The sequence below is a fragment of the Sarcophilus harrisii genome, chromosome 1 (genome assembly GCF_902635505.1).
Source record: "Sarcophilus harrisii chromosome 1, mSarHar1.11, whole genome shotgun sequence".
Taxonomy (NCBI): domain Eukaryota; kingdom Metazoa; phylum Chordata; class Mammalia; order Dasyuromorphia; family Dasyuridae; genus Sarcophilus; species Sarcophilus harrisii.
This window is the reverse complement of record NC_045426.1, coordinates 453179917-453324095: the sequence shown is the minus strand read 5'-3', so window position 1 is coordinate 453324095 and position 144179 is coordinate 453179917. Positions and strand designations below refer to the sequence as shown.

Sequence of the window (144179 nt, the reverse complement as noted above, 5' to 3'; positions counted from 1 at the left end):
TTCCTTCTTCTTCTTAATAGACTTTAATAATATATTTGTCCAGTTTTTTCAGATTTGACTTTTCCCTTTCAATAGCCTGTAGGCAATGTGGTACAATGAAAAGAATACTGGTTCTAGAGTTAAAAGATGTGGGTTCATTTTCTGCCTCTGAACCTTACTACCTGTTTATCTTGGGCAGGTCCTTAATTTTTCCTGGGACTCAGTTTCCTTAATTATAAAATAAAGAGCTGGACTAGATTGCCTCAAAGTTCTTTCTGGTTCTAGGTCTGTGATTCCTATGAAGTAGTTGGAGAAAATATTATTCATATTTTTCTTATAAGGAGATGTTAAAGACTTTCTTGTAGTCCTACAACTAGCAGGGGTTGCAGGCAGGATCTGAAAGCAAGCCTGATCACATGTCCAGAGTTTTTCATGGAGTGGGTCAACCATCAGTGACAGAGTAGTTGCCACAAGCAAAGCAGGTGATAGATACTAGATTTTACTCCGATCTCTGAGGCTCTTCATCATATGTAGCTGCCTTTATCCCAACCACTTGCTTGTGATGTGGGCTCCTCCCTTTCTGAGGATTCTTGTTTGGTCAGACTAGTAGCTAATCTGCTTTCCCTTCCCTGTGCCTCTGTTGATCTCTTCTATCTGCTCCCTTAATTTTCTTTCACATTAGATCCTCTCAGATCCCATACACAGGACTCTGATTTGCCAACTGTCTTTTTGCAATATCTCTGTGCTCAAAATTGAGTTAATTCTTCATCAGCTACTATCTGGTGGCATGGGGGTGGGAATAGGGGAAAGTATCTACTGCCCTCTACTGTTACAAGTGAAATCTGAGGGTCATTCTAATTTTATCAGTTCCAGTTCTCTTTTTGGGTTATAGCATATTCTTACCAAGAGCATATTTTCCTAGAATTAGTGATTTTAGACTTACTAAAAAGCTATTTGATATAAAACTCTACAGGGTATCCGTATCACAGCGTATACACAGGTTAGTGGTTTGGGGAACATAGTTCCAAAGTGATTTTTAGAATGGGCTGGGCTAATTCACAGCTCCATTAACAATGTTTTAATATGCCTGATTTCTGATAGCAGGTCCATTCTTTACAGGGGCTGTTCCCCTCAATAATATCTTTGGTTTCTAGGCTGGAAGCTGGGCCAGCTATCTTCTATTCCCAAGGCCCTTATAAGCCTATGCTTGGCTGGGTTTTAAATTTAACAAAATAAAGTATTCTGTTAGCCACTTCTGTGGGCATGTGGGAATTGCTTTTTTTTTTTTTAATACTTAGCTCATTAATAGAACTAAATTCTAATCATTCAAAATCAGATCTGAGTTGCACCTTGAGATGCTGACCTTTCATCATTAGCTAGATAAATGTCTGTGTTCCTGTTAATTCCTTGCCTTGGATGCTTTCCAAGGGTTACTTTTTTAAGCTTTTTAGCATAGTCCTTCACATTTTTACAAATGACTAAGTTTTTATTTATTCATTTATTTTTCAGTTTATTAATAAATTGCCATGCCCTTGGCTACAAGAATATGAAAAGAAAATCAGTGGGGGGGGGGAAATCAACTCAATAATTAATGAATTTCTTTTATTGCCAGCATAGAATACTCAAAAAAAGGCTGACTCAAAAATGGGACCTGACATTAGCACCCTTAGGGCCAGCAAATGTGACTTCTATTGTACTAATGAGAAGACTGCTATAAAAATGGAGTCCTTAAAGTTTAAGAATTATTAACAGATCGCCCTGTTCTAATTTGTCATGAAGAAACCATCGTTACATGTCTTCTCAAAGATTTTCAAGGCACTTGTAAACTGAATAATCTCTATTTGAGATAAGAAGGTAGGTAGATCTATAGAAAAAGCAGTTATTAAGTGCTTACTGTATGCCCAGGATGGTACTAGGTGCTGGGCATGCAAATGTAAGAAAACAAGATGGTCTCTCCTCTGAAATCACTTTATTCCAGCGACAAAGACAAAGTATAAAGGAGTGTGAGAAAGTGTTAGGGAGTGGATAACACTTGCACAAGGACTAGGCTGATGGTAAGAAGATTGAGAAGTTCAGAGAGTGAGCTGAGCAAAGAATGAAGTAAGTATGTCTAGGGTCCCTCATGAAATGGTCATCCCACCTGGAGATTCACTAACCACGACAGTTGGTCCCAAAGTAATAGAATCTCTAGGTGGGCAAGGACTCGGTGCAGTGGTCAGAAGCTTTATGCAGAGGGCCTCCTTTCTTCCTTTTTTAATGATGGAAGAAATAAAATGCCTATGCCCTAATTGTTGTGCTTGAGAAGATAGAATAGTAAGGGATTTCACTGTACATGTACTAGAAATCTTATTCTATTAAAAGCAGCATATTCTTTTCTTTCTGATTGTTCTCATCACTCAGAAGGTTAAGGGCAAAATAAGGTGGAGGGATTATTATTATAAATTTCACTTTTACCATTAAGGGAATCTTGGGAATCTTGGTAAAAAGTTAGAGTTCTTGATTGTCAAGAAGGAGACTACTAAACATGGATATGATGGAAACCTATGGGCAGTATGAGGAACAGAGTGATAATTATGTTTTTTGAAATGTGTTATTTATAAGTGATAGAACTTCAACATGGTATCCCTTAAGCAAAGTGATCATAAGGACCATAAACATGTAGGCCGTGACAGTCTATACTTTTCTCCCATTCTGATTCCATTCTGACCCTTCTTCTTCTCCTCATCCTCTTTTCTCTTCTTCTTCTTCCTCTTGTGTTCTTCTTCTTCTTCTCTTCTTCATTCTCTTCATCTTCTTCTTTTTCTTCCTCTTCTTCTTCTAATAGACTTTAATAATATATTTGCCCAATCTTTTCAGATTTGACTTTTCCCTTTCAATAGCCTGTAGGCAATGTGGTACAATGAAAAGAACCCTGGTTCTAGAGTTAGAAGATGTAATTTCATATCCTGCCTCTGAACCTTACTACCTGTCAGATGCATAAAATATATGTGACCATGGTTTCTGACTGGACTAGGATTTTGATCCACTGCAGCAGCTGTGAGCCAACATTTATTTTTGTGGTCCCCATTACCAACTTGAACCCTCACCAAATTTCCTGTACTGATCAGGAAATTTTCTCATCTGAGTTTGATATTGATATGTGACCCTGGAGAATTTTTCTTCTGCATCTGATTAAGGATCCACCTTTCTATGGACCAGTCATGGACTTACAGATTGCTAGGACTAGTTCAATTTCCTTTTTAAAGAAAGGAAACCGAGGAGTTTAAGTAACCTGACTAAGATCATATAGTTAATGGCAGAACACTAAATCACACTCAGATGTGGTATGTTTCCCGAGGTGGGATATATATATATATATATACTAGTAAATTGAGAAATCATTGAGAAAGGAGAAAGGTAATGGGATCATTGTGGTTAGGATAATACATATTCTGGAAGAATTTAAGGTAGCCAGGATTTAAATGGAAGAGATGGAATGACTGCATCAATTGTGGGTCAGAATTCAAAATCATACAGAACTAATTAGGTTGGACACCTGAGAAGCATTAGATGGAGATATAATACCTTGGGGAAATAGGTATCTTGGATGCCATTTTTGGACCAGGGAGGTGCACACCTATAATCTGTTTGTAGAGAGAGGATCCTTCCATGGAATATCATACAACCTTCTGTCAGGTATCCACAAGTAATTGCCTCTTTTTGGTTTCCTTTTGAGTGTTGTCTCTCCTCATTAGATTGAACATTCTTTGAGGGCAGGAATTTTTTTTTTTTAATCTCCAGAGTTTAGCACAATGACTGGTACCTCCTAGGTGCTTCATAAATGTTTATTGGATTTGAATTATTAGAGAACCAGAAAGTGAGACTAAGCTTGTAGTATCTTCTTGTGGGAGGCAGTGGGCAGGTGGGTTTCCATAAATCAGAAATGAAAGGTGTGTAAGAGGAAGTCTAAGAAGAAAAGTTTGTTAATGGCAGAATAGGGTCTCCAGAGGGTACATCTATCTTTCATCATTATTGGTAAAAATTGATAAATTCTTTTCTTGCCCTGCTCAGCTGAATTTGTCTCAGCATTTATTGAAATTCATTATTGTAAGTAGAATGCATTTTTCAAAAACTAAATCTATTATTTCAATAAGAGAAAACTCCACATAAAGAACTACTACTACTAAGGCAGATCACTATCTTCTCTGCAACTTAGAGTATTGTTTGAAGCATTTAAAAGTTAAATTAGTTCATGTGGCCAATATGTGTCAGAGACAGAACTTGTACTGGGGTCTTCTTGATTCTAAGACCAGACTTCTATTCCCTATATGATGACATCTCTCTAGAGGATAGATTAAGCAGCTAAACTACATAGCTAACATTTTGTTTAAACTTAAGCTACTTCCTAGAAAGATAGTTCTGTTAGACTGACATACCTCATTCAGGTTAACAATGATGCCCTAATTGTTAATGCTGTAAAGTTACCCATACATATAACCTGTAAATAAAAGGCTATTAAAAAAAACAATAACATGATTCAGACCAATTGCAATACTCATGATGGACAGAACCGTCTGCATCCAGAAAGAGGACTATGGGGACTGAATGTGGATCCATGATAAAACATTTTCAACCTTTAAAAAAAAAAAAAAAACAATGATGCCCTAGATGGTCCTGTGAAGAACCTCATTGCTTCTTACTTATCAAATGAGAAAACATTTACAAAGTACTTTGAACAATGCCTGGTACATGCTTAATAAATGCATGTTCCTTTCTTCCCCCTCGCCTTCTTCTTACAGCCTTGTGGGCCCAATGACTTGTGGGCTGGTAGAAAAGGATATTGAGTAAGTTATCCTTAATGATATTTTGGCAACTTTCTTTTAAAGACCATATTACTGCAGTCATGTTATCTCAAGGAGGCAGATGGAAACTAATATAACCATAGCTAAAGCAAAGTCCACTACTGATTACTAGAGATTAATGGAAAGAGCAGATAGCTGGAAATAGCATCTAGAAGAAGGCAAAGCAGAATGGTCAAAGGACTTAACTTCATGCATTTGAGGTTAGGTTGAAGGAACTAGGGATATTTATTTTGGAGGGGTGAAGACTTAAAAGTTCATAACTTTCTTTAAGTATTTGAAGGGCTGTCCTGGGGAAAATTGGACTGGTTCTGTTTGGCAGCAAAGGGCAAAATCAGGAATGATAGATTGAAGTTGTAAGGCAGTAAATTGAGTCTCACTATAAAAACCAAACCAAACCAAACTTCTGAATAACTAGAGTTGTCTATAAATGTAATATATTATCTCAGGAGGTATGATATTCCTCTTCCCTAGAGAGCTTTAAGCAAAAGATGCATGATCATTTGTCAGATTTGCTTTCGAGGTTTTTTTTTTTTTTTTCAGTTGGACTTGTCTTTTGAGATATTTCCCAACTTTGTGATTCTGTGTTAGTTTACAAAGCACTTTCCTTCCAAGAGCTCTGTAAGGTAAGTAATAATAATATGTGGTATTTATATAGTGTTTAATGATTTACAAGAGGAACCCCAGACAGAGACCTGCTGAAAGTCTGCATAAAGGTTACAATGGAGAACCTACTACATACTTTAACTCTTTCTATTTCCCCTATGAACTCCATTTAATATTGAAGGTTGTTGTGCAAACACAGAAAGGTTTAGTAGTGTTGTGGGAAATACTAAATCTGGGACACTTGTGGGTGTTTGGGGGATAGGAAGAGTGGTTAATTAGGGAAGAGTTTCATAGGAAGGAAAGAAAATCTTTTCTGCCTCCTTATGGTAGAGAAATGGAAGAATAAGGTCTGTGGAAATGGAATGTTTAATTGTACTGTGAGAGAGGGATGTTGGTTTTGTTTGAATTGTTTTCTGTGTTACATGGGAAGGCTCAATGGGAATGTGGCTGTAGACTTGGATGTCTATATCCAATGTGTGATTAGAGTATATTCATAACTGACAATAATGTAAAATCAAAACTATAAAGAAAACATTTTTGGAAAGGAAGAAAAAGAGCCAGGCTAGGAGTTTTCACTTTATCCTAGGGGCATTATGAAATCTTGAGTGGAACAATGACACAATCAAAATTATGTTTTATGAAGATTATTTTGGCAGCTACATGGAGGATGTACCTGTGCCTATGATCTCTCTCCCTCTCCCTCCCTTTTTCCTTCTCTCTCTCTCTCTCTCTCTCTCTCTCTCTCTCTCTCTCTCTCTCTCGACTGCCATGTCATTTTGTTGATCTATACTGAGTTTGCAGTCTACTAAAATCCTCAGATCTTTTCATACTAATTCCTGTTTATTCCTATGTTCCCATTTTGTACTTGCAAAATTATTTTTTGGAACCAAGTGTAAGAGCTTACATATTCTCTTTTTTATTATAGCTTTTTATTTACACAACATATGCTTGGGTAATTTTTCAACATTGACCTTTGCAAAACCTTCTGTTCCAACTTTTCCCCTCCTTCTCCCCATTCCCTCCCCTAGATGGCAGATAGTTCAATATCATCTTACATATATTCTCAATAACATTCCCAATACTTGGTTTGGACTAATATCAGAAAGCTAGATGGCAGAGGGGACAGATCATTGGTACTGGAGTCAGAAGACCCGAGTTTAAATTTGACTATAGACATTTGTTAGCTATATGACATTGGGCAAAATATTTAACCCTCTGTTTATCTTGTTTTCCTCAATTGCAAAATGAGGATATCAGTAGCACCTACCTTTCAGGATTGCTATGAAGATCAAATATAACAATATTTGTAAAACTCTTGGTACAGTATCTGGCACATATTAGGTACTATATAAAAATTAGCTATTATTATTATTATTAATATTCTAGTTAAGACCTTTTTGGATCCTTTTTGGACAGTAACCAATATGTTAGTTTCACTTCCAAATTTGAATCCTCTGCAGATTTAATAATTGGGACATTTATGCATTTATCCAAGGGACTGGTAAATATTAAACAGTACAAGTACAATCACTGATCTCTGGAGCAACCCATTGGAAACCTCCTTCCCTGTTGACTTCAAACCACTAATGATTTCTTTCAACCAGAAAGATCATTGAATCAGAGAAACCAGGAGCTTGTGATGTCTTTGAATCCAAGAATAAGAACAGAATCTTTACTTCATTTTCTGTACTTAGCTTATCCAAAATCTCTTTTAGTTAATGATCTCTTCTTTTTATGATTACTTATATACATTCCAACCAGGGAGACAGCATATACATACACAGCAATGGATAATACATATACAAAGCAGAGGCAACCTAAACTTGTATATCACTAACAACTAAGGAGACTCAAAAAGTCTTGCAAAAGATGTCATAAAATAATTCTTTTTTTTGTTTTGTTTTTATTATGGCTTTTTATTTATAAGATATATGCATGGGTAATTTTTCATCATTGATAATTGCAAAATCTTTTGTTCCAATTTTTTCCCTCCTTCCCCCCACCCCTCCCCCAGATGGCAGGTTGACCAATACATGTTAAATATGTTAAAGTATATATGTTAAATACAATATATATATACTCATAAAATGATTCTTGAAGGAATACCGTGACAGAGATTATTAGAAACAGAGATAGGAAGATCATTCTTGGCATGGAGAACAATAAGTAAACAGAGTTGGAAGATGGCGTGTTGTGCATAAAGAATAGCAAATATTATGCAGAGCAATGGAAGAAAATAATATGTAAGATCAGAGAAGTAGGAAGAAGCACTGTTGTGAAAAATTCTGAATACTAGAAAGGTTTATATTTGATCTTAGATGTAATAGGAGGTCATTGGATTTAGTGACTAGGTGACATGGTCAGTCCTAAGCTTTAGGAAAATCAATTTAGCAGCTGTGTAGAGGATAGTCTAAAATGGGAAGAGATTTGAGACAAGGATGTTCAATAGGAGGGTATTACAATAGTTCAGGTGAAAGGAAATGAAGGCACGAACCAGCTACATGAATGAAAGGAAGAGAAAGTATATGAGAAAAGTTGTGGAGGTAGAAATGAAAAGATTTGATAAGTGATGGTGAATGAAAGTGTGGAGCTTAGCATAACACCAGAGTTGCAAACCTGAGTGACTGAAAAGATAGTGGTGCCTTTGACAAGGAATAGGGAAGTTTGAAAGAGGAATGGGCTTTTGGGTAAAGATAAGAATTCTCTTTTGGATATGTTGAATTTGAAAAAGTCATCTTGTTAGACATGACTAATAAATAGTTGCATGTTTCTAATGCATGATCATAGCTCAGGATAACCACTAGGGCTGGATATATAGATCTGGGAGTCATTACCAGCATCATTGAAGCCATAGGAGCTGATGTACTCCTGTAAGAAAGATTGTAGAGAGAAAAGAGAAAAGGAGCTAGGACAGAATCTTTGGGTATGCTCAAGATTAGGGAGCATGATACACATAAAAATCCAGCAGAGGAGATAGAGAACAGACAGAAAGGAGAGTTGAGAGTGTAGTTGTGACATGGATGATGATTCAGCAGGTGAAACTAAAGATTGGTCAGATAGGCTGGAGAAGCAGGAGTAAAACAGAGAGGGGGGTGGGAGGGAGAGAGAGAAGAGAGACACACAGATATACAGAGAGAAGCAGAGATAGAGGGACAGAGAGACAGAGACACAGAGAAACAGAGAGACACAGAAAGAAATAGAGACAAATAGACCTAGAAAGAGAGAGAGAGAGAGAAAGAGAAAGAGAGAGAAACACAGAGATAGAGAGAATAAGAGAGAGAGAGAGAGAGAGAGAGAGAGATACAGAGACAGAGAAGCAGAGATACAAAGAAAGAAAGCTCAAAACCTAATAGAGGATAGAATGAATATCCAGGAGGAAAGAATGATCACCAACAGATGCAGAAAGGTAATATTGCCTTCTATATTTGGGGAAATGTGAGAAAGAAATTATGGAGAGAAATAAATTAAAAATTCATGAGAGAAAGAATGCTGAAATTAGGTTCTGGAAATAGGTAAAAGACAGTGATGTCAAAGATACAAAGAGGGAAATTATCCCATAGTGAGGAGACCTTTGCTTCTTTGATTCAAGGGAGAGAGCAGATTGGATAGTGCAATTTTGACGAATTGAAAGATGGATCCTTATGCCAGACAGTCTTAATCTTTTTGCTGAAACAAAGTAGCAGGATTAGTTTAAATATAAAAGAATTACATGATAACAGCAGTAATTCTCATGTTTATCTTTAGCACAAGGTTTTTGCTTTTTGTTTGGAGCTGTAATTTCACTAGCAGAGGACTTTTGGTGGGAAAACTCCCACTATCAATACTGGCTGTTACCTGCTTTGCAATTAATTGTCTCACTGAAGTTGCCTAAGCTGCCTGGGAGCAACAGAGAACTTGATATATATATATATATATATATATATATATATATATATATATATATATATATCCCAGTCTAGTATGCGTCAGAGGTATGATTTGAGACCAATTTTTCTTGACTCAAAATAATCACTATGCTGAGTTATCATACCAAATAAGGTTCCATAAATTATTGGGATTTGAATGTTTAGAGTTTTTTTTCCATTTAATGAATATATACTGAATGTTTACTAATCTTGTCTTATACAAGATTATTCTATATACTATGACATTTAACTTTCAGTGTTTATACAACTTTATATATGTTCCCTTTTATCATCATTATCTTCATCTTCATCATAGTTATCATATCTAATTGCAATGTGTCTCTGCTACTGTTTTTTCTCTAAGACAATGGAAATCTAGAACATAGAGGTTCAGAGTTCTTGCTCCTTCACTACTACTCTACCTGCTATCATCTCCTAGACAAAGAGACTGACATCTTTGGGGCTGAGGTGGCAATTGTCAGTTTTTCCTTAAAGGGCTGGGTCAAATTACTAATACTCTCTAGGGATCAAAGTCCATCCTTCTGTCTCTGAAATGTACTCAACTTTCTTTGCTTTTTGGCAAAAATAAGATCAATTCTGTAACTGTAAAAATTTTGTAATTTTTTAAAATAGGCCCTAAACAAAGTAAGTTGTTTCAACCCACAAAAGTCCAAGTTGAACATTTTATCTCCTAGTTGAACATTTTAAATCCTCAACAAAACTTACTATCCAATAAGTTTGTTGAATAGAGAACTCTTCTGCTCTACTCTTCTTAACACTGTCCTATGAAATATTTGTAGTCCTCCCAAATCAAATGGATATATCTCTTGACATATTGGTTTATAGACTTAATTCTGGATAACTCTCTGGAGATCTCAGAAGATTCCAGTGTCAGGAAGTTCATAAAAAGCAGTCATTGTTTACTGTCTTGAATAGTTTACCCAATCTTTTGCATTTATTTCCACAATCTATAGTAGTACCATGGATACTATAACAGTTTGCCAAAATGCCAGGCATTTTGCTAAACAATTCAAAGCAGGCCAAAGAAAACAAGAAAAGCTAATTCCTCAAATGGCATTGTTTAGGAGTATAAGGAAAATCTATCTTCCTACTGACTTATAGTACATAAAGATCTGAAATGAACTCCCAAGATGTACTCTTGTGATGCCATTCTTAGGGCTCCCTTGTGTGTTAGGATTCTTACAAGGTGCTAAGTAAGTGGAATTGAGGAGACAGTGATTAAATCTAGTTTAGCATTGATTTAATCCTGCAACAAATAAGGGTTTCCTAGTGAAATAATGATTGGTGTATACTCAGTGTGTGACATATAAGGAGGAGATCTCAGGGCCAGGAAGGACAAGCCCACTAAAGGACAAGCTCACTAGAAGAGAAGCCCACTAGAAGCTCTGAGCCTCAGCCAGGATTCAGTTGAGGAGATTCACAAGCCAGAGAAGGCAGTGTAAGCTCTCAGAACCAAGGAAAGAGATAGGCCTCTATTAAAGCTAACCTGGCCCCAGGAAAAGAGACAAGACTTTGAAGGAGAAAATAAAGGATTTGGACTTTAATACCTAGCTGCATTTAGGGTGACTACACTGAAATGAAACTAAGGCTGCTCCCAGAAACCCCCAGGAAACCTTCTCACAGAGAAAATTACATTTTAGAGAAGAATATTACACTTGTATGCCTTATTAGAGCAAATAGATTAATTCTAATGCTAGATGAGCCTCCAAGATATAAGCTATGGTCTAAAATCTTAGTCTCTGAGATCACATCAAGTCCAGATGGGGAACCCTAATAATTTTTTCTTTGGTTCATTTTGTTTCCACTTGCCTTCTAAAAATTTGATGCTCAAATGTATCTTATATTTAGGTCTCCACAGTTTGGTGGGAGTCCTAAGATCATATACAGGCATTCCAGATAATAATATATACTGAATATAGGAAAACTTATAGGGGAAAGTGAGGGGAGGGACAAACATTTTTCAAGCACCTACTATATGCTAATCACAGCGCTAAGTACTTTACAAAGATTATCATTTGATTTTTACAACAACCCTAAGAAGGAGGAGCTATTATTTCCATTTTGCAGATGAGGAGACTGAGAGAAACAGTAGTTAAATCACTTTGCCTAGGATCACACAGTAAGATTCTGAGACCAGACTTGAACTCAAATTTTCCTGATTTCAAGTCCAGTTCTCTATCTACTCTACCATCCATCTGCCTCATACCTTATATCTCAGTGGTGTCAAACACAAACTGAAATAGAGAACATGAAATCATAATGAGGATCTCCGATAACCAAATATTGGTATAGAAAGCCACACATTAACATTATCTATATTCTATTGGGTTTTTTATTTATTTTGTTAAATATGTCCCAATTACATTTTGATACATTTGATACATTTGAACAGACTATGTATTTGATACTTTGCCCTAAACAATTCAGAGAACAAAGTTCTTTAAGTTGATCTGGAAACTCCCTCCAATCAAATACTTATAAACTGATGTAGCATCCCCTTTGTGATGCTCCCAGTGGTAGTACCTCCTCAGAGGATGGCTGCTACCTCAGCTTCTAGGGACAAACCCATTGCTTTCACTTCTAACAGTAGGAGACTCATGAGTCCCTGTCGGTTGCTTTCCATGAACAATAACCCATTGGTCACAATTAGCTCCTAACAAAGGCATTTACTAAGATGGCACAGTAAAAATAGCACCTTCAAAATATCTGCCTCCTCTACCTTAATCTAGCATGATGTGACTATTGGGACACAAATTTTCCCACAAATACACATAATATTAAGGGAAAAATAATAGACAATGAGTTCAGTGGGACTGAGGCACACATGGAGGTAACATATGTATCAAGGCAACACAACTCCAGAACTACAGGGACTGGAAATCCTTTCTCGTTTCATATAATCTTCATAGCCAAACTCTTGATTTTCAGACCTAGTTTTCTTTTCAGCCTATTACTGGCTCTCTTACTGACTCATCTAGTAGTTGAATAGTTCCATTTAAAAGTGACCATATCTGGAGGCTTGAGGTTTGCAGAAAAAAAATCCTTTCTTTCTTGCCAAAAGAGAGTCCCTCTAAGGGGCTGTGTTCCTTTTCTACTTCTGTCTCTCAGCTTTGATGCACTCAAGCAACCAAATTTATCTAGGACTTAGTTATTTAAAGCCCCGCATAGGCATGTCTAATTTTTGCTCATCTAATAAGGTTGCTCCCTTAATTCTCTTAATTTACGGCAAGGTGAATACCCTTGTAAAGGGATTATCAAGTGTGGCTACATTTTTCAGTTAATTTAACACCATGTCAACACCTTCTTATTATATATAATGAGCTTTCTGAGCTGGAGTTCTCATCAAAGATCAACTTCTCTACCTAAAAATATGGTATCTAAAGTTGGGGAAACAATAATCCTGTTGTTATCCTACCCTGGTCAAAATATATTGGAATATTATTTTCATTTATGGTTGTCACATTTAAGGAGGGACATTAACAAGTTAGGTTGTGACCAGAAGAAAGTATCAGTGGGTCTCTGCTCTCTGTGAGGATAGTGCTTGACTTATGTCAGTGACTAAGAATGATAAGTAAGCCCCAAGGGAGAGAATAAATCTGGGTAGGCAGTAAGAGAAGGGGGATGGCAAGGGGATGATTCAAACCATAATCTAGAAGAATAATCAGAATGCCTTTTAAGATCAAATCAAAACTTTACCAACATAAATCCAAAGGTCTAGACAGAGGTAATGAAATGTAGGTCAGAGAGATATTTCAAAATTGGAAGGAATTTTAGCATAAAAATAGATAAGCTAATATTTTGGAGGGAGCAATGGAGGGAGCTGTCATTCAATGATTGTTTCAGCCCAAGCCTAAAGCTAATGTAGCATAATTCTGCTTTTATTAATTAAGGCCTCTTCTCATTTCATCTGTACCTTGGTGCTCTAATTATAAAGGGGAATAGAAAGATGAAGGATCTGAAAATTCAAAATCAAAGTTAATAAATATCTTCTAAGTATGAGATTGTTTACTTGGCACTGGGAAGCAAAAACTGAAAAGTGACATTATCTCTCACCTTAAGCAACTTATAGTTCCCCCATGGGAGAAAGAGGAGCAGGGGAACAGATAAAATATAATATGGATGTAAATGAATTATATGAGAATTGGTTGAAAGAAATGGGGATGTCAAGTCTAAAGAAGATAATACTTAGGAGCAATATTATAATTCTCTTCAAATATCTGAAGGCTTGTCATGTTGAAATGGGATTATTATTTTGTGTTGCTTCCCTAACGATAGAGTGATGGATGGAAAGTACAAAGAAATAAACTAGAGGTGTCAAACTCAAATAGAAATGGTAACACCTAAACACTGTCAGTGATATATCAGCATAGAAAACTACAAATTAGCATTATCTGTTATATTTTATTTTTACTTGTTTTATTAAGCATTTACCAATTACATTTTAATCTGATTCTTACTTCACTAGAGGGTTTTGTAATTACACCTTGCCCATTACTCAGTGTAAGGAAGAATTTTCTAAATAACGAGTCATTTAACAATGGATTGTGATGACAAGAAGAATCCCAACACTGGAGACCTTCCAGCCAAGCATAAATATGGCATGATACCATGGAAAAGTTCCAAGTCTGGAATCAGGGAACTTGTTCAAATCCCAGCTCTACCACTTACTAGCTATGTACCTTTGGACAAGTCATTTAATCTTAATTGGCCTGTGTATTACTGAACAGGAAAGAGACTCAGCATACAGCAAACAGTGTGTTTGTTGACTTGACTTGAGTAGATAGGTTTGTTTTCAACTTTAACCCTATAATCCTATGATTCTTGGACTAGAAGATTAGATTGTATCCAAGATAATTAACTAGGCTCATGGAACAGGGCCATGGACAGATTTTTTTTGGCCGGGTATGGGCATTTTCTATGAATTTGAATGAGAAAATTATAAATTTACTTCCACTAAGTTTAGCATTTTCTTTAATTATGGTACATTTTACTGTACCAGATTGTCAATGGTCCATGACACAGAAAAAGATTAAGACTTTGTGAGCTAAATCATAGCCAAAATGGATTTGAAGATTCTATGATGGCAGAATGCAGGGGCTTCTACTGGGCTAGAAACTTTTTGATTTGTTAACCTAAAAGGACTACATAAATCTGAATTTTTACTAATGTGAAATCTTTCCTTCTTTGTCTTTTTGCCTTTAATTTTTTTTTCATTCAGATCTAATTTTTTTTTTCTGAATCAAACTCCTTAAGTCTGTGAGAAGTCTTTCCCATTGCATCTTGTGTATCATGTTGTGGCCTGTAGTGACGGACAATGTAGTGCAAAGAATGCTGGATATGGAGTAAGAGAACTTGGGCAAGTCAGTTAATTTCTTTGAGCCTCATCTGTAAAACAAAGGGTTGGAACAGATGATCTCTACATTCCCTTCTTCAAATCTATGAACTATCAAAGGGAAAAGAAAAGATTTTCAAATCAATACCCATCATTGATCTTTTTAAGTATTATCATGATCTGTACTTCAAAGGACTTCTTGAAAGTCATGGAAACGTGTTAGAAAAGACTGTGAAGGTGCCAGGTTCAACCCAGGAGTTTGTCCTGTCTAGTTGATAGCATCATAGATTTAAGACTGCAAGTATCTGACAGGTCATGTAATATAATTCCTTCATTTTGTAGATGAGAAAACCGATTACCTGAGTGGGTGATTTGTAGAGTCAAATCAAAATATGATTTGAATCTAGGTCTTTTGACATCAAATCCAGTGCTCTTTCAATAATCTGATGCTTCTATCAACATGAGAGTCACAGTTGTCTCCAACTCACTTTTCCAAGCTTCCTCTTCCACGTTACTTCCCTTGCTGAGGACTATAGTTCAGCCAAATCCATCTCTCTTTTCTCTTCTCCATATGTGACATTCCATCTCCTATCTCTATATCTTTGCAAAAGATGGCCTCCTTTTTTCGAATATAGTTCTTCCTCACCTTCCTGCTTCTTAGAATTCATAGCTTTCTTTAAATCTCAATTTAAATATCACCTCTTATATGAGACCTTTCCTGATTCCCCCACCAAATGACTATATATTTGTTTTTCATATATTTATATTTACACTTGTCTCATCCAATAGAATGTAATCTCCTTGAGGATGAGAACTATTTTATTTTTGTTTTGATATCTCTAACATCACACCTTGTGTCTATCACATAGATGGTACTTAAATACTTGGTAATTGACTAAGTTTCATCTTACAAAGATGAGAAAGTAAATATATAAGTCAGTAAATTTAAATTTTCTCTGCCTTTTTGGGGGGGGGCAGGGGGAAAGTGACAGTAATAATATCATCCATGACTTTCCCTCTATCATTTATATGCTTTTCAACATTCTTTTATATGTTGTCTTCCCCCTTAGAAAGTAAGCTTTTTGAAACAAGGGGCTATCTGACTTTTTGCTTGTATATGTATCTACAGCACTTAACACCAAACTCAATAAATGCTTGCTGATTTGACTTTCAGTACCTTTCCCTCTTTCAATTATCCTGAAAATTGCTTCAGTGCTTTTGAAATTTTGCTACCAGCAGCACATCATTTTGTGTCCAGATACTCTTGCTGCCTTCCTATTATTTCGTGTCATTTTTACTTCCTAATATTAATGTAATGTTTGTGTACAAGTGCTAGACTTGAAATCAGAAGATTCAATAAATGCTATTTCAGGGATTATTTCATTCATTCATCAGATTTGGCTCAATTTTTATGGCAAGGTAGCAGACAAAGTTATTATTATTATTATTATTATTATTATTTTAACAAAGAAGGGATTGTAATTGTACAGAGGGATTGAAGAATAGATGATTATGATCAGTCATTGAAGGGAGCATGATAGAAAGTCAATTAAGGAAGAATGAAAGAATTGTCATGGTGCAATGAAGACCTGTCTGAGTTAAGATGATGTGAATTTGTGGATCATCATGGTTGCACCTGAGTATAGACAGAAAGGACAGATGGAGAGACAAATCAAAGGTTGAAGATTGTTGAAGTGTAAAAGGCAGTAGTATAAGAGCTTGAGGACTTCAAGGGTAGAGAAAATATCTAAAGTGCTCAACTATGAAGGTCAGATTCTGGAGGGGGCAAATGGACTGGGAAACAGGAGACTGGAAAAAACTTGGAGAAAGAAGTTTCATTTCAACTCAACAAACATTTATTGAGTGATTGCCCATTACTTATTGAATGGTAAGTGGGATACAAAGGCAAAAATAAAAGCAGTCACTGCTCTCAAGGAGCTTACATTCTACTAAGGGAAAATAACGTACACAGAAAAGTGAATATTGTGTGTGTGTTTATATATATATATATACATATACATGCATACATATCTGTATATATAGTATATTTAAACATACACACATATATATGTGTGTGGAGAGACAAAGAAAGGGAGGGGAAAGAAAGAGAGAGAGAGAGAGAGAGAGACAGAGAGAGAAAAAGAGAGAGAAAGAGAGAGAGAGAGAGAGAGGGAGGGAGGGAGGGAAGGAGGAGAGAGAGAGAAAAAAATAAATTGAATTTTGGACATGTTGATTTTGATATACACAGGGGATATCCCGGTATATATGTCCAGCAAGTCTTTTATAATGTGGGACTGGAGCTTAGGATATAGACTAAGTCTGGATATATCATCTTGAGCATCATTAGCAGAGAAGTGATAACTGAGCACATGGGAAATGATGAGATTGTCTAGATAGAAAGTATATGTAGAAAATATAGAGAAAGAAGATAATGGGAACTAAGACAGAACCCTGGTATACCTCCACATGTATGAAGATTCAGCAACAATTAGCTACCAGACAGGTAGGAAGAAAGTTAGGAAAGAGCAAGGTCATGGAAATTCAAAAAAGTTTAGAGTAAATCAAAGATTGGATAAAAGGAGAAGGGATTAGAATTGAAGAAGAGAAGTTCATATAGGAGGAATGGTTATGGAAGATGAGATAAAAGGTTTCTCCATCTTTTCCTCTTGTATGATTTAAGTGCAATGGTATTTCAACTCACATAAGATGATAAGAACATAGATTTAGAATTGAAAGGGACTTTGGAGATCACCTAATGCAACTTTTATTTTACATGTAAAGAAACTGAAGCTCAGAGAGATAAAATTACTTGCCCAAGGCCACCATTCTGTACTAGAGTTTGAGTTCTGAAGAGGTTAATGAATTGAAAACCCGGGATCTTCAAGAAATGGGCAATAAATATGTATATTATACTTTTCAGTATAAAAACTGGGGTTGAAAGAGATGAAGACTGAGAAACAAGTACCAGATAAGAATTCTGAGTTCTCTGAGACCCCCAAACCCTTCTTTCCCTGGGAAAATCCTCTCCATTTTGGTGAGTTCCTTCCTGGGTCTACATTTTGGGTTTGAGTCCAGTTTTTGATTCTCTGGCCATGCTATCTTTCTTCCCCTTTTATTCCTTTTAATATGTTGTCTTTCCCCATTAGAATGTAGGGCAGGAGTAACTTTTCTTCTTTCTCCTCCTCCTCCTCCTCCTCTTCCTCCACCTCCTCCTCCTCCTTCTTCTTCTTTCTTCTTCTTCTTCTTCTTCTTCTTCTTCTTCTTCTTCTTCTTCTTCTTCTTCTTCTTCTTCCTCTTCTTCTTCTTCCTCTTCTTCTTCTTCTTCTTCTTCTTCTTCTTCTTCTTCTTCTTCTTCTTCTTCTTCTTTCTTCTTCTTCTTCTTCTTCTTCTTCTTCTTCTTCTTCTTCTTCTTCTGCTTCTTCTGCTTCTTCTGCTTCTTCTGCTTCTGCTTCTTCTGCTTCTTCTGCTTCTTCTGCTTCTTCTTCTGCTTCTGCTTCTTATGCTTCTTCTTCCTCTTTTTTTTTTCCTTTTGTATTTGAATTTCCAGAAATTAGCACAATGCCTGGCATAAACTGAGGGCTTAATAAATGCTTATCACCTATCCACATGATGTCTAGAAAAAAACTTTATATTTTCAGGAGTTAAATAAATATGGAAATATGATGAATGAATATTATATCACAGTTATTTTTATAAGGCTTTGACCAGTAGTTAAATACTTTCACCATCTATGTTTTTAATGTTTTTAATCACTTGGTGTGATAAATTATTCTGAGCAAAATATGCAAAATTCTGAAAAATCAATGTTTGGAAAATATTGATTGTGATTCAATATGTCTTCTATCTGAAAACATCTTAGTAAAGGTAATAAATAAAAAAGGAAAATGCTAAAAGTAATTGCTAAGGTAAGATATATGTATAGAAAGTTTGTATCTGTGAGTATAAAAAGAACATTAATCTGATTTCATCTCCTTAGTGAAGAATTAATTTTTTAATATAAATTTTCTTATATTCTACTCAATACTTCAATTATTATTAAATATAATTAGGAAGCTTTTTTAAAATTCTAAGACTGTTTCTATAGGCTACCATTTTCTCTTCAGCATATTTGCTTCTCTTTCTCTCTCTGAATATTAGTGTGTGTTTGTGAGACAAGCATAACAATGTTCACTCCAAAGATATACTCTTTTATGAGATTCTTTTGAGTGTGATAAAACCAATTAAATTGCACCTTTATATTTGATGCTCTATCAAATGAAGACACTATGCAATATTTCAGAGAACTATCACTTGATCCATACATCAGACATCGTCTGGAACATAATTTCCGTAGTTCTCAACTTTGAGCCTACCATAAATATCAGATATTCTTTCAGAGAATTTTGAACACATCTTTAGATCTCTGAATAAAAATCCTTCTGGGTTAGAGAAAGGCAATATTTTTGTGTAAAAATATTAGCCTAAGTTGAAATTCAGTAGCTGCTTCAAAACATAGATGACTATCATTTAGGCTGAACAGATAAATAGCATTAGGGTACTTTTCCAGCTTTGCAGAATAGTTTGATATCCTTTTTGATTTCTAGTTGTACCTTCTGGGGGAAGCTTTGTTTATCGTTGAGGACTAGAAATGCTTTCCTCTAGAGAGATTATATTGGTTTCACGTTAGGCAGCAAAATTTCCAAGGTGGGTCACAAAAGCTCAGAATATATTAATACTGAGAGGTAAATGTATGACTTAGGTAGGAAAGAGACAATGATGTGGCAAAAGAGCCTGAGAAATAAATATCATAATGTTGGGTGGAGAACTGAGAAGGTGCAATATCATAGAAACCAAAGAGGAAAAAACATTTGGAGGGGTAGTCAAGAGCATGGCTTTCGTAGGCGTTCCCATTGGGGGCAAGGGTGGATGCCAGTAGAAACAGGAAGAAAATATACTGGCCATCGAAGCCCTGGCTGCAGTTTTGTGGGCACAGACCACTGGAGAGATGGTGGGGATCTATATAGGTGTGAGTCTGGCATAATACTTGTAGCTGAAGCTTATGCTTCATAAATGGTGGATGGCAGCAGATGGATTTGTTAGATGCTTATAAGTATGAAGCCACAGGCAGAAAATCTAGGAGACAATATGATTTTATTCTTATACATATTATTCCTGGTTCTTACTGCAATGGATTTTGTGCAATGCATTTGGCAAAGTTTATCATATAGGGTTCTGATTGTTCTTATGAAAATATTATGTTATATGCAATCACTGTATAGTTATTGAGCCTAATTTATGGTATACTATAATTAACATAACACAGAATCTAATTTAATCAATTAGACTTGATTTATTATAGTTTAACTATAAATCCCAAGATGTAACATACAAAATGTATACCCAAGATAAATGTAGCTGTAGCAAAAATGCATACATTTTTTAGTGTGATTTGAATTATAATGTTTTATTTTATAAGTTAAACTATAAAGACAAGAATAGACAATTCTATTTCCAACCAAATGATTATTTTACTTGTATACACTAGAGACTGTTATTTTTATAAAAGGATATCAGCAATCAAAATAATGATGAAAAAAATTAACACCTCAACAGGAGCAACTCATCACTTTTTGGATGTGACAACTCATTTCAGGACAGCTGACCTTGGGATGGGGACAGCCAGAATCTACTAATATGCTGCTTATTGTCAAATAAAAATTACTTTTTGGAGTGCATTTAGAGTATATATTTGTGATTTTATAGTAATGGAAACTTCTTTCCATGACTAATTCAGATCTTAATCTATCTGTAATTTTTGGCTTGGAGATTTTCCTTGGCTCCAGAGAGGTTGATTTACTTGCCCATAGTCATATGGTCAATGTAGATCTTTCTCTCTTCAATTTAACTCTTTGTTGGACCATATCTCCTCTTTTACAGTAGATATGATATATAAAAGTGAGGCTAATATTAGTCAGAATCAGAACTTTATACAATGTACTAGGCATAGTATATAATATTCATTTTTCCACTATAGGAAGTGGAAAACTTTCCTTTTTTTTTTTTTTTTTTTTTTTTTTTTTTTACAGTGACCAGGGAAAATTTTGACAGTGCTTCATAAGGTCTGACAAGTTCTATCACCTGAAAAGGCAAACTGAGTATATTTTTTGATACATTTTACAAGAACTGGGGATTTAGTGATGAATTTTTTGTCTCTGGCAATACATGAAACAAAGAAAAATGAAGATTTGGACAAGTATTTTCTTCTGAAGGGATGGTGGTAGAGTGGTACAGAAGGGGACAGATGGTGCTAAAAATTCCCTGTTTTTAGATAATAAGTAAAGTTTAATTTGATAATTAGTAATCTATATGTGAGATTATTGACCAATCAAGTGTCATATTGCCAAGGGATCTAAATCATTTTAATCTTAACGCTCTTGTTATAAAAGAAATCAGTAAAAAAGAAACAAGTCCCTATAGCTACAAGTAAGGACGGGGTCATAGCTACTTTTTGAAGAGGCAAAGAAAGGAGTTAGTGGAGTTTTCTCATAAATCTAAAAGCAACTAGAAACATTATTTCAAAGGATATTTGGTTCCCACATTACCAAACTAATGATAAATATTTGCAAGATAACCACCATGAAATAATTGCAGTCTGTGTACCAGTATCACTTCTAAATGGTGAAGTGGTATAAAAATTTGTACAATGGCATTTTTAAGATAATTTAAATGAGTATATACTTTGATACTTAGTGACTTCAATGGAAAGGTGAGAAAAGATTAGAATATAGAGAAACAGATGAGAAAGCATAGTTCCATAGGAGGACTACGAAACAAAAGTCTTGAGATTACAGATTGCACAGAAGTCTCATGCCTCTCTATTATGACCACTTTTAATTTTTATTTTATTTTTTTTGCTGAGGCAATTGGATTTAAGTGACTTGCTCAGGGTCACACAGCTGGGAAATGTTAAGTGTCTCAGGTCCTCCTGATTTCAGGGCTGGTGCTCTGTCCACTGTACTACCTAGCTGCCCCCACTTTTTTTTTTTTTTTAAAGAAAAGAACTGGATATGGTGAACACCGAATAATACCATCAATAATGAGATTGATTTGAATGGACAAGAAAAGGCTAATTATTGATTTCTGAACCAATTTCCTTTTCCTCTCCTGGCTCTGCTTCTGATTTCCTGGACTTTGCAAATCCTTCTTTATCTGCTATTTCACCCTGGAACTTCCTCCCTCAACACCCGAAGCATCCTTGGAGCATCATTTCCTTGGTACAATCTTCTTTCAAGGAGACTGTCCCTACTTTGTCCCTGGGATCTTCTCACATTGGAGTATCCCACTGCCATCTCAACCTCCTTTCTTCTCTTGATGAGTTCTTCCTAGTGGCTCCATTTTTGGAGGGTTCCAGACGAGCTAACCTTTATTTTTTTTTCAGGCTCTGCTTCTTACTTTAAAAATTTTGGCTCCATGATTCTTTGCAAATATCCCCTTCCCTTTTTAGCTTGCTTTTGTGTGTTATATTCCCATTAGAATATAAGCTTCTTGAAGACAAGGACTATCTTTCTCTGTATTTATATCCCCGGCACATAGCACAGTGCCCAGCACTAGTAAGTATTTAAACGTTGTTTGCTTTCCATTGTACAGTCAGACCATTGGAGCTAAGATCATTAAAAAAACAAAGACAAAACAAGACACGAAAAAGAGGAGGAAAAAGAAGAAATAATATTGAGAAAAAAGTATGGCATACAATTGAAGCAGTTTCATTTTGAACTATTTAAGCAAGAAATATAAAAATCAAAAGTGAGAAATGGACAATAGAAACCACATTGATACGGTGACAAATATTTTCATCCATAAGATTAGCTAATGTCATTCATTTCAACAAGAAGAACAAAAGAACTCAGAAAATGCTTTTATCAGGAAACATTTTAGTTGCCAAAAAAAAGTGATAGTTGTCAAAACTGCTTGTAGGATTTCCTGAAGAAGAATGATGGATGATTGTGAGAAATGTTTCCTCATAAGCACAGAGGAGCTTAGAGGAAGGCAAAAACAGTTTTTTTTAATAAATATAGACAAAATGTCCAACTAAGTAAAGCCATTTCAAGAGCATTTAAGGAGGAAAATAAAAGAATAATTTCAAATAGAATAAAAATGGAAAATATTATTAAAAAATCATTATATTATTAAGAACAGTAGAACCAGGGCAGCTAGGTAGCGCGGTAGATAGAGCACTAGCCCTGAAGTCAGGAAGACCTGAGTTCAAATTTGGTCTAAGACACTTAATACTTCCTGGCTGTGTGACCCTGGGCAAGTCACTTAACCCCACTTGCCTCAGCAAAAAAAAAAAAAAAAAAAAAAAAAAAAAGAACAATGGAGCCATCACATTTGCAACTTAAGATCATAGTCTTGGATATGGTTATAGAGTGGAGACAGAAATCACATCAATAAAAATAAAGACAGAAAAAGCAACTCTATTGGATCAAGAACGTATATGTGTATATGTGTGTGTATGTGTGTGTATAAATATATGTGTGTGTGTGTATACACAGTGTATATATATATATATATATATATATATATATATGCATGTATGTATATGCTTCTGATGGAAAATATAGAAAGTATTTACTTGGAAGACTGTGACTCCTTTAGAGAGGGGAGAGGCAGGAAACTGCGGGTGAATTGAGAAGGTACTAAATATCAAAATCCAACCAACCAAAATCAACCAACATGGTGATAAAATTTCAGATGATCAGCTTATCCTGGGGTGGGGCATGATATTCCCTGGAGTGAAGCTATGCATAATTGCTGATGGAAAATGGAATGGTAGATAGAGTAGACTTCGAGTGAGAATGATTTAGGTTCACATTCTCCCTGTGGCACAAATTATATGACGATGGAGAAACTGCCAAACTCTCAGCCATGGGCAGCTCAGTAAGGCTATAAGTTATGGACAGATTATTATCTCTGTCCATGGAAGTTCTTGCACTGATGAAATCATAGGTCTTTTTTCTAATATAGTCCTTTAGAAAGGTGTCACAATGTTCCTCCAGAATCAAATTCAAAAGTAAGTTGCATTCAAGAAAGGTAAGTTCTATTTTGCTCAGAAGGAAAGATTTCCAGAAATGAAACGTTGCACAAACTTGATTTAATGGAATACCACTGCAATATCCAATGAATAGAAATTCTGTGCCATATATATATATATTGTTGTTGTTTAGTCTTTTTTCAGTTATTTCTGACTCTTTGTGATCCCACTTGGGATTTTCTTGGCAAACACTGGAGTAGTTTGTCACTTCCTTCTCTAGCTCATTTTATAGTTGGGGAAACTGAGGCAAACAGGGTTAAGTGAGTTGTCCAGACACTAGTAAATCATTAAGGACAGATTTGAACTCAAGAAATAAAGCTTTTTGACTCCAGACTGAGTCAATACTGGAGTAGTTTGTCACTTCCTTCTCCAGCTCATTTTATAGATGGGGAAACTGAGGCCAACAGGGTTAAGTGAGTTGTCCAAACACTAGTAAATGATTAGGGACAGATTTGAACTCAAGAAATAAAGCTTCTTGACTCCAGGCATCCACTATACCAATATGTAGGCAGTCCACTGTGGACTATGAAGTTAATTCTTTAGTCATACTTGTGGTCCTCATCATCTTACTCATCCTCTGTGTCTTTGTATTTAAGATTATTTTCTGTGTCTCCACAGACAGATGACATGATAATTCCTTCATTTTGCTCTTTTGGATATCTTATATCTGATGTGCAAAAAACTAGAGCAATATAAATACTGGATGATTATGAAAGAATAAACAACATTTTTAAAGCAGTTGCTATGTTGTAGACACTGTGCTAAGCACTGGGGATAAAAAATACAAAAGCAAAACAGAACCTCCCTCTCCCCATTCTCAAGGAATCTAAATTCTAATTAGGGGAGGCAATATTGTGTTTTGGAGAAATGACTAGGAAAGGGTGTTTTGAAAGTTATAGTAATGGTGTATGGAACAATAGGGCAGTCAGTTAACAATAGTGGAATGGCTAAATAAATTATGGTATATTAATGAAAGAAATATTCTAATTAAGACCGATAATGATAAGAAATATAAAGAAATTTGGAAAGAGCTTTATGAAGTAACATAAAGCAAAAAAACAGTCAAGAGAATAGTGTATATTCTAGGCTATATGTATGAAACAAAAGTGAATAAGAATGAATAAAAAAGGAATATTCATAGGGACTAAGAGGGAGTAACTTTTTGCATTGAAATGAATTGATACAGGTATCAATAATTGCTAAACAGATTTAGGTGCATGGACATTCAATGTTAAATGTTTAGTAAAACTTTTAATTTAAAAATAAAAATGAATTATAGTTGGTCCCAGTCCTTTACAGGTCAGTTTCAGGTCAGAAGTTTACATTCTTCTGTAAACTGGCTGTTTCCCAAGACTGGGGAAGCTGAGTTACACTTAAAAAAAAAACCCAGTAGTAAATGATTAAAAACATAGCTGAACAGGTAGCATTGGTCTCAAATGGGAGTACAAGATTTATTAAAGATTAATTATTGCTAAATATGTTACGAGCTGCCTTGAAACTAAGAGAAGACAAGATGAGCTTTCTTTTTTTTCTCCTTTATAAAATCTGGCCTCAGAGATAATGTTTTCTTTTAAAGTAAACTGGATGACAATGTGGCTCCTAATTGAGGATCTGATATTAGGGCCAAATTCTTAGCTTATTTCCCATTTCAGGGGAGCTGAGAAACTTGATAAACAACTTTTAAAATTAATGAACAGATATATTTTCATGGGAATTCATGTTAAGCAGGGTATGTGTCTATTTTAAAACAAGCAAACAAATAAACAACAAAACCACCAGTCAATTGCAAACAGTTTTGAAAAAGCAAAGCAAGGCCCTTGCTGAGAATAGTCCTGACAAGGGTGATGTGTTCGCTCTCACTGAGATCTGGCCCTTAGTGACATCTCTCAATGACACTTCTTTAGCAGATGCATTGTGATATTCTTCACTGCCAGCATTGTCTCTGTACATGTTGGCTTGATTAGAGACTCTGGGAGCAAAAATCCGAAATGCCCAGTGTCACGCAGTTCGAATGCAAATGCATAGGGTATTCCATTTTTGTAAGCCCAATCCATTGAGCTGCCAGAGCTCACATCTAGAAGAAAAAAAAAATGATTAGTATGGTTCATGCTCTTCTTATGGAAGAACCTGGAAAATTTTCAAAATGATGTATATCCCTGTTTTTTAAGCAAGTAATGAATCCTGACAATCTTGTTTTCATGAGAAAAATCAAGTTCCTTGTTCTCAAGAGGGAGTAGTCAGCTAATTTTTAGACTGAAACCTATATAACTCTTACTTGAAGTAATACTTCTATTCATATTAAAAAAAAACCCAAAGATTTTATTGATGCTTTTTTAAAAAGCACCAGTGAATGGAATGCTGGATTTAGAGTTAAGAAGACTGGCTTGATGTTCAAAGCCCATTTCAGAGACACTAGCTGTGTGACACTGGCCAAGTCACTTAAATTCTCTTGGCTTAGTTCCTCACATATAAAATGAGGAATTTAGGCTAGCTGCTAGATAATCTCCAATATCCCTTCCAATTCTAAATCTATAATCTATGTCCTTAGTCCCAACTCCTGAACGCCAATCTTTTCTTGGAACAAAGAAATATAGTGAAACGAGAACAGAAAAAATGAAAAACCCAAACTTTTTTGGGTCTGACATCATTTACCTCATTTTGGACATATAGGTTACCACCTCTCTGCTAAATGGCACTTCCCATGTATTTTTATACTGTGTAAAAAATAAAATTTTGCATTTTTATACAAAATCATCCAACTTTTTAGGGGGCATCCAGTTTTGAGATAGGAATGCCACCATTTTGTGAGGCAGATGATTAAATGACTGCTGCTTTTCAGCAATTCTATTTTAGCTAATGGTGAGGCTAGGCTGCCAAACTCTGTAGATCAGAGGCTTACTGGGGCTACAGAAAGTAGCCAGAGAACTGAAGTTACATCCTTGTGCTGCTCTGACAATAGATTTCCCTTTTTCACCCCAAGAGGCAGTGAGGTACAGTGAGAAGGGCTAGAAAGCCAAAGGCTGTATCACTTTCCCACCTGTGGGCCCTCATACAAGATACTTTGGCCCTCTGGTCAAATAATGGGTTTGGACTTGATAACTTCAGAAGTCCCTGTTTGTTCTAAATCTGTGATCCTATGAGCCCCATGAATGCTATATGAATATTAGCTATTATTAAATATTAATTGGGAATATAATCTCTCTCTGTCTCTCTCTTTCTCTCTCTTTCTTTCTCTCCATCCCTTCCCTCCTTCCCCTTTCAGGCAATCAGGATTAAGTGACTTGCCCAGGGTCACATAGCTAGTAAGTGTTCTAAACTAGATTTGAACTCAGATCTTCCTGATTCCATCCACTGCACAACCTACCTGCCTCAGGAAGGTATTCTTTATATAAAATTTTCCTTTTAAAGATTTGTAGTGATAGAAAGCTGGGGTAGGGGTAGGGAATATATCTTTAGGATGACCACTATTCAAACATTCCCAGTTTCTCAACCAGGATAAATGTTTGAAAAATGGGAAAGTGGGAAAAAGGGAAGTGAAACTTAGTACAGGAAGAATATGCTGAAGAGATCTAATTACCTGAGTTGTTAATACTCATTCCCTTTTCCTCAGATTACCACATATAGATTTATCTGTATAAATGCCTTATCTTCTTATAGTATAAGCTTCTGGAAGTTGGAAACCATTCTATTTTTTCCCCTGTTTTGTTTTTATCTTTGCATTCTTGTACCCTTGAATGTTTCATGTGTATCTGATTGGATCATACTCAAGGGAAGTCAATTATATTTTTTGTTGTTCAGTATTTTCAGGCATGTCCAACTCTTAATGATTCCATTTGGGATTTTCTTGGTAAAACCACTAAGTAATTTGCCATTTCCTTCTCCAGCTCATTTTACAGATGAAGAAACTGAGGCAAACAGGGTTAATGGATTTACCCAGGATCACCCAGCTACTGTCTCGGGTCACATTTGAACTCAGGTCTCCTGACCCAGCACTTTTTCCACTGTATCACTTGCTGCCCTCAGTCACATTATTCAAAGTCAATCAGTGTGGACCACCTCCCCCTATCTCTCTCACATACACAGACACACATATATGGATATATATGTGTGTGTGTGTGTGTGTGTGTGTGTGTACATACCTTTGATGCTTTCCAAGAGAGATTTCTGAATTAGATTTTTGATGCATTTTAGAGTCATAAAAGACAAGTATTTTGAAGCTGACTAGGGATCACCTAGTCCAAGAAGAATAGGCTGAGACTTAAAGGGATTAAGTGACTTACTCAATGTCAAACAGATGATTAGAGTAAGACTATAAATCCAGTATTGTTATCATCACGTTATACCACATCCAACCTTTTCTTATTTTAAGAAAATTCACCACATAGAATAAAATTTCTTTTGCTGCAGCAGCTATTGGGATATAGAATTTCATAAGAATGATGGGAAATGGGTGAAAATAAAAGGGATATTTTCTTAAATGCTGGGATATTTACTCAGTGAGCTTCTCCTTGAAGGTTTTAGGGCTGTTCAGAACTTTACAAGCTCAGTTGAATGCTTTCTGTAGTTATAAGGTTTTTGTTCCCTTTCCATTCATACCTGCATACAATATGTTCTGCTTTGAAGCTCTTTAAACTGTTAAGGGAAATTTTTGTCAGAATAATACAAAACTCATTAGATATAGACCTTTTTCTCCCTCCTTAGCTAATTTAGCAGCTTCAAAACTCACTTAAAGGGACATGTAATTCTTTTCTAAGAACAAGTCAGTTAAAAGAACCAATCCCAGGATATTCTCACATGATACTTACACAATGTGCTTGATGCAGGTCCATGTCTATAGCGAACCCCATATGCTGAATGAATAGCAATAACAGCATTATAAGCTGCAGATTCCTATGTGTGGAAGAACATTAGAATTTCACATTACTAACCTCATTAATCTTTAGATATACTGACACACTTTTGATTCATACTTTATTACTAATACAGAATATAGTATGATGATATCAAAGTTTGAAATATTATAAAAGCAACAAGTTTTGCCAACAAATGTTTTAAAATTCCTTATTATTTCAATTGTCACAGCTAAGCATGCACAAAATCCTTGTTGCATAGGAGTTAAATTCCTAGACCTCAGTTAGAAAAATATTTTTGAGTGACCTAGTAAATCTAGGTCATACTGGTACATGCATATAGAACTGATTTCTCTTTATTAAGGGAGAAAAATATAAAGACTTCCTCTAAAGACCCATGCTAAATCAGCAAGAGAATCAGGGTAGGAAAAATATCTCTATAAATTACAAATGGATTGACAAGACTCTCTAGGAATAAGGGACAGATATTTTCTTTCTTTCTTTTTTTCTTTTTTTCTTTCCTTCCTTCCTTCCTTCCTTCCTTCCTTCCTTCCTTCCTTCCTTCCTTCCTTCCTTCCTTCCTTCCTTCCTTCCTTTCTTCCTTTTTAGACCTATGAAAATGACATCATTGATGTAGGGAACTCTTGGTATTGGAACTCCCCATACAGATGAGCAATTCCTCTGTAATTTCTCATTTAGAAAGAGCTTCCTGAGGCTATGTATCAGAAGTAGGACTTGAACCTTGAAATTTTAAGATTTCCCAACTATATCCCACCATGTCCCAGGGAGTCCACAGTCCATATGGACTCTGAAACATAAAGCAGAACTATACCTTTAAGTATATCTAAGGAAGAATGAAACATTTAAATGACAAACAAGACTGTGTTTTAGCGAGTGACAAGTAATGATCTGCTGCTACAGGTGATGAAATCAGTGTGTGTGTGTGTGTGTGTGTGTGTGTGTGTGTGTGTATGAGCTCATTTCAGAATTCCCTACTCCAGCCCCCACAAAATGTACTCGGGATAATCTTCTTCCACTTCCCCGCCAACAGTCTTGTGTGAACTACAAGTTACGTGTTTTTCTGCAAATTCACCATCTATACTAGTGGTAGTATCAAAAATAAATCACAGAAATGCTAAAAGCTGGAAAAAAGTAGCAGTTACTAAAAGATCCTAACTGTTTGTAATTCATCATTTAAAGTATTGTAAAACATATGGTTTCAACACAGAGTTTAATGGAGGTGTTATATGTCAAGTTGGAGGAAAAGAGGTATATTGATACCAGTGCACAACCCTCTAGTTTCAAATCACCATTGAATAATTTAATACTTAAATCGAAGAGTCATTGGCAACATGGTATTATTTGCTGGATTGGACTAAAGTGTTTCTGTCTTCAGTTTAAGTAGATTAATAATTGCCCACTAGGAGCAATGCATTGTTGTGAGTATTGTAATTTGAAATAAGACATAGTATACTTGTCATTAAAGAACATGCAATATGGTAGGAGAAATAAAATAAATATGCAAGTTAAGTATAAGGTGTCTTTAATATGACAGGCAAAGAGTTCAAACAATAGTGTGAGAGATCAGAGATATAGAGAGATCATTCATACCAGAGGAATCAGGCAAGATTTTATTAAAGCTGGGCTATATGAGCTATGTTTTAAAGGGAAGGAAAGGATTTTAATATGTGGAAAATTGTGTGTATCTGTGTGTGTGTGTATGTGTGTGATATCACTGGAAAATAATGTGTTTACAGACAAAGAGGAGGGAAAAGGACTGAAAAGAATGGGGAGCCATAAATAAACAAGCATTTATTAAGCAATTATTATGTGCCAGGCATTGTGTTAAGTGCTAGGAATTACAAAAAAGTCAGTAAAGCATTTGTTCTTAAGGAACTTACATTTTAGTAGTAGAGATATAAATAATTAGGCACATACAAGATATATACAGAGTATATGGAAGATAATCTTAAAGGGAAAGGCTTGAACCTGGGGAGAATGGGAAAGTCTGCTAAAGATGAGATTTGAGCTGTCTGGAAAGAAGGCAATGTAATTAAGAGTTGGAGATGAGAAGAAGTGCATTCCAAGCATGGAGGAGATCCAATGGAAATGCATAGAGTTGGGAGATAGAGTATTGTGTTCAAAGAATGGCAAATAGGTCCCTGGAAATGGATTTTAAAAGTATGAAAGAAACAGTCTGGTTTAATTAGAACACTGAGTACTCAGAGGGAGGATAGTGTCATAAAGGAAGGGGAGGGAAACAAGCATTTATTAAGTTCCTATTTTGTGCCAAGTACTGTGCTTAATGTTTTGAAAATATTTTTCCATTGGATCAGGATGGAAAGGTAGGTTAGAATAAATTAAATTGGAGTGTAGTTGTCTGGGATGAGAAATCTGTATTATATTAGATAAGGTATGAGGAAAGGCACCAGAGATTTCTGAGTAGATAAGATTGTGTGGTCAGATCTGTGCACATTAAAAAGATTACTTTGGCTATAACATGAAGGATGGAGAGAATGCAAAGAGCATTGGATTTAGTGGATTGAAGCTGCATTCAAATTCTGGCTCTGCTATTTACCACCTATATGATCATTTCAGGTAATTTATCTCTTGGGTCTCAGTTTCCAAATTTGTTAAATGATAGGTTTCAACCATATGATCCTTTCAAGTTCTAAGATTTATGAGTCTATGACTATAGGATAGACCTGGAAGTAAGGAAAATAGTTGAGGATATGCATTAGCCCAAGAATAGTTAACAAGGACCTGAATATTAGTTGTGCAGGTAAAAGAAAGAAAAGAATGTAAAAAAAGAAATTGCAGAGTTAAGGTTGATGTGTCTTGCTAACTGATTGGATTTGAGTGTGGGTAATGTGTTCTTGTTTTTCTCTCTCCCCTCTCCATCCACACTTTATAAACCTCCTAAACTGATCTTCCTAAAACACAGATCTGAGAGGGTCACTTCCTTATACAATTATTTCCAGAGAATTAACTCCTTTAGGAAAATAATTCAAAGTTTGGCATTTTTACATTTAAATATCTCCACAATATAACTTCCTTCTTCCTTTCCTTTCTCTACTTTTAAAAATGAAGTTTCCATAGACAAAGGAGAACAACATTGTACGTGAAACTAGGAACCTCTGTCAGGTACAGCTTGTTTTAAAAGTATATACTAAATTTAACAAGGTAGCAAAAATATTTGTATCCCTTTCTGACCAATAAAACAATATGTTTTATGGATGCTCCTTTCTATTTTCTTTTTCTATCTCTATTACTTCCCATTAACTCCTTCCCTCCTGCCCCCAAGCTTCCATCTACCTATCCAGTCATGTATATTCTGTTCTCAATATAATTTTCTCGCTTTTTTCTTCAAGCTTTTATATATTTTCTGCCTAGACTGTATCTCCTTTTTACTTCTGCCTTAAACAACTTCTCACTTATTTCAAAGGACAACTTAGCTTCTTCTTCCTACTTGAGACCTTTCCTGAATTCCTCACCTGTCCATATGCTTTCCCTCTTGAAAATATTTTGCATTATTTTTGCTTATTTTGGATTTTTCTATGTACAAGCGCTATCTTTCTAGGAGAACTCAAGTTCCTCAAAGGCAGAACTCTTGTCCTTGTTGCCAAAAATAGTGCCTGGCACATGGTGGGTGCTTAATGAATGTGTCAAATAAAATTGAAAGGGAAAGCCCAAGGATAACTCCCCGAACTTGAGCCTTACTCATGGAGAGAATAGTGGTGACATTAAGCCAGAGAAGGAAATTGGAAGAGAGGAAGATGTTTGTGTGTATGTGAGAAATATAAACACAATTTTGACTTGAAATTGATGTGATAGAAAGGCATGATTAATGAATATAGATATATAAATCTCTGGGCCACTTTTCAGCAGTTAGCCAGTTACAATAGTTACAAACATCGGGGCTTATTATATTCTTCAGGCTCTGCCCACACTCCTTAAACTACCATTACCAACGGCTAACTTCAGAAACATAGAAATTAAGTGATTTGTGCAGCACCACACCTTATTGTGTCAAATATGGGGTTTGCACCCAGCCATGCTTTCTTTATAGTTTGGAATTAAGGATCTAAATATAGTTTTCTCAAGATAGCTATGAACAAATTAAATCCCTAAACAATTAAAAATCATTAACCCGAATCTATCTTGTCTTAATTGAACACCAGAGACTACTATCTCCAAGGTGGATGAGTAGTGGAAAATTGCTTAATAAGACACTGAAGGATGAATGAAGGAAACAAAGGCATGGCATAGATGTGTGAACAATATTAGAAGTAGGAAAAAATGAACTTGTAGGATCAGAGCTCTGGCTAGAACTGAAAGGGACCTTAGTTATCATCTAGTCTAGGTATTTTTTAGCTTATTCCTGCTTTGGACCCATTAGGCAGTCTGAGGAAGCCAGTGGATCCCTTTTCTGAATACTGTTTTTAAACGCAGAAAACAAAATACACAGGATTAGAAAGGGAAACTAAAGATTTTTGAAAGTCAAAATATAATTCCCTTTCTCCCCCCCTCCCAATCTATCTATGAAAATCCAGGGCGGGGAGTTAGTTTTCAGACTCCATGTTAAGAACTCTTAATCTATGTCTAACCCATTCATTTTTATAAAAATGACTCAAGGGAAACTGAAAACAAAGGTGGTTAAATGACTTGCCCAAGATCAAATAAGTATTCTTTTAATTTTTTATTTATTTAATTTTATTTTTAAAGTATTCTTTTTAGAGATGTAATTTGAACCATGGTTTGTTAACGCCAGAGCCAATATTCTTTTCACTACAGTAAAATGAAAATAAACACAGTAGTGTAGACTTTTGGAGATAAGAAGCTGGACTCTTCAGAAGGAGATTTGAAGGATATGTATAGAGAGTTTACTTTCCATGAGGACAAATGATGATATCCAAAAGGACAAAATCCCTTCTAATAACCATTGTAGAGCCATTGGAATGAGGAACCCTGAATCTTGGCCAAGGTTAAATATAATAGAACAAAATGTCTAAGGGATTAGTACTTTATAAAGATAAAAGTCCACTTGGGCATTTGCTAATAGTTAATAGCAAATGTTAATAGTTAAAGTACAAAGACTATTTTTATTTGGAGACTTTTCTAATTAAGACAATGCAATGGAGTCTTACTAAAACAGCATCCTTGGGATCCATAGCTTAGAGGTAAGATTGATTGATAGGAAATTCCTTTTGATACTTGAGTGACTAAGTCCCTTTCATTGGGGCACAAAAGAGACATGACAAGGACATTCAGAAAGAAGATTATGGGGAAGGTTGCAAGTGAGTCTATCTTCCTAGTATTAAAAATGTGCATATAAAATGGACCTATTTTATACTGAATTTGTCTCCATTGCTAGCAACAGTAGCGGATCTTATACCATGAGTATATATTTTAAAAGTTCTAATTTAAAAAATTCAAATTACTTCTATGTATAGGAGTTTCATTTTTATATGGGCAAGTTTTTGGATAGATATATCCAGGGATTTGGTAGCATTTACTGAGTAATTAAATCTTATTAATTATAATTTACTTTTAATTAATTACAATTGCATTATAATACAGTTACAATTATTTACCCAATAAAATTAATTACCCTCCTGGATTTGTGACAGAGGTTACAAAACTAATCAAATCCAGGCTGACCTTTTTCTCAAACTTGTGATAAGAATGCAAATAGGTAAAGCATATGATTATGGCTAAAATCTATATTAAAATCAGAAAAAGAGCTACAAAGGCCACGTTACCCATTGCAGAATGAATACACAAAAAACCAGACACACACACATATATATTCACACGAAGTTAGGTACTTACAACACAGCTGAAATTGGGAATTTTTGCATATTTATAAGAGTAGGGGTAGAGCAACATCTGTGCATAAGCATGGAAGGAGAGGTAGGCTCTGATGTGCTTCCTGCGTTTTCGGAGAAAGTGAGCTACAGCCTTCACCTCTGGCTCAGATTCAGGAAAAGGCCCACAGTATGTATCGTCACAAGGGTGAAAGGAAGCCCCTTCATCTACAAGTTGGGGGAAAAAACACACACACAACAAAGGGGGCAGGGCACAGAGAAACAAAACTTATCATTTCTGTGGCACTATTTTTTGTTTTCAGAAACAGTTATCACAAAGCAATTCATCCAAGTTTTCAACTCTCAGAAAATTAACAAAGGACAGAATTTAATTCCCCATGTGTAATGCTGTGGTAATCCTAATAGTGACTAGCTACTAGTAGATTTTGATTCAATATGAAGTAGCCATTAATAGAATGGCTACTTCTTGTCTTTTTATTAGGGAATGGGTTTTTTGGGGGGTGACAAAGGAGAAAATAAATTTATCTGATGAGGTGTCTTGTAAGTTCCAAAATAAACCTGCAATACTTGGGTTGAGCTAATTCTACAAAGCAATCAAACTAATTCCCATGGTGAGAGGTTATATTCTGTTACAGAATTTCAGAGACTAGACATCATAGCATAATTGGTTCAGAGCTGAAAAAAACTAAGAGAATCTCTAGTGATGGGGAAATAACTTCCTCACAAAACAGTTTGTTCCATTTTTGAAAGATCTTTTTATTGAGTCAATATGAATCCCTATATTTTCTACAAATTAATCCTACTTCCTGACCCACTATGAAGGCAAAGATTTGACATTTTGGGAATAGGAATACAGGAAGTGAATGGTAAGGGTACCTTAAGATTAGAAAGTAATAGGAAAATCAAGGGGCAAAAAATTCAAGGGTAGAGGACAGTACATTGTTGAACAGGTAAACTATAATGGAGAGAAATCAAGGTGAGGGCAAAAAGCAGATTAAGAGGAGAGAGGTGGTACGGTAACAGTAATAAATTGTGCCCAGAGGGTAGGATGTTTGAGAATTATAGTGGGGTTTCTGGACTGAAAGTGGATATGAAAGTCAGACAGACTGAAGAGACAGTTCAGGTTGACTTATTGTTGATTCTCAGATGTGGCTGGTCCTCAAACCATGGTATATAGGGATCAGTACTGTTATAGAGCTGTTTCTTCAGAGTGGTCTTGTGTTTCAGGTTGGACTGTGATGAAACTATTCCCTTTAGTGTTATATAAATAAAATGCTTTGGGAGGCTTTGGAGTTCTCTGATAACCTTTAAAGATAATATATTTGTTTTGGCAGTATTTCAATTTTTCTACAGTTAGTAACAATCACATTCCTCTTTCTTCCATAAAACCAAATCCTCATTTTGCATAACAAAAAAAAATTATTAGGGGTTTAATTAGAGAATGAACTGGGATAGACCTTAGGAGTCATCCTATGGAGAGTGTGCTGAGCTTCCTAGGCAACTTCTGGGGGACACATGTGACTCCATGATGAAGGATTTGGGTTCTTTGGAATAGCAAAGCCACCTGTTTTTATCTCTGTCTTGTCATAGTATCTAGTGGTATTTGTATTTAGAGGATCGCCCACTCCCCACTAGTAGAATTGAACAGGGAAGACAACTTCCATTTTCATTCTCTTTCTTCTTGTCTTTGTAACATGTTTGAAATATAACTCCTTCTCTCTGAATTTTTCACGAGATGTTGAAGAAGGATGTCTCTCACTAAACCATAGAAATGATCAACTGCTGACATATGACAACCAGCCCACTGCCTTTTTTAACAGTAAATGCTGCAGAAAAAGAGCATGTGAGGATTGAATGGGGGATCCAGTGGAAGTTAAAGTCAGTCTACATTTGGGGATAGGGAACAGCATCAGTTTAAATATATTTTTCAAGATGGCATGCTTTTTGAGAGGTAGTGGTAAAGGGTGGTGGGTACAATTCTCATCAACAAAGAACTTCACATCTATTCCAAGCAGCTTCTCTGATCTTGATAATTTCAGCCCTTCCTAGGATTGGATCTCTTCTAAAGTGGGACAGTTGGTGTGGGGAACTTAGGTTAAGAGAAGAGTCACAGAGGTTTGCCATTTTATGATGATGGAAAGAAAATCTTATGATGGCATAGGTAACTTAGAGGAAACTGTTACAAAAAATAGAATCTACCCAGATTAACAGAACAAGAAATGGGTTATCTAAATAATATGTTATCAGAAAAACATGGTAATGACCTTCGGGGAAGGTGTTCCCTACTGACTTTGGAGCCTTTGTTTATACCAGAATATAACCCTGCCTCTCCAAGGACATAAATGAGTCCTAGTAATAAATGACTTTAACAAATTACTTTTAAAATATCAATTTTGTTTTCAAAATTTTTTCATACTCATTATTCATGAGAGTAAGTTTGCAGTCTGCATTCTTTAAGTATTATAATTTTGATATTTTGTACAAATTTGGGGTTGTAACTTGAAAATGTCTTACCAAATGGGAAAAGTCTTAAAAGGATACACAATAGTTAAATTTGGACTTGAACTAGCAATATGAGTATTGAAGAGGAAATAGTTTAAAAGGTATTTTAGAGAGAGTCCATTGGACTCGGCGTTAATTGGATTTAGAAAGGAGAGGTCAAAGATAATTTTGAGGTTTCAGTGTGAGTCACTGAGATAATGGTGGCAAGATTGTCAACAGAAATAAAGAAATTGAGAGGATATACAATAGTTTAAATATTGGGGTATTCAAGAAATTAAGAATAACTGCTTACCTGAAGGGAAATCGCACATTAGATGAGCAAAAGTAAAATAAAAAAGTAAAGAACAAAAACTCTTTGACAAGTTTTTAAAATGACATAAGAGGGATATTAGAGACAAATTCCAGAATCCCAGGTGAAGGAGAGAATATTACAAGCAGCCAGAAAGAAACAATTCAACTACTGTGGAGCTACACTCAGGATAGTAGGAGTTTGAACAGCTTCAACATTAAAGAATAAGAGGACTTGGAATATGATATTTCAGAGAGTAGAGGAGCTAGAATTATAACCAAGAATCATCTACCCAGAAGAACTGAATATAATCCTTCAGGGGGAAAATAGACATTTAATGAAATGAAGGATTTCTAAGCATTCTTAATGAAAAGACCAAAGCTGAATAAAAAATTTGACTTTCAAATACAACACTCAAGAAAAGCATAAAAAGATAATTCAAAAAGGGAAATCATAATTTCAGTTTTCTCTGATAAAGGCCTTATTTCTTAAACATATAGACAATTGAGTCAAATTTATAAAAATAAGATCCATTCCTCAATTAATATATGATCAAAAAATAAAAACAATTTTTAAATGAAATAACCATTGCTGCCTATAGTCATATTTTTGAAAAAATGTTCTAAATATTGGTAGGAGAAATGCATATTAAAACAATCCTGAGGTATTATCATCTATCTATTAGATTGGCTAACAGGAAAGAAAAAGAAGATTACAAATGTTGGAGGGAATGTGGAAAAAAAAGGAGACATCAATGGATAATTGGAGTTGTGAACTGATTCAGCCATTCTGTAGAGCAATTTGGAACTTTGCCCAAAGGTTTCAAAACCATGCCATACCCTTTGGTCTAGCAATATCACTATTAGGTCTATATCCCCAAAGAGATAAAAAACCAAAAGGGAAAAGAACCTATATATAAAAAAATGTTTATAGCATTTTTTTCCCTGAGGTCAAGGAATTGGAAATTGAGGGGATACCCATTAATTGGGGATTGGCTAAATAAATTGTTGCATGTAATGATGATGGAATACTATTGTGCTATGGGAAATGATGAGCTCTCAGAAAGGATGCTCTCAGAAAAAGGGAAGACTTCCATGAGTACAAAGTAACTGCAGTATTGTTAGATGATCAGCTATGAATGACATAACTATTTTCAACAATACAATGATCTAAGTCAACTCTGAAGGACATGTAATGAAAAATTCTATCCATATCCAGAAAAAGAACTAATTGTGTCTGAATGCAGACTGAAGCATACTTTTTTAAACTTTATTTTTCTTGAGGTTTTTTTAAATCTATGTTTTCTTTCACAACATAACTTATGGACATGTTTTGTATGATTATACATGCATAACCTATATTGAATTGCCTACATTCTCAATGAAGGAGAGGGTAGGGAGAAGGGAAGGGAAAGAATTTGGAACTCAAGCTTCTAAAAGCATATATTAAAATTTTTTGCATATAACTAAGGAAAAATAAAATACTACATAAATTTTAGAAAAAGATAAAAAGGAATAACCAGTCTGATTTTTGTTTGTCATGTAAACTAAGGTACTGCTGAGGTAAATAGTAGCAACACCCTCATCTTATTCCTTTGCTTTTGCCCTAAAAAGATGGAACTGCTATTTATTTCCGGGAGGAGAAAGTGCTTTAAGAAGGGGTTTCTGCAGAGTAATGTAGCAGAAACTTGCTATGAGCAGGTATATCGAGCAGAATCTGGCCATTGAGAGAGTTGGAGGGAGAAAAAAAAAAAAACACACACACAGAGAGAGAAACAATAGCTTCAGGAGGTCCAGAGTGTTACTTAAATCTTTGGAAATGGACTCTAAATAAGCAGGCATTTTATTTCTTCACCACAAGTTATATAAACTGTATTCCACTTGGGTAAAAAAGTCAGCCTTGGTCTCATTTAATGATGTCTGATAAGCGTGTTAGGCACTTCGACACTGCTACAGGATATTATGCCTAGTTTTAATCTGCTAATGCTGTTTGTCACCCATAAAGTAGCAATATAATGCAGAATTAGATCTTCCCTTTACTTCCAATCCCCAAGCCCAGGTATTAATCCTATGACGAGATAATAATTTAACTCTGAAGGATAAGATATGCAGAACATAGAATGGCATTGGTGTTAATTTAAATAATAACAATGATGATAATAGCTGGCATTTCTGAAGCATTTTCTGGTTTGCCATGATCTTTATATATATCATCTCATTTGATTCTCACAACCACCCCATAAAGTAGGTGCTATTATTATCACCATTTTTTAAATGAGGAAATTGAGGTTGAGAGAGATTAAGTGACTTGTCCAGAGTTACATAACTGTTGTTGTTTGTCCTAAATTTTCAAAGAGGATGAATGACATCACAAGATGATGTATTGACTTATCCATGAATTGGATTTAAGGGAGACAGATTTGAGCAAAATTGTCAGTCTCATTTTCTTTTTCTGAGTCATCAAAGTCCAATGACAGAATAAAATTCAAGATGACTGACAATGGTCTGGAAGGAAGTGGATGACCTTGGCTTTCTAAGGGTTTTAGCCACCTTCATGGCAGTTGGAACTAATTATTCTTATTCATCCATTCTGCAGAAGGAAGTCTTTACATGCTTAGGGTCTTAGACATTCCTTAATTCATCAGTGGATTCGATCCTCAACCTGCTTTAGACCATCTGTTGAGACAATTTTACTGGAATATGGCTGCTATACATGGTTACATGGTTAGTAAATATCTGAGAGAGAATTTGAGTTCAGATCTTCCTGATCTCAAGATCAGGAACCTATCCACTGCACTACTCAACTGTAGCTTTAAAACTCTTGAATCTAGGTTTAAGTTATATTTTTGACTGAAGAGTACTTTTCAAATACAAAGAAAGGACTTTTAAATTCCACAGAAAACACACAATTTCTGCTTTATAGATGACAAATAAGAACCCTTTGGAGGTTGGTTTTAATCTGGCTTCAGGCATATTCAACTCAAGTATATTTGTAGCATTTCAGAAGAGCAGGGGATCAGAATTCTGGGATTTTAGAGTGGCATATGCTTGAAACATGTGAAAATGACATACTCAATATTTGGAAACAAAATAAGATAAAAAAGTATTCATTGTGTAGGGACAAGACCTGGATACATCTACTTTATCAGTCTGCTAAAGTAGCATGAAAGTCCAAGCTGTTAGTTTTCCTCAGTTTAAAGAAACAAATGCACAATAGCCAGGAGGAGGGCCAAATCCTTTTCTCTGTCCCCACATGCAGAACAAGTACAGCATATATAATTGAGATCTGCAGTGCAGATCAGAAAAGAGAATTTGCTTGTTAATTTTGGTCTTGTGAAATCAAAAGGCTTAGAGTTCTGTTATGAAGACTGTAGCTCTCTATTTATTTTATGTTGTTCTGGTAAAAACAATTCCTTAGACTTTTAAGTGTTTTTTTTTTTTTTCCTTTCTAACTTCTTATGGATCATCTTCTAAGAAACTTACAAATGAAAAAAAAAACACCACGACTACCAATAAAGACCATGCCTGTTAGAGAAAATGTGACAGTAGAGTTTTTTATTCTATTTTGTTTTTAAATAAGCGGTTCCGAAAAGGATCAAGAAGGTTTTCATAAATGCTTTTCTGCATCAAGCTATATACACAGTTAACTGAAAAGCACAGAGAATTCACAATCCTGCAATATTTGTTGATTGTTGATTATAAAAAAGGTGAATTGGGAGAATAAAATGAAGCAGGGTCTCCTCCAACTAGGTGTCTGCTGTATTTATATTACGATGATACAAGATTTTTTGCTAGATACAACCTGAGAAATAAATCTGACATATTTTAAAAATATATAAAGTGTAAAACAACTCACAAAAATGTTCACTGCTATCAAAAAGATATCTTAAGAGGGATAGCATAAATATGGTGAAGTTCTCCAGATACTCCTCTTTGGGGATGGTATTGTGTTGATTGTATCAAGTCCCAGAATCCCACGTTTATAGGATTATAGATTTAAAGCTGGAAGGAAATTTAGAGACCATCTAATCTAATCTTCTCATTTTACACATGAGAAAACTGAAGTTAGAGGCTAACTTACTTTAGTGAATCAATGAATCAGTCTATAAGGATTTATTAAGTGCTTACTATGTTCTACACATTATGTTAGATACAGGGATACAAAGACAAAAAAGAAATGGTTCCTTTAGGAGGATTAAATTCAATCAGGGGAGACAGGATATACATATATAATTATATGCATGCACATAAGATTTACAAATGCATTGGGAATATGGCAGATTCCATCATATTGTTTGGTTGATGCAATCTTTCCCCATAGAAGACACTGAGGAGATGGCTTCTAGGAAAATTGTGGTAATGTGTAAGAGAAGTGTCTTAGAGAGATTATGAAGAATGGTGTGGACATTCTGCATCTGGTTCTTTTGGCCTATGTGATTAAGAGAGGCTTTTTCATTGAACTGAAACAAGGTAAGAATCAGTTTTGACTGTCTCCTTGCTTCTTGTATCTGAGGGAGCTCAGTGAGTCTTTCTCTCATCATCTCCAATGAGAGACCATGTTTTTGGGGAAGGGTCTTAGGGCCTTTCCCCAACCTCTGAGATCATATGGTCCCTGAAAAATGGTGCCTCCTTTGTCTTTTCATTCTAAGTGAAGGGTATTTCAAAGATTGGGAAACCTATCTACAGGAATCCAGGAGTCAAAGAATATAGCTATATTTTGCAGTCAACACACCATCTATGACTGGAGAAACAAAGAGTCATTTTTGGAGCGACCTTTTGGACCTATTGGAACAAAAGCTGAAGGGAGGATTCATACAGCAGTGATGCTGCCTTTGGATGTGGACTTAGTGGAACCAGTGTTTTGTAGGAATTGAACTAAGTTTTGAGACTACTTCCCTTGAGACTGAAGTTATAGGAAAAAGTATGCACCAGAAGATGGAAATTCTTAGTTTGTTATTGCATGGGACTAGTTTCTGGAGAGGGGAGCAGAAAAGAATTTATGTAGAACGTGATACTTGAATTGAATTTTGAAGGAAACAAGGGATTCTAGGAGAGATGCACATGAAGAGGGATTTCATTCCAGGGGACATTTAGTAAAACAAAACAAAACAAAACATGGAAATGGGAGATAACAGGAAGAAAGGCAGTCTGTCTTTACCATAGAATAAAAAATGCTGAAAAGATAGCTTAGGGTCAGGTTGTGAAGGATTTTAAATATTAATTTAAAAAATTTATATTTGACCCCACAAATAATAAAGGATGTCTGGAGTTCTTGAGTAGGGGATTGCAATGGTACATTACAGGGCTTTTTTTCCCATATTATACACATATATTACATGTCACAAACATACTTTGAACTGAAAATATTAATAAACATTTTCCCACCTAAAACTAAGGTGAGTTGGAGTCAGCTAGGATTAGGTTGTGAGAGTTGATTTTTAAATTTTCAGCATGAACATTTATACCTTGTCTAGCAAACTCTACAAAACAAGACTTGATTTATTGTTTTGTTGGTTGTTTAGACTTAAGAAAATATTGACAATGCAGATTAAGCTTAAAGTGTATCATGCAAATTATATATATATTTAAAATTAATTAATTTAATGTTTCCCCCAGTTATATTCAAAACAATTAAAAAAAATTGATCTTTAAGATTTTTGAGTTCTAGGTTCTCTCCCTTATCCCCATCTACAATTAAGGAACAGAACAACAACAAACCTTATCATTGCTTTCCTCATCTTCTGAGGGAACTTCTCCTCACACCTCTAGATACAGAGCGCTATATATAGCTCTCTGTCTATATATACATATATATATATATATATATATATATATATATATATACTCCTTCTAACTGCCACAATAATGAGAATGTTCTAAAGAATTACAAGTATCATCCTTCTATGTAGGAATGTAAACAGATAAACCTTATTAAGTCCCTTATGATATCACTTTCCTGATTATCTCCTTATGCTTTTCCAGAGTCCTGTATTTGAAAATCAAATTTTCCATTCAGCTCTGGTCTTTTCATCATGAAGCCTTGAAAAATTCTGTTTCATTGAACGATCACCTTCTCCTCTGAAGGATTATACTGTTTTGCTAAGTAGATAATTTTTTATTGCAATCCTAGCTCTACTACTCTACAGAATATTATATCTCAAGCCCTCGCCCTTTAATGTTGAAGCTGCTAAATCTTGTGTTATCCTGACTGCAGCTCCACTATACTTGAAATTGTTTCTTTCTGGATGCTTGCAACATTTTCTCCCTGACTTGGAAGTTTTGGAATTTGGCTATAATAATCCTGGCAGTTTCCATTTTGGGATTTTTTTTCAGGAGGTGATCAGTGGATTCTTTCAATTTCTATTTTACCATCTGGTTCTAAAATATCAGGACAGTTTTCCTTGATAATTTCTTGAAAGATGATGTTTATGCATTTTTGATTTCCTTCACAAGCTAATTGTACAATATTTCAGAGTCTTATTCTTTTTGTACAGCAAAATAACGTTTTGGTCATGTATACTTATTGTGTATCTAATCTATATTTTAATGTATTTAACATCTACTGGTCATCCTGCCATCTAGGGGAGGGGTGGGGGGGTAAGAGGTGAAAAATTGGAACAAGAGGTTTGGCAATTGTTAATGCTGTAAAGTTACCCATGCATATATCCTGTAAATAAAAGGCTATTAAATTAAAAAAAAAAAAAGAAAGATGATGTTTAAGCTCTTTTTTTTTAATCATGATTTTTAGGTAGATCAATAATTTAAAAATTATCTCTCCTGAATCTAATTTCCAGGTTAGTTGTTTTTCCAATGAAATATTTCACGGTTTTTTATATATTTTTTCATTTTTGGGGGGGTTTTGCTTTATTGTATCTTGATTTCTCATAAAGTCATTAGCTTCCATTTACTCAATTCTATTTTTAAGGGATTATTTCCCTTAATGAGCTTTTGTATCTCCTTTCCCAAAGGGTCAATTTTGTTTTTTAAAGTATTCTTCTACTCATTAGCTTTTTAAAATTTCCTTTTACACTTCTCTCGAATCTTTCCCTAATTTTTCCCCTCTATCTCTTGATTTTCAAAGTCTCTTTTGAGTTTTTTCATGGTTTGAGCCCAATTCTTATTTTTCTTGGAGGTGTTGGGTGTAGGAGCTTTGACTTTGTTATCATCTTCTGAGTGTGTGTTTTGATCTTCCTTGTCACCATAATAACTTTCAATGATCAGAAACTTTTTTTGGTTTCTGCTCATTTTCCTAGCTCATTACTCTGCTTTTAACTCTTTGTTAGAGTAGGGCTCTGTTTCCAGGGTGGAGGGTGCACTGTCCCAAGCTTCAGGAGGTTTGTGCAGCTATTTTCAGAAATCCTTCTAGCAATCTGACCACAAGCATTCTTTTCTGCCCTAGAGTTGTTATTTGTGTCCCTTCCCCACTGTAGCTGTGAGATCTGGTGTGCTGATCAAGACTGCAGCTCCGCTGATGTGGGACTGGGCTGGGACTGCACACCAGATTCTTACCCCGTTGCCACAGACCCTCTCCACTAACTTTCTGAGTCCTCCGTGGTGCCCCTGGGCTGAGGGGTCCAGAAACCTCCAGCATTGCTGCTGATTTAGAGTCCCATCTCACTGACACTGGGGTCTAGGAGGGAGTTGGGGCTGGGGCTGGGCCTGCATTGGGGTTGTATTTTGGGATCCCAATCTGGCTCCACACACCTTTTCTGCTGACCTTCCAGGTCCTCTTTGTTGCCTCTGGACTGAGAGGTCTGGAAATCACCAGTACTGCTGTTGATTCAGAAGTTGGTTTGGGCCAGGGTTGGGGTTGAGTCTGGGGCTGTGCTGGTACACCCTGCCCCAGGATTTCACACTGGATTCCCACCCTGATGTAACAGATCTTTTTCTGCTGAGCTTCTAAGCTGTCTTCACCAGGAAAATGTTCTACTCTGTCTTTTTGGGTGTTCTGATGCTCTAAAATTTTCTCAGAGTCATTATTTAAAGAAATTTGGAGCAGTTTGGGGGAGAGGTTGAGCAAGTTCCTGCCTTTACTCTGCCATCTTGGTTCCGCCTGGGAAATATATATATATATATTTTGAGAACTGATTATTAAACATTTATAAGCATGCTCCTACATCAAAGTCCTTTACTAGACTTTTTTCTTTTGAAAATGTGTAAAAGCACAAGAACAAAAAAACCCAAAACAAAACAATAAGATTTCAGGAAAATTAATGATGGTAACAAAACTTAAAACAAAAAATACTTTTTATTTGGCATAACTAAAAATGACAGAACAACAACAAACCTTATCATTGCTTTCCTCATCTTCTGAAGGAACTTCTCCTATAGCCCACCTAATAACAATAACTTTTTCCATTCTGAAAGGATTAGAGTGTTGATCTTAGGATAGTCCTTTTTGAGAACATTTGAAGTGAGTTGTCAGGAAAGGGGATAGTTATTGAGTAACCCTTGCTCCATTTGATGGAATAGAACATTAATTCCAAACTGCTTTTCAACATTGTGACCTCATTTTTTTTCAAAATGCCTGGAAATGTTACCTCAAATTAATATGGAATAGAATGATGTTTGAGGACATGGAGGTACTACTATGTATTTTTTGATAATTCTCTCTCTAAGCTAGGGATGCATAAAGTTAGAATAATGTTAGGTTAATAAAATTTATTCCTGGAAGGTTTATGCCTAAAACTCATAATACAGGTTTATACACACACATATATACATACATCTGTGTGTATGTATTTATCAATCTATATGTGTATATATATGTGTGTGTGTGTGTACATATATATTGACAAGAGGGACATGATCTGACTTGTCCTGTAGAAAAATTACTTTGGTAAATATGTGGAGAATGAATTGGAAAGATAGAATGGACTGGAGCCAGGGAGACCAATTAGAAGGCTATTGCCATTGTCCTGGTGAGCAGCATTGAGGGCTTGAACTAGAATGGTGGTCATGTGAGTAGAGAAGGAGATGTGTGAGAAAATACTGTAAAACTGGAATTAACATATTTGATCAGTTATGTAGGGTGAGAGAAAGCGTGGAGTCAGACACAATGCTAAGTCTTTGAAATTAGGTGACTTGAAGGATATTGGATGTGTCTGTTGGTAAATCAGGAAGAAGGATGGGTTGGGAGTTCTTTTTTGACCTGTTGAGTTTGGGATGTGTATGAGACATACATTTTGAAAATAGCTGGTGATACAGAGGTAGATTTCAGGAAAGTAACTTGCTTGGGTAAAATGATGGATGAAGGACTGAAGTCACATCTTCTGACTGCAAATTTATCACCCTTTTCACTGTATTCTATTGCTTCAGTGAGATCCATGACTAATCCAAAGAAATTCATCTAAAACTTTAAATGGGCAAGAATGAATAATTGAAGAATATTTATTGCCCATATGAATATAGTTGAAATATATAAAATTATTATATCACTACATATTCCTCAGATAGCCAAGCTAATGGACAGTGAACAAGGGCCAGCAAGTCACTTAGTAAGCATTTATTGAGCTCTTATTATGTGCTGAGGCACTGGGGATACAAAGAAAGCCAAAAGATTGTCCTCACTAAGAGGTAGCTAGATGATGCAGTGGATAGACGACCAATCCTGAAGTCAGGAGAACCTGAGTTCAAATGTAGCCTCAAATATTTAACACTTAATAGCTGTGTGACCATGGGCAAGTCACTTAACAAGTGACTCACAAAAAAAAAAAAGACAATTCTCACTTTCAGGGAGCTCACCATTTAATAGGGAAAGAAGAGATAACATGTAAAAACGCATGCATAAACAAGCTACATACAAGATAAAAAGGAAATAATTAAAAGATAAAAAAAACATCAGATTTAAGAGGGATTGGAAAAGTCTTCCTGTAGAAGGTGGGATTTTAGCTAGAACTTTTAACTAGAGAAGCCAGGAGGTTGAGATGAGAAGGGAGAATATTCCAGTTATGGGGGAAAGTCAGAGAAAATGCTGAACTGAGAGATGGCTTGACTTTTTTTTTTTTTTTTTTTAAAGAGAATAGCAAGAAGGACATTGTTACCAAAAAAGAGTATGTGGTAGAATTTAGGATTTAAGGAGACTCTCTCTCTCTCTCTCTCTCTCTCTTTCTCTCCCCTCCCCCCCGCCTGTGTGTGTGTGTGTGTGTGTGTGTGTGTGTGTGTGTGTGTGTGCAACTTCTATAAAGGCTTTTGAACTCCAAAGCATTTGTGTTTAATTCTGGAAGTCATAGGGAACCATTGGGGTTTGTTGAATAGAATTCATTGACATGGTTGGACCTACAATTTAGGAAAATCACTGGCAGCTGAAATGAAGAATAAAATGAATGGAGAGAGACTTGGGTCAGGCAGATCAACCAGCAGGCTATTACCATAATCCAGTTGTCAATTAATAGTCTAGTACTTCAGGAGATGAGGATCTAAACCACAGTAGGATCAATATCAGAGGAGTGAAGTGATTAAATCTGAGAAATGCTGCAAAGGTGAAACAAATAGGGTTTAGCAACAGATTGATTATGAAGGATCAAAGATGGTGAGGAATTAGGATGACATCCAGGTTGTAAGTCTAGGAACTGAGAAGATAATGATACCCTTGCTAGTAATGGCGTAATTTGGAAATAGAGAGGATTTAGAAGGAGAGATAATGAGTTCAGTTTTAGACATGTTGAATTTAAGATATCTACTGAATATACAGTGGGAGATGTCTCTCATGCAGTTGAAGATGTGAGAAAGGAGGTCAGCAGAATGATTTGGGCCATATAAATAGATTTGAGAATTATCTACATAAAAATGATAATGAATCTTTGGGGATTAATAAAATCAGATGAAATAGTATAGAAGGAAAAGAGAAGAGGGTCCGAGACCAAGCCCTATAGGTGTGATCTAGAAGAAGATTCAGATGAAGATTCTGAGGAGCAATCAGAAAGTAGGAAAACTAGGGAAAAAATATGTCCTGAAAAACTGGAGAGAAGAGAGTAAAAGAGAAAATATTATCAAAGGCTGCAAAGAGATCAAGAAGGATGAGAATCTAAAAAAGACCACTGACTTTGGCAATTAAGAAATGATTGGTAAATTTGGAAAGAGTAGTTTTAGTTTAATGATGAGGTCTTCTGACCTAGAGTGTAGAGAGAGTAAGGGTAAGGAAGTAGAGGCACCCATTGTAGATTTTATTGTAGCTTGCTCAAAAGAGATTAAACACAAAGGGTAGATAACATTGTAGTTATCAAGGGTGGAAGGATCAAGGGAGAGGTTTTTGAGAAAGACAATCATTTTTGTAGTCAGTAGAGAAGCAGCCAGCAGTCAGGAAAAGCTCAAAGAAAAGTGACACTGGGGATGAAATAGAAGGGGAAGTCTGCAAAAGAAGATAGAATGGAATATCTTTATTTATTCAGTTAGGTAGGGCTACCTTTTCATGTGAGAAAGGAGTGAAAGAGGAAATAGTGGCAGAAAGCATCTGGGTAATTTGAGATTAGGAAGAAGAGGGAACTCACAGCAAATGGCCTCAATTATTTTAGGAAAATATAAAACAAGGTTCTCAGTTGAGAAAGAATAGAAGTGGGGAGCCATGGGAAATTTGAGGAGGCATAAAATATTTGGAAAAGCCACTATGAAAAGTGGGATAATTGCATGATTTTTCCATCTTTTTTCAACAGTATATATGTAATAGTGAAGACACTAGAATCTAGTCAGGGGTCCTCAAACTATGGCCCATGGACCAGACACGGCAGCTGAGGATGATTATTCCCCTCACCCAGGGCTATGAAGTTTCTTTATTTAAAGGCCCATAAAACAAAGTTTTTGTTTTTACTATAGTCCGGCCCTCCAACAGTCTGAGGGACAGTGAACTGACCCTCTATTTAACAAGTTTGAGGACCCCTGCACTAGATGATGGGAGGAAAGTAAGACTAGTTCATTTGAAATATCCAGAGTTTTTAATGTAGCCAAAAAACCGAATGTGGTTGTAGATTGGCAGCCAAATATTTATCAAGTTCTTACTATATACCATAGTACTAGATACTATGATAATTGCTGAGGATACAAATATGAAAAAAGGTCCTGCCCTCAAGTAGTTTACACTGTAATGGGGTAAGACAATACACAAAAGAAAGGTGAAAAGTGGGAATAAATGGGAAGAGATGGTACCTGGTATTGGAGCATGATGGAAAAGGCCGAAAGAATGAAGCTGGATAGCTATGAAAGCTTTTATTAAGAAGGGCAAAACAGCACTAAGTAACTATATTCTGGCAATGGTAGAATCTTTACTGGATTATTTTATTTTAGGTACCACATTTTAGAAATGGCATTGTTAATTTGCATTCAGAGAAGACAATCCAGAATATGAGGAACTTGGAGATCACACACATTAAACTGGATGAAGGAGCTAGTGATTTTTTAGTCTTGTTCTGTTAAATCCTCTAGTTAGTAGTTCCAATTCTCTCCTCCTTTAACCAGTCTCTAAAGAAGATGTGGCCCTCCTCAGTGCCAAAATTAGCTTCTTTACTTGTATCTCTGATCTCAACCCCTTCTACTTTCTTTTACACACTGCCTGCACAATTATCTTCCTATTCTTTTAAAAATCGTCAATTACTTTACTAGTTCCTTCCCTTTTGCCCACAAAATTACTCTTCAAGTAATTATCTTTGTTAGATAGGAATACTTTTGGAGGTTTGGTCAGCTTAAAAGAATTAATATAAAATGGAAGGAACTACCTCAGAACTAGAGAGATTCTACAGTCTGGAAGAAAAGAGTTTGGTATAAGTGTAGTAGTGTGCTAGTACAAAATTTCTTAAACTATTAAATCACAACCCCATATGGGGTCATGTAACTAAATGTGGGGGTTGTTAAATTATGATTTATTATTGGTAAATGTTTAATTTGTATACCTATTTTATATACACAAAATTTCTTGGGTGAAAAGAGGTTGTGAATAGAAAATGTTTAATAAACTCTTTTCTGGAATACTTCTTAGAAGGGGAAGGAGACATTGAAGTGGGTCATTGGCCCTATATTTTGGAGATGATCTCAACCAAGAGCAGCTGAGGGAAAGGCTCAGAAGTGAGTCTGCTTGCAAGATGCTGAGACCTGCCAACTACTAACTCATAGAAAATTAGGCAAACTGATTGCTGAGAAAGGAGCTTAGATCGTGCATTGCTCCCCTGCTGAGTTGACTAGGACAAGCTGATTTTGCATCTGTTGCTAGGAGCTTAAATGAGTGGAGGAAAGCATTGCTTCCTGAAAGCTGACTGGAGAAAAAGCACTGCTATTGGGAGCTGACTGGAGGAAAAAAATACTCTGATGTGTAACAAGAAAGACCTACTTTGCCCTTTACTATTACCCATGGCTTCAGAGGAGAAAATCTTTCAGACCCAGCCAAGAAGGAGGATCTAAATGGGTCTAAAGATCTTAGGTAAAGGAAACTGCTTTCTCTAAAAGACTATCATACTGCCCTAGAACACAGCCAGTAATCAGTTTGAATAGCACATCCAGCAGAGAAGTGCCTTCATCCTACTACCGATTAGTTAAAAATATTATTCTTTAAGAAGAGCATGAAGGTCTGCAGTCTACAATTATGAGCTGCCCCAGAGACACTGATTTTCTACTCATTTTCTATTAGGTTTCTTTAAGTTTGGTCTCACTTTTCCATTGATGTCATATACATTGGTGAGAAAATGTGATCCAGATTTATTGGAGCATTGTGTTGTATTATTGCATTATTTGTAGTAAATGTTTCATAATTAAGATTTAATGGTTTCATCTTGGAAAATTTGCTTAAATAGGACACAAAGGGATCAGGACATGGTAGCTATAGACTTGAGTAATAGATATATTTTCTCTTCACATCAATGTCAGCCTGTAGGATCCAGAAAGTGAGTTGTAGTGGCAGTATTGCTTTCATTCAGTCAATTCAGTTGTGTCTGACTCCCCATGATTCTATTTTTTTGGTTTTATTGGCAAAGTTACTGGAGTAACTTAAGCCCATTTTCTAGATAAGGAACTGAGGTAAATGGAGTCAAGTGACTTGCCCAGAGTGCCCACAGTCACACATTTGGGAACTCAATCTGACAGCATGAATCTAGATTGGGTAAGTAAACCAGCCTAATCATCCAACTGGGGAGGATAGTAACTCATAATTTATGGCTTTGCTTGATATAAAAATATTAATAATTAGAATTGTCCAGAAGTTGGTTCTCCACATTGGGAAATTTTTCAGCTGAAGCTCAATGTTTACTTGTTGGGGATGTTGTACATTGGATTCCTGTCCGGTATAGGTTGGACCCTGTGATTTCTGAAAGACCCTTTCAATTTAGAGTTCTTGTGATTCTGTCATTCATTTTATTGATGCAGGATGATGTGAAGTTCAAGATCCTTAAGAATTTGAAATTACCATATGATAAAATTAAGAGCAACTACTTAGTGAAAATATAGAGAATTTTTTTAAAAAAAGAACTATGTAGCTAATCTTATTAAGGGAAAAGCGGTAGCTCATGGTAATCAAAGCATACTTTAAGATTAGCATTTTATAAATAGGACAAAAATTCATTTATTTCTAGAGCACAGTGCAATCACATGCTAGGTGCTCAAATATATTTTGATCTTATTCAGAATATTGAAGGTTTCCCTCCAAAACATTTACAAATTGGTTGATAAAAAGTATGCTATTTGTCATGTAAATATAGGACATTTAATAGAGTCTTTTGATAGCTGAAAAATTCATTGAAAAGGACTGGGATAAATTTAGTGCCTTAGACTGAAAAATAGATTAAAAGACTAAAACTAATGAAATCATTTTGTAAAGTTAGTGGTCCAGAAAAGGCAACCTAATTTTGTAATGGTTCTTATGTCACAGACAACATGATGCAAGGATAAAAATTTCAAAAAAGATATACAGAAGCTAGAGATGTATGAAATTAATGAAAACACAATTCAGCTTCAAAAATGCAAATTAATGCAGCTGGATGAAAACAATTAGAAAAACACATTGTTGGTGTTTAGAGAAATCAGGGATCCAATGTTGCTGAAGAGCATCTAGTCCAATGATAGAAAAATTGTCAGATCAGGTAAAGAAAACCACAAAAATGCTTGAGGCAACATTAAAAGCCAGAGGGTTCTGAGCAGGTTGAGAATGATGATCTGCATCAACAGTTGACAGAAACAACATTTCCATCTTTGTAGAAACACAATTTGTAGAAGCTACCCCATTGCTTTGATCTCTATATCCAGAAATTATATAAAGCATCTTCAAAGCCAGCATCAATAGTCCACAAATTTCCCCCAGGCCATGTTTTTTAGTTCCCTAGGCAGAGACTATTTTATCACTGTGGTTTGTTCTTTTTCTTTAAAAAAATTTGATATGCCATGGATGTGGAAAGCAAAATAGAATGGCAATAGAAAAATTTTTTTTCTTCATATATATAATTCAGGATCAGAAAAAAGAAATGATTATGAGTACAGGGCTCTCTCTTGAGATATGGAAGGCAATTCTCCCTTTGAATTGGCAATAGGTAAAATAGATGGGATGGAGAAGAAACCATTATCTTTTTATCTTTTTCAAAGAACATTAGCAACTTAGAGGATTCTAGGGTTAGCCTTGGGGTTCCCTGTGCTGGAATGAGGCAGGTTCACAGAAGAATGATTATAATGCCAAAGGAATTGGAAAAAATATTAATTCATTTCACAATTATGTCAGTTACTGAGATAAGCACTGAAGATATAAAACACACATATGCACATATGTGCACCTTCCTCATATCCCATGTACAAGTACAAGTTCATGTATTGGGTGAGGGAGACAGGGATAAAAATATGTATTTAGGCAAATACTATGTTTATATATGTTTCTACACGTTTATGTTTGCATATATACACATGCATATGTACATACATAAACATTATTTGTGTATTCATTTATATACTTATGTGTATGTGTATAGGTATATATGTGCATGAGTAATATATATATATATATATAAGTGTATAATATATATGTGCATATACACAATGCACATTATATACATATAATGTATGTATATAAACACAAGCACAATATGTGTAGCCATATATATATATTTATATATATATATATGTATATATATATTTCTATATTCATCTATCTATCTGTCTATCTATCTATCATCTATCCATTTATCACCTTGGGGCTTATTTCTCCCACTTGTACCAATATTAGCAAGTTGGATCCCCAGCAGGGTCATTTTTTATTGCTTTCAGGTTCTAAGGGTAATCTGGGCAGCTATCCTCCCAAAAAGAAAGCACACAAGACCCCACTACAATGCTTTCTAATAACAATCAACTAACATTCTCAATTACTTTTTTAGAAAATAATGGACTCAAAAAGAATTGCAAGAACAGCAGTTACAGATCATTTCCCCTCAGATCTGGGGAGTATTTTTCTGCAAATATGCAGTGTTCATGGTGAAGAGTAGGACATAAAGTAAAATGTTACTAAGTGATATGGGTAGGAAATTTATGGGACAATCCACAACTGGAAACTCACAACTGGCTCTGGAAAAGTCGGCTAATGTGTTGAGTCGGTTTGGGGAAATCCATTTATAAAATGTTGTTTTTAATCTTGAATACCATTAGGCAGTTACCTAAGGTGGTGGGGTGTATGCACCCTAAAAAAAACCATCTCCTCATTTGAATTGTGAGGCAATAAAAATACTTACTGAAGAATGGAGGTAGCATTAATTCAGCCTTCTCATAATTGTGTGATATAATCAAAATATCTTTGCTCTTATATAAAAGATGTTTACTCCAGTCTATAAAAACAGGATACAAATAGACTCATGGCTGGTGCACCAACCATGTTACTTTGGTGAATTAATTCCTTTTTTCTTACTTTCTCAATTTGTCTAAATTGATCAGGGTGAGGCTCTTAACTCTAACTAACTTTAAAAGGACCTTGATTTTTTTTTTCTCTCTGGAAAGTCCTCACAAAGTTTAGTGAGGATTAGGTTGTCAGTCTCCTTGATGGATGGATACTTCTGATGCTTAGCTAGGCTAGCTCCTCATAGTGTGGTGTCTCCTCGGACATCCTCGATGGGATGCTTACTTCACTCTATAAAAATAGGATACAAATGGACTCATGGCCATTTCTTCTCCAAATCATTTTATAGATGAGGAAATAAAATCAAATAGAATTGAGCAACTTGCCCAGTACATAGCTAGTAAGTATTTGAGGTCAGATTTGAAAGATTAGTCTTCCAAGACCAGGCCCTCTGTTTACTGTACCACCTAGCTTTCTCTAAGTTACACATAGAATTTCTTCCATAACAGATTTTGGCATACAATTGATAAACAAGCAGCTATTAAGGACCCTCTAAGTACCAGACATTATGCTAAGTATTGAAGATTTGAAGACAAAAAATGAAATAATTCTTGCATTTATGGAACTTATGGTCCATGTAGAGAAAAAATATTGTAATAAATATATACAAACAATAAAATTAATAACCAGTAATTTCAGTGAGAAGGTAGTTAGCTCTTGAACTGATCTTTGAAGGAAACTAGGGATTCTTAAAGTCAGAGGTGAGGGAAAAACACTTCCTAGAAATGGGGACCAATCAGTGTAAAGACAAAGAGAAGGGAAGTAAGAGCATCACTTAGCAGGTATTAGAAAAGGATTTTAGTTTGGGAGTACAGAAAACTTCTCAGGCTTCACTCAGGAGCCTACCTAGAATGTAAGCTTCTTGAAGGAAGGAAGTTTCTTATTTGTATTGTCTGCCTAACACCCAAATCAATGCCTAGCACAAAGTAGATACTTGACAAATATTTGTTAAATTATTGATTTAGACAACATACTTTATTTTTCTAGCTCACAGTCAATTAGAAGGAAAAGATTAGAAACAAAGCAAGAAAGGACTATTAAAGGAGGCAGATTAAGAAGTAGTAATAATGGAGAAGAAAGAAAAGCTAAGAAAAACAGATGATAATTATAAAAGCACAACAATCTGGGGCTATTTATTGGAGTTATAAATGGACACTATGGACTTTCCTAACTGGAAGTAATATGGCATATTATGTTATAGCATAGTATAATTACTGAAATTCATAATGTGAACCTGGAGTTATCATGGAAAAGTTAAATTAAATTCAAAATTGTCTTTCAGCCATCTAGACGTGTAATACTATGTCTAGACAGGATTAGGTTCTCCTACAAGGGAAAACATTTGGTGTCAAAAGTACACTCTTCATTATTTGGTGAGCCCCACCTTCTGGTATAGCAGATTATACAATGTTATTGAAAATCCATGATATTAGCATCATTGGGAAGTTGTCAACCTAATCCTTTTTTCTTAGAACTTATTTAAACTATATATCTATGCTTATTTCTTTTACAAGAAATTTCTTTTTCCTTTTTAAAATTCTTTTTGCAAAAGGAGCAGGAGGAAGAGTAAATAGATTGCTGTTGATTAAGTGGGAAATGTGGGAAAGTACTACAGATGTAGAATAGTACATGGCCTTTCAGATGATTATTAATTTTATTTAATTTGTTGTTGTTGTTGTTGTTAAAAGCAAGGAATAAGTACAATCTCTAAATGTTTGTAATGCAAAAATAAAACATATTAGTAAAACTTTAAAAAAATGTAGCTGATAGTAATAATGAAAATAATGATGTTGCATTTTCATATGATTGTTTTATTACTTGCTATTTCTTGACTCTAGCTCCTTTTGATTCTGAAATCTCAACTCTGTCTCTGAGAGATGTTTTCAGGAAGTCAGCATTGTCTAGAGACTTTTTCCTAGGATGCTTGGTTTCAGAATTCCTTTGCTTGTGTGAGTTCTTCTTTGTTACTCTAGTAGTGTTGTGTTCTTTGTACCACAACCTTCCACTTCTCCGGGATCCCCAAGGTTTTTTCTCTTGGGTCATAGAGATTCTTGGAAAGATCACGAATAGGGAGGCGTTTTAGGGCAGATAAGGCTTTCCTCCAGGGATTTGGTATCTGATCAGGTTCTCCTTAAACATTTTAGTTCTGGTCTTCTCAGCTCTGTTTTTGTTTTTGTTTTCGTTTTTGTTTTTCTGGTAAGGGTTAAGAGTTTTGACTCAAGTAAAGGAACTAACTAGTATTAAATCAATCATTCTTGATATGGACCAACCAGGGCAAGGACACATATTCATACCTCACCAGAAAACTTTATCAAAAACAGAACAAAATCTCAAATTAGGCATTAATAAAGATGTTTATATTTTATATAGGAAGACATGTCCAACCAAAAAGTTCATCCTTTAACTTTATTAATGTGGACTAGTCTTCTCCTGTTTACATAGTCCATTTATAGAAATTTAGGAGTAAAGAGAACTATTCACTTTCTCTTTCTAAAAGACAAAGAACCAGAATTACTCTGGAGCCATAAAGTGTCAAACCAAACAGTAGCAGCTGCTTAGGAGAAGAAACAAAAATTTTTTGGCCAAAGAAAAAAGGGATGATTTATGTCTTTGTTTTGTATCAAAGAGCCAGAGGCATGATCAGAAAATAGAAGACAAGGTTCTAGAAAGTCAAGGATTTTGTAGAGTTGAACAGATTCATGAAAAAGTGAATTTTGAAACCATTTCAAGAATATAAAAAGAGGCAAGGAGAGAGACTGATATCAGGCTGTAGCCAGAGATAGTTGGCTCAACTGAACCACGATGACAACAAAACAACAACAGCAAACAGTGATGGAAGGGGAGAGAGTCTTCATTGTCTTGCAAGCATTACTACTCTGACATTGCATATTTTTCTGGAAAACTAGGAAACCACTAATGAACTTAATATTTCAAATAAATATTTTTTTTCTTAATTATATTTTTATAAAAATTATTTTTTATGTAAATACTTCATAAAAAGTACAGAGGTAGCCTGATGTGGTGAATAGAGGGCCAATTATCAATAAGGAATATCAGGTTTCATGTTCTGCCTGTAATACAAACTAAATGTGTGATAATAAGTTAATCAGTCAGCCTTTTAGTGCTGACATCTCTTTTAGGCCCTATAGACATATTGGCATTCTACATGAATGGGCAGAATTTCTATAGTGGTGAGTTCTACATAGTGATGAAATCATATTTCTTTCTCCTCTCCTAAATCAAAACAAACTAAAATACACAGAGCAGACATTCAAAATGTAGACAGATAATAGAATAAATTAGAATATAAAGTCTATATTTTAAGATACAGACATGAAATACCCCCAATTTAGCTAAAAGGCATCCGGAGTTTACTTTACAAATAATTTCATTCCAAAATAAATTAGTGTTCAAATGTGTTTTGGTTGATGGAAAACTGAATTCAACAAAACCTATCTATAATTAAATATCAAGCAAGAGGCCAAAAGAACAACTTTACTGACATTCTGTGCATACCCTGAATTAAGCTCAACTATGGCACCCTGATGGATGCATGATTTAATTGGTTTGGATGCTTCTTCTGAAAATTCATGTGACAACCCTCTCCTTCTACCGTCTCTATTGTGTGAGGCTATAAAGACTGTATTGTACTGCATACTCTTTTTCAGTTAATCATTTACACATTGCACATTAAACATTGTCCACTATCATCATTCATGTCACTTTAAGACATTGGTTTCTGCAATTTATTATGGAATTTCTAATCAGATGCAATTTATAGGTTTAAATTCAGTTAAATTCGTTAAATGATTGTTATGGTAAGTTATGCTATGCATTGCCCAACAAGTATGTATAGTGAGAGTGGTAATGAAAATTCCCTCTTCTCCAGTAGTTTCCATTTTGTAAGGGGAGGTATAAGCAAGCAGGATCAGGGAATCTAAGAACCGAGATAAGAAGCATAGTAGAGATGACTTGTAAGATCTTTGGAGGAAGGAATAGAAACAATTTTGTCCTTGGAATATATTATAGACCACAGGCACAGAAAGGAAATAGCTGAGTGTTTTAGGAAATAGATCAGAAGCCTGACAAATAAGCAAGATAAAGGATAATGATGGTGTACTCCTCCCTCTGACACTTACTAACTATAAGACCATGGCAAAATCATTTAATCTCTCTGAGTTTGAGTCATTTTCTATAAGATGGATGTAAGAATATATGAAGTATCTGTATATTCCAGGGTCATTCAGGGGCTCCAGTGAGGTAATGCATGTAAAACATTTTGCCAACTTTGAAGTAAATATCAGTTATTATTATATGACAATATTATCATCTTCATTTTTCAGAAAGTAGGATGGAGGCACATCAATTTCTGTTTCTAAGTGGTTGCCAGTATTATTAACTCCCATTTTTATGGTGTTTCAAGTCACTGGATGTATTGATCATAGAGGAAAAACCTTGTCCAAGGACAGAGCTGTTAATTGGTTTGGGATGTGAGCCCTGAACCAAGTTTTTTCAGTACCCCATCAAGGATCCATTTATATTATGGGGAAAGAACTTAGAAACTTAGGGAGCTGGACTAAGTAAAATCTAAGATCCCTTCCAGGTTTGATATTTTGTAAATTTTGTAAAATTTTTTTTTGTATTCCTAGCACCCATTATTGCTCAAAAGACAATCAAACATGTACAAATAAATTGTAACAGATTACAATTAAGTAATTACATAGGATGTACAGAGTCAAAAGGCAGCTAGATGATATAATAGATAGACCATTGGGTTTGGAATCAGGAAGACATCTTCAATAAGTTCAAATCTGGCCTTAGACACTTAATAGCTTAGACAAGTCACTTGAGCCTGTTTGCCACAGTTTCCCCATCTGTAAAATAAGCTGGAGAAGGGAACATACTTCAATGCAAACCACTTCAATATCTTTGCCAATAAAATCCCAAAATAGGATCACAAAGAGTGGATATGACTGAAATGACTGAAACAACAACAATAAAAAATGAGTATTGAAATTGTTATAAGAAATTTTGAGTGGAAAGTAAGATAGGCCAGTTCAGATAGAGTGGACAGTTCACTTGTAAAGTGAAGAGATGGAAGACCTTCAAATATACTTTCTCATGAGTATTCAAAATATGATCTCTAAGGGCAGTTAGATAGTACAATGGATATATTATGGGCCTGGAGTTAGGCGGACCTGAATTCAAATCTGGCCTCAGACATTTTAGCTGTTTGACCCTGGGTAAGTTATCTAATTCTGACTGTCTCAGAAAAAGGAAAGAAAGAAAGACTGACAGACAGACAGAAAGAAAGAACAGCATAGAATAAACCGTTTCCCACAAATAACACATTTAACCAGTTTCTTCCAGATGCTGATTTCTTCCCCACAAATACCCAAATTTGGGGTTAAGATTTTCTGTGGCTTGTCTTCATGTGACTTTTTTGATAAACTTGAAGGTCCATTCTCTATTGTAAAGCCTTTGCCATAATCATGATATCATGGGATTTTTCCTTAGTATGCTTTCTGATGTCTATAAAAATGCACATATAAGTGTGAGTACCAACTGATTGTACCACTCTTACTACACATACTTGTTGGACTGACTTTATGTAGCGTATTTACAGGAGGACATGGACAAGAGTTACAAAAGATGGGCAGGTATGGATGTGTTGAAAGCTAGATTGCTAGAGTGAACATCTGCATGAGATCATAGACCCTTTGGAATACATCCGAGTTAACATAAACACTTAACATTTAACACATTCTTAAGAGAGGTTGATTGAATATGCTTGCTAAATTCCATTATTTTCCACCCCAAAGTTTGATGTCTTTCACATATAATTGTAGAAAAAACCTGTTGAAAATCTAGAGGTCACTAATAGTTGTATTTGCTCCTTTAAAAAAATCACTTTTAGCATAAAAATATTGCTTTTTAAAGTCATATTGTAGTCTTAAAATGTAAAATATTACAATTTGCTCAATATCATTGATCTCTATACTAACATAAATTAATAGTGACTCTCCATAATGCTTGTATTCCATTTCTTCAGGTTCATCTCACTTTGCATTCTCTTCTATCCAAATTGTTTTTCGCATTTGTGAGTTTCAGTTGACAGGCATGGGTCCTATACATCATTGTGATTTAGTAATAATGTTCAATACTCTCCATTGTTTTCTTTTTTCTTTAAAAGTCCAATGTAACACACATTGACCCATTGTTAAGGGTTGCTAAGTAAATGACTCTGTGTTAGGGGTTGGGATATAAAGGCAAATTGAAATCAGTCCTTTCCCTCAAGGTATTTCTATTCTACTGGATAAATAGGGAAGATACAATATTTTGAAGGTATACACCTGATCTTTTGAGGCAGGAGAGTACAATGCTAACTAGGACAGTTAGAATAGTCTCAATATAAACATTTTGTTAAATATGAGTTTTGGCTATTTACTTCTTGTAATAATATCCTCATCTATTTGGTCCTCATTATTTGTCTAATTTAACTAACTAGGAGTTATTTGGATGTCTTAAGCTATAATAACCAAAATTAACATGGTCTGGGATCTTCTCTTTCAAACAACGCCAGAACACAGTGGAATGGAACAGAAAGAACAAAGGCAAAACACTGATGAGCTGAGCCACACAGAGAGGAGGGCATGGTAGGTGGCACTTAGTTCCTTTTCTAAGAAAACCAAGAAACTTAGACAATTAGACATTTGTTCTTGGGCAAGTACTTTTCAAAAGTAATTGTTTTGCTCTGTGTCTTTAGGTATCTGTAGAAGTTTAAAACCTTTAAATTATGAGAATAATAGTCCCAGTTCTGTAGTAAGAATATATAGTTGAGACCTTTAGGCATCTAGATATTAGAGTGGATAAAGTGCTTGGAGTCGGGAGAACCTAAGTTCCAATCAGATCTGTTTGACTCTGGGCAAATCACTTAACCCTGTTTGCCTCAGTTTCCTTATGGGTAAAATGAGCTGGAAAAGGAAATGGCGAACTACTTTAGTATCTTTGCCAAGAAAACCCCAAATGGGGTCACAGAGAGTCAGACATAACTGAAATGATTGAATAGTAGAACCTTTTAAACACATTAGCACTTGATGAGCATGAAAATCTACTTCACATGCATTGGGATTTTTTAATGCATGAAAAGTAGAATAATGATTGCTCAATTAGGGAAGGAATTCAACATGAAGAATGAAGAAGCAGGTGTTCACATTCTGGTGTTGGGAATAAAAAACGGAGAGGCATGAAACAAAAAAAAAAATCAATGTAAAAACTGAAAGCATGAAAATGAGAGGAACTAGGTGGCTAAATTGCAAAAGACTCTCAAATTCCAAACCAACTATTTCAAAAACATTGTGAAAACAATAGATTTGACTCCATTTCTAAAAACAGAACAGAATGCCAGCCAATCAATCAACAACAATTTGTTATATATCTGTTATATGTTTGTTCTTGTACTAGACCCTGGCATTCTACAGACATAAATAAAACAGGCAAACTTTCCCTCAAGGAGTTTATATTCTACTGGGGGAAAATGTGTGTATATTGTACATATACAAATATATATGTACAATATACACACAAACACAAGATTTCTATAAAGTATATGTTATTTTTGTTATTATTCAGCCATTCAATCATATCCAATTCTTCATGATCCCAGTTGGGGTTTTCTTGGCAAAGATACTGGAGTAGTTTGCCATTTCTTTCTCCAGGGAATTAAGGGTCACACAGCTAGAAAGTGCTTAAGACCTGATTTGAACTCAGGTCTTCTTGGGATTCTTTTCCTAGCATTCTATCCACTGAACCACCTAACTGCCTGTGTGTTATCTTACTCTCTCCTAATTTTTCTTATGTTATCAATTCCCTATTAAACTTATTTTTTCCTGATCTTTCTCCTCTAAAGAGCATTTTCAGCATCTAAAACAGTAGCAAAATACAAAGTGAGGACCACTTCCTTCTCTATATCATTGATTATCATCCTTTCATTTGTAATTACCAGTGGTTCTTTTCTTTCTTTAATCATTTTTCCTCTCGTATAATTAAAATCTTCCCCTCCCCCTTTTGTTATCCTTAGCCTTCATTACTATTCTTATCATATGTTTAATGCTCTTAACTTTTTATAGGATTGTACTTTTCATACTCTTATCTACTCTTGCTTTTGTTTTTTGGACATGTTACTTTGAAATTTGAGATTGTTGCTAAGTTTGCAGGATATCATAGAAATAAAGGACAGGTTGTTTTGGTAGATATTTCCTACCCAATTTTGAATTATTTTCTTATTTATGTTCTCTATGTTAAAACAAAGCAGATGGAAAAATAAGTTCTCCTCTTTGTCAAGACAAACTTCCCCATTTATACTCAAGATCCAAAACCTCCAGTTTCCTCTGATACTTTGTTCTATTAATCATTCTTTTTGTCTAGCTGTGGGAAGCAGAGACACCTTCTTGCCTGGTGTGCTATGAATTCATATTTGGTACAAAAATACAAGGGATTTCCTGAATCTGATAAGTCAGTTATGCTCACAGTAGTGGGAGTTTCGAAAATAGAGAAGGCAAGTGGGCTTCTAATCATCTTTCTCAGAGAGAATAATAATATTAACAGCATATATGTTGTTCATATTTATACATCAATGTTTGTAAAGTGGTTTTTCCCCTATAATCCTGTAAAGTAGTGTTAAATTTTTATTTTACAGATGAAGAAACTGAGACCCTTGAAGAAATTATATTACTTGTACATGATCTTATTGCTATGTGCCTAAAGTGAGATAGGTACCCAAATTTCCTGCCTTCCAATTACACTTGACTCCAATTTATCTTTATAGCCTTATTACAAATGATCATGAATCCCTTTTCTGTACTCAAAGCATAGACCAGGGGTCCTTAATCATTTTTATGTTATAGATCCCTTTGTTAGTCTAATGAAACCTGGATCTCTTCTTAGAAAATGTTTTAAATGCATAAAAGAAAGTACATAGGATTAAAAAGCAAAGCAATTATATTGAAATCAGCTATAAAAATACTAAACTAGCAAGTTTCAGACCCCATGTTTAGAATCCCTGGTCTAGCCAAGCTGAACTTTTTTTTTTTTTTTTTAGGTTTTCTTCATATATGATATCTCACCTCTTCTGTTTTATGGTTGGTTTTATGATTGGAAAGTAACATTATCTATGTCATATTGTATTTTTATTTATTTTGTTAAACATTTCCCAGTTATATTTTAATGTATTTTCATTTACCTGTGGACTATGAATTGGACACCTCTGGTGTAAAATATATTACTCAGTAAATCAATCAACCAATCAGTATTTATTAAGTGCCAAATATGTGCTACACACTGTGCTAAATGCTAAGGTTACAAAAAAAATCAAAAGACAATCCCTACCCTCAATGAGCTTACAGTCTTATGGGAGAGACAAAATATATACAAAGCAAGCTATATTCAGATAAATAGGAAATTAACAGATGGAATGCACCCAAATTAAGAGGAGTTGGGTGAGGCTTCCTATAAAATGTATGACTTTGGACAAAGTCAGACTCAGAAGTGAGACCGGCAGACCAACAGACTGCAGAGGATTCTGGATCAGACTATGACAGACACAGACTGTGAAGTGGACAACAAAGACTTTGGACAAGTGATTATTCTGTTGAGACCAAGACTGGTCCCAAGGCCCTCCAGAAAGCTAGCTTGGACATTACAGATATCCATAAATGTTAAAAGTTTTAGAAGATAATTTTCAGCTCAATGGGTAGAATCTCTATGAAGGATTTATGGGAAATCATTAAAAAGACATGGGTTGGTTGCAATCTTCATTGCTGGAAGGGGGTACTTCCATTGATGATATCATGGACCATTAAAGTATTTTGTAACCGAGCATAATAGAAATAAGTATTTGGCTTTAATGGTGCTGGGGATGCAAAAAAAGACAAAAGATAGTTTCTGATCTCAAGGACCTCACAATGGAAGGGGAAGATGATACGCAAATACATACAGACTCACACATATATATACACACACACACAAAGCAAATGACATAAAAGATAAGTAAGAAATAATCAACAGGGAAAACATTGGAATTAAGAGGGGTTGAGGAAGTCTTCCTGAAGAAGGTAAGCTTTTAGTTGGGACTTAAAAGCATCCACTAAACATCTGCTAAGTCAGTAATCAGAATGGAGGGAGATCAATCTAGATAGACATGGGGGACAGTCGGAGAAAATTCCTGAAAATGGAGTATCTTGTTCTTGGGAATAGTCACGAGGCCAGTGTCATTGGATGAGAGTATGAGTTGGGGAGAAAGGTATAAGAAGACTGGAAAGATTAGAGTGTGCAAGGTTATAATAAATTTTGAAGGCTAAACAGAACATTTTGTGTTTTCCCCTAGAGGCAATAGGAAACCACTGGAGTTTATTAAAACCTGGAGACATGAGAATATCAAGGAGGAGAAAGTGATTAATAGAGTAGTAATAAAAATGCATCTAGGTGTCAAAATATTCAAGGATTGAAATAATCAATCTAGAAATTGTCACTTGTTTCTATCTTTATTACTCAGCCTTACCAGTCATGTTTTAGAAAAGTAGATAGTGTAATGAAGAAAGAAAAGAGAAAACCTAAATTGGTCAATTTCAATAACTGATTATTAATCCTTGCTGTCCCACTAGTTTTGAAAAATGTTGTATCACTTTTCTGGATTAAGAGCAAAAATTGTTCCTCTTTGTTGCCTGGTTTGATTTGGGCCACAACAGAGTTTTCTTTTTTCTATTTGCATGGTTTAGAAATAATTTTTGCTAGCATATTCAGGATCAATTAGTATATAAAATAAATAACATGCTCTTATATCTTTAATTGTAATAACTGCTATGAATAGTTGTACAATTTGCTATTTGTTTAAAATTTGAGTTAATTCATTTTAGATTTTGAATAACTTCTGGGAAAATATAAATGAATCAAAAGCTGAAAGAAGAAACTGAAGTAATTATCAGCAAGATTTCAAAGTGGAAACATATATCAACAAAACAGATAAGCTCAGTAGAGAAGGAAAACCTAATGGAAGCTAGAGACTTTTGTGTAACATGATAGGGAGAGTTTGCAAACAAAAGAGTCTAACTTTATACGTATATCATTAGCTGGACTGCTAGAGTTACTTAGCTAGTACTGTTAACTAATGAAATGAGGAATGGGTAAGGATGTAAAGTATTGATAATTCAGTCTTTAAGCTCTTGATTACCACCTACTGGAGGCAGAGGACAATTTTGATCTGACAGATTTGGGACAAGTTGTTGTTTGTCCTTCCTTCTTGAATAGGACCTTGACATCAGGGAAGGAAGCCATGACAAGCAAGTGAATTGGATTTAAGTAAGGGAGGGCTGTGCAAGGTCACTTGCCACACTTTCCCCTCCAGAGCTATCTGGATCCAATGGTATAGATCAAGACGACTGGAGATGACCTTTGATGAAATGGGAGCCCTACTCCTTTTTAAGCTAAGGTCTTGGTCTTAGTTTAACTGAGGCTGCCCCGATTCCGAAATTAAGGCAAGGTAGTAATTGAGGCAAAGAATCTCATCTTTCACTACTCCAACCCCCAATCCCCCCACAAACTCTAAATAAATAAATAAGTCTGGGAGAGGAAGACTCTCAGGGTTTCTGGCCAAAGCAGAAATGACTGCTATTTATATTCAATCTTGGTCAATCAGGACCCAAGCAAAGACCAAATGGGGCTTGGCTTGGCACTTAACCGGGGTAATAGAAAGAACACTGAACTTAGGGTCAAGACATCTCTGCTCCTTATTAGCCAGGTTTTCTTGGCCAAGTCTCTTATACTCTATAAGCTTTAATTCCCCAGTTGTAAAACTGAGATAATGATCCTTGTGCTTCTGTCATATACTCTGTTTTAGCTGAAATATCCTGATTTGGACTCCAATTTCCATTGTACTTCAGAGGAAGGTTGGTGAGAGTTGGGGATGAAAAAGTATGGGGATGTTTAAAAAGGGACTGAGTTGAACACAATGGGGAAAAAAAGAAGAAATGATATCTTGTTGGCAAATCCAAGCAGTTGCCCTCTTGAATTGCCTGGGTCAAACTTTAATATTAAGTCAGTTTATTCCCTGTCTTGATGAGGGAAACATCCTGCCCTGACTTGTTCCCATGACAAAGACACAGAAAAAATTGAGGGAGTAGGACTTGAGAAACCAGTTACAGTCACCTGGAAGCAAAATTTAGTACTAGATTGTCTGCCTGAGTCTAGTCTATTTTATTCTCCAGGATAGACTTGTTGGATCTGAGTCTGTGCTTCTGAGTCACCCTGTACTTAGTGAAAGCTAATCTATTAAGGAGGTTTTGTCTTGAGTGGAAAAAACTGGATAATTTCTCATTCTCTGTTTATAATGTGATTTTTTCTCATAATGTCTCTTTAATGTAGAAATGAAGGTTCCTTTACATTTTATAAGGGAAGATGGAAGCACAGAGAGTGAAAATGGGTTGACTTTATCCTGGTAATATTGCTTTCTGTATATATAAATTTAAGTATTCTGGCAAGAGAACATATCTATCTTTTATGAATCTTATGGGAAAACAGAGGACATAGCCTTCTAAAAACTTCAAAACTGAAAAAGGAAGGTGGTATTTTCAAATTAGTGTGTGGAACATTATGGTCTGAATGTTATGGAGACAAATCTGTTTTCCTTAAGATGATTCAAGAATAGATTGAAGCTAGTCTTTCTAACTGACTTCAATTGGGCACACCATCCCCTTGAGGCAATGAGGTTACATAGTGGATAGAGTGCTAGGGTCTGGAGTCAGGAAGACTCTTCATGAGTTGAAATATGAATCTATGTGGCCCTGGGCAGAGCATTTAACCCTGCTTATCTCAGTTTCCTCCTATGCAAGATGAACTGGAGAAGGAAATGATAAAACATTCCAATATCTTTGCTAAGAAAACCCCAAATGGGATCATGAAGAATCATTCACAACTGAGAAATGACTAAACAACAATTTCTCAGGTCAATAGGCTGTATAACTTTGGAAGTCCAATATTTGTGAGATTCTTTGCCATTTTCAAGGTTCTTATTAGAATCAAGAAGATAAACTATCTAAAAAAACCTCCCACATACACAATTCTGAGTATAGCACAAGAAAACAATATTGTGAATGATAGAATTGGGTCAGGAGAAGAGAACTGTACTGGACAGTAAGCAAGTCTTTCCTCTGACAATGATGGGATGAGGGATTATGGACAATTTTCTCTATAAAATGTGAGCTTCTGGAGGCCTGGTATTTTGACTTCATATTTCTATCACCCTCCACATTGCCTTGTACAATGTGGGTGCCTAGTAAATGTTGAGTCAACTGAATTGCATTGATGATCATCAGAATTTTCATTTGCAAACAGGAGATGATAAAACTTATACTACCTGCCTCAAAGTATTTTGAGATAAGCTCTTTGTAAAATGCAAACTTATATAAATGGGAGCTATTAAATTAGTAATAATAATACATCAAAGACATGCTTCTGGAATGTAGCATCAAAAATGAGACATTAAAATAGTCACCGTTTCTGCCTTAGTTCTCTGTAGTTCTCAAAGGCATGGATTATCAATAGTAATAATTTACATGCTTATGTAGTGCTATATAAATCAATGACATCTAAGACCAAAGGAGATGATAGATTAGTCATGTAATCAGAGTAAAGGTTAACAAATGGATGTTCAAGGACTACATTTGTATCCCTAAAATATTAAAAAACCCCAACAAAATAAAAACCCCAAAACATTCTTTACACATGCAGTAGAGTTTCATTAGTAGCTTTATGGAATGATATGGCATGAAACTGAAAAAGAATGGGAAAGTTTAGAGAAATTGTGATCTACACCAGTGTATCCATATGACTGAGACCATGGGCCTATCAAAGTATACAAAGCAACAAGATGATTTCTTTATTAATAATTTACAAAAAAATCCTAGATTGCCTCTTTCAAAAATACATATTAATTAATTTGTACTTTTCCCTCACCTAAAATTGGGCTGATTTTTGGAATAAGAGATTCTATGTAGTCAGGAGTGGTGTGTGTATGTATGTGTGTGTGTGTGTGGCAATTGGGTTTAAGTGATTGGTCAGAGGCATGTATATAACTAGTAAGTGTCAATATCTTGAGGCTGAATTTGAACTCAGGTCCTCCTGACTCCAGCGCTGGTTTTTATCCATTATAGACCTAGCTGTTCTGAGAAGCAGTTCTGAAAGCAAAATTAGTTCTGAAAAGCAAAAGTGGCCATTTTTTGACAGTCTCTCTTTGCTTTCCTTCTGTTCTCAAATATGATACTATTCATGTTTTTCTCTACTTTTTATGAATTTGATTTTCCTAGCTTGAAGACATGCAAATCTGATTGTTCTTTCCACACATTATCTATCTTTAAAAGTTAATTTTTAAGTCTTTTTATAAAAGTTATAGAGGTTGTGATCTGCACTGGTGGAAGGTGTCTCCATATTGCTAAGATCATGGGTCCATTGAAGAATAAGGAAAAGCCAGAAAGCTATTTCATTATTAATAGGAGAACGGTTTGAAATAAAAGTGGAAGCAAAATATAAAATTGTCTGTATAAACTTGTCCATACATATTCCTTGACTGACTGACTAGTTGACTATAACTAGGAAGAAAGGTTTGGCAGCTTTCATCAGTGTGGCAGGATAAACATGGTTGGGGTAAGGATGATAAAATTACTTAACCATATTTAAATCACAAATTAGTTTCTGCTCTAGTTATTTCCATGATACACATATATTATTCCTCCCAACTTTTACATTTATGTTTAAATGATCAATTTTCAGAATATGGCTGAAAGACTTAAATTCCTGGTCCTAAAATACATAATATATACACATCTATCCTTATTTCCTTTGAGAATCATGATAGAGACCCCATGTCTCTGCTTTTCTGTGTCAGTCTTGCATAGACTAGAAAGGTAGCAGAGGCTCCTGCTGGATTGCTAATGGGCTCATCACTCTGAAGTGTGAAACCTATGGACAACTTGTGATCCAATTTCCAATTATTTCCCAACTTACCACACCAGTTCACCTTCCAATTACGATTAGCATCCACTCCACGGCAACGGAACCTTGAGTTTCTTGATCTTGTTTTCCTCCAAAATCGATCCTAACCTCAATTAAGAAAATAGATGAAGAAAAAAATCTACAGGTTAGTCAAATGTACAAAATTAGATCAAGTACTCTATTAATTTCAGTACTTATGTATGATTTTCTTTTTCAGCATCTAAGAAAGGAGGCAGCAGGACAATTAATGGAGAGAGCATTTGAATAATAATCAAGAGATGGAGGTTCTATCCCTGCTCTCCTATTAACTGTGTGACTCTGGGCAAGTCAGTTTCCCTTTTTTGGCTTTCTCTCTCTCTTTTGGACTAAATGATTCCTAAAGGCCCACCAAGTTCTAATATTCGATGTCCTTTGACTTATCCAGTGTCTAGTAGAACGACAAAATGGCTTACATTAGTCCAGCTAAAATGGTATCCATCAACATTAAAGACAGGCATGATGTAGAAATAGAGATGATTTAACATTTTCCTCATGGCAGGATCACTCCGATATGTCTGAAGAGCCTAAAACAAAGAATGGATTTTTTTTTTTTACAATTCAGCCCAAAATAAAAGTCTGTATGATGGCTAAAAAGGATTATAAGAAATGAAATGAGGAAAAGTCTAACACATTAAAAAAAAATACAACCAGTGAATGCTGGGACCAATATATTTAAACTTTTGTCTCTGAAGATATCAACCATACCCTGTTAGGATAATCAGCTGCTTTGATGCCTAAGGGCAACATAATGTCCACATGGTTCCTTCATCTGTTGCTTCAGGGGATTTACATGAATTGAAAAGTTAGAAATATAATCACAATTGCTCTGAGCTCCCAATTAAACAACTGCTAACATTTAGGCAGAAGTTTGGCTTGCTTTAAGTTTCCATTTATTCCTAATTTTCTCCTGGCCTCTTTGTGGTTGAAGCAAAATTCATGTTATTAGGAACATACAGGTGAAGAACCAGAAGAACTAATAATAGATAAGCATTGGAAGGGGAAGTTGGAGGAAGATCTGAACTTGGCTTGAAACTTTCTTCAGTCTTTGAGGGTGGGTATCCTGGTAGCCTCGGCCTGGATTTTCTTAATAGCCCTTCTCATCCTCTTCCTTCTCAGCTGCATCTTAGTTCTCTTTTTTTCCCCTCCCTTTCCTCTTGTCTGTTTTCTCTATGCTAATAATTCTTTTTCAGTTTAGCTCCTGAGGTTCTGACTCATTTTTTACTCTCCAAAACTTTCTCTAGCTTCAGCTCTTTTCTCTGTTTCCCTCTGTAGGTCCTGAGCTGGAATGACCTTCTATCCTTTCCACTGCCAGATGCTCAAATCCCTAGGTTCTGAATTGGCATGCTATTTTACACAAAACTGGCAGTTCCAGATGAGTTTTAAAAAATTATTTTGAATAGCCTTCCTGTGTGGCTTCATTTCACTTTAAGCAATAATGTTAAAGGAATCCTAAATTGATCAAAAAATTTTAATAATCTTATTTAAAATGCATTTGTTTGATTCAAAAGAGATATCTAGGCCTTATTCATACTTAGTTTATACCTCTGGTTTATTAAATCAATGGACAATTCTGGGTTCTCTGTAAGTATTGAAGTGGGGAGAATGGGGTAGCTTAAAAAAGGTTTCTTGACTCATTCTGACTTTAGATTTTCATCTTATGCACAAAACTATTATGCTTTGCACCTGCTGCTCTAACTAGTTTCAACTCCATGGATCAAGATACCCCTATACTGGGTACCTTCTGTCCCCACTTTCCTGCCTCCTTTTGCTTGCTGTCTTCCTTCATTAGATTGTAAGTTCCTCAAAGGCAGGAACTGTCCTTCTTTCTTCTTTTTAATTCATTGTATTCCTAGTACTTAACATAGTGATTGGAAAATAGTAGACAATAAACATTGGATTAACTAACCATAGGTTTGTAAAAAATGCTAAAATAGGAAAGTTAATTGAAAAATCTTAGATCTCTTGAAGGTGTGTATAGAAGTAAAATAGGACTATTTGTCAGAAGTTTTATATTTATTTGACAGTCTTCAAATTTGAGATAGGAAGCTTGGTGTAGAGTATTTTGGTGAGGATTTGAGAGTGAATGAAGAAACGGAGGTACCTGGAAGATAGCATCATCTACAGGATAGACATCATTCATCCTTTGTACCTAAAGGTAAGTCCTTTTCTATTACAATGGTAAACAATGTTGGAAATTATTTATTTTTTATGTTTCAGTTGGTGTTAATAAACTGAGGATCACTGACATTTTTCCCTAGGAATTTTGTATGGTTTTGTAGCGGACTTTAGCCAGGTCATCTACTGAGTGCCTATTATTTATATAGAATCATATGGAAAAAGTAGACAGAGAGACAGAGACAGAGATAGACACAGACACAAAGGGAAAGAAAGAGAGAAAGAGAGACAGAGCTAGAGACAAACAGAGAGAGACAGAGAAATAGGACAATGCAGTATGAGAGGAGAGGAAGCCATTTATATAAATGAATAAAAGATAAAATGAAAAATGCATACTTCTTCAAACTCTAAAGTAGTCAGACAATTCAATAAGCAAACATTTGCCAGTTTTCTAGGAGAGAGAAAAAAAATGCTGCAGGTTTGGCCTCCTACTGTTCTCTCTACCTGGTCTTTGCTTATTTTCAGGGTCACAAAAAAATGAAGGCTATTTTAATCTGTCATCCTGAACCCATAATATTTTTGAAGGCTGAGTAGTGTCTCTATTTCTATCTAGAAACCATTAAGGGTTAGGAAATTTTTAATATATTAAGCTTTTGCTGGGTAGTGTGTGGTTCCTGGTCCCTCCCCCCCCCCGCCCCCAACCCCCCTGAATCTCATGGTACAAATATAATCAATTACCAATTAATTATACCAATAAGTAAGTGCCATATAGAGTATCAGGGATCTAAGTTGCCAGAGGGATTGATTAGATCTGGAGTGCCTGGGGTTGTCTGATGAAGCTTGCTGGCATGTAGAAAATTCCCCAAGAATTTGTGCTACATGCTGTTTTTTTTTTTTTTTTAATTTTAGCTACAACATTATAATATATAATAATACACTAGTTAGCAATATTTTAGTATATATGGAACTTTTCTTGTTATTTTTGTTCTTGACCTCTTTAGGGAATATTCTGATCAGTGAGATATTTCAATCAGAAGTTATGGACATTTCAGTCATTTTATTAATTGAATTTCAAATTGCTTCTGACAACAGTTGAATCAATTTATAGGTCTATCAAAAACATATTAGTGTACTTGTTACTCTAGCCTCTCCAACACTGACTATTTCCGTTTTTGTCTTCTTAGAAAACTTGCTGAGTTTTAGGTAAAATCTATTAGCAATTTGAAACAATCTTTCATACTGTTGTGAATAGTTAAAATTCTTTATTTGAAATCTGTTCCTATCCTTTGACCACTTATCCACTGGGAATGACTCTTAGTATTATATTTTTGTGTTAATTCACTAAATACTTTGGATAGCAGATTCAATGTAAAGGTTTTTTTTCTTTCCCCAACTGACAATTTCTTTTTAAAATTCTAGATATATTGATTTTGTTTATATAAAAACTTTTCAATGTCATATAAACATCTTTATTTTTGGAAACACTTCCAACCCTTATTATTTAGTGATGAATTTTCTACTTAGTCATGGTTGTGAGAGTAATTTCTTTTCATTTTCCCCTGATTAAAAAAATTGACCTTTTATATTTAAGCCATGTATTCTTTAGGAATTTATTATGGTATATGGTATGATATGTAGGTCCAAATATAAACACATATGTGCATATGTATGCATATATACATACATATTGCTAAAGTGCTTGCCAGGTTTTTCAGCTTTGTTATTGTTCAGTTGTTTTCAATTAACTAATACTTTGTGATTCCATTTGGAGTTTTATTGGCAAAGATACTGGAGTGATTTGTCATTTCCTTCTCCATTTTATAGATGAGGAAACTGAGGCAAACAGGGATAAGTGATTTGTCCACGATCACACAGCCAGTAAGTGAGGCAGATTTGAACTCAGGAGTCTTATTGACTCTAGGCCCAACAGTCTATCACCTACCTAGCTGTCCCCAGAATCCCTTTTTTAAATAGAGAATCCTCCTATAAACAGTTTATGTTCTTAGATTTATCAAATACTAGGCTATTGAGTTGCAAAGTTTCTATTTCTTATTTATCTATTATGTTCCATGCATCTACTCATCTACTTTTTTAGCCATCATCAAATAATTTTTGTAACTATTGCTTTATAATATAATTTGATATCTAGAAGCATTATTTCTCCTTCACTCCTACTTTAATTCAGAATTTCTTTTGAGTTTCTAGACCTTTTGTGCTTTCAAATGAATCCCTTGTCAGAGATATTGAAAAGGGAGATTTCTGTTCAGGAGTAACTTGTATGAGATTACTTCTGAGATTCCTTCCAATTTTATGATTCTATGACAATTTCAGAAGTAATGAAATTTCTCCTGTTTTATTGGGTAATTGAAAGATGCATAGTGAGTAGAAGTAGGCTGTGGAATAAAAACTTGTGCCCAAGAAATGAATAAAAAGACATCATTAAGGAAGATTGGAAAAAAATAGGTGAGGAGGTTATCTAATGAAGGCTACACATAACAAGTGAATAGCGCAAGTGCTGGGCTTCCATCTATGAATTATTAATGATCCAAAGGAAAGACTATAGTATGTTGAATAGTCTTATTTAGAGGATTTATTAATGCAAATGGGCAATAAATGAACAGATTGAGAAAGTTAGAGAGATTGTGATCTTCCCTGGTGGAGGAAACTCCTACTCTGATAAGTCACAGATCCATTGAAGATTCTTAGACTATAACTCATGAGAACAGCATTAATATATATGTATATATATCAGTTGATAACATATATTTTTAGCAAGTTCATTTACATTTATGTGTGCATTTGTTATACTTGATTTAATTTTTACAAATTAATATAATAAAGGTTCAAATAATAATGCTTTTAAAAGTAATAAGAATAATATATAAAGAAATGTGTATTACATATTGCATCATTTATGGGACTAGATCTAATCAGTGTCTCTTGTATGGTGTAGAATATTCCCCTGTAAGGTTGATGAGTCATTGTGTGGAGTACTAAATTCATCTTGGCACTAATAAGATGAGTCAACACATAAGTACATTCATTAATTTGGACTAAGAGCTGCATTTATATACTTGAAAAACCTCAGGTGGTTCTGAAGCTACTGGCTGACAATTCCAAATTTTACAGATTTTTATACACTTAATCCTTCAGGTCATTCTGGGTTCCTCTGTTCTCCTGACTGATTTTCATAATATTTAAAATAATATAGAAATGGAAAGTCGTAAAAATCCTGGCACTTGCTTTCTTTTTTTTTTTTTTTTTGGCTAATGCTTGAGCATCAGTGTTCTATGGAGCCTTGCAAAGGGAAAATATTCTAATAGGGATAGAGAAAAACAGTGGTGATCTAATTGCCCCCTTCCTTTTCAATTAGACAGTAGGAATGTGGCTTCCTAAATTTCCCAGGGAAAGGTAGAGAAGAAAATAAAGTAGATAGCTGGCAGCTTTAAAGTCCTTTTCCACTCTACCTGGATACCTCCCACGTTTCTTAAGAATAGTTTCTCTCCAGCATTCAAAAGCTCTACTAGCAATTACTTGGAGAACAGGGACATATAGAAACTTCCTCCTTAGAGGCAAGTAGTAGTTCAGTATATATAACATTGGATCTGGAGTCAGGAAGACTTAAATTTAAGTCTAGTCTATAAAATAATAATAGCATCTAATTTCTAAGGTTTTTGTGAGGATCAAATGAGAAAGTATAGCAGGTACTATATAAATGATTATTCCTTTTTGCTTAACATTTTTTTTTTGTCTTTCTGTTGGAGCTTTAGTCATTATGATAAAAGATGATTAACTTTGACATAAATAAACTTTGTTGCCAGAGGATTAGTCAATAAGGGTATGCATCAATTCATTGTATCAGATCTTCTATTCCTATCAGGACTAAGAGGTGATAGGTTATCCAATGTATAGTATAGACATAACTATAGTATATATACTATAGTTTTTTAAAATCAGTTTGTAAGTATTCTAGCTGTTCTTCTTATGAAAACAGAAGGTAAAATGAATTTTAAAAGCTACTACATATAGGATTATCTTTAAAGTTTCTTCCAGCTCTAATATTCTATGGACCTACGAAATTTTGGTTAGAGAAAGGAAGCAAGTTCTCTTGAAGATGAGTGGTGGTGACACTGGGAATGCATAATTAAGGACATTGGTGTGAGTACCTTGTCAGCAAATCTTTAATTAAAAAATATGCTTCATCTCTCAGAGATGACATTTTTGTGTAAACTTGGATAAAAATAAAAGGACTATAGGTTTTTGTATGGTTTGATTGTTTTATATAATAAAGAATCTTAGCAGCATTTCTCTTCTGATGTGGAAGACACTTTTTAGTACTCAATACACATACTATACATGGATATGTGGAAGAAGAGGTGACTAGGAATTAAAGTATACCTGTTTCTAAGTTTCAATCATGGGTAATTTCTTACATAGAGATTTTAAGTTGTAGCGGCTTAAAGGTCCTTGTAAAACAGTGTATCACAAGCCTCAGTGTGGCAATCACAAGGAACTACATTCACCTTACTTTATCAATATGTTTCAAAATTTTATTTCAGGGGTGGAGCCAAGATGATAGAATAAAGGCAGTGACTCACCTGACTTCTCCCCAATTCACCTCCAAACAACTTCAAAATAACAACTCAAAACAAATTCTGGAGTGGTAGAATCAACAAAAGAGTGGGGTGAATCTACAACAACTTAGAATGTCAATAGGAAAGTTCTCACTTGGTATGAGAATGGAGTACAGTTCAGGCAAGCAGCACCTGGGCAAGCTAGTTTGTCTTTGACAGCAACTGAATTAGAGTGTAATTTCCAGAACTCTCAGCATACAGATGTCAAGAGGAGTGGACAACTGGTCAGAAAATTCTAGGAGGAGGCACAACCAAGATGACAGAGTGACAAGATGACGACTCACCTGAGCTCTCCTCCAAATACCTTTAAATAATGACTTTAAACAAATTCTAGTATTAGAACCCACAAAAAGACAGCGTGAAACAATTTTCTAGCTGAAGATAACTTAGAAAGCAAGCAGGAAAGCTCTGTCATTCAAGGGTGTGAGTGGAAAGCAGTCTCAGTGCTGTACAGATCCAATCCCACTAAACCAGGAGAAGTCCTTGGGAGCCTCTGAATCAGTGGCAATAGTGGTGGTTTCCAGATGAGAGCTCTTACCCCATAGACCTCCAAAACAACTTAGAAGTTTGGCCAGAAAGGGTTTATTGCATTAGGGTGAGAAGAACTTGGAAAACCAGCAAACCAGGACTGGACCTTGGGAGCCACTGAATCATACAGGTCAGGTGAGCAGTGATCACACCTTTCATCATACCACCTTGAAAAAAAATAAAAAATTGTAGACACCCAGAACTATTTCTGAAAACAGCAGCACAACCCCCCCTCTGAAGTTTGTAACAGTGTTCTCTCCACTCCAGGAAGTTAAAAATTAAGAAATAGATTGGAAAATGATCATACAACAACAACAACAGCAACATCAAAAATTTGACCAGAGAAAGTTACTATGGTGATAGAAAGATCAACACAAACTCAGAAGAGAACAACAATATCAAATTAGCTAAATGAAAATTCTCTTTAAAAATATGGTCTCAGGTCAAAAAAAAATAGATTTGTTAAAATAACTCAAAAAGAAGAAAGGTAAAAGAAAAATTGAGAAAAGAATTGAGAGGTGCAAAAGAATAAAGAAAAAAGTCAACAGTTTGTTTGAAAAACACAAAAATGGAAAAAAGATGTATAAAAATTCACTGAAGAAAAAATCAAAACTTAAAAAGTAAAATTGGCCAAATGGAAAAGAAGGTATAAAGGTTCATTGAAGAGAATAATTCCTTAAAAATTAGAACTGGACAAGTAAGAGTTAATGACTTTATAAAGAATTAAAAAAAAAGCACAATCAAAAGAATTTTTTAAAAAAGAAAATGTGAAATATCACATCAGAAAAACAAATGACCTAGAAAATAGATTGAGAAGAGATAATTTACAAAGTATTGGACTGGCTGAAAGTCATGATCATAAAAAGAACCCTAACATTACATATCAAGAAATTATTAAAATAACTGTTCTAATATCCTTGAGTAAGAAGGTAAAATAGGATATTGAAATTTGATCACCTTTTGAATGAGATCCCAAAATAAGAACTCTCAGAAATGTTATAGCCAAATTTCAGAGCTCATAGGACAGGGAAAAATACTTCAGGTAGCCAGAATGAAACAATTCAAATCTCATGAAGCCACAGTTAGGATAACCCAGGATTTGGCACCATTTACATTAAAGATGGGAGTACTTGGAATGTAATATTCTGGAAGGCAAAAGAACTAGGATTACAACAAAGAATTATCTATACAGTAAAACAGACTGTAACATTTCAGGAGAAAAAATGGGTATTTAGTGAAATAGAGGACTTTCAATCATTCCCCCGAAATGACCAGAGCTGAACAGAAAATTTGATTCTTAAGTACAAGACTCAAGAGAAACATAAAAAGATAAACAGAAAAGAGAAATCATAAGAAATTCAACAAGGTTAAACTGTTTATATTTCTAAATGGGAAAATGATACTTGGGGCACAATCTGTGCGTTGTGTTGACTATGGTGGGATGATATAAAAAAATTAAGGGGTGAAGAAGAGGGATACACTGGGACAAAAGGGAAAGGAGAGGTAGAATGGGTGAATCATCTCATCTAAAAAGGTCACACAAGAACTTTTACAGAGGCATGAAATATGGGGTCATGGTGATTGGCAATACTTGAACTTCACTCTCTTTAAAAGAGGAACTAACATACATACTTAGTTGCGTACAGATTTTTTCCTACATTACAGAGAAATAGGAGGTGAGAGAAATAAGAGAAGGTGGGGCTGATAGAAAGGGAGGAGAATTGAGGGAAGCAGTGAACAAAAGCAAAGCACATTTAAGGTAAAAGGGGAGAGTGAGAGGAGAGAGAGAAAGAGAAAGACAAAGAGAGAGAAGGGGGAGGAAGGGAAGGAGAAATAGGATGGAGTGAAATACACAGTTAATAATCATAATAATCATGTGAATGGGATCAATTCACTCATAAAATGGAAGTGGAGAGCAAAATGAATTAAAAATCAAAATTCTACTCTATGTATAGTTTTCAAAGAACACACCTAAAGCAGAGAGATTCATGCAGAATTAAGGTAAGGGTTTGGAGTAGAATCTAATATGCTTCAATTGAAGTAAAATAATTTAGGGTTCCAATTATGATTTCAGACAAAGCAAAATCAAAAATAGATCTAATTAAAAGAGATAAACAAGGAAACCACATTTTGCTAAAAGATACTATAGACAATGTAGTAATAGCAATACTAAGTATATGTGCATCAAGTGAGATAGCATCCAAATTCTTAAAGTAATAATTAAATGAGTTACAAGAGGAAACATTAATACTATACTAGTTGTGGGGCTCAACTTTCCTCTCTCAGAACTAGATAAAACTAACTTAAAAATAAATAAGAAAGAAATTAAGGAGATAAATAGAATCTTAGAAAAGTTAGATATGAGAGACCACAGGGGAAATTGAATGGGAATAGAAATATAGAATATTGCAAGCAAATCCAATAGCAAGAGTTAAAAAGAGAAATTCTATTTAAAATAACTGTAGACAATATAAACTACCTGGAAGTCTTCCTGCCAAGACTCCAGGAACTCTATCCAGGAACTCTGTGAACACAATTAAATTTTCAGATGAAGAAACCATGTAAAAATACTATGAAACACTATTGATTTTAGTAATGCAAATTAAGATAATTCTGAAGTACCATCTCATACCTAACAGATTGGCTAATATGACAGAAAAGGAAAATGAAAAATGTTAGAGTGGATATGGGAAAATTGAGACACTAATACATTGTTGGTTGAGTTGTGAGTTGATTTAATTAATCATTTTGGAGAATACTTTGAAACTATACCCAAAGGACTATAAAACCGTGCATCTCACTATTATGTCTATTACCAATAAATTTCTTTTTTAAAGAGAAAAGACCTATATGTACAAAAATATTTATAACAGCTCATTGTGATAGCAAAGAATTGGAAATTGAAAGGATGCCCAAAAGTCAGGGAATGGCTAAACAAGTTGAGGTATAAGGTTGTAATAGAATACTATTGTACTATAAGAATCGATGAACAAGTAGATTTCAGAAAAAAAAACAAAACAAAACTAAAAAGAACTTTTACGAAATGGTGTAAAGTGAAGTGAGCAGAACCAGAAGAATTACACAGTAATTTTATATGATGATCAACTATAAATGACTTAGTTATTCTTAGAAATGCAAAATTTCAAGATAATTCCAAAGGACTCATGCTGAAAAAATTCACTGTAGAAAAAGAACTGATGGATTCTGAATGCAGATCAAAGTTTACTACTATTTAGTTTTTTTTTTGTCTTGTTTTATTTTTGTCTATTTTCTTTAACATGACTGATATGGAAATAAGTTTTGTACATGCATAGCCTATATCAAATTGCCAGTTTTCTTAATAAGGAGGGTGCAGAAGGAGGGGGAGAATTTAGAACTCAAAATAAAAAAAAAATGGATGTTAAAAATTGTTTTTGTATGTAATTGGAAGAAATAAAATATTTAATAGAAATAAAATTTTATTTCACTCCCAAATGTTTCCAATTTATAAACTAAGGGGTATTAGAGAAGATTTTGAGTACTATTTTGGGCTAGGTAGTTGTCAAGTTTTTAGAAATGAAGTGGATTTAATTGTGATCTTAACTAACATATAAAAAGAAAAAGAAAACAATAGCAGATATTCACCAAGTCATAGACTATTATATTTTAGAGTGTCAGGCATAATGATGTTAAGCACTTTGCCAGGGCTAGTCAGGATGAGAAGTAGGATTTGGACCTGAGCCTTCCAAACTCTAAGCCCAAATTTCCTATTTACTACCATATACTTATAATGGAAAACATGTTACAGAGAAAGAAAATCTTGTCTGAACAATCCTTTGCTAAAATGGAATGAGAGAAAGGAATTTAGGCTATGAACCTTGATCTATAGAAGTCTATGAATTAGATAAAAACAAAATATCTTTCCTTTTCTTCTTATTCAGGTTGCTTTCTTTTGGGAAAAAGAGGGAAATTACTTTCTTAGAGTCATAGTCAGATTCTGGAATATTGGGACACTTAATGTTGATGTGTTAATAAGATAAATGTCAACTAAAAGCACTTTTGAGAACAGAGATGTAGCTCTTTAAAAAGGTAGCTTTGGAAAGGTTTCCCTTCCCCCAATCCTTTGCTTTCCCTTTCCACCAGAAAAAAACACACACACACACACACACTGAATATGATCTAAGAGACTAAGAAAATAATGTTGTGGTGTTTACTGAAGGGCACACTAGGGAAAGAAAACATGTTCAGTGATAACCATAAGAAGAGACTTAAATATCAAGGGCAATAGTAGTCTGTATTTGTGGAATTATTTAGACCATTAATGGTATACTCTTGAGAGTATTCAGGTTTATATATACCAAGGAGAGGATTTAAAATTCAATACAAGGAAAATTACTTTGGGACAGGAGGGAAAAGGATTTCCAAGGGAATAGAGGGATAGAGCTCAATCTGTAAGGATGTTTATCACCCTGTGAAAAATCAGTGAATACTAAATGATAACAAAATAATCACTTGACAATACCAGGCAAAGAGACATGGGAAACCTTGAACAGAGGAACAGAAGTGAAATTTTCTATTTCAGATGTACTTTTTATTTTCAATGTATCATAAATATGACAGGGAAACCAAGAACCAGGTGGGGAAAAGCCAATTACTCTAAATATTCTCATAAGATAGACCACAAGAAAGCTGTTAATATTATTATTTTTAAAAATGGAGTGAAGATAAAGGAGCTTCTTGCTCTCTATTCTGAGTAGACTAGAGGAAGATGGAACAATAATGAATAAATGAAAAATTATTAAGTACTTCCTATGATATTATCAGAAATTGTACTATGTATGCAAGGATAAAAATAAGACACTTCCTTCCTTTGATGAGCTTGTGCTCTAATAAGAGAAAACAAGTAGGATAAGTGAAATTTAGAGAAGGGAGTTTTTGTTAGGGACTCATAGTTATGAGGAGTGAAGCCACAGGGTAGTTAGCTGCCAGGATTTTTGCCGAAGCAATAGTGGCGTTGCTTTAGTTTTGATTACTCTCCCCTGAGTATTGTTTTTCCCTATTAGAAAATAAGATCCTAGAAATCAAGCACTGTCTTACTTTTGTATACTCAGTGAGTGCCTGACTCCTAGTAGATACTTAATAAATGTCCTCCTCTTCCCCCCAGATCGAGACTAATAGACTGAGGGGTGGGTAGGAAGAACTGTATGGATAGGAGAGTACATATAACAACAGAGTGGGTGGGGAGATGTACTACTATGTCTGGGGTAGATGGATATGAAGCATGAGTTCATAAGTGTAATCAGGTAAATAGCTTTGCCCCTCCCTAACTGGGCAATGATGGACTGGGGAAGGTTTTTAAATGAAGGGAAGAAATCATATTTCTGGGAGGACAATAGCAGGGTAGATGGTATTATGTTCTAAGTTATCTAAGGCTTATGGAAGCTAAATCTTATTTTTATTCTGATTATTCTTATTCCAAATCTTATTCAAGAATTTAACATTGACAGATAACATTTATGTAAAACTATGTGGCTGGAAAACTCTCTGTTTATAATATTTCATTTGTTATACTAATTCTGGACATATAATATAATTTAGAGCTAAAAGAGACTTTAGAAGTCATTAAGTACAATCCCTTAATTTCATAAATAAGAAAATGAGGCACAGAAAGGTTTTTTGACTTTCCTGGAATCATACAATTAATAAATGTTCAAGTGGAATTCAAGTTTAGGTCTTCCTGTCTCATTTTTTTAGCTTTCTACTATTGCTCTACTTAGGTACCTGGAACTCATATGACAAATAAATTTTTGTTATGAAAATATAAAATAAGCTCAAAAACAAATGGAAAAGAAGTAAGACTTATTTATTCTTAATGTTCAGAAATTGTTTTTCTTATTCTAAAGAAGCACAATGATGGTAGCCCCTGACTCAGTTTGTGTTCTATAGCCTCATGGGATAAAAGTCAGGATTATATATTTTTCAGATCTATTATAATTAGTTTTCTAGCCACCATTTTTCCTAGCAAGTAGGCCATGTAAATATTAGTTCCATTTTTCCAAATAAGGGAACAGAGACTTGGTAAGGTTAAATGACAAAGGCAAGATCATATTTGTTAGGAGGCTGAATTAAAGTTTGAACCTATTTTTTTGACTCCATGTCCTATACCTTTCTTACTATCCCATACAAACACACTTTTTACACTTTTCTATTCTATACTAACACGTTAAAATCAGACCTAGAACATGAGCTAAGAAAGGGTTCTCACAGGAGGTGTTTTGTCTTATGAAGGTTACTTATGAAGTCTATCTTTTGCAAAAGGTTCACTTGAAATGTCTTATTTTTGAGAGCCAGAGTCTGATGAGCCTGGTTACTGGCCACTCCTATAGATTCCTTAAGCTATATTCCTAGCTGTATGCAGCTAGGTGATTCAGTGGCTCGAGTGATGGCCTTGGAATCAGGAAGACTCATTTTTCTGAGTATAAATCTGGCCTCCTTCACTTACAAGCTGTGTGAATTTAAGGAAGTCACTTTATGCTATTTGCCTTACATAAGCACCCATGTAATAAATTCCTATTGAATTCAATACTTGAGTTCTCCAGTAGTATTATGATCTCATTGATGTAAATACACCCTCTGATGATGGAAACTGCAACATATTCATGCCTGTTTATCTTGTTAGTTCATATCCTCCTGGAAATCACCAAAAAGACAGCTAAGTGGCACAGCAATTAGAATGCTGGGTCTGAAGGGAGTTCAATTCTGGTCTCATTTATTAGCTGTGTGACAATGGGCAAATCACTTAACATTGTTTGCCACAGTTTCCTCATTTGTAAAATTAGCTGGAGAAGGAAATGGCAAACTACTCTCGTCTCTGCCAAGAATATTGTAAATGGGGTCACCAAGAGCTGAACACAGCTGAAAAAATACTGAACAACAAAACCACTATAGGTAGTACAATATGGTATTGTGGAAAGAACCTCTGGAATTAGTGGATCTTAGTTTGAATTTCAATTTTGTCAATTACTACATGTATTGCATTGGTCAAGCCATTTAACTTCTATTTAAGTTTTTTCAGCTATAAAAAAAGAGGTGGGCTGGATGACTGTCAAATTTCTTTCTGATTGTAGATTTATGACTCTATAATACTGCCAGAAGGACTTTTCTTCTTGTTTTGACATTGTGTGGATACCAATGGAGTGTGTGGGGTGTCCATTGATTATCTCTTGCTCTTGTTACAGGGTTGATCCATCTTTCTTTCCAGACTACCTAATAAATTCATGTTGAATTGATTTATTGATTCTCCGACTGCTTTTGTTCCACTTCACTGTTATTTCTTATTAATGTATTGCAGCCTGCAAACATTGACCATGTGCTTCTCTATTGCCTTTAATTCACTCCTAGAAAATAGTTATTTCTTTGTAAACAAATTTATATGCTGGCTTTTATTAACAATGGAAGCTACTTAATCCAACATATTTTTCTTCTTGCCTTGGTTCCCCAGGAAATATATAGTTAAATTCAGTACAGAATGGTATTAAATTTATGTCTCCCATACTCAAGTCCATTGTGACTTGAAATCCTTGGCTTCTTTGAAGTGATTTTGTTTTTGTTTTCCCTTTGTCTTGTTTCATATTTGTTTTTGTTTTCAATTGTTTTGTCTTACATGGTATTTAATTTTGTAAGCCTCCTCAAATCCTTTCTGGAAGTACATTGGATACAAAATTTAAATAAGATACATAACTAAAAAAAAAACTTTTAGAAATCTGTAGTTTTCAATAAAAGATAGAATTTGGAAGTATTTTGCTCTAAAATGTGATACCCAGAAATCAGCATTCCTTGTTCTTCTAAATTTACATTTTATCTGATAATCACTTTTCATCTTAAATCAGGCACACATCAAAACCACAGCAAAAGAATGATAATAGAAAATACTTTCTGAATTCAAGAAAAGACAATATGCATCTTAGCTCTACTCTTAATTGGTATTATAAATGAAGTTATCCTCAGTTGGATATCAAAGATTTTTAAAAGGAAAGAAAATTATTTCATCTTTTGACTACATGATTAAGAAAAAGACCACAGGTACCTTTAAAGTCTATGTTTCCCTGCCACTCCTCAAAAGTCAGTCAGTTGCCAAGTATTACTGATTCTATCTCTCTCATTCATCCTCTCCTTTCTATTCACATTGGCACACTAAAAGATGTTTAATTTCCTTTCATCTGGCCTATGAAAATAGTTTACTAGTTGTTCTCTCTGCCTTCCATTCTTTAGTTTTTTCTATTTCCAATTCATCCTTTGCATAGCTGGGGAAAAAAAAAGAAAAAAAAAGAAACTTTCCTTTTTGACTGTGGTATGCCTCTGATTCAAAATCATTAGAAGCTCTCCATTATTAACAAAATAAAATTCAAACAACCTGTCACTTACAGTCTTGCACAATATGGTTCCAACCTATCTTTCTAATTTTATTTCCCCCTCTTTATTTTTTATTTTGGCCAAACTTTATCATTAGCTATGTTCTCTTCCTTTGCATCTGTACAGACTGTCTTCTGTTACACATAAAAAAGTTAGAAGACATAGTTTCTTGAAAGAGTGGATGTTTCTGAGAGTAGTAATCAACTCTGATTGGTTAACAATTAATGAGAAGAATGAAGATTATAATGAGAGATGGACTTATTCTAATGAAAGCTTGGAGGACTTTACTGATCACTCAGCCTTGGTCAAAGAGACTTATCTAAGCATATATTATCCTACCTAGGCAAATCTAGACAAAAAGGTGGATCCACTTTTATCCAGACCTGTCTGAGTAAAACACAATGGGCTAGAATATTTCAATTCATCTAAACTAAAATTTCTTTACTTTTTGAAAAGATATGAGTTTTCCAATTGGTCAGTTTCATTCAAGTTTTCATCTCATTATGATGCCTGTTCTTCCAAGACTACCTGAATAACCTACAGGGGATGATTTCTAAATAATGAAAGATAGGGTAAAAACTTTAGTACAAATTCAATAATCGACTATTAATGTAGGAGAGAAATAATCATTTCTTACATCTCCATGCTTTCTCCTTCCACAATTAGGGGCTGAGGTGGTATTTCCCTTCCTTCAAATCTAAACTCAGTTAGGTTGGAGCTGCTCCTCTATGAAGCCTCCCTTGTTCCCTCTATTTGTAAATTATCTCTTCTTTATATTTCTTAATTTAGTTCCTCATAATCTGGCCCTTTTCTAAATTCTGGTCTTCTTACAACTTCCCCCTGCTCCCCATCCCATATGCTCTATAACACAACAATATTGACTTTAAAAAAAATGACACTCCATTTCTAGATTCAGAGTATTTTCACTGGTCTATCTCTCATGCCTGGAACATTTTCCTTCCTCATCCTTACCTCCTGACTTCTTTCAAATTATAGTTCAAATTCTACCTTTTCCAAGGTGTTTTCCTTGGTTTCTATCACTTTGTGTCTTCCTTCTGAGATGATCTTTAACTTAACTTTAACTTTGACTAATGTATATATTTTGTTGGTACATAGTTATTTGCATATTGATTTCCTCTTTAGAGAGCAGCTAAGTGATGCAGTAGATAGATTACTGGGCTTAGAATCAGGAAGACTCAATTTTATGAGTTTAAATCTGATGCATACCAAGTGATCTTGGCCAAGTCACTTAAACGTTTCCCCTCATCTATAAAAAGTCAGGAAATGTCAAACCCCTTCAGTAACTTTGCCAACAAAGCCCCTGAATGGGGATCCCAGAGAGTCAGACATGACTGAAATAAATGAACAGCAACAATATTTCTCATTAGAATGGTAGTTGTTCTATTTGCTTGAAGTGGTTCAAAATGACATCACTATGTTGGGAGTCAAGACACAATGTGTCTGACTATGGCTGATCAGAACAATATGAGCTTGGAAGGCTCTACAACAAGAGGGGCACAAATAAACCATATGAGCATTTGGAGGGAAAATGTCTAAATTTGTACCTTTCACATTTCTTTTAAGCTACTGCAATTCTGTTTTGCTCAAAGAGCACAGCCCTTCTTTGCTTCAGACACATGCTAGGTTATGCTGTGCTAGTATTTCTCATGTCTCACAATTGATTCTAAAGTTTTTCAGAGAGACCCTGAGAATTTCCTTGTTTCACTTTTTCAACTTAATATCAAAAGTTAAGTAGAAGTGAAGATTAGAAAAATGCGGAATTTCTGGCTAATTAGAAGGCAGATGAAATGTGTTCTCCATAAAATAGTCATTTAGACAAATGTATTTTTGGCATTTGGGCAACCTGATCAATCCATTGGAGTTGCACTCTCTGCAGTAGATTTTGAATGCTTAGCAGTTTAGCTCAAGAAAAGATCTTAGTATCTGTTATCTTATTCTGCCAGATGATCTTCAGAATCTTCCTAAGACAATTCAGATGGAAGTGATTCAATTTCCTGACATGGCACTGGTATGCTGTCCAGGTTTCACAGGCATACAACGAGTCAGTACAATGACTTTAAATCTTCAGTTTGGTAGGTAGCCTAAAACTTCTCTCACATAATTTCCTTTGAAGCCTCCCAAACACTAAATTAGCTTTGGCAATACATGTGTCAACCTCACCATCTATATTTAAATCCCTGGAAATTATCCTGCCAAAGTATGTAAGCTTATTTATTTTTTAAAATAATAGCTTTTTATTTTCAAAATATATGCAAAGATAGTTTTCAACATTTACCCTTGCAAAACTTTATTGTTTCAAATTTTTCTCCTTCCCTTCGCTCCTCTTCTAGACAGTAAGTAATCCAATATAGATTAAACATATGCAGTTCTTTTATACATATTTTCACAATTATCATGCTGCACAAGAAAAATCAGATAAAAAGAGGAAAAAATGAGAAAGAAAACAAAAAGCAAGCAAATAACCAAAAGGTGAAGAATACTATGTTGTGATCCACATTTAAGTCCCAAGTTCTCTTTCTGGATGCAAATGGCTCTCTCCATCACAAGTCTATTAGAATTGGTCTGAATCACTTTATTGTTGAAAAGAGCTATGTTCACCAGAATTGATCATCACATAATCTTGTTGTTGCTAAGTAAAATGTTCTCTTGGTTCTACTCATTTCATTTAGTATCAATTCATGTAAGTCTCTCCAGGCCTTTCTGAAATCATCCTGCTGATCATTTCTTAAATATATGTTTTATGTATATATGTATATGTTACACACACACACACACCCTCAGCAGTGGGCAGAACAACCATGACAGGAGGCTCTTTGCCTCCATCCTTTATATACTATAACTTATTCAGACATTGCCCATCTGATGGGCATCTACCTAGTTTCCAGTTCGTTGCTTAAGTGAGCTTATTTAGAAATTCACACTTCTCTAAGAAGGTAGAATTTACTCCATCAAAAGTTAAGTAGAAGTGAAGATTAGAAAAATGCAGGATTCTTGGCTAGTTAGAAGGCAGATGAAATTCAGTTTTACATTTATGGTTTAACAATTCAAAAAAAGTTTTTTTATGATCCCCTGATGTCTATTTATGGGCCAAAAACCTTTGGTACAGTACTAATAGAGCTACATTGATTAGTGATAAGAATGTGATCCTGGAGAAATAGGTTGAATATTTTCATAGTATTCTTAACAGACTGTCATCAACCAATGCTGAAGCCACTGAACCCATATCTCAGTCTGAAATCAACTCCTCTCTAGCCAAACTTCCCATTGAAGAAGAGATTTTCAGTGTCATTAGGTTCTTTTCATATGGCAGAGAACTGCTTGGTGCTGATTATATTCTAGCTGAGATTTTCACTGCTTATACAAAAGATGAGTGAAACCTTTTGGGCTATATGGCAAAAAAAGGTTATCACTCAGTCACTCAAGGATGCCTCCATTGTCTATCTCTAAAATAAAAAGGAAATTGATTGTCCTGTGACAAAAAAGGGGAGGGGGTGTTTTCTCTTAGTTATTGTCAGCAAGTTTCTTGCCAGAGCCCTCCTTAATAGGCTGATCATTTACCTGGAAGATAATCATCAATCCAAAAGCCAGTGTGGCTTCCTAAAAGGCCGAGAAATAATCAATATGATATTTGCTGCCTGACAATTTCCGGAGAAATGCCAGGAGCAGAACAAAGGTCTATATACAACATTCATCAATCTGAGTGAAGGCCTTTGATACTGTTAGTCATGAGGGCTTGTAGAAGATCATGGCAAAATTTGTTTGCCTGGAGAAGTTCATCAATATTGTACCACAATGGTATGTTTGCAAGATTTTGGATAATGGATGATGCTCTTGAGCTTTCCCAGTCACCACTGGAGTGAAGCAAGGCTGTGTGCTTGCTCCTATGCTTTTTAGCATGATGTTTTCAGCCATGTTGTCAGATACCTTCATTGAAGAGAAAACTGACAAAAGGTCAACTATCACACTGACTGTAAATTATTTAATTTGAAAAGGCTATAAGGCAAGACTAAAGTGGAGGGAGAGTTGGTTTATTCTCAGATGATTGTACATTCAAAGCAGCCTTTGAGGCTGAGATGCAACAGAGTATAAATTGATTCTCTGCTATTTGTGTGGCTTGATAACACCAAGAAAACAGAAGTTCTCCACCAGCCAACATTACATCAGTAGAATTACTGATTACAACAAATGGAGAAATTTTGAATGCTGTGGATAAATTCACTTAACCCATTAGAATACAAGTTCCTTGAAAGCCAGGACTGCTTTTGCATTTTTTAATTTTTTTTTATTTCCAGAGCTCAGCCCAGTTCCTGGTACTTAATAAATGTTTGATTTGTCTTATGGAACTTTAGATAGCTATACTTCTTGTTGCTTCTGTGACTGAGCATTAGGGTCTGTCCTGTGTCAAGTCAGTTAATCTCTCTGGGTCTCAGTTTCCTTATCAGTTCAGGCAGTTGGACAACATGACCTTTAAGATCCTATCTTGCTGTAAATCATACCCTATGATCCCATGAAGTCTTTTCATGTTGTCCATGTAGCCTAGATATAATAATAAAAGCTAATACCAGGTAATAAATATTTCTTTTTCTTTTTTTTTTTTCTTTTTGGAGAAGCAATTAGAATTAAGTGACTTGCCCCAGATCACACAACTAGGAAGTGTTGAGTGTTCAGGTCCTCCTGACTCCAGGGCTGGTGCTCTATCCATTGAGTCATCTAGCTACCTCTCAATAAATATTTCTTGAGTATCTATTGTGTCAGATACTGTACTAAGCATTGGAGCTACAGACAAAACTAAGAGACAATCCCTGCTCTCAAGGAGTTCCTAATTTAATAGAAAATTCAACATGTAAACAGCTATTGGTGAACAAACTTTATAAGACACAAATTGGAAATAACCAACAGAGGAAAGGTGGGTATAGGAAATACTTTCTGTTGAAAGTTGGAATTTATCTGGGACTTGAAAGAAGCAGGGAAATCAGGAGATTGGAGTGAGGAAGGAGAGATTTCTAGGCATTGGGGACAGTCAGTGAAAATACCTAGAGTTGGACCATGGAAGTGTCTTATTTAAGGACTAGTAAGGAGGTCCTTATCACTAGATCAATAGAAGATATAATAGGGTGGGGCAATTTATAAAACGTTTTGAACACAGAAAGTGTCTGAGACAGGATCTGAACTTTGGTCCTCCTGACTTCAGGTCTAGTACTCTATCCATTGCATCACCTAAAATACAACATTGGACACAAAAACCTTTGGGGACAGATTTTTGTCCATTTGATTCCATGTTCTGATTTAGCAGTATCCTTCTTCTCATTACCCTATTTCATGGGTACCTGCCTGGCTAATTTTCAGAACTGTCCTTTTAGTTTGATATACTCAGCACCATTTTCTTATAAGAATTTTTCAGATGAGGCAAATGGTCCTTTTTTTTTTTTTTTCTGTTTAAATCTATGAAGCAGCTCATCTATGTCCCCTTCTTGAGCCTGAATGGAAAATATTTGATTACCTGTTGTGCTTGATTCAACATTAGTGGTTTATCCATGACTGGACACATTGTAATAATCTCCTTGAGTATATTTCTTAGTTTGTTGAACTGACTTATAATTTTGTGAGTCTTGTGATTTTGCTTGAAAAGATATATGCCCATGGTTGTCTATGTCACCATGTCAGTCTCGATAGTGGAACAGTACAGGAACTGGAAGACACTTTGTTCCCATGCCTGTATAGCTGAATTAATTAAAATACTGATATACATTTTCTATAACCCTACTCCCATTGCTATACCTCTGTCTGTCAGGGACATATCTGAGAAAGTCTACTCCCAACATGCCTTCAGGATATTGGTTCAGGACACACCCACGTACCCACACACCCACCACATTTGTATATGTGAATCTATCTATCTATCTGATATGTATATATATCACATCAATTGGGAAGTCAGGACAGTGGTAATGGCAAGATGAAGGGTGCATGTTTCTCATGTAATAATAATAGGTAACATTTATATAGTACTTACTAAGTACCAGATACTGAGCCAAAAGTGCTTTATTTGATCTTATTTGAACTTCACAACAATTCTAGAAGGTAGATGCTACTATTATTCCCATTTTGCAGAAGAGGAAAATGAGTCACACAGTGGTTAAATAACCTGCCCAACTTAGCCAAGTGACTGATGCTGGATTTGAAGTCATATCTTCCTGACTCCAGGCATCCTACTCTGGGCATCACTCCACCTAGATGTCTCCAGATACATTATGAGTATCTTTTACTAGTAATCAACCATAGTTAATGATTGGTAAAACTTCCTTGATGCAAACATTGATGTTTGAATAAATATCTTTTTGAAATGGCATAATTGGCACAGTTTGTACTTTCTTATCTAATCCAGATCAATACAATTTATCCTAATTTTTCCTTTTTTGGTGTGTCTTTTCTATTGGATTATTAACTCCTTAAGGTAGGGATGGTGTTTTTAAAGTGCTTAATATATCTGTTTATTTAGTACACATTGAAAGTTGAATCAGAAAGCTTAGTTTCAAGCTCTAGCTTTGAGATTGCTATGAGATATCTGGCAATATTTGTCAACTCTGTCATTGACCAGGTGGATATCACCATCCAGTTGTAGAGATAAAGGAATATAGAACTCTTTAAACCTGCCAGGAGAGGAAATGGAGAGGACCTACCTACCTAAGGTCACTGGTACAGAAAAAGTGACTGTTTTGAAAAAAAGTTAAGGGAAGGAAAGGAGGGGAAGGGAAGGAGGAAGCAGGAGAGAGAGAGAGGAAAAGAGGAGAAGGAGAGAATGGGGAAATACAGATACTAGGAAAAGAATCAAAGTATTGTATCTACCTTATGGACAAAAAGATATGTAATTTAAAAACAAAATATAGATAATTTTCCTCATGATGAGCTATTTTCTATTATGTAATTAAATATGAAATTTTATTGGCCTAATCAAGTACTTAACAGATTTTTATATCTAATTTTTAGTGTTGCAAAGGGATTAGTTATTTTCTTAATTATCCACATATTCTCTTTTACTTAGCACATTTTGCACATATGCTTTAGATACCCTCTGAGAAAAATCTATTTTATTTTTAGTCTACATTTGGCAACATCATTTTTTCCAACCAAAACCTCTGGTTTTCAACCCTAGGATTGAGGACTTATTTCACTAAATCTAATGTTCACAAAAACTAAAGTAGAATGAAAAGAGGCCATACTCTCATTTATTTATGGATAATTCTTTGAGATATATAATTTGTACATCAACCTCAGGATATGTATCTTATGCTAAGATGCCTTTTCTTCATATAGATTCTTCTCTCACTTTGGAGGCTTCACTTTGGAGAAGGCTTCTAAACTCTGAGACAGCTAACTTTTTCTGTCCTCAATCTTAGAAAACATAAATTCAGCAATTCAAAAGATCCAAAAGCCCTATTCACCAGTGTGACTATCTACTATTAGTGACTCCTTAGTTTAAAATAAATGTTGACTCCTATGTTATAGTTCATCATTTGGAACCAAGGCTGGACTTTGTTGACATGGAAGTACATTAAGAACTAAATATTTATATGTAGGAAAAGTCTTTTTCATTGGCCAAAATACAGCAAACAGGCTTTGTTGCTTGTTATGGGCCAGGACTTGAAAGAAGGTGCTAAGTCAGTGGAATTGATAGAGATAATGGTTGTTTAGCATAGTGCTTAACAGTTCTCTAGTTCAGGACATGTACTTAGTAGAGAGCATATATAAGCTAGGAGCCTCAACCAGGATTCAGTCAGGGAGATTCAGAAGCCAGAGGAGCTCAAGCTCTCAGAACCAAGACTACAGAAGACTTCTAAGAAAGCTAACTGGGCCGCAGGAAAGGACACAAGATGTGGAAAGAAACAATAAAGGATTTGGACTTTAACTCCTGGCTACATTTGAGGTGATTATTACTCAGAACTGAAACTAAGGCTGCCTCCAGAAGCCCCCCAAGAAACCTGCTCCCAGAGAACATTACATTTTAGAGAATATTACAGTTGCTGACAAAGATAAAAAAGACAGAAAAGACAGTTTTTTTTTTTTTCCTGAGACAATTAGGGTTAAATGACCAGGGTCACACAGCTAGAAGTGTTAAATGTCAGAGGTCAAATTTGAACTCAGGTCCTCCTGACTTTAGGGCTGGTACTCTAACCATTGCATCACCTAGCTGCTCCTAGACTAGTAAACTTTGATTTTTTTATCTTACCTTTTGTCAGAGCATACTAAGAACTCATAAAGGTCTTCGATCTCTTCATTCAACATAGAAGTTGAAAAAGAAAGACCTAATTTTAGCTCATGAGTGCTCTTCCTGACATTTGTCAGCTCCATTTAGTGGCTATGACTAAAAGGTTGTCATTCTTCTCTTAGCTGGGAGAAATTCTAGCTGATGCTGATTTAACTTGGCTAATCAAGCCTGAGTTTACCAATCTAGTACCTTCCATGGCACCACTCAGCTGAGACCACTGGGAACCAGCAGAACCCCTAGGGAAGACGCTATATCTATTGAGAAGGACCATTGAGAGCAGCATGATATCACCAGAAAATATTGGTGCAGAAAAAAGAGGTCCCTCTCCCTTTATATATGTGCCTTGGTCAAATATGTATGTTGCTGTCCATTACATGCCTAAATTTCTCCCTCTCCCCATTTGTGACCCTCATATACAGTTCATCTTCTAATAAGAATATAATATATATTTGTGGTAATGTTCCCCAGGTTTATGGGGAATGAAATTTTGCATGCGTTTTTGTCATGTAATTTCATTAAATTTTCTTTGAATCAGTGGTGTTTTTTGACTGATCAGAAAAAAAAGAAAGACATTAGTGTGGACTTATGAAATGTGATTTTGAATGAATCTTGTCAATACAAGAACAAGTATCCCATATAAGAAGGGAGATTTTCTCTATCAATTTTATGTTTCATTTCAGGCCAAATGTGGCAGCAGAGATCAGAGTTAGAAGGAATTTCTTGGTGTTCATAGCAGGACAGAATTTAAAGTTTTTCTTCCACTCTTCACCTTGCCTTGGTTCTAACCATAAATCCCATAGCTTCCATTATAGATGATGGACTCTAAGGTTATCTATATTTCTTCCACTTTTGGCACATTTTCTTCCCTAAGACAACAAACTTTAACTGATAGACTCTTCCTTCTCAAAGTGCTTTGCCTTTCTCTATGGAATTTTAACAGGCTACTATTTCTTCTTCTTTGTTTTCTTTTCTTTCTTTTTTTTTTTAAACAGGCGATTATTTCTAAAAGCTCTGAATGACTATGACAGGTGCTATTGAGTAAGTTCAGTTCCATTGTCTTGTGTCTTCAATTTGTGCTTTTTGACTTACTTTCAAAATTGATCTATGAAACAAAGGCAATAGCGAACTTTGTCTTGACAATGCAGAATTATTTGAGCCAAGAATTAATGCTACAAATAACTCATGGACCAGCAGAGTACCAGCCCATTTAAAATACTCAATCTAAGAGGTTGGAAATAGCAACTGCTGAAAGTGAATTAGGCAAAAATTGTTTTACACATTTAGGAGTGATTTTGACAAATGAGACAAACACTAATTCTATCAACATCAGACACAATGAAATCTTGTCTCATATTTAAAAAAAAATGGTGAGGGAACTATGGACTATATCCAAAAAATATATTTGACTAAACCAAACTCCAATATTCATTTTGCCCTCCTTCAAACTCCAACATTTCTTCAGAATCTCAACACTTAGATTTCCAAATCTATCTCTTTTCTGATTAGCCTTTCTTACTGAACCATGTAATTAGCATCAGAAATATATTAGGGTGTGGGAGATGGGGTAAGGTGATTGCCGAACACCAGCAGCCCCAGAGATGCTTCAAGAAGAATACGAATAAATCAGAGGACACAGACAACATGGAATCAATCAGGTTTTGGGGTTTTGGGGAGGAAGAGGGAAAAAATGGTTTGAGAGAGTTGGTTTATTTTTAGTATATTGGTTTTGGCTATTTACTGAATCTTCTCCAATTGTCCATTAAATGCTCTCTTATTTCCCTTTGATTTATTATTTCACCTACTTAGTATGCTAGCTAACTGAAAATCAGTAATGCTAAGCAAAATGGTTCTAAAAATATGTGAGAAGTTTCCTTGTTTCTATTACTTGCATCAATACTCATTCAGTCACATGCACTCCTAATTTTGGATTCAGTAACCCTTTAATCTATTTCATTCCACATTCTATTTTCTTAGTTGTTAGTGTATTTTCTCTCTGATAATTGTCTTGTATGTGGCTCTATCTCACAAATATAAGTTCTTTGAGGGCAGAGATTGATACTTGCTTTGTCTTTTTAAACCAAGTGCCTGGCATCAAACCTTGCAATCAGTTAGTCAATCAGTCATTCAATGAGCAAGTATTAACAAGTGCCTATCATGCATCAAGTACTGTGCTAAGCACCAGAGATATAATTACAAAGAATAAAATTTTCTTATATTTAAATAGGGAGATGACAAATATGAATACAAACATATTTGTTATTGTTCAGTGGATCAAGGCATATTTATCTCTATGTGACCCCATGGACAAAGTCCATGGGGTTTTCTTGGCAAAGATACTAGAGTGGTTTGTTCTTTCCTTATCCAGGGTGTCTCCATTTTATAGATGAGGAACTGAGGCAAGGGATTGTGTGGAAAGGTGAAGAATTTACGGATTAAGCATATATTGATCAGAGACTGTTAGCTAAAGTAGATCAAGCCTATAGACCCCAATCACATAATTTTAGATAAGGCCTGGACTGGATTCCATTGTCCAAAGAAGGGATTATGGGCAGAAGCTGTATATCACCTTGTCTACTGCATTCCACTGACCAACTAGGGGAATACACTTATGTGACCAATCACAACATATAGAGGGTGGGATTTCGGAGGTTCTTCGTCTGAAATGTATAAAATCTGTGAACATTTTCAAGGGAGTGGCTCTCTCCTGCTGTGAATTTGGCTCACAGACCAGGATGGGGTCTGCTTCTTGAGATTCTAGTAAATAATTCTGCTTTCTATGAGTGATCTCTGTAATAGTCAATTTGGGTAGGTCTTTTTGTACCAAACAGCATTAAACGATTTGCCAAGAGTTTTACAGCTAAGTCTGAGGCCTGATTTGTATTCAGATCTTCCCGATTCCAAGCTTGGTGCTCTATCCCTTGTGCTACCTATATTCCTCTATATCTATCTATTTATCTATCTATCTATAGCATAAATGTAAAAATTAATACACATATACAAAGTATTTAAATACAAGGTAGTCTGGGAGGGAGGGAACTGGCAGCTGGGAGATGAGGGAAGGTTCCTTGGAGAAGATGGTATCTAAGCTGCCTCTTAAAGAAAGAATTATAAGTCAGAGGTAAAGAGAAAATGATTAAAGGCATGAGAGACAATCAGGGCAAAGATCAAGAGATGACAGAAAAAGAGGGTCATGAATGAGAAAAAGAAAAAGCAAATTTTGCTCAGTTATAGTATATAGAAGTGGGAGTAATGTACAACAAATCTAGAAAGATAGAGGGGGACCAGCTGATGTAGAATTCTAAAAACTAAAGAAAGAAGTTCTTATTTTATTCTAGAGCTATAGGAAGCCAATGGAGTTTATTGAGTGAGGGATATCCACAATCAGATCTGCAGTTGAGGAAAAGTACTTTGGTAGTAGTGTGTAGGATGGAGTGGAGTGTTGAGAGATATGAGACAGGGAAAATAACAAGAATATTGAACTAGTGAAAACAAGAATAGTAAAGGGGAACCTGAAATAAGATGCTAACTCTGTGAGTAGAGAGAAGGGATACAATATTTAAAAATGTTATGAACGTGGAAAGGATGAATTTGGCAACTGATTGGATATGTGGTATGAAGGAGATTAATGAATCCAGGAAGTGCCACTATTATGAATCTTAGTTGCTGGAAGAATAATTAGTAGTGGTTCAGATAGAAATAGAAAAATTTGAAAGAAGGGAGAGTTTAGGAGAAAAATGAGTTCAGTTTTAGAAAGTTTGGGTTCAATACATTTTTTGGAAATACAATTTGAATTGATGATTTAGAACTGAAACTTGGAGGAAAGATTGGACTGTATGCAAAGATCTGGAAATCATCTTGATAGAAATGATGAATAAATTCATGGACCCTTAGATGCTGAAAAATTTACACAGAAAGAGGGAGACACACAGAGACAGGAACAAAGACATGGAGACAGAGACACAGAGGGACAAGACAAAACTTTGTGTATCTATCGCTGTTTGTCCTTTGTTCTTGAAGAGGAGCATGATACCAAAAACCTTGTTAGATTACATTGGTCTTTTGATTGATTTTTCTAACCCACCCAGAAACTTCTCAATGATAGACAATACTTTGCCCTTTCTTTCCTTTTCATTGCTTAGCCTGGTACCTCTTTATATACAAGTAGAGGCTCAACTGCTTTTTGGTGATTGACATTTCTCCCCTTTGAGATATTGATCATCTTCATTTTTTTCTATTTTCAGAGCTCCTCTTTTGATTAATTTATATGTCCTTATATTTTGATTATTATGAGAGCTACTTTGTTGGATGTCCTAATTCCAGGCTCTACTCAATTATGTGTATAACTGCTTGACTAATCTTTCTAATGTGAGATTTAGCCAATGTTTCTAGTATTGATGTGTATGTATAAATGCCACTGATGCTGTTCCAGAGAAGGGAGAGCCTGATTTTGAGAAAGTCTTTATGATATGTAATAGAAATATCTTTAGGATATATTTTTCTATAGAAAATCTATAACTGGATATAGTCTGTCAACCATATGTTGAATAGCATTTTCATCATATGCTATGCAATTGCCCATTTCATTTTCTAGGGAGAATAAGCTCATACTGAATACAAATTCTTGGTGCATGAGTTTTTGTTTGCAGGTGATTGTGTACTCAATGCAGCCTCTGACACTGAGATGAAACTAAGTATGGATCAACTGCTACTTGTGCTAATTGTGCCCTAACAATCCGCACCAAGAAAACAGGTACTTCATCAGCCAGCACCACACCATTCATATGCAGAACCATCAGCAAATGGTGAAGTTTTGAACGCTGCAGATAAGTTCACTTACCATGGCAGTATACTTTCCAGGAATGTATTCATTGATAATGAGGTTGACACCTGCATTGCCAGAGCTAACAGTGTTGGGAGGTTCTGAGGTAAAGTGTGGGAGAGAAGTATTAGCCTGATTATCAAACTGAAGGTCTATAGATCTGTTGTGGTGACTTCATTGTTGTATGCTTGTGAAAGCTAGACAGTATACCAACATAAAGTTAGAGAAGTCACCCCCAAATGATCATAGAGACTATTTGTGTTTGATTTGTGGTGGAGTGTTTCAAACTTGTATTGGTCTGATCGGCCATAGCTAGACACTTGGTAATTGAACTCTTTAAAAAAGTGATATTATTTTGGTACTTTCTGAGAACTAAGGGCAACAAACATAACCATAATATCTGCTAAATAAATTCTTATCTCAAATACTGATGGGTTGGCTATAGAATACATTCATTGACTTAATTCCCAGACCAAAGTTCTGAACTCCTAAATTCCAGACTCCTGGGTTCGAAGATGGCTTGAAATTCTGAACTTTTGAGTTTTGAAACTTTCAAGGTAGTAACCTCCAACATATTCCCCCTGAGATGAAAGAAAAAATGCCCAAGCAGAAAAAAATCCTGAGACTTGTATACATTGTTAGAAGGCCCAAGGATTATCTCTGTAACACATTGTCTTTCACCAGATATTAGTTTTCAAGAAGAAGTTAGACAAAAAAAATGAGGTCAATACAAGAGTGAGTTCCAACCAAGAGAGAAGCCAAGGGTAACTAATGTCTTCTTGAAAGTCCCATTATCATATATACACCTACATGCAATCAGAGGGACTGCTATTTACCAGGTAGTTAGCACACTGAAATCAATTACAGAAAGTCCTTTAAATGTTTCAAAATCTGTTAAAGGCACCTCCATTATATGTCAACATGACCGCTGGAAACAGACTTCCTAGTCTCTGGCAACATGGGAAATTGTATCAGTGGTACTCTACAAGGAGTGAGTTTATTGGACAATTAGTGACTTTTATCATGTCATTTGCTTTCTTAATGAATTCCAATTTTCTTTTGAAATATTTCTGCTTAGTTCCTAAGAGTAAAGCATTACTGACTCCACCTTCTGGTTGCATATCCTACTGCCACTGCTCCTATAATTTAAAATGATTTATCATTTCACTTTCTCAGACATGGGATTCAATCTTAGTTCTGTGCCTCTGATCCTGTTATTACTTTTTCCTCTGTGCATTGAAATCTGATCTTTCATCTAAGGTCCACTTTGAATTCCATAAAGCTTACTGTTCTTTGACCCTTATAATTGATTTCTCTGCCTGTAATTCTTATAGCACTTCTACCCTGTATTGCACAATTTCACACTTTATTTGATAATTTCTCCCCTTTTACACCTAAATTGTAGGTTCTTTAGGGGAAGAGACAACAATCTATATTTTGTCTTCATCCCCTACAAATCTCATGCTGCTTGCATAGTAGAAACAACAATAACAAAATACTTATGGGAAGATGCTGTAGAAATCTTCCAGAAAGGGGAAATTCAGGGTTTTTTTTTCTATTCAATTTCATAATTTTATTTAAGTTTTTATAAAATAACTATTTTATGCTATCTCAAATCTTCTTCTTTCTGCCTTTCTTGAGATTCTTCCCTTATTTTGGCCTTTCTAAAAAATCCTTTGGGTTGATAGCCTCTAACTCCCCCAACTTCTTCAGGGCTCTGTTCTACTTCCTTTAGGCAGTGTCTTTGTACATTTAACACTTTTTTTGATCTCATTTGTTCATATTCTCTAGTTGTCTTTCTCCTCTACTGAAGTAAAGCAAAGCTAGTAATGTCTGTTTTGGCCTGTTATATTTTTGGGAATCTTTATTGCCAATGGGCAGCATTCTTCCAAATTCCTTTCTACTTGTAGAGGGAAGAGAGCATCTGGTGATTTCAATTCTGACTCTACTAAAGCCAAAGAAAATATCACAAGTCACCATGAATAATGGTATAATGTTAGCAACAGTTCTGCAACTTTTGTAATAAACAATCATTTACAAGAGAAAGATTTTCCAATCCTGATCCATCAAATTAATTTTAATTTTCTTTGCTTGTGGGAATTCCTAACCATTCCCAAAATAGAGTTTGATGGCTGAGTGTTAGGAAATAGGGAGGAGGATGGCAACTATAGAAATCAGGAGAAAAAGCATGAAAAATGAAGTATTTTCTGACACAATTAGATAGCTGCCAATTTGAGAGATGAAGCAGCAAAAAAAAAAACATGGTGTAATATATTTCTGATGGACTGTTTTTCAGCCTTCTCCATTTAGTATCTGTTGGTTTTTTGTTTGAAATATAAGTTCTATTTAAATGAATAAAATTATATAAGAAAACAAGCTTTCCAGCATGGTGAGCCATCCAGAAATACTAATTATTTGGTGATTTTACTATTCTTTTTTCCTTCATTGGGACAGCCAGATATTTAAGATCATAGATTTAAAGCTTGCAGATACAAGAGAGTTACTTCAACCCAACCTCTTCATTTTTGTTGTTCTGTAATTTCACTTTTGTCTGACTCTGTTTAAAAAAAAAACCCATTTGGAGTTTTCTTGACAAAGATACAGGTGTAATTTGCCATTTCTTCTCTAGCTCATTATACGTATAAGGAAATTGAGGCAAACAGTTGCACTGCTAATAAGTGTCTGAAGCTGGATTTTAACTTACAAAAATAACTCTTTCTGATTTCAGATCTGATGTTCTATCATAGATGCTTTTTATTTTACAGATAAAAGAACTTAGGCCTAGAGAGGTTAAATATTTTGGCCAAGATCATGGGAACACAGAAATGCAAGTGGTAGTTCAGAGAATTACAGAATGTTAGAGCTAGGAGGGATAAAAGAGATAATCTCATTCAATCTTTTTGTTCTGCAGATGAATAAACTGAGGCCCAGAGAGGGAAATAACTGATTTAAGATTATGGATCTTCATATCAGCTAGTTAACAGGAATATAGTATGTTCGAGTAAGCTGCACAATCTATGACAATAGCTGGCCATCAGAAGCTCCATAAGGACAGCAACTGTTTTGTTTTGCTCTTGAATCTCCCACTTAAGAAGTGTTTAAGAAATGTTTGCCATATCCATATCTTCATCACTTCATGCCTGAATTACTGCAATAGCCTGCTGGTGGGTCTTCCTGACACAAGTCTCTCTCCACTTCAGTCAATATTTCATTCAGCTGCCAGACATCTTACAATGCAAGTCTGACCATTTTATCCTCTTTTCTCTTTAAACTACAGTACTTCCTATGCCTTCTAGAATCAAATATAAAATCCTCTGTTTAACATTCAAAACCCTGAAAAACCCATTCTGCTTTCTAGTGTTGTGTAAAAACAGTTTGCACTCTACCATGTACTCTGTGATCTGGTGATACTGGTCCTGAACATAAAAATGGAATACACACAAAGCATTCCATCTTCCAGTTTTGGTTATTTTCATTCACTATGCTTGGAATTCTCTCCCTTATCTCCACCTTTTGGTTTCCTTCAAGATCCCTTAATCCTACCTTCTATAGAAAATCTTTCCTGACATTCTCTCTTAATACTAATGCTTTCATTCAGTTGATTGTCTCCAATTTATCCAGAGTCTATCTTGTTTGTATATTGTTGTTTGCATGTTGTCTCTCCCATTAGATACTGAGCTTCTTAAAAGGAGGCACTGTCTCTTGGCTTTTTCCTGGATTAGTAGATGCTTATAAATACAGGCATATCTCAGACATATTGTGAGTTTGGTTTCAGACCACCACATAAAGTGAATATTACAATAAAGTGAATCACATGAATTTTTTGGTTTCCCACAACATGTAAAAATTAGGTTTATGCAACCCTTGGTCATTGAATAGGCAATTGCCTCAGAAAAACTGAGACCTGGGAAAGACCTTAATTTAGAAAGGTCAAAATCACCTACTGAATCCTGGGCCATTGCCAGCCATCTTGACTTTTGTCTTGCCACTGAATTCCAGTGAATCTGAGTGACAGTGAGTGAGGCTGACAACTTTGCAAAACTTTGTCTCACTTAAATCCAATTTATATGTAAGTTAAGACCTCACACTTGTGATGTCATTCATCCTCTTCAAGAATGAAAGAAGAACAATAACACTATACTGTAGTATACTAAGTGTGCAATAGTATTATATCTAAAAAATGTACATACCTTAATTGAAAATACCTTATTATTGAAAAATACTAACCATCATCTCTGAATCTTCAGTGAGTGGTAATTTTTGTGCTGGTGGAAGATACTGATGGCTGCTGTTTGATCAGAATGGTGGTTGTTGAAGGATGCAGTAGTTATGGCAATTTCTTAAAATAAGACAACGATGAAGTTTGCTACCTCATTTGACTCTGTTTCACTTGAACACTTAGGGACAGAGAGAGGAAATGGTGGTGGAGGAGTCAGAAGAATTTAATGATTATGGTTGTGGTTTGTGGCACTCCCAAACAATTATAATAGTAATATCAAAGATCAGTAATTACTAATTATCAGGTTATTTATTATTTTATATATATTATTATCAAGTAATCAGGTAATTAGGTTACCATAAAAATACAGTAATGAAAAAGTTTGAAATACAGTGAAAATTATCAAAATATGACAGAGACATGATGTAAGAACATGGTGCTGAAAAAATGATACTGATAAATTTGGTTGACACAAACTTTCTATTTGTAAATAAACCACATCTGTAAAGCACAAATAAAGCAAAGTGCAATAAAAATGAGAGATTCCTGCTTTTATTGACTGAATATGAATTGTGAAGTTCTAAAACACTTAATATTTGAGTTTTACAACAATCCTAAGAATTGGAAGTAGAAATTTAGTCTTTTATCTCCAAAGTCAATACATTTTTAATTATACCATGCTATTATATTTGATTTATTTTCTTCATGTGCGCATATCAGTTATGGATATTATTATTTAGTCATTTTCAGTTGTGTCTGATTCTTCGTGACTCCATTTGGGGTTTTCTTGGTAAAGATATTGAAATGGTTTTGCCCAGGGTCACATAGGTATTAAACATCTGATACCAGATTTGAACTCAGGAAGAAGGGTCTTTCTGGCTCCTGGCCCTACACTCTATCCACTGCATCACTTAGCTGCCCCAATTATGGATGTAGAGCTGGGCAATATGATAGCCAGAGAGGAAGTCTTGAATATAGCAGCATTGTTGCCCTAGACACTGCTGGGGTTGGTGGTGGGGAATAGAGCACCTCATATATCCTTTGCTTTAAAGGGCTCTGCATGGTTGCCACTCTCATTTATCTATTGATCTAAAAACTACATGTCATTATCCCATTTTTTGGCTACTTTAAGCTGTTGCTGGCACTGTTCAGCTAACTAGGGCAGCAGTAGCAGGATTGGGATGTGGGGAAGGAGACAGGGTGCCATGGCAGAAGTCAGATAGTGTAATGAGGGGAACGTGGGTGTGTGTGTGTGTGTGTGTGTGTGTGTGTGCTGAGGAGGGTTTCATGAAGAGGGACCTTGCACTACTCTGAGGTAGATCATGTCCCTGTGGAGGTGACCTACCCCATATCTGACACATCAGCAAACTTAATGAATAGTAGGATTATGGTACATCAATGTCCTCAGTGACTGGAATATATATCTATATGTCTATCTCCACACATATATGAAAACACATATATACATATACATATATACCCACATATACATGTATATACACCCACATATATATGACTATATATATATACACACACATATATGATGGTATAAGAAAAAAAAAAGATGGCAAGTAGAGTTGTTACTTAGATCAAGATAATTCTTTCCTTTATTTCCCCCTAACTCATTCTATGATAGGAAAAAAGAATGGAACTACCCCTTTCTAATGTTACTGTTCCAGAAATAAAACTCAACTACTTTCATTGCTAAATAATTATATATATCACTTATTTGCCTAGAAGCCCCTGTCTGTCACACTGTCAAACTATATTTCTTTCCATCTTTGACATTTACTTCAAGATTCATCTCCAAGAACCTATTCTGTGCTCACAGAATAATAACTTATATTTATATAGTCTTGTAAGGTTTACAAAGTACTTCAAAATAGTTCTTAGCTTAAGTGCCATTTCTTCTTGTTGTTCAGTTATATCTGACTTTTCATGACCCCATTTGGATTATTCTTGACAAAGACACTAGAGTGATTTGCCATTTTCTTCTCCAGTTTATTTTACAGATGAGGAACTGAAGCAAGCAGGTTAAAGTGACTTGCCCAAGGTCATATAGCTAGCAAGTGCTGAGGTCAGATTTGGATTCAGAAAGATGATCCTGATTCCAAGCCCAGTGTTCTATATGCTTTGCCAGCCAGCTGCCTTTCCTGACCCTCAACCAACTAATCAACTAATCATTCAATTAAAAAATATTTATTAAGAAATTATCCGAGTCACATGTACTGTTCTAGTACTACAGTTGTTAATTCTCTAATTTGAAAATTATTTTCGATTTATCTAGCATGAGTTTACTCATTTGTGTTACTTTGTATGTATTTTGTAATACTTATCTGTTATTCCTTGAATATAGAGACTGTTTCATTTTGTTTCTATATTCCTAGCTTGAAAATATAGTGCCTGGAATATAACAGGATATTTAATAAATGTTTGTTGAATGAATGACTAAATGATGTAGTTAGTGCATATATTCTGTTTCAGCTGAGTCAATTGAAACTCAAAGAAATTAAATGACTTTCTTATAGTCACAAAATAGATAAATAATTATTGACTCTAGAATTCGAACCTAGGTCTTCTGACCTAGCTCTATTTCCATCCACTGTAAAGCTCTAATAATTTTTTTAGCCAGCTTCCCTTTATCTGGTTCTTTCTTCAATGTGTCCTTTGTTCTATATGTGCTTACTCTATTTTCCTATCCTTGTTTTCCATTGAGTAGTGAGCAACTTGTACTTGAATTTAATTTTATTATTTTGTATGCCCACATAGCAACTAGTATGGATGGTCTTCTGTACTGAATGGATGTATCTTACACATAGTCTCTCTCTCCATAGTGCTCAATGTATGTTGATTAAAAAGATGAGGGAGTGGCAATTCAGATATTTAGTGAATAAGTACTTGCTTCAACACACTGGGCAGAACTGGGTGAAAAATGTGATTAACTTTGCCTAATACAGAGTATTACAGAATTATAATTCACTACTGGATTTTAAGAGCCCCATTTTTGCAAATATATAAATAACAGAGGAACATTATAAAGTACAAAATTCCTTGCATCATCTCATTAATAAATATACCACGTGCTCATTTTGAGGCAAAGATGAAGGGAACTATGGCCTCCAAACTGAAATTCATATATGAGACAATTTCCTGGGATTCATTTAGGGACTGTAACATTTTAAGTATTTCAACTACTTTAGTTTCATAACATTTAGCTGACTGCTACTTGCTTTAAAACTCTGCTTTTGTTACTCCTGGAGAGAATAAACACCCACAGAAGCATTGATAGGACATGAATCCTGAAGCAGAAGGATTGCAAAAAGTTTCAACTTACTTCTTTTACAAACCATTGACAGAAGGCAGGACCAATCCATTCTCTTGCATGAATACCACAATCTATCCAAATAGCTCTTTTATAAGCCCGAGATCTTCTGCCCAGCTGAAAACAAAAGTATTCATAATAACCATCTAAGGTTTTTTTGATTCAATGATCAACAGCAAGGTTTCAGAATCATTCTTCATTATACTTTTATTTTCTTGAATAAACAACCAAAAACAGGTATAGATTTGCTGTCTGTCCAGGAAGTCCAGGGTTATATTATGCAGGAGAGAAAATAATCTGCTCCATTTACAAACCAGAAACCCTAATATATTCCTCAATTTTTTTTTGTCTCTTTCTCTGAGTATTGTCTCATGGGTCACACACACATATTAAATTTATTATTGTACGGTAATATTTTTCCTACAAAATTTCTCAAAGAAGCATGTAGGCTTTAGAAATCAGTCTATTTCTTGAGTATGGGGGAAAAGACATAATATATAGCAGAAACCAATAGGAGTTTGCTGAACTAGATATAGAATGAAGGAAGTACTAGTTGATAGTTTTTTCCATATATATTTGTTTTATTTATTTTTATTTCTAATATGAGCTAGATGATTTCCAATTTGATATCCAATATTAACTCCTAATATGATATGCAGAGATTTTAGCTATTTCCAACTCTTCTAAAGTTCATCTTAAGCACTGAAAAAACATAATTTCCTCGACCATTAATTTTTTAAATACATGAATTGAAGAGGATGGAAGAACTCTTCTGGAACTTTAAGTTGGTGAAAATAAGTTATAATCTGATAGTCTAACAGTAAATTTCCCCCCAGATTAGTGCTGAGGTTGAGTTTGAGCTTGAGAATATGTAAGAATAGACTGCATAGTCTACTTTCTAATCACCCCAAGTCAACAAACAATTCTGTGACAAAGTGGAAAAAATGGATATTTTAATAAATATTCATCTGAAAAAAGTAGGCATTAAGAATTCCATTGAACAAACTATTTCCCAACTTTTTTTTTTACCTTTAATATAAAAAGAGATCTTCCTTCATATGATTTTCCAATAGAAAACATGTGAACAAGGCCTGGGTGGGTTTTATTTAAATGATGCATCCAATTTTGAATCTAAAAATCACAAAAAAAAAATCCTTTCAGAGTCAATTAAGATTATAATAGAAAAAGGAGAACCCGAAAAAGACAAAGATAATGACAGCAGAAATTATCACATGGAACATGATATTCACAGAAAATTCCATTTTATGTATACTATACTTTAGGAAACCTATTTGATTCCATCTCATTTTTTGCCTTTTTATTTTTAATAGTATGATACCTCTTTTGGTCTAGTGTTTAAAGTATTCCTTCTGATATACTAATACTATAGATCATTGATATATTAATGACAGTTTTGTTATAGAGACAGCTATGCAGGAAAAATTGACCAAGTTGCACTGAATGTCTTTTGATGGGTCAAAATTTTTGTTATTCTTTTGTTCATTGTAAAATGAGTAGGGGTAAAAAGTAGAAATGAACTTCAAAAAAATATGGATCCCAAGTATTTGAATATATTCATCTGTATCATGATTTTTTCTTCAGAGGAAGGATAGAGAGGGTCTCATGGGATTAAGATTTCATAGGGAAGTCAATTCTTGAGGGACAGGAATCTCTTACAAAAACATAAAGAAATGAAATTCTGATGAAAAGGAAAAATAGGAATTGACTTAAGAGACTACCATAAATACACAAAAACCTAATCAACATAGATTTGTAGAAGATGGAAGCAAGAGCAGGTAACAGAGATGAATCAGTAATGAACAATGAATCTCAGGTTAAAATGGTCCTGTGAGAGAAATTTTAGAAGTGCTAAAGCTCAAAATATTATGGAGCAGATTTTGGTTCAGGGGGCAGTTGGACTAGGTGGATTTTGAACTCCTTTTTGTGATTCTCATGTGTTTGGGGTTACTACAGCAAAACAGTCAAATAAAATTTATGGATCAAGAATTATACTTATTCTAAAGTTATATTTACACATTTTGTCCAGTCATTTTTTAGGTGTACAACTCTATCACCCATTTGGGGTTTTCTTTTCTTTTCTTTCTTTTTTGTATTTTATTTTCCCTCAATTATACATGAAAATAATTTTTAACATTTTAAAAAAATTTGGAGTTCCAAATTTTCTTCCCATCTCCCTCCTTGCTCCTATCAATGAAAAGATATATAAGTTATATCTGTTCAGACAAGCAAAACCTTTCAATGATAATCATCCTATAAAAGAAAACATAGACAAAAATCCCTCAATAAAAATAAAGAAGAAAGAATATGCTTTAATCTGTATTCAGAGATCACCATTCTTTCTCTTCTTGACTCCATTTGAGGTTTCCTTGGCAAAGAAACTGGAGTGGTTTGCTATTTTCTTCTCCAGTTCATTTTACAGATGAAGAACTAAGGCAAATAGGTTCAAGTGACTTGTCCAGGGTCACACAGCTAGTAAGTGTCTGGGGTGAGATTTGAATTTAGAAAGATGACTCTTACTAATTCCAAGAGGTGCTCCACTAACTGTCCCTATATTTATCTATAGTTATCATAAATAAATTCCATGGCATATTATGTCTGTCTTGGAGTTGATGTTGCAATGAATATGTTTGCACATATACGTGATATATAGTGTTTATGGAAAACAAAAATCTAATTTTGTTTACTTACTTCTTCTAAAGAGTGATAAACTTCATAACTGTATCCTGGAAGTGATCTACGATTCCGCTGAGCCCTCAAACTGTTTCCTTTTTCCAATGCTTTTTGGAGATCTGCTATTAGAACCCTAATTAGAAAAAAATAGTTGTTAAAGAATAAATTTCAATATGCAATAGAAAGTATAGATTTGCAAAGAGGTTAACAAACACACACAAATCCCATTTTGGTTGCTCTGTACTTTATGTAACCTATTTAATTCTTTTTCATTTTCTGACTTTTTTTTTTAGTAATATAATGACTAATGACTACATTAGTAGTATAATGAGTCTAAAGTCTCAAAGAGTTTAAGACTGAGGAAAGTAAAATTCACTGGAAAGGAACAATTGTATTGATTGTTTATAGGCAAGTAGGAATTCTTTATGTTTTCTTTGCATTTTCAAGCTGAGGTATATAGAATATTTGGTACCTCATATATGTGTTATTACCTTGAGTGATTTTGTGGGATTTGGGGATTTCTTTTCCTATATCTATGAAAACCTGAACACAAGCTATATTTCAGCTATATTCTGATATGTCCCAGAGGCAGCTTTGGATGTGGGCAGAACAAGTCAAAGAGAGGAGTGATTTTGGAGGCAGCTTGAAGATTGAATTTTATTAATGTAAATCCAGAGCTTGGGGTATTGGGGCATGTATTACATGAAATTTAGTTATTTCTTTGTCCCTGAATTAATGATCTTGTTAGCTCTAGAATGGGAGAAGTGAAGAAAGATTGCTTAAAGAAGAGACTTTATTTATTTATTTATTCATTCATTCAATCAAAACAAATCCATTAAGTATAGCCTATATACAAAATATAGCACCAGACAAAGGGAGAAATATAAAGAAAGGCAACACATGTTCCATGAAATCTATGAATTTACATATAATAGGGTATCATAGCATAGTTAAGCTATAGACAGGATATTTTAGATATAGAAAGATAATATCATAGGTTAGTGGAGATATAGAGAAGTGACTTTTTAATGTAAAAAACTGGTAACAAAATACAAAACAGTATAAAAAATAGAATATGACAAGTTTATATAGGAGGCATATCTCTTCCCTTGATTTGAAATAAGGAAGTAAGGTTCTAATTCTTATAGACATTCACTAATTATTACTGTGAACATGTCACCAAATATCTAGAAGTCTCAGTTTCATCATCTATACAATGGACATAACAATAACATTTGCTTCACAGGACTGTGAAGCATATATAAAGGATTTTGAAAAGCTTAAAGAGTGATATAAATTCTAACTATTATTATAAGAAATACTTCTTAAATTATCTCTCCTTGATCTATTTTATAGGTCAGTTTTTTTATGAGATGTTTCACAATTCTATTTTTTTCTTTTTCTTTTTCTTTTTTTTTATTATTTTGGTGTCTCAGGAAGTCATTAGCTTCCATTTACCTAATTCTTATTTTAAGAAATTATTTTCTTCACTTGGCCTATTCTACTTTTTTAAGGGATTCTTCTTTTCAGGAGATTTTTGTGTCTCTTTTAACATTTGGCCTCTTCTGTTTCTTTAAGGTGTTATTTTATGTACTATATTTTGTGCCTCCTTTATGAAACTGTTGACTTTTCCCCCATGATTTTCTTGCATTACTGTCATTTCATTTCCTGATTTTTTCTTTATCTCTCATATTTGATATTAAAGTTCTTTTTCAGCTTTTACAAGATGTCTTTGGGCCTGAGACCTATTTACATTTTTCCTTTGAGACTTCAAGTATAGCAGTTTTGACTTTTTTGTAGTCTTCTGAATTAGTATTTTGATCTTCCTTGAGTCCACAGTAACTTTCTATGGTCAGGTTGTTCGCCTCCGTCTTCCTATTTACTCATTCTTTCAGCCTATTTCTTGACTTTTAACTTTATGTTAAATTTGGGCTCCAGGGATAGAGGGTGAACTGTCCCAAACTTCAGATTTTTTGTGCAGCTGTTTTCAGAGTTAGTTCTAGGAGTTTGTAAGTTTTTAGTTTTTCCATGATCATATGATAATAGAAGCTTTTTACACTGTGGGTCACAACTCTGTATGGGGTCTTGTCATTGAATGTGGGGGGGGGTAGCAAAATTATGGTTTATTATCACTAAATGTTTAATTTGCATACCTATTTTACATATTTATGTGCTTGAGGTCATGTAAAAATTTCTCTGGCAAAAGGGGATTGTAAGTAGAAAAAGTTTAAAAATCAGTGATTTAAAAAGAGGTATATTACTAATCTCTTGACTTGTGTCCTAGTCTGTAAGAGACCACAAGCATTTTTTTTTCCACTCTGGAATTGTGACCAGAGCCCCTGCTCCACTGTAGCCTCAAATTCTGATGTACAAATCTCCTCCTTTTCATCCTGGGATTGTGACCCAGATCTGTGTATGGGCAATGCAATAGAATCTTGCATCTTTTCACACATCTTTGTTTCACCTCCAAAAAGAAATAATTTAAGAATTGTTGGATTATATTAAAGCCATAATAAGAAAAAGAACCTAGGCATCATATTTGAAGAAATTATAAAGGAAAAGTTCCTTGATATGTTATATCTAGAGTAAAATAAAAATTGAAAAGAAATCAAAAGAATTTACTGGGTAGCTCCTGAAAAAACCCTACAATAAAATGTTATGCTCTAGAATATTATAGCCAAATTTTAGAACTCCTGAAATAAAGGAAAACAAATTGCAAGAAGTCAGAAAGAAGCCACTCAAATATGATGCCAAAGTCAGGATCACACAGATTTAGCAGCTTTCATGTTAATGAAGAAGAGGGCTTGGAATATGATATTCTGTAAAGCAAAAGGAGCTAGAATTACATCCAAGAATAACTTATTCAGCAAAATGGAGTATAATTCTTTTGGGGAAAATAGCTATTTAATGAAATAGAACTTTTAAGCATTTATGATTAAAATGCTATTTTTAATATAAAATAAAATGATGGGTTTTTATTATATTTTTATATGCATGGGTAATTTTTCAACATTGATTTTTGCAAAAACTTCTGTTCCAACTTATCCTGCTTCCCTGCATTCCCACCCATACATGACAGTAGTTCCATTCATGTTAAATATGTTAAAGTATATGTTAAATACAATATATGTATACACATTTATATAGTTGTCTTGCTACACAAGAAAAATCAGATTATCAGATTTAGAAAGAAGATAAAAATAACCTGGGAAGAAAAAGAATCAAGTAAACAATAACAGAAAGAGTATAAGTGCTATCTTGTGGTCCACACTAATTTCCCAGTGTTCTTTCATTGAGTGTAGCTGGTTCTGTTTATTACTGATCAGTTGGAACTGATTTGGATGCTCATTGTCAAAGATAGCCACTTCCGTCAGAAATGATCCTTATATAGCATTGATGTTGAAGTGTATAATGATCTCCTGGTTCTGCTCAATAAAATGATGGTTAATTGTGAAAGACTTAGCTTGTTTGATCAATACAATAACCAAAGAAAATTCTGAAGGGGTCATGCTGAAAAACACTGTTCCCTGGTAGGGGATGGAAAGGGAAGAGGAGGAGGAGGAAGAGGAGGAGGAAAAGGAAGAGAAAGATAGAGAAAAAGAGAGAGAGAAAGAGAGAGAGAGAGAAGGAGAGAGTAACAGAAACACAGAGAAAAACAGAGACAGAAAGGGACAGAGACAGAGAGGATCAGAGAGAAAGAGAATGACAGAGAAACAGACAGAAAGGGATTCAGAGACAGAGAGACAAAAAGAAACAGAGAGAGAGAGAGAAAATGAGGGAGAAGGAGAGAGAGAACTGATGAATTCTGAGTATAAATTAAAGATTTTTCACTTTTTCATTGCTTTTTTACTTGTATGACTATTATGGTAATATATTTTTGCATGATTTTACATTGTAAAATTTATTTCATATTGCTTGCCTTCTCAATAGGTGGGAGAGAAGCCAGAAGGAGTGAGAGAATTTGGAACTCAAATTTTTTTTTTTGAATGATAAAAATAAAGACAAATTTTTTAAAAATTTGAGAAGGGGCCCAGACTGCAAAGGAGTCCATGACAAAAAAGGTTAAGAATCTTTTTTCATATTCTCTCTTTCCCTCCCTTCCTCTGTCTGTCTGTCTGTCTCTGTCTCTCTCTCTCTGTCTCTGTGTCTTTGTCTCTGTCTCTGTCTCTCCCTTTCTTTCTCTCTGTAAATTCATCGGTTTCTATGGGTTTAACTATCATGTTCATGCAGAATATTTCTAGATCTATATATGCATCTCGAGACTATCCTTTAAGCTTTAATGCCTGCTCATCAACTATCGATTGAACATTTCAAAGTCTATGTCCCAGAGTCAATTTTTATTCAGTGTAACTTCTTTTTAATAATACCTAGCTTCTAATTATTTTTACATTATACATGTTTAGTCATGCAAAATATAATATCACATTAGTCATATTATAAAAGAAGATAGAGACCCAGAGACTCTGATTAGTTCTTTCTTTGGAATGTATAGCATTTTTCATCTTGAGTTTTTTGGAATTGTCTTGGATCATTGTATTGCTGAGAACAGCTAAATCTCAGTTTCTTTTAAGTAAGGCATACCCTTAATGGTCAAAATTCAAATCAAAGGTCCCATCCCATATCAGTAACATCACTGAGTATCAGCTGCTTCTTTGTGATAGAATCTCAGGTTTATTTTACTTGTTAATCAAATTTCATGCATTCAAATTCAGACTTCTGAGGCAATGTATTTTATCATTAGTTGTTATCTTAGATCTATTTTCTGTGAATTACTGGGGGCTCCTCTATGCTATTCTTATTCCTATAGAATAATTACTTTCTTTGGGATGGTTTTTGGAGGTAGTTTACCTCTCTGCTGCCATTCTCTTACCTTTGATTAACTTTACTAAATTCTAGTGAAATATATTTAAATAGCCTTGTAGTTAATGCTCATGACACTCTATCTAGACAATCACTCTGGCTAAGTATAATAGTTCTAAATGTTTTTGGTTCTGAATCCCTGTAGTCACAATTTCTGCCACATAGTAGGTTGCTTAATAAATGTTTGATGACATGATTTGTCGACTTGGTCCACAGTTTTTCACTCTATCTTTGTAAAGAATTATTTTAAAACTATCATTCAAAAACCCAAATCCTCCTCTTAAATTAATTTATTAAACCAATTATTTACTTCTCAGATATTTCTCACTCTTCTGAATGAAGTCTTTGCCTTTAATTGCCAGTCATTATGAAAATACCACATTTGTTCATGGGATCTTCTATTTCTTGCTCAGAACTTTATAATCATTAGAAATATATTTTATGTTCATTTTGGTAGTTTAATTCACCACCACATGGATCATGAGACAAGTGCAAGAATGAACTGGTTTGACAAATATTTGGACAAATATTCATCACATCCTGAATAAGTAATTAAAGGAGATAGCTAAGGATTGGGGAGGGTGTAGGAGTGTATACAAATAAGTATAACGCTAAGTAGGTTGTGACATGGGCAAAAGAAAAAGCCAGACAAAGTACTCACTCTAAAAATGCTTAAAAAAAACCTCTGGGAGGAAAGTTACTAGATATCAAGGAATAAACCATGATCATCTGAAATATCTATACTTGATGTTAGAAGCCATCTTTTTTTTTTTTTGTTTTGTTTTTTTTTTTTTCATCTGTGACATTCTTTGGTGTTGGCAGATGACTCAGGAAACCTTTAGAAGACCAAGTACCTGCTCAGGTTCTGTATTGTGAACTCCCCCTCTTCCATCATTTTCTCTCCTCTTCTTCTCCAGAATCCCACTGATCACTTTTTTATTCAAGAATTAGTAATAGATCTCCCAGTGCTGTCTGAAATGTGTAAGTTGAGGCTAAGTGTACTTCTCTGGTCCATAAATCTCCTAGAATATGGACTAGGGTTCTCTAAAATACCTATCATCTATCTGGTAACAAATTTTTTCAGGAGTTGTGCTTTGGATCTCCTGAAATTACCTGGAATGCCAAGATGGCTGAAGAACAGATAATACAATTCTAGGGTGACTTTGTTATTCCAGAGGCTGTAGAATCAACCCGTGACTATAGGATTCAGCACCAGAGAGAGCTCATAACTGATTGCTCCTATATAAAAGAACTGTGCTGCATAAGACCATGTAACATTGACTTGGACCACTGTCTTCTGTATACATTCATTTGACAGTATATTAAACATACAATTGCTCCCTGGGGAGAGGGAGAGAGAAAAAAAGTCAAGCTAGATTATCCACTTTAAATTCATTCTTCATGTTACGACATTTCAGGGAATTGGATCATAAAGGGAATAAAGCCACAGTTATTACCATGTTCTAACCTAAAAGTAAAAAGAAAATCCCATTTCTAGTCATGCCTATATTTATCCACTTAGTTGTCAAATTGTGTGCCTAAAGCATACTTCTGATCACATCACTATTCTGCTTAAAAGGTTTCAGTGGCTCCCTATTGCCTTAACTGTTAGAGCTTTCTTCTTCCCTATCAAGAATACTGTCTTGCATTTATATAATGCTTTAGATTACTTAGCCTATATTTTGATTTACTTATCTGGTACATATCGATTCTTTTAAAATAGAATATATGTTTCTAGAAGGCAGAGATTATTTTCATTTTAATCTTTGACTCCCCAGAACCTAGCATGGTGCTTGGCATAAAATAGATGATTAAGAAATACTTGTTGAATTGAAATTAAAATCCAACAACAATAAAAAGGAAATTAGGCTAGATGTGGGAAATATTTTGTGAGGATATAGGACAGAATGAATCAGGGGTTGCCATTATTATATCTTAGCATCTGAAGGAAAAATGAGACTTTCTGAATATCCAAAACAAGCAATTTTTTTCTTCTTTTGATTTGTATTTGGGATTTATTTTACATTGCCCCACAAAGGTTTGTTTACCATCCCAGTATCATGTAGCAAAGTAGAACAATGGATAGAATGCTGGATTCAGAATCAAGAAGCCCTGAGTGTGAATTTTGTCTTGGACACTTATTTGCTGTATGATTCTAGACAAGTCAATTTACTTTTCTATGTCTCAGTTTTCTCATCTATAAAATGATGGGATGGACTTGAGGTCCCTTCCAACTCATAAAAAACTATATTCCTGCACACTCTTAAAATGCTAGGCATGCTTCCTTCAGAAATCTGAGATTCAAGTTTTATTTATAGTTGGAGATATGGAACTTAAGTATATTTTGCTCATGAATAAACTATTAAAGAATTCTCAGAGGAGAGAAAAACAGAGAGGTAGGAAGGGAGAGTTCATAATAAGAAACCTAAGCAGACTACTGGGCTTAAATCCCAAAGAGATACTAAAGAAGGGAAAGGGACCTGTATGTGCCAAAATGTGTGTGGCAGCCCTGTTTGTAGTGGCTAGAAAGTGGAAAATGAATGGATGCCCATCAATTGGAGAATGGTTGAGTAAATTGTGGTATATGAATGTTATGGAATATTATTGTTCTGTAAGAAATGACCAGCAGGATGAATACAGAGAGGGGCTTGGAGAGACTTACATGAACTGATGCTGAGTGAAATGAGCAGAACCAGGAGATCATTATATACTTCAACAACGACACTGTATGAGGATGTATTCTAATGGAAGTGAATTTCTTTGACAAAGAGAAGATCTAATTCAGTTTCAATTGATCAGTGATGGACAGAAGCAGCTACACCCAAAGAAAGAACACTGGGAAATGAATGTAAATTGTCTGTAATTTTGTTTTTCTTCCTGGGTTATTTTTACCTTCTGAATCCAATTCTTCCTGTGCAAGGAGAGAACTGATTGGTTCTGCACACATATAGTATCTAGGATATACTGCGACATATTTAACATGTATAGGACTGCTTGGTGTCTGGGGGAGGGGGTGGAGGGAGGGAGGGGAAAAGTTGGAACAGAAGTGAGTGCAAGGGATAATGTTGTAAAAAATTACCCAGGCATGGGTTCTGTCAATAAAAAATTATAATTATGAAAAAAGTTATTATAATTATTGTAAGCATTTAATGAGTAAATAATATTGAAAATAGTATTAAAAATTAAATAAAGAACTTACATATTAAAAAAAGGTCTCATATGCTGTAAAAAAAAAAAAAGAAACCTAAGCAGGCACTCAGTCTTCAAGCTTTTGAAGGGTTACTGAGCTGTCTGCTAACACCAAATAAAGTCATAGAAGAAAGAAAGTTGACTTCCAATGTCAGGTAAAGATGTTTTCCTTAGTTATTATGTTGTGCCACAATTCACTTTTATTGTCCTGCCTCAGTTTCCTTAAATTTTTCTGCCTCAGTTTTCCCCTAGTTGCAACCCCCCTTTTCTGCTCATTAGAACTGAGATAATTAGGGCTATGGAGATCTGGCATTCCGAAAGATAAAACTCTAGATGTCCTATCTCAGATACCTAATTGTTATCCTCTAAGTCCAGACTTCCTGGCTCTAGTTGGACACCTCCTTAACTTCCAATTTGTAAGAATGTATGGTTTTACCCTCAACCTGTCAGAACTGGAGATTCCCTGCTCATCAGAGTTTGGGCTCTACCCCCCCTTCCCCCCTTTGTTTAGCTAACCGAGCTTGAAGTTACATATATATATATATATATATATATATATATATATATATATATATATTTCATGGGAACCTCATATTTATTGCTGGATGCTTTGGACATCAGCCCTGGAGGCAACATGCCCTCAGCACAATCTCTCCCTTTCCGAAATCCAGATAAAATATTAAAAACTCTCTAATCTCTATCTTGCCTCAATTTCTCCTGCATTACAATTACAGAAATACACATTTTAATTTTAAGTTATTTTTAGAGCATCAATTCAACCAGGAAAAATAAGTAAAAGCAATACATTGAAATGTTAATGGCATTGTGAAGAAACAAAGCCATGTTCTTCAGTTGGGCACTATATGTTGATTCAGTCTTTTAGAGAAGAGAGTCATAAGAATCTAATAAAGATAAAAGTGCACACCTGGCATCATATAATACAGTGACTAAAAGAGACCTGACCCCAGATTTCAAAGTGGTCTGGGTTCAAGTTTTGCCTCTGAGACATATTAAGCTATTGATACATGCAAGTCACTTAAGTGCTCGGAGCCTCAGGCAGCTCTCTGAGACTATTCTTTGCAGAATTATTGCCCATCTGCAGCAGTGAGGTTTCTTCAGTAGAGATCTTGCTGCCCTCATGAAATCACAGGTCAATACCCTAAATCAGCAAGTAAATAGTTATAAAATGTTTTCTAGTTGTAAAGCACTTTTCTCACAGCAACCTCACAAGGTAGAGAATTGCCCCATTATATTTTTGATTTACTGATGAGGAAACCAACGCTCAGAAAAGTTAAACCCTTATCTTAGATCACAAAGTCCTCAACACAAGCTTTACAACCTTAAGTCTGGCAGTCTTTCAATGCAAATATACTTCCTGCTAGAATATTGCAGTTGAAAGGTATCCTGGAGATTATATAGTTGGACTTCTAATTTTATAAAATGAAGAAACTGAAACTTGTTCTCCCTTTTCATTGTGTGGGACAGGTGCTAGAACCCCTTTCCCAAATTGACTTCTCAGAGGCATCTTCAGATTCAAAAAGAAAGCATTTATTTGGTTTTTGCAAGGAGAGGCCCAAGCACATTCGGGCAGACATAGAGCCTCTTAGCTCCCATCTCCCAGCATTGTGCCTGGCCTAGTGAGCAGGAAATAGTGGTTAAATAGCAAAAGACCCAAGTCTTTTCATTGGATGGATTGAAAAACCACTGACCAATAGTCAGCAATGTTGTCTACTTCATGTGGGTCAGTCACTTCCTGAAGCTTAGACCTAGAGTCTGACCTTTCCTACCTTACAGCCCTCTGGGAATTACGTGATAGGTCTGCAGGCCTAGGATCTGACTTAATCCATCTTTTAGACTTTTTGAGAAATCTTCACCTGGTCCCATTAACCATCAAGATTGTTCTCCACCCAAGTTAGCAATATTTAAAAAGAATTATAAGACAAACCCTCATCATTTGACCTAGTAAAGCTACTTTAAAAAACTCCTTAATAACTCCTAAAGAAAAAAATGTAACTTGCATAAAAAGATGTTCAGAGTAGTGTCAACTGTCATGGTAAAAAAATGGGAAAAAATCCAAATGTCCCAATACTCAACAGAGGAATGTTTAGGGAAACTTTGGCATAATAACACAAAGTATTGTATAGCTATTAGAAATGTGTAAATTGTATCAATACTTGACAATGTGTGGTAAAATATCTTTTAAAAGAAGAATATATAATATATGACTACTAGTCATAATTAAATAAAAATCTATTTTGTATATTAAATTATGAAGAATTTCAAGGGATATAAGTGTTCAGTATATATTGTTTTCTTTTGTAAAGGTTGTTTGTTTATAAGAAAAGAACTTATATATTTAAAAAAGCTCAAATCTTGATATTTTGAAAATAGTGTTAATATTAGATTATCTTACAGTGAAATTGATCTAACCTCCTTAAAACTGAGCAATAAAAATTCTAATGTTTCATTGGAATTCACTTGAAAGTGTATAAATGCTATACCCCTCTTCCTTATCCCTTAACCAAGGTAGCCAGGAATCAATTGGAATATTTAAAGATGCTAAAAGGTCCCTCAGTGATATTTTCTGGGTTTGACGGGAGGCTAAAAAGCTTTGCTTTTATAAGTCATTTTCAAGATACAACTGTCGAGTTAGTAGGTTTTGTACCATAAAATAACACTTAACAGCACCCATAAGTTACTTTCAAATGACTGTAATTGCTCAGAGTAATAAACATAGTTAGTGTGATACAAGCAACTCAATCATCCATGCAATGAGAATTGGGATGTGCCAAGAGTACATTATCAAAAAATTTTTTTAAGCTATATTTGTCTTTTCAGTGCATTGTGTCTTTTTTATATTTATATCTAGTTTAAAATTAAAAATGTTTGGAAGACAAAACCAAGGGCAGTTAATGGAGGATGAACACAAAAGACTGGCTTGGTTTAATCATCAATAATAAGCATTTATAATGTGTCCCATATATATGCCCATATCCAAGAATACAAAGGTAAAAGGAAAATCTTTGTCCTTGAAGAGTTTCCATTCTACTGAGGGAAACAACATATTTAACTCAATATAAAAATACATAAGCTATTTTTTAAATGGGAGAAGAGTGGTACTGGCAACAGGACTCAGGAAAGGCTTCTTATAGAAGATAGCACTTGAAATGATTTCTGAAGTAAGGTAGGAATTCTAATGGGTGGAGTTGAGGAGGGGGGAAGTATTCCAGTAAAAGGGATAGTGGAGGCAGTTTTAGAAGAACAGTGGTTAAGAGTGCTAAAGTTTAACATTATCTGAGACTGGTGACAAATGTTGAAGTCAATTAAAAATGTGTTTTGAGATCTTATTTAATATATAACAATGAATCCATTGATGTAGATATTCTATCTTAGAGGTTAACTGAAATACCTCACTTTCCCTGCATTAGCTACCCTGCATTAGTTTCCCTGAATTATAATATCTCAGTTTCCCTGAGTTAGTATGCTATGTCTCCCCTCCCCCTTCCTGGCCATTAGGACTGAGATAATTAGGGTTGCGGAGCTTTGGCTACTCTGGCATTCCAAAGAGTCATAAAACGCCAAATGGTTTATCTCAAATACCTAGATGGTACCCTCTATCTTTCCTGGCCCAGACTTCCTATCTCCTGCTTGACCACCTTCTTCACTCCCAACTTACCAGAATTTATGGTCCTTCCTGAAATTATGACTTACTAAATATTTCTCCCCCCCACTTTGCCTTTGTTTCCCTGATAGTCAGAGTCCTATAAAAGTGTCTGGAATTAATTGCTAGATGCTGGGTGCTTTGAGACAATAGTCCCATCCAGCCAACTAGTCAAAACTATCCACTGATAAAATATTAAAAACATTAATCTCTGTTTTGCCTTAATTTCTCTGGTATTACATAACAATGAAGAGGTGAATGCTTTCTGGGAATATAGGGCAAGTGTTTGGAGGAATATTTGGAATATAGCTTTGTTTGACTAGAATAAAAAATGTATAAAAAAGAGCAATGTGAAAAAAAACTGGATATATTGAGAATCCCAAATTTTAGGAATGTTCAGTAGGAGTAATATTGTAAAAAGTTTTAAATATTAGGTGGAGGATGTTTAAATTTTATCTTAGAAACAATCATGAGCCACTGAAGATTTCTAAGTAGCAGAGAAAAATGGGCAAACCAATACTTCAGAAATATCTCTCTGGAAATTGTGTGGAAGCTGGATTAATAAAGAAGACTAATGAATTAAGGAGACCAATAAGAAAAACTGCTTAGGATCATAAAACTACTAACTAGTGAAACTGATTTTTGAATTCATGTCCCTGTCTCCAATTCCTTAATTCTTGAGTCTTTTCAGTCAAAGAAGTAAACTCTCAGATTTTAGTTTAGTCATTCTTAATTTCTTTCAAGTCATTCTTAAGTTGAATTTGGGCTCAGGTTTTCACTTTAACAAGCAAGGATTTCAATTCTTTGCTTCCCAGACTTTAGTAAAACATAGGGACAATGACCCCGAAGGTGCATGGTTGAAAGTATAGGTAGTAAATTATGAATATGACTGCTAAGGCTGACAGTTTGAATCCAGTTTGGAAAAGTGAGCTTTCTTTAAAATCCTCAGGGAATTTCTGAAGTTTTACAAAATATCCTTAGTATCATATTCAAGAATAATTAACTTGTTTATGTATCAACTTGTTTTGAGAGAAAGTGAGCCAATTGGTTGATGTTTCTAGTGTAATACAGTAGGTTAGGGGGAAAAATAGGCTTGATAGCCCAAGGCTGTTGGTAAATAGGGGGGATGTGCTTATAAATAGTTGCAATGGAGTTCCTATATGCACAGAGAAGCTTTCCTAACTTACCATATTTCCTTCCCCTTTCATTCTCCTGAATGCTTAAAAGAAATAAAAATTCCCTGTCAGTTTATCAGATTGTAAATTGCACCAGAATGTCCCATTGGTTTTCCCCAAAGAAAAGATAAAAATGCCTAGATTCTCAAATAACCAGCTTTCAAAAATTGGAATTTTTTTTCTCTTTTACAAAATTGAGCTATGACTTAATATTACCATTTTCTGCAGGGTATCATAGCCACAGGACTGAACTCCAGTGGACCAGCTGCTTTATTCTAAATGTTTGTGCTTCAGGCCCTTGTTTGGTTTTCAGCTCTCAGTATGAGAGTTATCTCTTTGATTTGCCAGTGCAGGGCCTTGGTGCAGTTTATCTGTATTCATGTGCTGCTGTTGTTGGCCAAGCAAATCTTGTACTCTTTAGAAACAGGCTTTTATACCAAAAAATCACATGAAGTAAATAATGTTTTGTAATTATTTTTTAAAACAAGTATCTGATAACTTGGCATTTAACAAAAAAGCATCACAGAACCATATAATTGTTATAGATGGAAGGGCCATCTGATACATTCCATAGATAGAATATATAGTTAATTAAGTTTATTATTTAACTCTGCCTGAAAATCTTCAAAGAGGGAGAACCTACTATCTCTTGAGGCAGTATAGTGCCCTTTTGGACAACTCTAGTTATTAGGGGCATCTAGGTGTTACAATGGATAGAGCACTGGGCTCAGAATCAGGAAGACTCATCTTTCTTCACAAATTTCTTAATGACAGCAACTTTCTTATTTCATGTTTATATTTTTAACCCTTAGCAGAGTCTAGCAAATAATATAATTAGGATTTTTATTGAATCAAGGTGGTTTATACCTCAAACAACATACAATTTCATATTATATCTTCATCTTTCTTGTAGCAATTCTATGAGATAGGACATGCAGATTGTCCCATTTTAAAGGTAAAGAAACTATCTCAGAGATGACAAGTGATTTGACCAAGTGAGGGATGAAATTGAAACCTGAACCCAAGTATTTTAAGTCCAGTTTTTTCTATTAGACTATTCTAATTCTCCATTTTATCTTCTAATCCAGCTCTTTAGTGATTCTTAAGAAGATACAAATGTGTGTGGGTGACCTATGTGCAACAAGACATTCTAAAAGAGTGTGTACTACAGGGGACCATCATTACTCATTCTGGGCTCTGTTTAGGTTTATTTGTCAATCAATTGCTCTGCTCCCATGTCATTGAAAGCAATCCTGCTGAATTAAAATACTATTTCAATATTTAAACCTCAGTGACATAGTCAAGCAAAATTTTATAACTAAAAAATGGGAAATGTATAGGAATTTTTTAAAAATGAGAAGTCACAGCTCTTTTAAAATACTTAGATATCAACCGTAAATTTCACCTTTCTAACTTTCTCCCCAAATGGTGTTCTCACAGATTTCCTCATGTACTTCCTTATTGTGGCCTTTGTTCCCAGTGTTATGATCTTGGGCAACATAGGGTTAAGACTTGACACTCATAATTATCCTTGGGATATTCATCCTAAAGCTGAATATTTGAAGCTGTTCCCCTTGCAGATAGCAGAAATCAATATCAGGAATTCTTAGCTATTACTGCACCTCCACAGGAGGTTTAAGAATCAATCACTACAGCTAAAGATGAGCCTCTCTCCTAAGAATGAGAGAACACACTGTATCAAGTCCCTGCCTAGGTCCAGATAATTCCAATTGATACTGGTTTTCCATAGGAGAAGTGGAATCATGAAAAATCACCCCAATTCTCTCTCTCTACAGGTCTGTCTGCCATTCTTCCTTCCTCCCCTTTTTTCCAGCTGTGAATCATACTCTTCTTCAGCATGACCATTCCCCAATGTAAAGTTGTCAATTGTTTTGCCTTGCCATTGCTAGGGGAGTGCCTCTTCTTTGGTATGATGGTGGACCGGGTCTCTCAAAACAAGGAGTTACTACATAAGTTTCTGCAAAGTATTTGCAATTAGTCCCTCTAGTTGAATATCTACTCCTTATGACTTACATCTATTAGGCTTCTTGGCCTTCTTTTGGAGATAAGTTTCCAAGAGTTTTGGGCTGTAGTTATTCTTTAGATGTTTTGTATCAGTTCATTCTGTTGGTCTATTCCTATAATTTATGAAATGAGAGGTAATTTCTTTCAATCTTAGATGAATTTCAGTACTTGACTCACCTATAACTTTCTCTTCTCTTTGCTGCCTAATTTAAACAGGAAACATTTCTGACAAGTTCGAAATATGTGTGTAACTCAGAAAGGTTTGAGTGGGTTGTAAGTTACTGGCATTCTGAAGAACTGTTTGATCACTAATGTACCCCAGTCATTGTGGAAGCTGGCTGGTGGGCAAAAAGGCTGTATTTTCTTAGAATTACACACATGTGGCCAAAATGATCACATTAAAAAAACAAAAGGCAACCTAAAAGAACTGATAGTAATTTTAAGGATAACCTACAAGAACAAACGATTCCATCTTAGCAGGGATGCTTTCACTCTGACAGGAAGATAACAGGAACTGTATAAGCCTGGGCAAATATCTTTTTCCTATTTTTGCTTAGGCAAACTCTAAGTAACTATAGATTCACATTTTTTAAAACACCCTAATATTTATAAAACACTTTCCTCACAAACCTACAAAAGTAATTAGAATAAATATAATTTTACACACACACACACACACACACACACAATTATATTTTATAGATTAGGAAGCTGAAGTGAAAAGACAACTAAAATCACAAAACTATAGGATGTAGAGCTTTAATCCAGACTTCAGTCCTACATATAATACCATACCACATTATAATTCTGAAAGGAGACATGTATATTTTCAAAATGAGCATTTGGTAAACAGAAAAAACATATTTATGGACTAAATTAACATTTATTTCTTAGGGACTTTAAGAGACCAACTTTTGATAACTGTGACCTATTTCTCATTGATGTAGCCAAAAAATTAGTAGAAGAAATCCTTTCTCTCCTTCCCAATCTCTTCTACTCACTGAGAAAGCAAACAGTTTGTTATAGCTTATACATATGCAGTTATACAAAACAAATTTCTGTATTAGACATATTATGAAAGAAAACACAGACCTCCCCCCAAAAAACAAACCAAAATAAAACCCCCAAACCAAAAAAATTAAATTCTGCATTTTGATTTCCATTAGTTCTTTTTTTTTAGAGGTAAATAGCATTTTTCTTTATGAGTCCTCTGGAATTATCTTGGATCATTGTATTGCTGAGAATAGCTAAGCCAATCACAATTGATCATTGCATAATATTGCTGTAATGTGTACAATGATCTCCTGGTTTTGCTCACTTTACTTTGCATCAGTTCGTGTAAATTTTTCCAAGTTTTTTGAAATCATCCTGCCTGTTGTTTCTTATAGCATAATAATATAGCACAATCCTATACCACAACTTGTTCATCCATTCCCTAATTGATGGCCATCCCCTTAATTTCCAATTTTTTGCCACCATTAAGAGAACTGTTATAAATGCTTTTGTATGAATAGGTTCTCCCCCCCCCCCTTTTTAATACATCTCTTTAGAATAAAAGACTTTATAGTAGTAGTAGTGGGTCAAAAGTCAAAGTTTTGTGGCCCTTTGGGCATAGGTCAGAATTACTTTCCAGAATAGTTGGATCAGTTCACAACTCTACCATTAGTGCATTAGTGTCCCGATTTTCCCACATCCCCTCCAACATTTATAGTTTTCCCTTTCTGTCCTAATAGCTAAGATGATACAACTGAGGTGGTACCTCAGAGATGTTTTAATTTATATTTTTCTAGTCAATAGTGATTTAGAGCATTTCCACATGACTATAACTTTTATTTCTTCATCTTAAAACTATCTACTCTTACTTTTTAGCCACTTATCAATTGGGAATGATTTGTATTCTTATAAATTTGACTCAGTTTCCTATATATATGAGAAATGAGGCTTTTATCAGAGACATTTGCTACAAAAACTTCCCCTCAGCCTCCTACTTTCCTTCCAATCTTGACTGCATTGGCTTTTATTAAACAAAAACTTTTAAATTCTAAATTATCAAAATTATCTGTTTTGCATGTCATAATGCTGCCTATCTCTTGTTTGGGTATAAATTATTTCCTTATCAATAGATCTGTAAAATCTGTGACAGGTAAATTATTCTATGTTCCTTTAGTTCGCCCATGGTCTCACTCTTTATGTCTAAATCATAAACCCACTTAAACTTTATCTTGGTATATACAGTGTGAGATATTGGTCTATTCTTACTTTTCTGGTTTTCTCAACAGTGTTTGTCAAATAGTGAGTTCTTGTCCCCCAAACTGGGATTTTTACATTTATCAAACACTAGATTATTATGGTCATTTACTACCATGTAATGTGCATCTAATTTATTCTATCCACCTTTTTGTGTCTTAGTTAAAGTCTTAGTCTTAGTTTTCATGATAACTTCTTTGTAATGCAGTTTGAGATCTGGTAGGGATAGGTCATCTTCCTTTACACCCCTCCCCCCCCATTAATTCCCTTGATAGTTTCCAACTTTTGTTCTTCCAGATGAAGTTTGTTATTATTTTTCTAGCTCTGTAAAATAATTTTTCATAGTTTGATTGTTATGACACTAAATAAATAAATACATTTATCTAGAATTGCCATTTTTGTTATATTGGCATAGGCTATCCAAGAGCAATCAATATTTTTCCAATATTTAGATCTGACTTTATTGTGTTAAAAATATTTTGTAATTATGTTCCTGTTGTTTCTGGGTTTGTTTTAGCAGGTAAACTCCCAAGTGTTATATAATGTTTACACTGATTTAAATGGAATTTCTCTTTTTGTCTCTTTCTGCTGAACTTTATTGGTAATATATAGAAATCTTGATGATTTATGTGTGTTTATTGCATATCCATCAACTCTGTTAAAGTTGTTAGTTATTTCAATTAGGTTTTTTAGTTGATTCTAGGATTCTTTGTGTATATTATCATATCATTTGCAAAGAGTGATAGTTTTGTTTCCTAATTGCCTTTCTAATTTTTCATCTCTTATTGTTATAGCTAACATTTCTAGTACAATATTGAATAAGAGTACTGATAATGGGCATTCTTGCTTTATCTCTGTCTTATTGCGAAGGCTTTTAGCTTATCCTCATTAAAGATGGTGGCTGATGGTTTTAGACAGCGACAATAATTTTTAAATAGTTATATTTCAATATAATTGGTTTCTTTTATACATATATTCATATATTTTATGCCTTTAAAAACAAAATTCTGATACTGTGTCCATAGATTTCACTGGATTACCAAAGGGGTATGAGACACACACACACAAAAGGCTAAGAGCTCTTGTTCTAGTAGAAAAAGAACTAGCATTGCAAACATTCATATGAAGCCATTAGCTATAGGATCTTAGACAAGTCACAACTTCTTAAGACCTTACTTTCTTTACCTGTAAAATAGAGCTGGTGGATTATTTGATTTCTGAGGTCCCTTTTATTTTTAACATCCTATGATTCTAGTAATGGAACAGTAACATGGAGATTATGCTGGTTGAGTGAGAAGAGTATAGAATTTGTAGTGAGAAGACTGAGTTTTACCCCTAGTTCTGTCACTTACCTGTGTGATAACTTTATCTCTCTGGATCTCTCATCTGTAAAAACTAAAGGAGTTGGGCAAGATAATAACTAAGGTCCTTTCTAGCTCCAAATCCTATGATCAGTCATGGATTTCCTTCTGCACTTTGGTAGCTACCATTCCCAACTCAACTCTATGCTCCTCATCGCATAATTACACCAGTAGTAACTGGTTCTTTACATCAAAAAATCACACCAAAATAACCATTCCTTCATTTCTCATTACTCACTGACTTTCCTTATGACCCAAAGTCCTAATAAGAATGTGAAGAAAGGATGAAGATCTATTAATTTAGGGTTATGTAAAATGTTAACAATCATAAAAATCAATAAAAATAAAAATTGCAACAATAAAGTGAAATATCCCTCATCTCATATAGAGGTACTACTACCTGCTATCTAAGGTCTAGCTAGAGGGGTCACATTAATTTGAGTCCAAGAAATGAATATGGCTATTCATGAAATACAGGTCTACAGAACACAGGATAATCTTACTTTTGAAAATACCCAAGACTAAAATAACAGAAGTCTATTGAAATCATCTCCTGCTACTAAACCTATAAGATTTAATTGACTTTTATGTGTTATTATCTTGGGATTTGCAAAATGAATAATTCTAAGTGATTTTTTAACTCCACAAGGAGAAAACTGTGATTTTAAAAACATTTCCTGGTGTTTATTAGTTCCTTCCCCCCCAAAAAAACCCTCTGTTCTCTGGGATATAAAGTGAGATATTTTATGCTCCACCTGTTTAACCTGACCTATATTTACTTACAGGAAGCCAAGTCTCATTATATAAACAAGTCTATTCTTTTGTATTATGCTATAATTAACGAAGCCTGCAAAACCTCTCAATTACAGTGTGCCGATAAGAGTAACAACTTCTCCTTTTCCTGCTAGGTAGACATATAATCACCACAGATCACCAGACCTGCAGCAGTAACCAAAATATTTCTAATAGTAACTATACCTTTTTAGACTAGAGACTCCAGTTAGGCCTAAGAACTCAATTAACACATCTTCCTGTAGGTTGTACATACTTATTACCTCTCTGTCATCCCTGTTCTTTCACTTATTTTCCATCTCTCCTTCTCAACTGCTCATTTCCTGCTGCTCACAAACATGCTTATGTTTCCTCTATCCTGAAAGAATCTTCACTTGACCCTTCTATTTCCACTAACTACTGTCCTATCTCTGCTGCTTTTTATAGCTTCTATCACTTCTTTTTTTTAATAGCCCCTTCCCCTCTCCCTCTCCCTTCTCCTTTCTCTCTCCCTTTCCTTCTCTCCTCTTCTTTCCCTCCTTCTCTCCCTCTCTCTCTTTCCCTCTCCCTTTCTCTCTCCCTCCCCTTTCCTCTCTCTTTCTCCTTCTTTCCCTCCTCCTCTCATACTTAGGAATCATCTTGTTCTCTCCACTCTCCAGGATATTTCTAGGACCTGAAGATTTCACCTCTGCAACATCTCTTGAATACCTCCCACCTTCTCTTCTCTGATACTATCACCATTCTAATGCAGGCTTTCTTCACATCATGTTTTGATTTTTGCAATTGCCTGCTTATGTGTTGGATCTGCTTCCAATCTCTCCCCAGTGCAATGCATTGTCCTTTCAGCTGCTAAAATGATTTTCCTAAAATGTAGGTTTGATCATATCAAACATACCACCACCTTCCTCTCCCCCTGCCACTCAAAAAGTTCCAATGGTTTCCAGGAGCAAATTCAAATGCTCTGTTTGGCACTCAAATCCTTCACAACTTAGGCCCTTCCTAGTTTTCTGGTCTTCTTATACCCTCTTTGATCCAGTGATATTGGCCCCTAAGCCAATATCAAGACAGGCCTTGAACAAGACACTTCTTTTATTACCTCTGGGTATTCTCTTCGACTATCCCCTAATACCTGGATTAAAGCTTTCCCTCCCCTGCTCTACCTACTGACATCACTAGCTTACTTTCAGTCCCAACTAGCATCCCACAATCTACAGAAAGTCTTCCCTAACCACTCTAATTCCAGTGCCTTCTCTGTATTATTTCCTATTTATCCTTGCTTTGCACATATTTGCATGTTGTCTTCACCATTAAATTGTAGGCTCCTTGAGGACAGGGACTGTCTTTGACTTCTTTTTATATCATTGGTGCTTGGCACAGTGCCTGACACATAAGAAGAACTTAATAAATGTTTATTGATTGATTGATTGTATACGTATAAAATTTGTCTGAGTTTACAAATAAAAATAATTTAATTATCATTATCATCATAACAGATCTTATTTATCTAGGACTTTAAGTTTCTAAAGCACTTTACAGAAATTATTTTCTTTGATCCACATAATGATCTTGTGAGGTAGGTTCTATCTTTACTCCCATTTCACAGATGAAATAACTGAGACTCAAGAATATTATGTGACCTGCCCAGAGTCATACAAGTAATAAGTAGTCAGGGACAGGACTTGAACTTATGTCTTCTAAATACAGAGACAATGACCATTGCATCTTACTGCTTCTCATCTTAAGTGACTAGCTTAGAATCATACAGTGAGTAAATATTTAAGTAGACAAAAAGAAGAAAGTAAATAGGTATTTATTAAGTACTTACTATGTACTAGGCATTGTGCTAAACACTTAACAATCTACATAACAACCCTGAGAGGAAGGTATTATTATTATTCCCATTTTATAATTGAGGAAAGTGGGACAGACAGAGATTAAGTTACTTGATCAGGGTGCTACAATATGTAAGTAGCTAGTAGGGCTAGATTTGAACTGCTTGATTCTCGTTGTATACACTGTATCCCCCAGCTATGTAAGTAGGATTTAAACCCTACTTTTCCTAACTTCAAGTCAAATATTCTACCCTTTGTCCTACACTATTTAAAACAGATTCAGGTCAATGTTAGAGGGTAGATCCCATCAAGGTTTTCATAGAAAGGAAAGAGGAAGCTTACGTGTACTGGATGTTGGCTTGTTGTAAGAAGGCTAACAGGGTTTGAGAGCCATTTTGGGGAATATGGACATCTGTAATCGTTCCTTCCGAAACATAGGAGATGCTGCTGGGCTGCCATAGGTCCACCTGTAGTGCAGGAACTAACCTGTAATTCATATTCAACGTAGGTGGGGAAAAATCCATGTCATAATGTCAAACATTTATCTTGTTTATATTTCATATCAAACAAAACACTGAATATGGACATTGTTCTTGGAATAGAGGCTAAAGCCCATTTTTTTTAATTTGAAAAAATTTCAGCCAGTGAGATATTTTAATCACAGAATCTTTCTCTGAGTAATAGGCTCAATATTATGTCATGTTATATTAGAACTGGTAGGTAGTGCTGTGGATGGAGCACTGGCCTGGAGATAGAAAGACTCATCTTCCTGAGTTCAAATATGGCGTCAGACAGTTGTATGATACTGGATAAGTCATTCAACTCTGCTTGTTTCAGTTTCCTCATCTGTAAAATGATCTGGAGAAGGAAAAGGCAAACAACTTCAGTATTTTTGCTAAGAAAATCCCAAATGGAGCCACAAAGAGTTGGATATGACTAAACAATAAGAAATTATGTCATCTTCATAAAATTGTTAAGCATAGCAAGGCAATATTTTAGGATTGGGATGCTGAGGACATATGATAAATGTTAAAGAAAATTTTTTTTTCTAAAATCAGGAGATGACTTAGAAAACATTTCTTTAACTTAAAACGATGGAAAATAACTATTTTATAAAGAGTTCATTCCTTACACCATCCTCAGTGTAAGCAAAATTATGAAGTAGACAAATCTCTCTTTCCTTTTCCCCCTCCAGCTGCCTGGCTAGATTCCCAAGGCAGATCTTGATCTCTGCTGAAATATAAGTTTGTATATCTTTAAGTTTTATACTTCTTCCAGGGATATTTCTATTTTTAGGATACTCTCAAAGACAGGAAACTCTTTAAGATTCAAAGAAATTAATCTTTACTAATGACATTTTAGTTTGATGAGGGAAATATTATGGGCAAAAATATCATTCCTCTAACTCAAGTTGCACAATATTTAACTGTTGATGTGAAACCAATGAGTTGATTCATTCAAATGTTAATCTGATAGTCATAGAAAATCACAGAATTGTAGACTTGGAAGAAAATTTTGGAAGGTTATTTGGTACATCTGATAGATTTGAACAGAAATATATATATATATATAAGATTGCATCTAGCTTGGTTTATTATTACTATAATGATTGTTATTGTTATTATTATCTCATTTAAAAATATTCCTGAGAGGAACTCCTATAATATCACTATTTGGTTTATCTTCAGACGTTATATATTTCACAAACATTTTTCAAAAATATACAGTATTTTAAATCTTTTATGATCATATCATGATTCCATGTTTTTTCTTTTTATTTTTGTCAATGGGAAAAATTGATTTATGGCATCTGATAATTGAATGCTAATATTAAATTTTATTTCAGATTTTTTTCATCTCTGAGTGGAGTAATACATTTTATCTTTCCCTTTTATATTCATTTCTCTAGCCCTTTAATCATCTTAGTTATTCTCCTGTAAAGTCATTTCAATGAGTTGGATTTTTTTTCTTATAAAGATATAGATTGCTTTCAATAATGGACAATGGGTTCCAGGAAGTGGTAGTTATGATCTTAACTAAATTCAAGTGGAAAGAAAAAAATGGTGTTATAGTTGGTGAAAAAACTCTTAGTTCTCAAAGTAAGATGAATCCACAAATAGTGAAGCAAGTCTGTTGATTCACTTAGTAAATATTTATTAAGACCTTGAAATATGCATGACTGGAATCAGGAGAGATATGAAACTAAATGAGACAGTGTTCCTAACTCAAGGAGTTTATGGTCTGGTATATATCATCAAGTTCATGTGTAATATGTGTAATATGACTCTGGAGAAGGTTGCTTGCTGGTTAGTTTTAAAGAATCCCTGTGTCTCCCTCCCTTAATTGTCCAAGAGATCTTTGGCTTGGCCTTAGGATATAAGGGCCTAATTTTGAATTACAAGATAACTCCTTCCATCTTAAAGGACACTGGAGAAGGTTAAAGGAGAAGCCACTTGAGCTAGAGAAGAAATGTCTGGATGAAATTGAAGTCAAGAGCATGCTAGAGCCAGAGATGGAAAATAGTAGAGAATGACATCTGTGCACTAGGATTTAGGACTGAGGCATATCAAATAATTATTTTGCTGCTAAAAATTCCATTTGTTCTTCAGGTAGAGTCTGGAAATTCCCCATTTTCCCCTTAATTCTCTAAGTTCATGCCTCTTTGAGCCTAATGCCTCTCCTTTCTTTAACTCTTCCTTTCAGGGAGCCTATTTCTTGAAAAAGTTGTTTGCCTTTCTATTAAAAGCATACTCTGTCCCTTAAGTGGGCAGCAATGCTGTTAGCCACTTGTATTACTATATTATGTGTATACTTTAAGAATGCAGTTGTGAGGAAATTTAGCGGTGCTTCTTGGAACAAGGATAAAGACTTAAAACTACAGTATTATGACAGAATTTGCTCTCTGTTTGGGCAGCTCAAGGCTATAGAAGAGAGTTGTTGATTTATTTCTTTCAACATTTCCAGGCAGAAAAAAAATAATGGACACTACTATGCAATGAATCATTAGTACTGGTGACTGTGACTAGTTGCACTGCTGATGTGGTGGGGTCATTGAATTATTCTTTTCCAATTTCCCCCCTGAAATTTATTTTGGAAGGGAACTTATTCATATAAAAGGGGAGATATTCAGAAAGTAACTAGAGGTGAGTGGAAGGGGGAAGTCATGTCTCAATCTATAAAATAAAGGAGATGAATTAAGGGTGACTAACAACCTAAACTGATTGCTTTCCCTAAGCAGAGGCCCACTTCACTAACTTTACTGTTACACATGGATGGAATTAATTGTTTATAGAAAAAGATCTCAGAAAAAATCCATTCTAAAATATGACTTGGAAATGGTTTACTGGTGAGACCAAAGTACTTTTCTAATCAAACTTTAGGGGGTACATTATCTATGAAGAAGTCATTCTATGATGGAATCAATGAAAAATAACCTCAAGAATTATAACATATTATGTAAAAGCATGCTAAAATGTGGAGAGAAGATGAATGATAAGTATAAGAAGAAGGGTGACAATTTTTAGGCAACGTAAGTAAAAGAGCATTGGTGTATAAACATTTGTCAGTATTTTTCCAACACTGTTTTGAAGAGATTGTGTTCTGATAGAGAGACATGAATATTCTGGTTTGTTGGGCAGATATATGCAGATATGTATACAGAGGGAGAAAGGTAATTTACCAGGCTATCACAGATTGATGAAAATATCCTGTGAGGATCCATAGCTTGCTCTCTTTTTTTCTTCTGAAATCCCATGCTTACTGAGCAGCTTTCTGGCTATTGATTAGGCGTGGGAGGTACTTTGATAAGGAATATCCTGGTCAGTGATCAATAGTGTCTAGGCTTTTGCAGCAGATGGTTTTCAGAGTAAATTAATATACTGACAGAATTACAGAATGTAAAAGTTAGAAATGAGCTCAGCTTTACAATTTGGTCTTTGCTTGAGACTTCTAGTGACAAGAAAACCACTGCCTCTGAAGATAGCCCATCACATTTTGGATAGCTGTAATTGTTCTTGATTTTATCTCAAGGGGTCAAATGGAACAAGTATAACTCTTCATTTACATGCAATCCTTCTAATACTTACACATAACTATCAAGTTTTCTTTAGTCATTCTAATATACATACTCATAATTCTTTCCATTTAGTCTCATATGGCAAGATCCCTATTCCTCTCAAGATCCAAATTGCCTTCCCCTGAATGTGTTCGACTTTATCTAAAATTCTTTCTAAAGTGGAGTGTTCAGAACTGACCATAATGATATGCTCTGACTATAGTAATATAGAGTGGAACCATTACTTTCCTTGTTCTGGACACCCTGTCTCTCTTAATGTTTAAAGTAGCCTTTTTTTTTTTTTTTGTTTATCTTATTACACTGTAGATTCAATGTGGCATTTTTCAGCATAACTAAACAAAATTTATTTTATAAATCAATCTCTTGAGAATTTGTTTAGCATAAGTCAATTCTCCAGTACTAGATCACCTTGGGGTAAACTGATAAAATTGGATTTCTGAATCCACATATGCTATTGCCATGTGAGCATCTGCCTAAAACAGCTTGCTGGCTGCATATGCATCTAATAATATTCCACTGGAAAAAGACTCTCAAATGCATTAGAGGTTTGTTCTTAATCTTCAGTGATTGTTTTAACATCCTATTCATCCAATGTAATCATCATGTACTTATATTCAAATCTGTTTTTCAGTAGGGAAATAAAGGATAAGAAAAATTCTAGTTAAGAAAAACAAAGAATAAGACTTTTGATTCTATTTTTTCCCCTGGCTTGATGAAGGGAATGCTTAAATTGTTTCTTTATATTGTAAGATTAAGATAAAATAAATTGGATTTAGGGAAATTCTCCCATAAGATTATGGGCAATAAATATTTTTAAATGAATAAGGAGATTGAGGAAAGAACTAGCACAGAAGCTAAATTCTTTGTTTACAATTAGATTGATACTCATTTCTTAGAAATAAGTGAAAATTTCTCATTAGAATTCATTTAGACTTGATTTTCTGGGTATCTGTACTTCTCTACAATGTATACACTTTTTCTGATGTCTTCTGATGCAGAGGTCACAGGAGAGGTATAATACATAAAATAGAGCAACCAACATGGTGGGTCTACTATGTTTTAGATGTTGTAGGCAACTTTAGGGACTCTGCAGTTTTGGTAACAGATGGCTGCCTTTCAATTACCTGAAAAAACACAATCTAGACTAGGACTTATCCTCTTTTCTATTTATTTTTATGTTAATTTGTAAAAGCTATGCTTAGGTAGGCCACTGAGGTATAGTGGATAAGGGGATTACTTTTTCTAGAAGAAAATCCTGTGACCTCACCTTAATCCTGCCTTCTCATATATATATATATATATATATATATATATATATATATATATATGCAGACATTAAAATATACTTTGCCTAACCAGTCTCTAAAATGAGGTTTTATCTCAGTAGGCCCACTTTCTAGATTTCTTGGATGCAGATTTGACTTTTTTGTTTTTTCCACTTATTCAGGAAAAATATTTCAAAGTGACATTTCAAATATTCTCAAATCCTGGAGTTCCTGAGTGTGTAAATGTACCCAAAAGAACAGGTGAGGATTAAAATTATGATTCTGATTGACCTGTGGGAGCTACTAACTTGGGAATGGTAATGTTGAGTCAAATTTCTTAATTTATTATCTCAGCAGTATCTGAAAGCTTTGGCTTGAAAGTTTGAAAACTGAAGCTTCATATACGCGGTTGTTTATTTTATTGCCTCAAGAATGGCAGCATTTCATTAATTTTCACACTTCACTGAAATAAGAACTCTCTACTGTCAACCAGATGCCATGATCTCATCAGAAATTTAGGCAAGGAAGCTGAAAGGACTCTTGTTACTTTATTATAAGACACAAAAATGCATTGACTAGCAAGTAACAGAGGAGTAAATTAATTATTAATATTAGCATAAGTCAAGAGATTATTAAGTCAGTGCAAAAGAAAAATTCCCTGGTAACACAAATTTCAACAAAATGGAAATTATTATCCTTAGCCATGTTGTACTCTATTTTCACTGTCAGGAATATCTTACCACTAGGAACTTGGGTAAGTGTGGGAAGATTTGGTAAATTTTGCTTAATCATTCAATAAACATTAATTAAATACTTACCATACATGAAACACTCTATTAGGTTTGATAGAAACAAAAAAAACACAACAGCTCTTATCCTTGAGAAGGTTATTATCTCATGGTAGAAAATAACATTAAACATATCAGGCCTCAGTTTACTGATCTGTAAAATGATGATACTGAAATGAATGACCTCTGAGGTTCTTTCTAGTTTTAAATTTCTAGTTTATCATTTCTGAGCACTTAGCATAGGAGTAAATAGCTCTTTTTATGTAGCTACCAAGTTTTTACTTATTCTTTCCTTGGGAATGATGGCTGGGAAGGCAATAAATCTTTATGTGGGGACCATGGTGAAATTTGAATATTAAAGACAGTTTACATCATCATTTTGCCTAGGGCTATCTCTGTCACTCTCTCCAGACTCCATGATATTTATAATCATCTTGAGTGCCACTCTATATATGGCATAGGCTGCTACCTCTTAGGCTATAATGTTATTTATCACAAAATGGTGGCACTTTTACTTGTGAATTTTCACTATTGAATCCATAGAGCTAAAAAGTAGGGAAAATATTAAGGGTTTTTTTTTAAGTATGCTTTTTTTTGGGGGGGGGAATGGGGTTTATTATTAAGTATGACAAGCAAACATATGTATACACTCTGCTTACTTGTCCTATGTATACAGAAAAGTGAATATAAAATATATATGAAGTACATACAGTGCAATTTTGTGTGGTTCATAGCACTAAAACATGAAAAGATCAATAAAAGTTTGAAGTAGAATATGTTTGAAAAGGAATCCTTGAAGGATCTTGAGATTATAAAAGCTGAAAATGTAAAGAGAGAGTGTAAAGGGAGTTTAGCTTGTGCAAAGACATGGAGATGGGAGATGGAATATCTATTATGGGGGAAAAGAAAATAGGATATTTTGATTGGAACAGTTCACAGAGACGAATAATATGAAATATCTGTAAAAATAGATTGGCGCAAGCAAAGTACTTTGCAATTGAACTCAGAAAAAAGATTTTTTAATGTTCTTTGTATCATGTCCTCCTTGGCAGACTGATGAAATCTGATTTTGTGTCTAGTTTATTTTAATTTTAATCATGACAATCCTATGGGCCCATTCTCAGGTTGACATTTTTTAATCTGTGAGATAAAATACATACAATTATAAAGGAAATAAATTCTTTTAAAATAAAGTTATCAACATATTTTTTAAAAAGTTCACAGACCTTTTGTTTAAGAATTCCCATTCTAGGGGTTAGCTACTGGAATTTTTTGAGTGTATGGGTCATGATTAGAGTTGTGCTTCAGGAATACCAGTTTGCCAATTATTTGGAGGATTCATGAGCTATGGGAGAAATTGGAGACAAGGAAAGCAGTTTAGGAGGTCATTACAATGTTTTAAAGGTAGAAATAATGAGAGTCTTAGTTGAGGGAATAGTTGGGTAAAAGGATAGAATGAGACAGTTACCAATGTAATAGATGTTATGGAAGTTGACAAAACTTGGCAATTGGTTGGCTATGGAAGTAAGTAAGTAAGGAGACAAGGATGACTTTATAAAGTTATGAACCTGGCTATCTTGATAGACAATGGAGTCTTGAATAGGAATTGGGAAGCTAGAAAGAAATTCCATTTTTCTTCAAAATATGCTAATAATTAATTGTAAAATCTACTTTTTTTTTAAAAAAAGTATATTTTGTAAAAAAAAAAAAAGCCTTAATATTTTCCCTTTTTGTTAGTTCTGTGAATTCAATGATCCACAAGAGAAACATTGCATTATGATAAATAGAACAGTAGCCCAGAGGTTGGCAAACAACAGCATATGTAGTGGCACTCAGGATGATTATCAGTGACATTGTGGTGGGGTTGTAGGAAGAGTCATGTAGAGAGGTGCCAGAGAAAGCCTTAGGCAAAACTGTGAAAGAGCCAATTCTGTCTTTGGCATTCAAACACCATCTGTCTTCCAAAAGAGGACCTATTGCCTCCCCACCAACACCCATTTTCAGGAAGAGAATAAATAAAAATCTGGTAGCCATATGAGAAAGCTGTTGACAGTCTTGTGCTAGGTGTCAGAAAACAAAGCAATGAAATTATTCCATGCTTAGAGACTTTATGTTTTTCCCAAGTAGAGCAAGTAAAAAGAATTGGGAAATTTCAGAAGAGTTTTGAGCAAGAAAAAGAAAATGACATATGGACAGGGCATGGGAAAATATTATAGATGAAAGATATAACCTGGTAAGGAACAAGTAGCATATTAAATAGTTAGGGGAATATTGACTTGATTTAAATACTGGAATGTGGAACTAAAGTAACAATGAAATTATTTAATGAAATAATTGCCCTTCATTCAATTTTCTCATCTTGTAAAATGAATGACCTGGCCTAAATGGCATATCAGACTATTGGTTCTAAAATTCTGTGATTTTATTTTAGGAAAAAAAAAACCTTAAATGTCTCTTTAAATGATTTTTCCTTTTGCCGTATATTAGGTAGGTGCTAAAAATCTTATATGTAATAGCATTATATTATATTATTATTGAAAGGAATAATGTACATAGATTTATAATTTTTTATAATTGTCCTTAAAAAAACTATAACTATTTTCTTCAGGCTTTAACACATACTAATGAAACTCTTTAGATAAGCTTTCATTAGGAGGAATCTATGATGATGTCAAAAGTATACTTCTTTGATTTTAGGTACTTGAAGCTCTCTGTGGCTTTAGAGCTAAAAGGAACCTTAGAGATATATTCTAATACTCTTATTTTATGTATAACCGAAGCTCCAAGAAATGAAATGATTACTGGTAAGATCTGGAGCTTGAAACAGTTGATTTTTTAAAACTCTAAAATCCAGTTTTTTTCTACTACATTTTGCTCTCTTCTTCCCTTCTTCCTTTTTTCCATTCTTCCTTCCTTGTTCCCCCTTTTCTTTCCTCCCTGCCACAAACATTTGAGTACTATACCTACAATACAAAAGGCACTAAGGAATGGAAAATAACATTATTAGTCTATTCTACTTAAGACTTAATTTGTCCTTAAACTTCTCAAAAGTATGTCCGAATTTTCTTTCTATTTTAAATGGACTAATGATGAAGTCACCTCTCCCCCAACATCCCCTTACTAAATATCAGAGAGGAAAAATATTTTTTCATTACTTCCATAAGTGAAAATGAATTCTACCAATTCCTGAGGGAAACTAGTATCATAATTCAAATCCCCAATCTAAGTTAATGAACTTGTAAGTAAATTATTTTGTTTCATGTATTTTTAAGCTTCACAAAATGCAATTATCCATAAGATTTAAAATGATATTTAATTTCTTGCTTTAATAAAAAAGGTAAATTTCCAAAAGTCTAAGATTCAATGGGATTTGTGTTATGAGTGACTTCGTCATGGGATCTGTGGTTGCATTGGTAATTACTGTTATGAGTGCAAATTACAAACTCTACATGGTTATCCTTGTCCATGTTTTCCCATAAATTTTCCACAGAGCATCTATCATGGTGGACCCCTTCTATTTATATTTTATGTGTAGTTATCTACAGTCTGTTGCTTTGCTAAATAGAATTCTTGGAAGTCATCTAGTCGAACCCATTTTATTTCACAGTTGAGAAAATTGAAGAGTAGGAAGGTGACTTGTCTATGCTGGAAGGAGGGAGGGGAGATGGGCGTAAGCATTTGCAGAGAGCCTACCGTGTACCAAGAATTTATTTGATTCTCACAACAGTCCTGAGGTTTATGCTGTTGTTATTCTCATTTTACAGTTAAGGAAACTGAGGCAAACTAAAGGTGTGGCTTGCCCAGGACCATATATTTATTTTCTAAGGCCAGAATTAAACTGATATTTTCCTTATTCCAGTCTCAGCACTCTATCTACTGTGCCATTTAGTTACCTTAAAATGCCTGTTTGTTATTATAAGTGCCTGTAATCATATAGATATTAAATGGAAGATAGTTAATTTTCCTTCTTTTCTGGTCAGACATATTCTCAATGATTTCACACACCACTTTCTACCAAAATAATTATCTTCAGGCCTAGGTCTGACCATGTCTATCCACCATTTGAAAATCTTCAGTAGCTCCCTCTAGTTGTAAATATAAGCTTCCTTTCACTGTAAGCCCTCCATGATATGTCAGTCTCCTATCATTCCAGATATTTCATTTTGCTTCTTTTAAAATATTGTACATTCCAATCAACTGTACTAGCTCTTCCCTGAGCTCTACATTCAACTTTCCATCTCCAAGCTTTGGTACACATCGCCTTACTTTTCCCTTTTTTCCTAACTCTCAAACTCCTATTCTTCATCCAAGACTCTATTCTTGTCTTTATCAAGCCTTTATTTTACACTATTAGCTTTTGATGACCTCCCTTTTTTCAAACTTTTTTGTATTTACTTATCTATGAATATTCAGCTTAATTCAACCAACACTTTAATTATATAGTTCTCCAGATGCTTTCACCAGCAAATGAGTACATGTATTTGCAAATTAAATTGATTGCATGGATATTGAAATATTATAGGTTCTCTTCGGTGTGATCCAGAGCTATACCAAAGAAATTGGCTTAACAATCAATCCTTCTCATCTAGCCTCCCCCACCACTTCTTTGCTCTATTTAAATTGTTATTTGAGAGAGGACTGTGAGGACTGAGTGTGGATCACAGCATAATATTTTCACTTTGTTGTTGCTGTTGTTTGCATTTTGTTTTCTTTCTCCTTCTTTCCCTTTTTGATTTGATTTTTCTTGTGCAGCATGATAATTGTGGAGATATGTATAGAAGAATTGCACATGTTTAATAGATATTGGATTGCTTATCACTTAAGGGAGAAGTGGAGGGAAGGGAGAAAAAAATTTGGAACTCAAGGTTTTGTGAGGGTGAATGTTGAAAACTATGCATGTGTTTTGAAAATAAAAAAGCTTCATAAAAATAAATTGTTGTTTGAAAGATCATTTTGAATCTATTAAGTGTTAAAAATGATTGTATCTTCTCAGTGCTCATCCTACTTGACCTTTATGCAGTATTAGACAGCCTTGACCTATTGTTTTCTCTTGCTCTTCATGTCTGCCTGAATCATTCTTGTTTAGTATTCTTCCTAGAACATGTTTTTCTCCTCAATTCTATGTGTGTGTGTGTATGTGTGTGTGTGTATGTGTGTGTGTGTGTGTGTGTGTACTTATGTATGTATGTAAGGGCATGTATATATGTATATGTATACATGTTTGTGTTCTAAGTCTTTATCCTTAGCTCTCTTTTCTTTTCAGCCTTTTGGGGAGCCAGTATGGTAAAGTAAAAAGAGCATTAACTTTGGAATAAAAAGATGAAAGTTAAAGTACCAAATCTGGTACTTATTACTTAAATCACTCTGGGCAAGTCAGGTTATATTTCTGAGTCTCAGTTTCCTCATATGTAAAATGAATGGGTCAGATTATATGATCTCTGAGGTTCTTTCTGGCTTAATAATTGTATATCCTTCTTTCTTCTCCATTTCAGTGATCTCATATATTTCTATTCAATTATCACCTCTATACAGATGATTCCAAAATTTGGACATCTAAAGATTACCAGGATATCTTTTCCCTGAGTCTCAGTCTTGCATTTCCTACTTTTAATCATTAATAATAATAATAATAGATTGTACGGATATATTACTAAGGTCTTCAAAGAAAACATTTTTACATATATTATTTCACTTGATTCTCAAAATAGCCATGAGGTTGGTGATATTATTTTCTCCATTTTTTAGAGCAAGAAATTGAGGCAGGGGATTTTAGGTGATTTGCTTAAGATGTTTGAGGCAGACTTTGAATTTAGGTCTTCCAGACTCCAAGATCATAACTCTGGTTACTATAGGACTTGGCTGCCTAGATTTTCTAGAACAGGTTACAGAATTTAGCCACTCAAACTCAATTTGTCTAAAACTAAACTGTCAGTATTTTCCTGTCAAACTACTTCTTTTTAGTATCTTATTTTTATAGGTGATACCAACCACCCCCTTAATCATCCTGGTTGGAAACTTTGGATTCACATTTGACTCTTGAACTTTCCCTCAGCTTATGTAGCCAATTGGCTACAACTTGTAAATTTTTCTTCCAACATCTTTTGGGGTCTGCCCTTTCGATCTGAATTACCCTATTCTATTTTAGGTCCTTGTCACCTGCTGCTTTAAGTGTTTGGGTAATCATCTCAAGTCTTCTTGTTCATCTCTACTATTCTATTTCATACAGTGGTTTGTATGTACAATAAATATTTTTTTGTAGTAAGCACTCAAATAAGCATTTACTGATTTGGATCACAAAGGCAAAACTAAGTAGATTAAGAATGCATAGATCCCTAATGGATCCATTCTATTTGATGGCTAGTCTAATGAGTGACATCTATGAATTAGTCTCAGACTTCAGTAAGGAGGATAATGAGCTGGGTTAAATTTGGGAAATTATTCAGTGCTTTTATCATCCTAAGAGGCTCTTGCTACAAAATAAACTAATGCTATCTTTCTAAATAGAAAGATAAAGCATTTGTCAAGGGTTTACTATATATCAGGCACCATACTACATACTAGGAATGCAAATGAAAGCAAGCAAACAAGTACTTCCCCCAAAAGAGCTTACATTCAGGTAGGGGAACACGATATTTTAAGTGAGATGGAGGGTTAGTTCTGGGCAAATGAAGGTGAAAGTTTTCTGATCAGAGCTTTGGGTAGTTCTTAAGTAGGAGTTAAAATTTCAGATGTGTAAGAGATGGGGATAATGATTAGGATAAAAGCTGCATGGTTTGGAGCTGTTGACACTAGTCTTGTTAATACTCTATCTCTCTCTCTTTTTTTTTTTATTTAATAGCCTTTTATTTACAGGTTACATGTATGGGTAACTTTACAGTATTAACAATTGCCAAACCTCTTGTTCCAATTTTTCACCTCTTACCCCCCTCTCCCTCCCCCAGATGGCAGGATGACCAGTAGATGTTAAATATATTAAAATATAAATTAGATACACAATAAGTATACATGACAAAAATGTTATTTTGCTGTAAAAAAAGAATCAGACTCTGAAATATTGTACAATTAGCTTGTGAAGGAAATAAAAAATGCAGGTGGGCATAAATATAGGGATTGGGAATTCAATGTAATGGTTTTTAGTCATCTCCCAGAGTTCTTTCTCTGGGCGTAGCTGGTTCAGTTCATTACTGCTCCATTGGAAATGATTTGGTTGATCTCATTGCTGAGGATGGCCAGGTCCATCAGAACTGGTCATCATATAGTATTGTTGCTGAAGTATATAATGATCTCTTAGTCCTGCTCATTTCACTCAGCATCAGTTCGTGTAAGTCTCTCCAGGCCTTTCTGAAATCATCCTGTTGGGCATTTCTTACAGAACAATAATATTCCATAATATTCATATAGCACAATTTATTCAGCCATTCTCCAACTGATGGGCATCTACTCAGTTTCCAGTTTCTAGCCACTAAAAAAAGGGCTGCCACAAACATTCGTGCACATACAGGTCCCTTTTCCTTCTTTATGATCTCTTTGGGATATAATCCCAGTAGTAACACAGCTGGATCAAAGGGTATGCACAGTTTGATAACTTTTTGAGCATAGTTCCAAACTATTCTCCAGAATGGTTGGATTTGTTCACAACTCCACCAACAATGCATCAATGTCCCAGTTTTCCCGCATCCCCTCCAACAATCATCATTATTAATACTCTATCTCTACAATGGAAACAATTTTGGGCAGAGAGTTAGGTGACCTGTGTTATAGTACTACTTATAGTTGGTGGCTATATTTATGTCACTGGGCACTAACTTCATTTTCCCCCTCCCCAAGTTTTTAGTTTCATCATCTGTAAAATAAAGGAGTTGAGTGAGTTATTTTCTAAGATAATTTCCATCTTAAAATTTAACATTAAAAGAAGATAGTTCCATCTTACTTTGCTTCCTGATGTTTTTTATGTAAATATTAATCTTACCCCCAGGAATTCTCTAAAGTTTATCTATGCTTTTTTCTTTATATGTTGAATTCAAAAGCAGGAAAACATTTTCTTTGCTCTGTTGGAAAAAAAAATCAACCATCTGACTATATTGATTGATACTTTTAGCAGTCATAATGAAATTTAGAACCATGCTGACAATAGTAATCTACATACATTCCTAAATCTGAAATTTATATTCACTTCAAATTATTTCACTGTAAACCTCTGATCCAACCTGATAACAAATGTGGAATAGATTGATTTCAATTTCATCTCTTTTATACCTTGTCAAAGGGAGTCTTCAAGAGTAGTATAACAACCCTAAATGTGAACAGTCAGAGGACTGGATAACCACCTAGATAATTGACCATCTTTTGAATTATCAAAGGAGGATTATCCTGTCTGTTGGTTAATTATGAGATCAGGCTATTTGCCTCAATAATCATTCAGGGGCTATAAAATTCAAAATTAATGGTCTTCAGTGGCTTCCTGTAATTGTCATCCCTTCTACAAATTCTACCAATTCAAAGATTTTTTTTTTTGGTAATATTTTGTAAAGGTTGGTCTTGTTTCTTCTCTTTCTTCAGAAATTTCCAATTTCAGAGGGATCATATCTTAAGGAATAGCTTCTTCCTTACTAAAACTATTTCCAAAGTTATATAGGACTCTGTTGACAATTTTATTAGGTTCCTTTCTTTTAGTTGTTTTCATGTACATTTCCCTTTCATTTTCTCCCCTCTGATAGTAAGCTTTAAAAGCTTTAGTTCCTGTGTTTCCATTTTAATAAACAATATCTTTGAATTTCCCTT

The 144179-nt window shown here is 34.8% G+C and overlaps 1 protein-coding gene across 1 annotated transcript; it reads right to left on the bottom strand.

Annotated features, from left to right (window-relative positions):
- Positions 1 to 24142: 24142 nt before the first annotated feature.
- Positions 24143 to 129794, bottom strand: CPA6 (carboxypeptidase A6). Its single transcript, XM_031946535.1, has 9 exons — positions 129613 to 129794; positions 108168 to 108282; positions 106488 to 106589; positions 105471 to 105575; positions 69557 to 69667; positions 69117 to 69207; positions 34434 to 34636; positions 28557 to 28641; positions 24143 to 25825 (listed from the first exon to the last, which is right to left on the bottom strand). The coding sequence occupies exons 1-9, from the start codon at positions 129792 to 129794 to the stop codon at positions 25638 to 25640; spliced, it is 1182 nt and encodes a 393-aa protein (XP_031802395.1). The 3' UTR covers positions 24143 to 25637.
- Positions 129795 to 144179: the final 14385 nt, after the last annotated feature.

What these genes read in the sequence shown, in the direction of transcription:
- CPA6 (XM_031946535.1), bottom strand. Translation starts at nt 129,794, where the DNA reads ATGGATTTTTCCCCACCTACGTTGAATATGAATTACAGGTTAGTTCCT. An exon ending in GTCAATGGTTTGTAAAAGAA is followed by an intron (nt 69,668 to 105,470) that starts GTAAGTTGAAAC and finishes TCTTTGTTTTAG; the next exon opens with GCTCTTCAGACATATCGGAG. An exon ending in ACCATTTTAGCTGGACTAAT is followed by an intron (nt 69,208 to 69,556) that starts GTAAGCCATTTT and finishes AATTGAGGTTAG; the next exon opens with GATCGATTTTGGAGGAAAAC.